Source organism: Lactuca serriola, chromosome 7, assembly GCF_051521515.1.
Source record: "Lactuca serriola cultivar US96UC23 chromosome 7, Lser_US96UC23_V15, whole genome shotgun sequence".
NCBI lineage: Eukaryota > Viridiplantae > Streptophyta > Magnoliopsida > Asterales > Asteraceae > Lactuca > Lactuca serriola.
In genome coordinates this window covers 187,870,247-188,014,425 of record NC_136414.1, presented here as the reverse complement: position 1 = coordinate 188,014,425, position 144,179 = coordinate 187,870,247, and the positions used below count along the sequence as shown (strand labels likewise).

Here is a 144,179-nt window from a genome sequence, read left to right as displayed (position 1 = left end):
TGCCCTCTCAGATTTTGTGACTGGGATGCCGAGGATCACAAAACAAGGTGTGAATAACCATACCAATTCACTTGGTACCCTTAATATTATCACCCAATCAATGTGCCGGTTAACCACACACGCTCCATTGATCTATGACAAACATTAAGTCACCCTTCGTGATCCTTACTAGTCCAAGTTAGTGTGCCGGTTAACCACACACACTCCACCAACGACTTGGTAAGGTACAAAGTGTGAATTCTATGGGCTAGCACCAAATTCACATTTTTCCTAAAGTAACTAAGATTGGGAATTAAATAAAACATTTAGTTACTTTATAATAATCATTATACTTTTAATGAGAATTTAAAGTCATTGTCCTACCCGTTCGGCTAACGACCCTCCACCAGTCAAGCAAGCGGTGGGTGAGAGTGGACACCCATTAAGTTGCGATTTTATAGGCAACAACCTTATACCCACCTTATAGACCGGCTTCGTGAATGAGGCCTACTAACGGTAAAACGACTTATTCTTATACATATATATAATAATTAACCATTAATCTTATAATAGTATAGGGGTAGAATTTTAACTTTTAAAACTTCTAGGGTATGGAATTAAAGTTTGTGTGAGACTTTACAAATTCCAAAACTTGAGGGCAAGTTTTGAACAATTCATAAACTTTTGGATATTCATAACTTATGAGTTTTAATTAAGTGTTAAAAACTTTTAATGAAGAGTCTCTTGGAAATCCATAACTTGAAGACAAGTTATGAAGTCCATAAAAGCATTTATGGGAAAAACTCTTCAAGAAAATGTAACCTACAACTTCTTAAAAACATTTAAAAGAAAAACTCTTGGAATTCCATAACTTGAGGACAAATTAAGAATTCCATTAAAACACATAAAGGTCAAGAATTAACTAACAAACAATTTGCAAATAATTCCTATGATCTAACAAAACTCATATGAACATGAACATCCACATCAACAATTTCAAGAATCATATGAACACATAAACTTGAAATTTTGATTATAACTTTGAAATTAGTCCACCATCATCATTACCACATCAAAAACAGGTTTTATAAGATCAAAACAGTTTAAGGTAATGATTCTAGACCAATTCCAGCACCAAAACTCAAAGATATGTTGTCTGGAGGTCCAACTCGTCGAGTGCATGAACCAACTCGCCGAGTTGGATGAGTTTTGCCTTGGACTCGGCGAGTCCATCATGCAGACAGCAAAAATTTCGACTTTTTTCACTATTTTGCATCAAGTATCAAACAAGCAAGCCTAGGCTCTGATACCACTGTTGGGTTTTGAGCAATCTAACACTTCCTAAGTGTGCATGCAACCCTAATAAACCTTGGATCTATGTTTGTCTAAATACATGCAAAATAATAACCCATGACCTTTCCTTTTCCAAGGATCCATGGGTTAAAAGCTCCATGGATCATCCATGGACTTCCATACAAGCCTAACCCATTAACAAATGAGTGTTAGCCCACACCATATAAAACCAATAGCCCACAATCTAATTAGCCTTCCTTTTAATCTCTAAATTAATTCATAATTAATTTAAGACTAAGACTAATTAAATAACATGACTTCATATTAATATATTATAACTTATAATATATTAATAAACATATGTGTATAACTCTCATAAAATTATCCATAAATAGTTTGGATGAAATGCAACCCAAATGGAACATGCCGGGTCGGGTCAAGTATATACCAAATAAGTTATGGACTTAGACACCTTATCCAACAAGTACAGGTCCTTGTTATGAGAATAGAGTTGCTTGAGTAGTTTTTCTGTGTCTGAATGCTGCTTGCTTTGTGCTTTGTGGGGCTCTGAGTGATGGGAGTTAGCCATTAGGTGAATACATCACGTCACATGTGAACAGGGTTGAATAATCTCAGAGTGCTAGATTTGGCCCTAGTGCGCAGCTCTGGTATGAGTCTGATCGTAGTAGAGACGGGCCTTTACTCGAAGGATTATCTGAGCCTCGCCACATGTGATGGTATTCAGGTAATGGCTAATTGGCATTATAAGGAGGCCTTCAGTAGTTGAGGACTGGATTGGGTAGAGTTAGAGATTTCCCTAGGGCAAGCCTAGGATGGGGAGTAGCAGAGATTAGTAGCAGTAGAAATGACTTGGTGGAGTCAAGGCAACACTTGAGGAAAGTACGGATAGATGTGGAAGGTAGTATGGGCCCGTACTACTTAAAGCAGAGGATTCGTACTCAAATCAAGGAAAGCCGAGATGAAACCAGGAAACTGGTGATAGTAGTGATACCTCGAGATATAATTATGTCCGTAAAGTTTATTATGATGTGTTTTCAGAATGGTGGTATTGCGCCCTCGACCAGCAGTCGGCAGTTCAGGTGCCGAAGGGGGATCAGGATCAGACCCAAAGGCCAAGTAGATGGATGAGTAGACTAGGGAGTTTCTCTCTTCAGAGATTACTCGCACCATACTTTAGCAGACTCTTGTGATCTTCGGTTCGATCAAGGAGGGCATCTTAGAGTTGATGGACGAGAGGTTGATCACTTTCCGTGCTGAGGTAGCAGCCATGATGGGGTCGCACACGCTTTCTTTTAGGGAGTTCCGGGCATGTGGAGCTCCAGATTACCACGGGGCGCGGGACCCCATTGCGAGTACCAGATGGTTGGCGGATGTGGCCAACACATTCCGCACGAGCAGGTGTCCCGAGGGGGACAAGGTCAGATTGGCGTCCTGTCTTCTGAAGGATAGGGCATGAGATTGGTGGGAGGAGGTTGGTCATGCCATCGAGGATGACGCAACTTTGGATGCCATGACCTGGACAAACTTTTCTACCAGGTTCAGAGTTGAGTTCGCACTGGTTATTGAGGTGCAGCAGTTAGCACGTGAGTTCCAGGATTTGACTCAGAATACAGAGACAGTGGCGGAAATTACCGCCAAGTTCAGAGAGAGGGCACTTCTCATTCCTCAGTATGCAACTGATGAGGAAATGAAGAAAGCCCGTTATCATGAGATGCTGCGGAGTGATATCTGCCAGTTCGTGAGTCGGTCCAGCTGTAACACGCTGGATGACATGATTGCTAGAGCCCGAGAGAGAGTGAGTGAGAGAGAGAGAGAGAGATTGATCTCGAGATGGAGAGAAAGAGGATGCCGGAGGCGGCTCCAGGTTCAGGGAGTTCGGGCAAAAAGCCCAAGGGTTCAGATCATAGAGCTAGGAGTCAGCAGAGCCACGGTCGGTGTGGCAAGTGTGGGAGATTGCACGATGGGGCGTGCAAGGCAGGGAGTGGCGGCTGCTACAAGTGTGGTCGGACTGGGCATATGAGCAGAGATTGTACAGCCACTACTACCACCGTTGCGGCATCAGATCTGATTTGCTTCCAGTGCAATCAGAGGGGACATAAAAAGTCCCAGTGTCCGAGTTTAGCTGCTACAGGGAAGGTGTCAGCGCCTTCTCCTTCTACTTTGAGGATTTCAGATGGCCGTCAGGGCCGAGTCGAGACGCCGGTGGCGAAGAGTAGGGCTTTTCAGCTGACAGCAGAGGAGGCGCGAGCGACTCCTGATGTGGTGGCGGGTATGTATTTTTCCCTTATCTCAGCATTTATTATTGATTGTTTCTTATTGTTATATGTTTTGTATAGGGTCGTTCTCAGTGAACGACATTTGAGCTACAACATTGTTTGATTCGGGGGTTACCCGATCATTCGTCTCTCTTGCACTTAGCAAGAGGTTTAGCAGAGCTCCAGGGGAGCTAGATTATCCACTTGAGGTTGAGATAGTAGCTGATAGGACCGTTAGGGTTGCAAGGGTACACAGAGGGTGTTCCCTACAGTTATTCGATGAGCAGTTTCCGGTGGACTTGGTCCCTATTCCCCTACGAGGGAATAAGGTCATAGTAGGCATGGATTGGCTGAGCCCCAATGCGGCAGTGATAGATTGTGAGCTGCAGTTGGTGAGGGTTCGCACTCCCAGTGGGGGAGAGTTAGTGATTCAGGGTGAGAAGCCACAACGTGGACCAGTTCTATGTTCAGCAGCGAGAGCGAGGCGCTACTTCCATCAGGGTTGTGCCGGTTATATTGCCTATGTGTTAGATGCCCAGGAGAAGGGCAAGATGACAGTTGATGATGTTCCGGTGGTGCGAGACTACCTGGATGTTTTCCCAGAGGATTTTCCAGGAATACCTCTTAAGAGGCAGGTCGAGTTCGGGATTCGCCTAATCCCTGGTGCGGCTCCAATAGCCAAGGCACCGTATCGGTTGGCTCCCCCAGAGATACAGGAGTTGTCTACGCAGCTGCAAGAGCTGCTAGACAAGGGATTTATCAGGCCGAGCAGTTCGCCCTGGGGTACACCGATTTTGTTTGTGAAGAAAAAGGACGGGTCGCACCGTATGTGTATAGATTACCGGGAGCTGAATATGGTAACGGTGAAGAACTGTTACCCACTTCCGAGGATGGATGATTTCTTTGATCAACATCACGGAGCGTCTTGGTTCTCCAAGATCGATTTACGCTCCGGATATCACCAGATGTGGGTCAGAGGCGAGGATGTGCAGAAGACTGCCTTCAGGACCAGGTATGGTCATTATGAGTTTATGGTGATGCCATTTGGGCTCACCAATGCTCCAGCCGCGTTCATGGACCTCATAAACCGCATGTGCAGGCCGATGCTGGATCGGTCTGTGATAGTATTCATAGACAATATCTTGGTGTATTCCAAGACTCAGGAGCAGCATGAGGAGCACCTGAGAGAGGTGCTAGAGGTTTTGAGGAGGGAGAGACTTTTCGCGAAGTTATCTAAGTGCGAGTTCTGGTTGCGTGAGGTGCAGTTCCTTGGTCACCTCGTCAACCAGAAGGGTATTTTGGTAGATCCGGCCAAGATTGAGGCCGTGATGCAGTGGGAGGTCCCAAAGTCTCCATCCGAGATTCGGAGTTTCCTAGGTTTGGTAGGGTATTACAGGAGATTCATCCAGGATTTCTCCAAGATAGCAGTACCACTCACCCGACTGACCAGGAAGTCGGTAGCGTTTCATTGGGAGCTTGAGCAACAGATAGCGTTTGAGACCCTCAGGCAGAGATTGTGCGAGGCACCGATTCTTACCCTGCCAGAGGGAGTAGAGGATTTCGTAGTCTACTATGATGCCTCGATCATAGGTATGGGAGCAGTGTTGATGCAGCGAGGCCGTGTGATAGCTTACACCTCGAGACAGTTGAAGCCTCACAAGGCTAATTATCCTACGCATGATTTAGAGTTGGGGCAGTGGTGTTTGCCCTCAAGATTTGGATACATTACCTTTATGGGGTCCGTTGTACCATTTACACGGATCACAAGAGCTTGAGGTACCTCATGGACCAACCGAATCTAAACATGAGGCAGAGGCGATGGTTAGATGTGTTGAAGGATTATGACTGTGAGATCCTTTATCACCCAGGGAAGGCCAATGTAGTAGCCGACCCCCTGAGCCGTAAGGCAGTAACGACCCCGATCAGAGGCATTTGTTTAAGGATGACGGTGATTACTCCATTATTGGAGCAAATCAAGGAGGCACAGGTAGAGGGCCTCAAGGAGGAGAGACAGAAGTGTGAGAGGATCGTGGGCCGAGTAGCTTCTTTTGACTATGATAGTAGAGGAATTTTGACCCTTCATGGGAGAGTTTAGGTGCCGTACTGGGGCGGAGTATGGCAAGTGTTGATGGATGAGGCTCATAAGTCTCGATTTTCCAATCATCCAGGGGCGACGAAGATGTATAGAGATCTTCGACCCTATTATTGGTGGCCCTGCATGAAGCGGGATGTCGCCTGGTATGTGGAGAGGTGCCTGGCCTGCAGGAAGGTTAAGGCAGAACAACAAAGACCTCACGACAAGATGCAGCTGTTAGACATTCCAGTGTGGCAATGGGAAGACATCACCATGGATTTCATCACGAAGCTTCCTAGGACCACGCGTGGAGTGGATTCTATATGGGTTGTAGTGGATCGGTTGACGAAGAGTGCTCATTTTATACCAATCCAGGAGAGTATATCAGCAGAGAAGTTAGCCGATATTTATTTCAGAGAGGTGGTGGCACGGCATGGAGTGCCTGCTTCAGTGGAGTCAGACCGAGATGTCCGTTTTACTTCCAGATTCTGGAAGCGGTTTCACGAAGAGATGGGTACTCGTCTCCATTTTAGCACCACTTTCCATCCTCAAACGGACGGGCAGAGCGAGAGAACGATTCAGACTCTCGAGGACATGCTGCGGGCTTGTGTTCTAGTCTTCAGTGGCAGTTGGGATACGTATCTTCCATTAGCGGAATTTTCGTATAACAACAGTTACCACGTGAGTATTGATCGGCCTCCTTTCGAGATGCTTTATGGGAGGAAGTGTAGGACCCCAATTTGTTGGGGCGAGGTTGGTCAGCGATTCATTGGAAGCACCGAAGTGGTGCTCAAGACGACAGAGTTGATCTAGCATGTTCATGGCAGACTGCAGACTGCGCAGAGTCGGCAGAAGAGTTACACCGATAGGAGGCGTTCAGATTTGGAGTTCCAGGTGGGCGATATGGTCCTCCTGAAGGTATCACCTTGGAAGGGTGTTATCAGGTTTCGGAAGAGGGGCAAGCTGGGCCCTAGGTTCATTGGTCCTTTTAGGGTTTTGGCTCGGGTGGGTCGGGTTGCTTATCAATTGGATCTTTTGTCAGAGCTTAGCCAGATGCACAACACTTTCCATGTTTCTCAGTTGAGGAAGTGTTTGGTGGACGAGTCGGCAATTGTACCCATTGAGGATATTTAGTTTGATAGCAGCTTGAATTATGTCAAGAGACCAGTTGCGATCTTATATCGTAAGGTGAAGACCTTGAGGAACAAGGTGATTCAGTTAGTGAAGGTGCAGTGGTAGCACCGAAAGGGTTCAGAGTGGACATGGGAGTCTGAGGACAAGATGCGGGGGCATTACCCAGAGTTGTTTCCAAATTCAATGACAGCAGACTTCGAGGACGAAGTCTGAGACAAGTGGGGGAGAGTTGTAACACCCCACTTCTGGTATGATATTTATATATTTATTTCTTTCAAGTTTTAGGAGGAACTTGACGAGTCAGTAGCCAGACTCGTCGAGTAGATTCGGGATTTCGAGCACGTTTAAGTTGGCGACTCGACGAGTCCATATTCTAGACTCGGCGAGTCCGCAAGTCTGGATGAAACCCTAATTTCAAGGGATTGCACCCTATTTAAACAACTTTTGGGGCCTAAAGTCAGCCCCCATCACCCCTCAGAGCATCATTCTCGAGAGAAGAAGGAAGGTAGATCAAGAGGAGAAGAAGGAGATCCTAGATCCTTGTGGCATTTCAGAGTATAGTAAGCTATAACTTGGCCCTTTTATGTTTCTATGCTTAAATCCCCTTTTTAAAGCCATCAAAGCTATTCCTGAACCATTTCTTGGCTTGGTAGTAGCATAGAGGACTCATTGAGATGAATAGCCTTCGGATCTAGCTAGGTTTGAGTTCCAGAAGCTTAGATCTAGTACCATTATGGAGCCATTTTGCATGAAATCTCTAGATCTACTCTTATAGTGTGCTTTGAACCCTAAAAGCTTCATTTGATGTTATTTACACGTAAAGTTGGAAACTTTACGTGTTAATCAAGCCCCAAGATCCCAGATCTATGAATGGAATGGACTGGTTTCAAGCAGAATCGAGTATATAGTGTTTGCATGTATACGACTCGGTGAGTCGTTCTTCAGACTCGGCTAGAGTCGCGAGTCCCCTTTTTTCTCCTTTTCGAGTTATGCCGAGTGGAACCAGTGAGTGAGAGATGGACTCGGTGAGTTAGAGGGTTAGACTCATTCATGGAAGAACTTGGCGAGTCCATGCCCTGACTCGGCGAGTCCAAGGCAATCTTCATGCTTCAAGAATAGACTCGACAAGTTGTTCATACAACTCGTCGAGTCACAGCTAGAGTGTTCATCTGATGAAGGAGAACTCGATGAGTTGTTCATACAACTCGGTGAGCTGGATGCAGATTGTATGAGTATTAATATCAAAGATGAACTCATCGAGTTTGTGCCAAAACTCGACGATTAGTAGCGAGTAGAAGCAAGAAAGTGAGAGTAAGGACTCGACGAGTTGGTGACCCAACTCGACGAGTCAGGTCAACTGAATGTCGACTTTGACCAGGGGTAAGAGAGTCATTTTACCCTCAGTATTATTATCAGTATTTGATTGATGGTACTAATGGAAATTGTAGCCGAAGTGAAACCGGGGCCTCAGCAGACAGATTCTGGAGCAGTTCTTTCAGCAGCAAGGCTACGAGGTGATTTTCCTTCTAGTAGGAACGGGTCTACGGCCACAATGCCAGCCCGATTAGCTAGCAGTAGTTTCCGGACTTTGGTCCGATGTAGCAGATAGTGTGTTTGATGCCTTCGTGGCTCAGACGGGATTTATGTGTTATGTCTTCCGGGCTACGGCTTGATGCAGTATGTAGTATATGTGTTTATGTTAGATGATGTGTGTTATGCTAGTTGATATGTGTTCCGGACTTCAGTCCGATGCAGTCAGTTCCGGATTTTGGTTCGATGTAGCTAGTTCCGGACACCGGTCCGATGCAGGGGACAAGGTCCCAGTTAGTTCCGGACTTCGGTCTGATGCAGTTTCCAGGCTTCAGTCCGATGCAGAGGGCAAGGCCCTGAGTAGTTCTGAACTTCGGTCTGATGCAGTTTCCGGACTTCGGTCCGATGCAGTGGGCAAGGCCCAGTATGTGTTATATGCTAGTGTATGGTATGTGGTACTTTGGGGGAGCACACTAAGCTTTGTGCTTACAGTTTCAGTTTTGGTTTCAGGTACTTTCGCAAGTAAAGGGAAAAGCTCGGGATGATGGCATTGCACACACCACGACTTCAGTCTTATTCCTGGGAGTTTGTTTTGATTCATAGTTTGATTTGGCACAAATGTTCATGACATTTTATTATGGGTTGAGATATTTGACACATCGTTTATGATGTGACAATCAGTATATGATTTTTATTATTATTTAAACAAAAATTTTTGGGTCGTATTTTTGGATGTTACAAGGAGACTAGAAATCAAACTCTCTTCATGGCATGTAGGGTGGTAACCGATTTAGGTTTATGATAACATATATATATATATATATATATATATATATATATATATATATATATATATATATATATGTATATATGTGTGTGTGTGCTTGGAAAACAAAGAGTCATGTCAAACCCTAATCCTCATAAGCTTATGATCGATGCATATGATTTTGGCCAACACTTCATGGATTAATCCATAAACTTAACCCATCACAAACCAATCATGGATAATTAGCCCAATACATATGTATCCATTTAATTAGTCTGTTTTGATCACTAAATTAATTGTAAATTAATTCTTGATCAATACTAATTAAATAAGTTGATTTCTAAATTAATATATTATACTTAATAAATCATAATAACCTCTTACTCAAATATCCATCTATCAAATTGTTCTGGTGAAGGCAACCCAAAATGGACAATGCTACTATTGGGTCAAGTATATACAAATTATAGTTATGGGCTGATACATGTAATCCAACAATATACCCATTTCTTAAACTGGTCTGCATCAGGCAATCCTTTACAATGGAAAATCGATCCTTGTTGCGAGCTAACCATGCTACAAAATTCCAATACACATACTGGGTAATCCAATTGGTTTCTCATGACCATATCTGAAACTACAATGATGATCTAGTTACCAACTTGTTCACTTTCCATTAGCTCCTATGTTGCGAGGACCACCCCTCCATCTCTGACGACACATACCTCTTCGGCAACCTGATTTGGACTTGTGATCTGATCGATTCCTGTATTCCTTCTTACGCTTGGATGGAAATCCAACAAACCTTTGAGAGATACATTGCTAAGACTTGTAACCCCGGGCACTTTAATGATAAGTTGCTTCCTATCCCTTTACGCATCAAAAAACCTATGCTAATAATCTTTCATTCTTGTACCATAAACTCTTCTAACCCTTGGCATTGAAGCTAAAAGTCAATCTTTCCTTCGAATTCCTAATTTGAATACTCATGTCTCTCCCACTTTGGGTTCGAACTACCATCCACACCACACAAAGCCCTGAATCGGCTCATCCAACACTCACAATCATTCATTCAAACATTAAACCTAATATATAATCACATAGTCCTTTGAATAATTAGCTTCTCCCTAGAACCCTATCAGATGAGAACATGGAGTAGGGCTAAGCCAACAATTATAAGAGTATGTAACTCAATTATGTATGGTCTTCTAAAAGCTCAAAGAAATCTAGAATGTTTCTGATGATTCAATGTTCCCAAAGCAACATGTTGTTGGAGATAGTTGTCTAATGTCATAACTAATTGGTGTAACTTTGGAAATGAAAGGAAGCGCTTTTTGGGTTGCACTCAAAAGTAAGAATAGCTAGAAATAATTTTAGGAGATTGAGTAAAAAGTTTATTAATTTATTACATATTAATAAATTAATTAGAAACTTCTTAAAATTAGTTTGAATTAATTTAGATTTAATTTGGGATTAATTGGAATTAACCAAAAGGTGTAGGACTAGAATGTTAATAGTTCGATAGTTGAAAAAAGGAACATTTTGGAGCTCCCATAGGGTGGATGGTTTCTAGAGTTTCCACAAGGCTTTTAGAATGTTTCCAAGTAATAGATAAAGAAATGATTTGCATATGGTTTAAATTTTACTACTTAATTGATTCAAATCAGGGTTATTGGGAAAATACCACATCTATATAAAGCACCCCTAAGGCCTTAAAAAATTTGGCCATTATTCTTTACAAGGTTGAGAAACTGATTTCTCACCTCTCTTATATCTATATCTTTTAGTTTTCAGGGTTCTTTAATTTTAGGTGTGAACCATTAGAGGTACTCTAGTCGTTCCAAGAAGCAACATGAAGATCAAGCTATAAGAGATGAATTGTTTTTGTCTAAGGTTGGTATTTAATCCCCTCTCCTTTTAGCTTATTAGGTTATTTTTAAAATTACGTTGCTATAATAGTAAAAGTTAGATCCTACGGTGCATGTACACTTAGGATGACTTTTGATTGTTTCTGCTGCCTTAATCTGGTGTATAGTTGCATAGAAATCCCAACACATGTACCACTTTCCAATAAAAAAAACAAACTAGTCACAAAACTTGCCCATGAGTCAACAACTAAGATATGATCAGATTCGGTTAAAAATACCATTCATCCAAAGCATTAAAAGAATTACAATATGCCATCATAACATAACAAAAATCACACCAACAAAAATGACAGTGCTAGATTCCATAGCATCTCCCCAACTTATCCGAGACAACCAACCTTAACACGACCCTGCTGACTGCAAATAAAATTATACTCCCTTCTCCTCCTCACTTACATTCTATACTATTAGTGTCCTCCTAACTACATTTAGAATACCTTAAGGTGTAAGCATGAAAAACTCCTCCGTGCATCTTCCCTATCTTCTATTTATCGACTAAAAAGAGTCTGATATTATCTCCCTGGAAAATATAACCCATTATAGCAAATGAAAACACCCGTCACCGACTGACCCTCCTAAAAAAGGTTGCAATACTAATGTTAATCACCACAATCTAGTACTACCTCGAACAAGGCCCCCGTGACCATAGAATCAATCATCTCGTGCAGGTCTGCACCATTTAGACCCATACCACCGTGGGCACTTAGGATCGAACAATTACCATAACCGTTCTCTAACCTTAATCATATAATCGACAGGGACAAAAACAGGCTACAAACAAACCATAGTGCCATATCACACTATCTATCATCTTCAAACTCCTTAGTAACTTCTTCCACCCTTCCTGATCCCCATATAGACCTTGTGCTTCCGGTAGTACGGGCCCACACTACCTTCCACACCAATCCGTACTCGCCCAAGGATTATCTCAAAGTTCCCAAGTCGATACTTACTACCATTACAAAATGTTCTAACTGATGGGTTTTGAGCATAACATCATTCCTATGGTGTTCATGCAACCCTAATTGCTTTGATCTATGTTTTTCTACTATGAACAAAACAAGATTGAATACCAAAGCAATAACCCTAGATCTAATTAAACATATAATTTGGGTTTAGATCATACCTTGATTGTTATATAGCAATAAAAATCAAAATCCTTCTTGATCTTTACTCTTGAAAGCTTAGTGCCTCAAGTGATGCACCTCTAATGGAGTCACAAACACCATAAGCAACAAGATGTCCTAGGAGAGGGGAGGAAATCGGCCACAGCAACGCCAAGAAGCATAGGGACGAAAAACTTATGTTAGGGGGTCTATTTATACTTGTGGTTGCTAGGGTTTTTAGGTGGAAACCCTAATAAGACTATGTAAGCCTTAAGCAGCCCATGGACTCCTTCTAGAATACCCTTGGACGAATTCCTTATGGGCTTCCCATAGAATTCGCCCAACCTTTATTCCAAGGTGATCCATCATCCCAATTGCAATTATCTTATAATTGATGGGTTTTTGGTCATAAGACATCCTATGTGCTCATACAAACCCTAATGCTTGGATCTAGGTTTCTCTATTGTACATGCTTTGAATCCAAGACTATAAACCCTAATTCTAGCATATGGAAATCAATATTAACACATAATTAGGTTTATGATATTACCTTGATTGTTATGTAGCAATAACAATCCCAATTCCTCCTTGAATTGACTTTGGAAGGCTTAGAGTCACAAGTGTCACTCCTCTAATGGTTCACAAACACCAAGAGCAAATGGAGAAGGTATAAAGAGAGAGGAGAGAGGTAGGAATTCTTCCTTAGGACTTCTTGGGAAGGCTTAGACGAATTCATGAGCCTTAGGGGGTTTATATAGGTGTAAAGATTAGGGTTTTAGTCCTTATCCTTATCTAGTTGCTTGCCCACCAAGCAACCATAAGATAAGTCTTAGAAACCCTTATACTAGTCGAATTCTAAGGCATTATCTCCTTAAATTCGTTCACCCTATATTTAAGATAATCCTTACCTTATTTTGTAACTATCACATAATTACAATTCAGCCCCTCTAGTTTAATTAATTACACTTGATCACAAAATTAATTCTTAATTAATTATTGACCAATATTAATTAAACAAATATGATTTCTCCTTTAATATATTATTCTTATAACATATTAATAAATCATAATAACCTCTCTCTCTCTCTATTTATTTCTCCAATCAAGTTGCTTTGGTGAAGGCAACCCAAAAGGACCATGCACCATCGGGTCAAGTACATACCAAAATAGTTATGGACTTAGACACTAATCCAACAGTCTCCCACTTGGATAAGTCTAACAACTATTATGCGTATGACTTCGGATCCCGATCTGCAATCGTAGCTTTCCAAAGCCGCTGTCAACTCTGATCATATCAAATACGCGTGTCCTTAGATAAGGGATCATATATTCCTCCATTCTAGATATCATATGAGACATGATTTCAAATCATTCTCTTTGTACTACTTCTTGATTTCTGATTTATGACGACAGACTAATTGAACAAATCAAATTAGCCCTAGCCCGGCCGAGCATTTACGTTTGTCATCACTAAACCATCGAGGGGCCCAAAGATATCGTTGTTATCCTGCTTTGGATAAAAGGAATGGATAAACTTTGATACAATGCTCGCTTGCACTCACGCACCAAATCACACACAACAATATGTTTTATAACACCAAGTTACTAGTGCGTTTACATATTATCAATGTGCAACCGATTCGCAAGATACAACTCACACATCTCGGTTTCAAGAATATAAGATGTTGTCGTCTCACCAATCACTCGTGATACAATCCATGGAGTGATCCAAGTGAGCGTGGGTTTAATCCAATGCTCAAATCATATTCGTAAGCACTCATGAACGTTGCAGCAAACATTTGCTTATGTCTAATACTTTTCTAGACATTCCACACACCAATTCACGACAGTCTTCATTCATATCTACTTCCAACATATGAACAACTATGGCCCGTTTGAATAATTCAATTATTCTTAATAAACTCAATTATTCTGGAAGTCAAAACATGCAAATGTGAAAACACAAGAATAATACTAATCCCATATGGCCTCAACCCTTTGAGCATAAATAAAACACCTTTTATTTATCACCATATTGATTACTCATTATTTGTCGTTTCGGGTAATCAACTTCTTACTTGAATTATTACACTTGTCCCATGCTCCTAGCATGCACACAATGTTTACCTATGGTTCTTACTTTGTGAAATAGATCACATTGAACACATTTCCAATCATTCTCATTACACAACTCCAAATCCTTTTTCCTTAAGTTAAAGAGTATCAAATTCTTGCTACTTATAGAATATGCTAGATTCTAACATTCTATGCAACTATCCTTTCGTAATGTCACTGCACCAAAGTCACAAAGACTATTGTCAATGATATTACAAAGTCCTCTATCGGAGATTGTTACAAGACAATTCCTTAGATATGATGTCTCAAAGTACATTCTTTTGAACATCCTTTTGCATAAAGGTTTCTAATCTAGGCATAGATTTTCAATATTCTATTCCCAATATGGATACATTTCCATATTTTTCCATATGACAACTTATTCTTAATAGAATCTTATCTATTCCTAATAATGTCGATATGGTCCATCCAATATGAATACATTTCCATATTTTCCAATACTATACTTCCAACTACTCACAAGCGACCAATCCTCGTCGAACTTTGGATTGTCCTTTGATAGGTGTTTAATTATTTTAGTCAAAACGGATTCTAGTCCTTTTTCCCTCTAAATGCGCTATACATTTGGAAAATTTTAGAATGGTCAATCATTAAAGCATTTGCAATCGATCCTATACCCGAAGCATATGGGACACGACGCATAATGTTTTATTTTCTATATTCTCAAAATTCGAATTGTGAAGGGGAATGCCGTAATCATAATCGAAATTTTAAGAACACACTATGTACCCTTGACTAAATTTATTAACATTTCACAACCTAAGCCTTTATATTTGAAATGAAGCATAATATTCTCTCCCTTAATTATAGCAAAACAACCTTTCAACTTTGCAAAGCATAACTCTTGTTTTCTATAATTAATATTGCCAACTTGAAATACGTGCCTTAATAATCATACAATCATAACTTTTATGCTCCCACTATCATGATGATTATTACAAAACATAACACTTATGCTCCCACTAGCTTCGACATGTATTCATAAACATCTTAACTTTCAAAAAAACAATGCTTATTGAATTTCTTAAGTCCATGTTTCTAATACTTAATGCTTTGATAATCTTTTATCAAGGCTTCTTGAACTTATACACCTTTGCCTTAGATAGTTCATATGTGTGTGTAAACAATTGCCAAACCTCACAATTCAAATTATGGAAAGGGATACCATAACCATAATCGAATTCGAGAATGCAATTTTACAATCACTATCTTCTTAAAATCTTTCTTAGTGAAAGCATTTCCTCACAATCATTTCCATGAAGGAGGAAATCTTATGACACTTAGATTTAAACGGTGTATGTGTTCCTATCCATGTGAATTTGTCATAACTAAAGTTTACGACAAATTCAAACTCATATGGACCGAACTTTCTTAATCTTGATTTCTTGCCTTATGGTAGCATAACTGCCCACCATGTCTTCCAAGTAGTTAAGCATCTCACCCTTTCCTATCAATGTACCTTTCATTGATTAAGGTGCTTTGCCTTTTATGCGTTCAAAATGAGAACTCATAGAACTCTCATGCATAATTAACTCGATTGGATTGGCACAAAAACAAAATAATGTCATCACGATAGGTTGTAAACCTCAACTCGTGTGCTAGTGATGATCGATAAGGTTTATTTGATTTGTTCTTGAAACCTTTCAAGACAATTAAGACTCCCACTGACTCCTTGACATATAAGATTCTCTTGTCAAAACATTTCTTGACAAACAAATATTCAAGAGTTAGTGTAGTTTTTATCAAAATACTTCATAAATTGGTCTTAGTTGGTCTTTGTCTTATCCAAGACATCACAACTTTCCACATTTGATGAATGTTATAAACCTTTAATACTTTTCACTCAATGTCACAATCTTAACTTTAAGACTTGTTATTGGAACGAAGTATGATTGACTTCTTGATTTAACCATTTCTTTAATCCTTGATTCCTCTTCTTAAACATACAATTGTACTAAGTCTTCACTTAGAGGATCAATTGAGATATGGTTCTTAATCATTAAGACATATCATAAAGCATAAAAGCTACTCTCCCTTCTTCTTATAATGGAGAAACTTTGATCTTTCTGCCTACTTGATTCTCCTTATTCGTTCTGCTATTGATCTAAACCCTTTAATCAATTCAGAATTACACTTAATCTTGTAAGTATAATCATATTTACTAAGCTTTTAGTAAATCATGACGAATATCTTTGTTACTCTTATGGTGAACTTGATCAGCACACAACTTTGTGTACTCGATCTCCTAGTCCTTCACTTGACACTTTGTCAATGAATTAGTCTAATTTCCAAATATGAAATTTCTGATTCATCGTGCAACCAAGTTGCATGATTCCAAGTTTCTGTCCAATTGAACCTTGGGCGATGAGAAACTCTCCCTATTTGGTAAATTCTCGACTTTCCATAAATAACATAATAAGAACCAAATCCATTATTGCTAATAATAGAAACATTTTAACATCAATTTTTCATACACGCCATTGTAAGGATAAATAAATAAAATTTAAAATCAAAATTTATTTTATTGCGGAAAAATTTGTCCTTACAATGCAACTCATACTTATGCTAATACATCTTTCTTAGCAATCTAATTCTAACTCTAAGTAGTAGCTCAAGAATCCAATCTTCGAGAAATGCGATCAAAATCCATTTCTTCATGGTTAGATTCTGCTCACTTCTTCCTTTAAGCTTCCTTTCTATTCTTCAATCTTACAAAACATTAATTGTAATCTTATCACATTATGTATTAAGAATCTAGAATAGAAGCTTAATAGAGTTAGTCAATGGATTTTACCAAAATTAGAGCCATACGTTTTCGACTCTCCCATCTCTTAGATCTCTTAGGTAAATATGACAGCTTCGTCTCCAATGCCCCTTCTCTTGGCAATAAAACAAGTCGACTCTTTTGGAACAGCACATGGAACTACTTCAGACATTGCCTTCCTCTTATGATCAAACTTTTCGATCATAGCATGTCTTTCGTTGCTATTGTCTATATCCATAGAGGCCTTGAAGGCAGATTCACCATTCAAATTTGCTTTTCTATTGCGCCAAACCATTGCTGATTCGGCAGCAATAAGCATATAGGTGAGATCTATAAGGGTCACGTCGCGGTTCATCATATAGTACTCTCTTACGAACTCACTATATGAGTTAGGAAGTGACTGAAGAACCCAATCAACAGCTATTTCCTCATAGATAACGGATCCCAACATTCTTAACCTATCAATGTGTGACTTCATCCCTATGACGTGTGCACACACCGACTTTCCTTCTTTATGTTTACTTGCCAAAAGGGCTTGAGTGATCTTGAACTTTTCAAGCCTTTGAACTTGTGGGTTATGGAGAATAATTGGAGGAGGTGGAGGAAGTGAAGCATGATTTCTTGTTCCTTGATCGAATCGTGGAATATCATCTTCATGTGGAATGCTTGTTCCATGGGATTTGAGAAGACCATAGTTGTCAAACTTTGACATCTACAATACGGAAGAAAACGAATTCAATTTAGTTGATTGATTGAGTCCTTAGTAAATCACCCAAATGAGATACTAAGGCTAGGACCCAACACAATGTTCCACAACTCGGGAGAGGGATGCCGTAACCCTAATTGCAGAACATTTGAAGGTAAGTGAATGATGATTCACTAATTTCCACCACGAAAAACGAAGAAGAAATTTAAGTTTTAAATCTATGAAAACTCCTAGACCCTTTGAGATTCATTGAACTTTCAATGGCATGTTTAAATCTCGATATGCCCCTCTTGTTTGTGACTGGGATGCCGAGGATCACAAAGCGGGTGTGAATAACCATGCAAACTTACATGGTGCCCTCACATGTTACAGTCACCTATTCGATGTGCCGGTAAACCACACACGCTCCACCGAACAATGACAAACATTTAGTCACCCTTTGCTACCTTTGCTTAGAACCATTTAGTGTGCTGGTAAACCACACACGCTCCACTAACGTCTTCGCAAGGGCACAAAGTGTAATTTCATGGAATTGCATCAATTCACTTTTGCCTAAGTAACTAAGATTGGGAATTTTATGAAAACATTTAGTTACTTTTATACTTTATTATACTTATAATGGAAGGTTTCGTCCTATCCTACCCGTTCGGCTAACGACCCTCCACTAGTCAAGAGTGCGGTGGGTAAGAGTGGATACCCATTCAATCGCCATTTTATAGGCAATTTCCTTAAACACCCCTTATAGACTAGCTTTGTGAATGAGGCCTACTAACGGTAAGACTGACTTTTACTCATACATATATATAATGTTAGACTTTTAATGTTATATATAGTATAGGGTGTATTTTACACTTTCAAAATACTAGGTGGTCTAATTTTAACAATTATACCTTTAATTCAATTAAATTGTAAACCTAAACTTTTATCGATTTATTAAACTTCTTTTAATTATACACCTTAATTAATTAATAAAACCATAAGGGTGTGATTTGAACTTTGTCAAAACAATACTAGAGTTTTAGAATTTAACATTCCTAATTAAACTTTTAATCAACTTTTAAATTCCAAAACTTGAGGGCAAGTTTTGAAACATTTCAACACATTAGGGTTTAGAATTTAAATATACATCAAAATTAAACTATTAATCAAAATATAAATTTCAAAACTTGAGGGCAAGTTTTGAAACCTTTTTCAAAACATTAGGGTTTCAACTATTTAAATTTCAAAACAACAAAACTTTTGGGTTCAAATTTAAACTATAAAACCTAAGGGGAAAATATGAAACTTTTCATAACAACAAGGATCAAATAACAAATAATCTAAATTAACAATTAATCACATAATTATCCATATTTGATTTATTTAATGATTTCTTGCAAAACAATTTATCAATTTGATCAAAAGAATTTAAACAATTATCACATAAGGAAACAATTATCTTATTAATTGATAAATATATTCAATTAGATAAAAAATATAGTCAAATATATCATATAATCGGATTAATATTGATCTAACATGATAAGGTAACCATCCATAAGCAAAAACAACAAGAAATCCCGAATATCCCTCTGTCTGACGCACCGACTCGCCGAGTCACCCTATGGAACTCGCCAAGTAGGGGCAACTCGCCGAGTCCATCAAGCATAACACCAAAAATCGAATTTTTTAAAACATATCAAGCATCAATACAATAGAAGCCAATCATGGCTCTGATACCACTGATGGGTTTTTGGTCATAAGACATCCTATGTGCTCATACAAACCCTAATGCTTGGATCTAGGTTTCTCTATTGTACATGCTTTGAATCCAAGACTATAAACCCTAATTCTAGCATATGGAAATCAATATTAACATATAATTAGGTTTATGATATTACCTTGATTGTTATGTAGCAATAACAATCCCAATTCCTCCTTGAATTGACTTTGGAAGGCTTAGAGTCACAAGTGTCACTCCTCTAATGGTTCACAAACACCAAGAGCAAATGGAGAAGGTATAAAGAGAGAGGAGAGAGGTAGGAATTGTTCCTTATGACTTCTTGGGAAGGCTTAGACGAATTCATGAGCCTTAGGGGGTTTATATAGGTGTAAAGATTAGGGTTTTAGTCCTTATCCTTATCTAGTTGCTTGCCCACCAAGCAACCATAAGATAAGTCTTAGAAACCCTTATACTAGTCGAATTCTAAGGCATTATCTCCTTAAATTCGTTCACCCTATATTTAAGATAATCCTTACCTTATTTTGTAACTATCACATAATTACAATTCAGCCCCTCTAGTTTAATTAATTACACTTGATCACAAAATTAATTCTTAATTAATTATTGACCAATATTAATTAAACAAATATGATTTCTCCTTTAATATATTATTCTTATAACATATTAATAAATCATAATAACCTCTCTCTCTCTATTTATTTCTCCAATCAAGTTGCTTTGGTGAAGGCAACCCAAAAGGACCATGCACCATCGGGTCAAGTACATACCAAAATAGTTATGGACTTAGACACTAATCCAACAATAATTACAGTATCTATCCCCTTAATTTAATTAATCTCTTTTGACCACAAAATTAATTCTAAATTAATTTTTGACCAATATTAATTAAACAATATGATTTCACTTTTAATATATTATTCTTATAATATATTAATAAATCAAAATTAATCCTCTTTCTCCTTAATTCATCCTATTAGTTGCTATGGTGAAGGCAACCCAAAAGGACCATGCTCATAATTGGGTCAAGTACATACCAAAATAGTTATGGGCTTAGACACCTAATCCAACAGTCTCCCACTTGGATAAGTCTAATAAGTATTCTACATATGACTTCAGAACCTGATCAGCAATCGTAGCTTTCAAAAGCCGCTATCAACTTTGATCTTATCAGTAACGCGTCCTTTAGATAAGAGAACATATATTCCTCCATTCTAGATATCATATGAACTGAGATATGGATTTTAATCATACTCTCTGTTCATGTGTTGTTTCCTGATTTTGAATTTATGACGACTGACAACAGACTATAATTGAACACATCAACTTAGTCCGGGCTTGGCCAAGCGCTTAGGGTGTCATCACTAAATCATCCAGGGGCCCATAGATATCGCTTTTATCCACTTTGGGGAAAAGGAACGGATAAATATCAACTCAAATGCTCGCTTCTACCTACTCATCAAAGCACACACAACGATATGTTTTATAACACCAAGTTACTGGTGCGTTTACATACGTCAATGTGTAACCGACTCGCAAAATACAACTCACACGTCTATTTTTCAAGAATACAAGATATTATCGTCTCACTGATCACTCGTGATAAAATCCATGAAGTGATTCAAGTGAACGTGGGTTTAATCCAATACTCTAATCTTATTACAAAAGCACTTATGAACACTGCAATAGACTTTTGCTATGTCTAAAACTCTTTAGACAATCTACAGTCAGATTCATGACAATCTTCATTCATACCTACTTCCAAAGTATGGCCGATTGGGGAACGTTTGAATAATCTTATTACTCGGGAAGTAAAAACATGCAAAGTGAAACACAAGAATAAACGAATCCAATATGGCCTCAAACTTGTGAGTATAAATAAAACACCTTTTATTTAGTCACCATATTGATTGTACGTTATTCATTGTATAATGTTTCGGATAATCAACTTTATTCTCGAATCAATAACAATAGTTGTCCCATGCTCCTAGCATGCACACTATGTTTACCTATGGTCCTTACTTTGTGAAATAGTACAATTGAATAACATTTCCAATTACACTCATTTCACAATTACCCATCCTTACCACAAGTGTAAGAATACCAAATTCTTGCCACTTATAGAATATGATAGATTCTAGCATTTTATGCAACGATCGTTTTGTAATGTCATAGCGCCAGAGTCACCAAGACTTTTCCAATGAAATTACAAAGTGTTCTATTGGACATTGTTACAAGAAATTCCACACATACGAAGTTTCACATTCAAAGTACATTCCTTTGAACATCCTTCTTGCATAAAATTTTCTAATCTACATAGAGATTCTTAACGTCCAACTCCCGATATGGAAACATTTCCATATTTTCCATATGTCAACTTATTCTTAACAGAATCATATCCATTTATAATAACATTGATATGGTCCATCCATTATCATACTTCCAACTGCTCACAAGTGACCAATCCTTGGCGAACCTTAGATTGTCCTTAACAGTTGTTTAATTATTTTAGTCATATCCGGTTCTAGTCCTTTTTCCCTTTTAATGCCCTAGGCATTTGAAAATTTTAGAACGGTTGAATATTACAACATACGCAATCGATCCTACACCCGAAGTGTATGGGACACGATTCATAATACAAAACGTGATACTTTACCAGTTTCTTGCTATAATATCGTCACATATAGAATTCTCTTATGTTGAATCTTTTCAACATAACATTCATATATGTCCTTTTGACTAAATTTGATTAAAATTTCTCGATCTAAGCTTTTAGATTTGAAATGAAGTATAATATTCTCTCCCTTAATTATAGCAAAACAATTATTCGCCCTTCGCAACTTTGCAAAGTGAAACTTTTGTTTTCTTTAATTAATATAACTAACTTGAAATACCTAAAATAATTATCATGCTCCCACTAACATGATGATTATATCCATACCAGCATAACATTTATGCTCCCACTAGCTTTGACATGTATTCAGAAAGCAACTGGACTTCTAGAAATCAATACTTATTGAATTTCTTACCAAAGTTCATATTTCTGATACGAGATTGTGAGCATGGTCCTTTTGGTTTGCCTTCACCATAGCAACATATAGGATGAACTAAGGAGAAAGAGGATTAATTATGATTTATTAATATATTATATGAATAATATATTAAAAAGAGAAATCATGTTGTTTAATTAATATTGATCAAGAATTAATTTTGTGTTCAAAAGAGATTAACTAAACTTAGGGGACTGGAATTGCAATTATAAAATAATTGGATTTTCGGTTGTAGATCATTTAGGAATAAGGAGGACGAGTTCAAGGTGGAAGCCCACTTAGAAATTGTCCAGGCCTTGATTCTGGAAGGATCTAAAGGGTTGCTTGGTGGTTAAGCAATCCAATTAGGGTTTTGACTAAAATCCTAGCATCTCACCTATAAAAGGAACCCTAAGGCTCCCTAAATTCGGCCCTAAGCTTCCCAAGAGTGACTTGGATGAATTTTGTGCCTCCTCCTCCCTCTCCTAAGTTATCTTGTTGCTTGTGGTGTATGTGACTCCATTAGAGGTGCAACACATGGGGCACTAAGCTTTCAAGAGTCAAGATCAAGAAGGATTAGGATTGTTTTTGCAATATAACAATCAAGGTATGATCTAAACCTAATTATATGTTTAATTTGATTATAGTATGCTAGATCAAGGGTTATTGCTTTGGTATTCAATGTTGTTGTATTCATAGTAGAAAAACCTATATCAAAGCAATTACAGTTGCATGTTTAGACTTCCTGAGTAATAAGATTATTCAAACTTTCCACAATCGATCATACTTTGGAAGTAGGTATGAATGAAGATTGTCATGAATCTGACTATAGATTGTCTAAAGCATTTTAGAAATAACAAAAGTCTGCTGCAGTGTTCATGAGTACTTTTGTAATAAGATTAGAGTATTGGATTAAACCTACGCTCACTTGAATCACTTCATGGATTTTATCACGAGTGATTAGTGAGACGATAATATATTATACTCTTGAAACATAGACGTGTGAGCTGTATTTTGCGAGTCGGTTACACATTGACATATGTAAACGCACCAGTAACTTGGTGTTATAAAACATATTGTTGTGTGTGATGAGTAGGTACAAGCGATCATTTGAGTCAATGTTTATCCGTTCCTTTTACCCAAAGTGGATAAAAGCGATATATGTGGGCCCCTCAATGATTTAGTGATGACACCCTAAGTGTCTGGCCAAGACTGGACTAAGTTGATGTGTTCAATTGTAGTCTATTGTCAGTCGCCATAAAAAATTGGGAAACAACACATCAACAAAGAGTATGATTAAAATCCATGTATCAGTTCATACGATATCAGTTCAAAGCTACGATTTCTGATCAGGTTCTGAAGTCATACGCAGAAAGTTATTAGACTTATCCAAGTGGAAGACTGTTGGATTAGGTATCTAAGCCCATAACTATTTTCGTATGTACATGACCCGATTATGAGCATGGTATTTTTGGGTTGCCTTCACCATAGCAACTAATAGGATGAATTAAGGAGAAAGAGGATTTATTAATATATTATAAGAATAATATATTAAAAGGGAAATCATATTGTTTAATTAATATTGGTCAAGAATTAATTTTCTGGTCAAAGGAGATTAATTAAATTAAAGGGACTGATACTATAATTATAAGATAATTGCAATTGTTCTGATGGATCACCTTGGAATAAAGGTTGGTCGAATCCTATGGGAAGCCCATAAGGAGTTCATCCAAGGGTATTCTAGAAGGAGTCCATAGGCTATTTAAGGCTTAAGTAGTGTTATTAGGGTTTCCACCTAAAAATCCTAGCAGCCACAAGTATAAATAGACCCCCTAACATAAGGATTTCGTCCCTATGATTCTTGGTGTTGCCCTAGCCGATTTCCTCCCCTCTCCTAAGCCATCTTGTTTCTTGTGGTGTTTGTGACTCCATTAGAGGTGCATCACTTGAGGCACTAAGATTTCAAGAGTCAAGATTAAGAAGAATTGTGATTGTTATTGCTATATAACAATCACGGTATGATCTAAACCCTAATTATATGTTTAATTTGATTATAGTATGCTACATCTCGGGTTATTGTTTTGGTATTCAATGTTATTGTGTTCATAGTAGAAAAACTTAGATCAAAGCAATTAGGGTTGCATGAACACCATAGGAATGATGTTATGCTTAAAACACATCACTAACTATATATACACATAGTCACATGAGCATACACAACTAATATTCCTAGACTCTCATTCTGGGATTCTTCTCACACATATACTTACACTAGCATATCCTAACTTTTCCGATGTCACTAGGAATCCCACCTCACCCTGCTATCCTATTGGGAAAGAAACTTCAATAAATAACAACTAACTATCATATGAAAACTAACTACACGAAACTAGAATCAATCAGTCCTTCGACTGAGAGATCCTACACTATAATGATTCGAGTTAAACAAGAGTTGCACAATAGGGCTAAAACAACCATTATGAGACTATCTTGTTCTAGAGGAATGCAATGCTAACATACTCATATAACAGTTAACTAATATCAATATAACAAGCAATTTCGATAGTACAAGGCATCTTAAATATCAGGAACTTCTAGCATGCGATTCTTAAACGATCCTTAACCTACTTACTAGCATGCATTTCTAGCATTTATCATATCAACTGATATATAGTGTTGTGGGTGAAATTTTGACCTTTACTTTATTATTCCCAACATCTTGAACATGTACTAACATCATTAATTGCCCAAGATCCTAAATTGCATAAGATCTTGAACAAGTGACTATCTTGGTATTATGATCGTATTACTTGTGCATGATTAAAGTCTTATATCACAAGGCATGGACTAAGTCAACTAAGAATATGGTGTAACATTTTGAAAATTATAAGGTACATATTGTATGCATAAGCTTAATCTATTTAAATATGAGGATTTTGAAGCTTTAAACTATTGGATGCTAATCCTTGTGTTAGAGGCAAGGTTCGAATGCGGGCGTTCATATCTTGAATGTTGAGCGTTCAATACATGGGTGTAACGCGGAGGCCAAGTCGAACGCGGGGCGTTCCAGGGAGGAACACGGCGCATTCGTCGTCTGCATCCAAAAACTCTAACTTTTAGGGATTCTGCACTATTTAAACAACTTAAGACCCAAGGCTCTTCATTCTCTCAGCCTCCATTGTACCTTAAGCCTTATTTCGAAACCTTAACCCTTATTGGTGAGTGTGTGAGCTTGGAAGGTCATATTTGAGTGTATTTTGGTGTTCTTGAAGGAGGGTGATCATATTGGAACCTCATTGACCAAGGAAGAGATTTTGGATCCAGATTCTCCAGCTCATTTGCATGCCTCATAAGGTATAAAGTTTCTATCTTGCTATGTTATAGCTTCATATCTAGATTAGAGCTTGATTTGTGCTCCTTATGATCATGTGGATGCTCTTTGAGAGTTTGAGCCACTCCCACAACCTAGGATTGTAGATCCATACCTTTTTGAGTTATTAGGATCATAAAAATGGTAACTTGATGGTTGCGGACCAACCATGCAAAGGTTTTTCGGTTTTGGGTGTTGATATAAGGATTGGAAGCTTTATTAGATGTTTGGGTCCTTTTTAGGCCATGCAAAGGTGCCAAGTTGATAGCTTTATGGCTTAAGTCATTGACATGAAGCTATTTTGAGTATTTGGATGTTGGACTTAAGGTATTAGGACGTTTGGTATAATTTTGGTCAAAGGTTAGGAACGCCGCACGTTCATCTCGGGAACACGGCGCATTCCGACATCAAGCCGCGATCTACGGTCTGGCCACAAACGCCTACCGCTCAACCAGAGAACACGGCGCGTTCGGATCATCAGTGGGTTTTTGGCTTTTGGTCTTGGGCTCTTTTGGATTGGGCTTCGGTTAGGCTGGGTTAGTTCTTTGGGCTAAGAATTATCTGTTTAGGCTCTGGTTGGACCTCAGGACTTTGAGTGGGCCTTAGGTATGGTTTGGACCTCAAGTTATGTGTTGGACATTAGTGGGCCTTTGGCCAAAGTTTGGGTTGAACCCATTAAGGAAAAGGTGAAATGGTCTTTCACCCTTGGAGTCGGGACTTATGATTTGAGACCATGGTTAATGATTTATGGCATAATTGTTAATTGGGAATTATTTGTTAGTGTTGGATCTCCGATTCGGCAGTCGAGTATTACCTTAATAGCAATGGATTGAGGTGAGTCTCCTCACTGTTCTATGGGTCGAAGGAACCAATGCCTACCCATTTGGTTTATGTATTGTAGGAAGACCCGGGGGTAACCCTTGGCATTTGGTATGCAAGACCAGAGTATGAGCTCTGGCAATTATTAGTTAGGTAGATGTAGATTTTATGCTACTTGTCTTTATGATGCTTGCATGGAAGACGAGGAGGTAGCTCCTAGCAGTTGTCTATAAGACCCAGAGTGGTGGCCACCGCCCTGGCAAGGAAGACCACCAGGTGCCTCGTGGCACTTTTATTGTTTGTGATATATGAATAATATGTACGACTCGATGATATGAATGTTATTTATGGACTGATTGCTATGTGCGGTATGTGGTATTTGAGGAAATCACTAATCTTTGTGATTACAATTTGTAGTTATGGTTTTAGGTGCTTCCGGTTCCAAAACAAGGGGCCTGACTTGATCGCAGCACATACTCCTGTGTTTTCTGCAACATGTGATTTGGGATTTAACTCTAATAATTGTTTTACCTAGAAATGTTTTTAAATGTTTGGATCAAGTTACATCTATGTTCTGATTATAATAAAAATGAAAATTTTACCCTAGGATTTTCGGGATGTTACATGTGGTCAACCGAAAAATATCTTGAGTCCCCTCGAAATACTTGGTCAAGAGAAGATAAAGGGAGATCTATAATTTTTAGGATAATTCGTTATCTATCAAATGTTTAACTAAAGGAGCTAGGTTCACTTTACAAGATAGTTCACACTCACTTACGATTAGGTATTGACCTCTCTTCTCTTATTATGATCTAAACTACACAATCAGATTGCTTTTATAATCATATTTACTTTTAATAACAATTCTAAGGTAGAATGATGATTGTCCCCTCCCGAGGTTTTATTTTGGAGATCTTGAGTGATCAAGGGATTTCCTTGGACATTTTTGTGTTCTTATTCTTACATTTTTGTGTTCTTGTTCTGACATTTATGTTTTACATGATCTATCTCAGTTTGCATCACTTTTACACAATTTATTAAGCATATTTATATCTATTTACATTGTTAGCATACAACATTTATCTTGGGATACTTTACAGTATTTTGACCTTTTTGAACGTCTTATTGTTCTTTTCAACGTTTTCAACATAATTACCACTTTAACATTATTTGGTCCCAAGTTAAAAATATAAAAATACTCATATATTCGGTTAAATCAACATTCTTTAACTTATTTTGTTTATACTAAATCTTACTATTATTGTCTTCTTACAAAGAGCTTGGGAACATCCAAGATCTTCGACATCTTCTAAAATCTTAAGCACCTGATAAATCTTCTTCTTAAAATCTCTACCTAAAACATCACACCACACTTACTATTTTGGTTGCATGGTTATTAGTGTAAGTTTTGACCAAAACAATTAGGCACCATCTGTGGGACAAGTGGTGTTATTATTTATATTTTTTTAGTTTGTTCAAAAAGTATTATGTGATTGTTCATCACTTGCATTTTTTACACAAAAGTGTTCAATTTGTCAAGATCCACACCTAGCACTAATCCCTATATCTGTATTAGGTTGAATCTCCCTCCTCCATCTATTGTTAACGCTCCAAATAAAAACCCTAATGTTTCATGAAAGAAAAGTCTAAGAATATGGGGCAACATCATGGGCTCCAGATCTTGAAACAATGTATAGATTCAAAGATCTTGCCAAGATCCAGATGGCTTCTCATCAACAAAGAGTTGCACGATTACATACTAATAACATATGACTATGAAGATTCCGGATTTAGAAGCTGGGAAAAGGGCATATTAGCTATCTATTTGGGATGTTCAAGTACTACCAGAATCTTGTAGTTCCATACATCTTAAAGCTTATTTTCATAGACACAAGATCTTGATACAAGATACACAATTACGTTTCCTTTCCAATTTCAAATTATCTTTATATATCTTCATTCCTGATACAAACTTAAGTATCATATGGGTGTTAGCTAAGCTAAAACCCTCCCTATACCGAAGATTTTCTATTTTGCATAACTAATAACTTGAAGAGCTTAACCAAAAGTTACGGCTGATCACCCCTCTAAGTATAAGGTACTTAGTCCATTCAAAGACTTAAAGTTTAACATCTTTCATAAGATATTGAGTATAAACACCTCGCTTGAACATAAGATATCTAACTATAGTTAAGAATAAGGGGATTAATTCACACTTTAGTTGCTGGGAACCTTCTTATTGTTGACTATATTTTAGTGTTGGGCTTTGATACAAAATATAAGTTTGTTTTTCCTAAAAATACGGAAACGGGTGTCTTTAAAAATAACAAGTTTATTTTTAGTTAACAGAACAAAACCATCATGGGTCCATTTATAAAGGTTAGAATGAAATAAAAACAACCATAGGATGTTTTAGAGATAACCTTTGCAGCCTTTGAACCCACTTGATTTTGGGGTGTTGATGAAGATCTAAAGATCAAAGAACATGATCTTCTCTACAAGTATCCACCATCAAAATTAAGGCACTTGAAATGCTATTTACTTCTTGTATAAAGTACTTCTCAAGCCTTTAAGTGCTTAACTCAAATAAGCACCAACAGAGAAGCACTTTGAACGACCAAAGACTTGAATGATCTTCAAAAGAAAAGAAAGAGGAGTAGCACTTTGCTACTTATGGTTTTGGTGAGAAGAAAAGAAGAAGAAGAGAGTGTTTTTCTTAGCCAGAATGCAAGCCTCATGCATCTCTTATATATACCATGGAAGGTAAGGGCTTTACATTAAAATAATATAAGGAAACTCTTCTATTTTCAAGAAGCATGGGGCAAGGCATGGAGGTTGACAACCAACCTCCTTAATATTGTATATTTTTCGACCATACCTATCAAAAGAGGATGCATTCTTTATTTTTTATAAACTCTAAGTTTATAAAATATAAACTTTGTCTTTAGGTAAAAGACAAAAGAATCCAACTAGTCCAAATGTTGTGCATGATTTATTAATTCGTACCTTATTAAAGAATTACTAGTTATACTCTCTTATAATTATTATTTTCACAAAACAATAATTATTCCCTAATTAAATAAAAGAATTGATATTATTTATTAATAATCATATTAATAATAAATATAAAAAATGTGTCAACTGGATAAAGGTGTGACCCTATAGGATCATATATTATTAGCAATCTCTCACTTGTACAAGATTCATTATAGACTTACATAGACAGTAGCTGACGTCTAGCAACGGGCTACTACCCCTAACAACCTATGATAGGTGTCATCTCATCAACAACCAATTTCAGGAGCTCTAAGCTACACTGTTACTAAAGGTATGGTATTCCTTTGTCTCAGACATCATTTCGAACATGAGATATGGATCACTATCAATCTGATTTAGTTTTCAACTTTGATTAAGGCCATATATGTCTAACTGTCAACAAATAAGAGGGATAAATCCCATCTTGACTACATATGCCCATCAATGTAGTTCATGTCATACCCAACAAGGGCCCTTATGACTGTCTTTTATGGAACAATGTTAAACCATGTCAAAGCACAACAATTCCTAAACTTCAAGTCCCAAATATGCATCTCATTTCTAAGAATACAAAGATACAACCTTGATCAAAACATTACTCTTGACTACGATCCATAAACCAATTTTGATGTGGGTCAGGTTCAATACTTATTCTCCTAATCAAGTACATATGAAGTTAGTAGCAGCTCTTGCTATTTTCATCTCCATGAAAATCAACCAATCCACTCATATTAGTCTTACCTCATAGATGCTCCCAAAACTATGAACGACAATGGACATTTAAAATAACCTTGTTATTCAAAGATTTAAACATGTTAATATACGAGACAACAATTATTCAAGGAAAGACTCATATCTATTATATCAATTCATTACAATATATGTTGTCTTTATTGTTCCAATATCTAAATACTAAATTTCAATCAATACATCTACTTATATCAACAAGGACCTATGGTACCAACCTTACTTTCATGCTTTAGTTAATGATGGAGCTTTGTTAAGTAGATTTGTCAAACTTGATTTCTATAAACTTTGAAAATACCAACATTTTCAGTTTTATATGTAACTCATATATAAAGAAAACTGTTGAGAATGAATTGGATGCTCACTGTTGAGAATGAATTGGATGCTCAAATATGACTTAGATAGCAATACTTGTGTAATGGGATTACTCATAGTCATAATAAACCATACATTAAGCTTCTTTGTAACTGGTTCTCCAAATCGCAATGTATTCTAACTATGATATATAACTATAATTAAAATCTACATGGAAACACTATCCATGTAACTTTATCTTCATTCATAATGAGGACACGCCCAATTGTAATTGAGAGTCATCTCAATCTATTTGAAAATTCAGCACATGTGTAACAAATTTAAACATAGCTTTCTTTCAAATACTCAACAAATTTGTAACATTTCTTTAGTTCTCATAAGTACTTTAGAATCCTCCTAAAAGTCACACAATGACTTGTTCTCGGATTATACTAGTATCATTCGATATGCTCTAAGCATACAATTTATTTGTCCTTTATGCTTAATCATGACATATATGATTTCTCCAATTGCAGTAGCATATGGAATACAATCATGTTATCTAGTTCAAAACATTTGCACTTGGATTTTACTCAAAATCACTCTGTAAAATCCTTGACAATTAATGCAATTTTACGTAATCCTTTAAGTCACCATGATCTATCTATATAGATATTTATTCCAAGAGTTAGTAAGTCAAATTCATACAAGGCTAGGAATGTTACTACGCTCCTACTAACTTTGTAGAAAAACACTAGAATCATCTTGATTTGTAATTAAATCACAATGTTTAATTATCTTATAAGAAAGAAGATTCTTACTTTGAGATGTCAACTTAAATCTGAGAAGATTTTCATTCATGTATGTTTTCTTCCTTGAAAACTCACTTACACTTTATAGTCAAATTATATATAGGAAGATTAATCAAGCCCATACTTGACAATCATACATGAATGCATCTCTATGTGTTTCATTAGTTTCCAGCCCACTATTGAGCATATTCAACAATAGTTGAAAACTTGCTAGTTCCAAACTATGACACATTTAGTTTATGGTTCTTTATCTCTTAATGTTCCAAATTCCTCACACTTAGAAAAAGAACTTTCTAATCACTTGTCTTATGGAATGAAAATTACTAGGATTAGTAGAAACTTCATCCTAAACAATCATTTAGGATAATCTACGTAAATTCAGTTAGTAGATGCTAGAGTGGTTAAGCTTATTGTCTAACATAAGCTCTATAACTTTATACCTTTTAGATAAGGATAAACCATTTCATCCTTAGTCTAATATAAGTATCTGATCCACTTGTTTGGATGGAAAATATATATATTCAATATATATTTGTTGTAGTGAGCATAATTCCAAATTTTTATAAAGTAATTAGTTCTCTTAAAACATCATATAATAGACTGAAAGGTCTATCCTTATCCTCTTCAAAAACTTTTACTATCGACATTCAACCAGTGGCCAGGTGACCCTATCCCACTAGAGAATATGAAGGCTCCCTCGAATATCAAAAGATAGATCCAAGTGACCAGGTGTTCTTGTGCCACAAGAACCATACTATTGACGAGTGAGTGTTTTTGACATAATGAGTTGTGAATCGATTCCACAATTCCTAAGATTTTCCAAGAAGACTTGGTTTACAAAACTCATTTTCTTTATCACAACGAAAGGTTAACGATGATTTCATTAAGTTGTATTTCAATCTTCATTACGAAGCGAGCAAATCAAAAGTTTCAACAATAACAAATAAAAGTCGCCAGTAAACTTGATCAAGTGTCTATCACCAAATCTATTCATGGATTGAAAAGATTACATACATCACTTATGTATAATTCTTTGTCAAGTCTTTTGTTCTTTAACTACTAATAGGTAAAGACATTTGTGAATCATCTTCCCATATAAGTATGATTTACATATATCAAATGAATCAAGATTATTTGCCTTCAAAAATTCCATCCTTTTGAAGTTGGTATATATATTTCTTATTTATATAGTCATGATGATTATGACATATATAATCTTGAATCAAATATCATTTGATTAGTTAGGTGTTATGATTAGAACCATCAATTTAATGAAATATTATATATTTACTTCATAATTAAGATTGTGAGAAAATATTATTTAACAAATAGTACATCGTTTCGGATCACGAATGTGAACATCCATTAAACGATAAGTAAATCTACATTTATTCAAAAATTCACAACTGCTACACGTCCCTATAAAATAGGCACAAAACAGCTATTATTTAAAGAAGGACTATAATAGCACTTATTATATCTTCAACACGAAATGAAATTCATTTGTAATCAGTTGATTATTTCTTCTAATCATCAACACATAATATCAATTATTAGTGTCACCTGAACTATAACATACTCAAGTGAAAGATGGAAAAATAAATAGTTCTATCATATAGATGTCTAAAATCTTGTCCAGGTCAGACTTCTTCAGCTCGACGAGATTAGAGAATCAATTTCTCTTTTAGTGTCTAGTTTCTTCCACAATAGAAACAACACTAATCATTTGGTCCTTTCTTGATTTATGGGTTTATGTTGTATTCCCCTTAACTGAAATATAAGTCTATTTGAGTACATAATCTCTTAGACTTCCTTTTATTCAATGCTTGAACCATCTTGAAGCACTTTCTAGTGTTCTGATTGAATGTCTGCTTTACTTGATGAGATATCTGATATGTTTCATAATTATCCAAGACTTTCTGCAAGTCAAGGTTAATTACTTCCAGTATGATGTGAGACACATCAACATCATCACAATAATACTTACATCAAAGTATCATGTTAAACACCTTTTAAACCATTTCAAATATTTTAAATTTGGGTATTTATAAGTTTTACAATAAAACTATTTTCAACAAAAAATCGATTTTTAACAGGTAAACCGGTTAACCGATAAAAACATTTTTATAAATATCCATTTGTAAGCATCTTATGTTATCTTTTAAATATTTTTTACTCAAACTCCAAGTGATATTATCTTATTTTTAAATGTTGTTTGACATCTAAAAGTCATTTTCATACACAAAACATCAAAAACAATAACATAAAATAAACATCACATGCATGCATTTTAATGTGTGTAACCCAATCCATATCCAGTAATAATTTTTGTGAGCCATCATAATAATTATTAAGTCTTTCCTAAAGGACTAAAGGGACACTTCAAAATGGTCTTCAAGCTCCCAGTTGCCAAGACAACTCTTGCTTGTAAAAGGACTTCAAATCTTCATGTTGTGAAAGTTGCAACACTTAAACCATTTAGACTATAATTAAGCCTAAAACCAAAACTAAAAGCTTATGGTTGGGATTATGGTCTTAAATGGTTAAGTCATCTTCAAGGAGGTCATTTCTTCATCTTGTTACATTTGAAAGGAATACAACTAGTCTAACTAATTTATTACAACAAATCGGCAAGCGAAAAATTGCCTATTTATCTATTACATATTATGAATAAATAAATATCAACCAAACACAACACCAAGGTCCAAATGGATTGTTTATGCACAACAACATATCAAATATTATAACAAACAACTCTTTGTTTTTTCTAAGACAACTTTTATATAACCAAATGCATGAAAAATGATTATATATAACAATAAACAATTTTAACCAAGAAGTGGTCAAAGAAGATAAATATGGATTTTTATTAACCAAAAGAAATTAATTCTTGTTTTCAAAAACCAAATATTATCAAACATAAAAAATCATTCTAACATATAAAAGATGGCTATCATACCATTGTTGGGTTTTGATACAAAATATAAGTTTGTTTTTCCTAAAAACCGGCAACAGAAGTCTTTAAAAATAAAAAGTTTATTTTTAGTTCATAAGAAAATCAAACCATCATGGATCCATTTATAGAGGTTAGAATGAAATAAAAACAACCATATGATGTTTTAGAGATAACCTTTGAAGCCTTTGAGCCCACTTGATTTTGGGTGTTGATGAAGATGTAAAGATCAATGAACATGATCTTTTCTACAAGTATCCACCACCAAAATTAAGGCACTTGGAATGCTTATTCCTTCTTGTTTAAAGTATTTCTTAAGCCTTTAAGTGCTTAACTCAAATAAACACTAAAGGAGAAGCACTTTGAACGACCAAAGACTTGAATGATCTTCAAAAGAAAAGAAAGAGGAGTAGCACTTTGCTACTTACGGTTTTGGTGAGAAGAAAAGAAGAAGAAGAGAGTGTTTTTCTTAGCCAGAATGCAAGCCTCATGCATCTCTTATATATACCATGGAAGGTAAGGGCTTTACATTAAAATAATATAAGGAAACTCTTCTATTTTCAAGAAGCATGGGGCAAGGCATGGAGGTTGACAAGCAACCTCCTTAATATTATATATATTTCGGCCATACCTCTCAAAAGAAGAAGGATTCATTTTTTATAAACTCTAAGTTTATAAAATATAAACTTGTTTTTAGGTAAAAGACAAAAGAATCCAACTAGTCCAAAATGTTGTGCATGACTTATTAATTCATACCATATGAAATAATAACTAGTTATACTCTCTTATAATTATTATTTTCACAAAACAATATTTATTCCCTAGTTAAATACAAGAATTGATATTATTTATTAATAATCATATTAATAATAAATATACAAAATGTGCCATCTTGATAAAGGTGTGACCCTATAGGATCATATACTATTAGCAATATCACTCCATAATGACTCTTGGGCATATAGATTCAACATTTAGATTGTATATATTTATATCAATGGAGTGGCAAAGATATGTCACACAACTAGGAAAGAATAAGCATGAATTAACATTAACATATTAACTAAGGCACTGGGAAAATCCTAAGATCTTTGAGAAAATACCAAGCAATTAACACTTACACGTTAGTCTACGAATTCCTATGTACCAAGATCTCTAATGAAATCAATTTTTGATTTATTCTTAAATATATTCAACTATTTGACTCTTGGACGTTCACTTTCGTTTTCTATGAATATTTTTCACACTTATCATTGTGATTTTCCTATGTTTTAACGTTTGCATCCTTCAAAATTCTTCTTCAATATAGTATGTGCTCTTTAGCGTTTTTGTAACCAAAATTTTCTTAAAAGGTTTTTAATGTGTTCTAAAAATTAACATTCTTCTACATTTTTGTTGAGTTTATTTACTTTTCAAATATCTTTGCCAATTTTATTTCAAAAGTTAAAATATTTTGCGAAATTATTTCGTAATTTGAATTTTTCCCTAAGTTTAAAAGTTTCTTAAAAATTCAAGATTTTTACCTTATTTCAAAGTTTATTTTATACTTTCAAAGATTTTGATGCTGCCTTATGAAATCCTAGGTTTTTCAAAAAAAATACTTATACTTTTTCGAAATCATACATGGCAAGAAAATATTTCTTGAAACATCGCCACCTCAACAATAAGACAGACCCTGAGAAAACTCTATGTTTCAAAAACCTCAAGATGTAATTTTATGGGGGAAATTGTTGCGGCTGAAATTTTGACATTTACTTTATTATGCCCAACATCTTGAATCTATACTAACAACTTGAACCACCGAATATCTTAGTATTGCAATTGTATTTCTTGTGCATGATTAATGTTTTATCTCATAAAGCATGGACTAAGTCAACTAAGCATGTGGTGAACAAGAAAATGCGATGAGTCTCCCTAAAATAATTGGTCAAGAGAAGATATAGGAAGATCCCTAACTTTTAAGATAATTAGTTAGTAATCAAAGGTATAAATAAAGCAGCTAGGTTCACTTCACAACACATTCTACACTCACTTATGATTAGCTCTCGACCTCTGTTCTCTTCTTCTGATCTTCTACACCACACAATCCGATTACACCTATAATCATATTTATTTTTAATTATATTTCTAAGGTAGAGTGATGAATGTCATCTTTCGAGGTTCTATACCGGAGATCTTGAGTAATCAAGGGCTTTCCTCTAACATTCTTTTGTTCTTGTTCTTATATATATATATATATATATATATATATATATATATATATATATATATATATATATATGTTTACATTGATCTATCTCAATTTGCATTGCTTTTACACGATTTATTAAGCATATTTATATATGTTTACATCTTTGGCATACAACATTTGTCTTGGGATACTTTACAATATCTTGACCTTTTTGAACATCTTATTGTTCTTTTCAGCGTTTTCCACATATTTACCACTTTAAAACAGTTTTTTTCCCAATTTACAAATAGACATATACTCATATCTTTAGCTAAATAAACATTCTTTATCTTATTTTCTTTATAACAAATCTTAATATTACTGCCTAAGATCTTCGTCATCTTCTAAAATAATAAGCACCAGATAAATCTTTTTCTTAATATATTTACCTAAAACATCACACCACACTTACTAATTTGGTTACAAGGTTATTAGTGTAATCTTTGATGGAAACATATAAGAAGTATGGAGTTTTGGGAACCATTTTCTTGTTTAAGCTCCACCTGACTGTACGCATCACATTACCTTTCTCCTTTTTTATAAAAATCAATTAAAAAAGCTTTGTGAAAATTCTCAGATCCTTTGTTTGAGTTTGGAATCGCATAAATGTCAATCCAAATCACTCAAACCAGGGTTTCGATACCATCTTGTAACACCTCAATTTTCAAACCATAATTTTCAGTTTTAAAATAAATATAAACATCCATGTTTATAGAATATTAATCAATGTAAGACCATTTGTTCAAATAACAAAAATCCATAATCATAGTTATCAAGAAAAGCATTGTGGAATCTTGAATCATAAAATTTCCAATGTGTGTGTATAATCCAAAACTATATGCACAAATCTTAGTGAGTTCCCCAAAATACAACATACATCACATAAAAATGGGCCAACCATAGGGGTATATTTCAACCCATGTGAACGCGATGGTCCCCCATAGACTTTTGTATAATGGATATGGTCAACCCATAGTATTTCATACAATTGCCATGGTTCACCCATAGTCTTTCATGAAAAAGTCAAAAAGACAATCTAGCATACCATGATACCTAGGATCCTATATAATATAATGAGAAGACTCAGCTAAATCCTTGAGATGAATCCTACTACTCGAAGTCCCAAAGAATCGGCTACACGAACTGCCTAAACCAGTCACATACTGAATCTCATTCTATAGCCCAAAACCTCCAAGTTTATCCCCTAAAGTCAAACCAGTCAAAAAGTCAACGGTCAACAACCTGCAGGTCGTGACCCTTGACGAGCCGCACTGTGATCTACACAATGACACACCGCAAAATTTGGCTTAACAACCTTCCTTATTATGGACATAATTCTTTAAGTCCAGAAGCTCAAAATTCCAGATCTTATTCTCACAAGGGTCTTAATGGAAATAGTTTCCCAGTGTATCCATAAGCAAGGCTAAATCACTCAATAAACAAAACCCTAAGTACAAAAGTGTACAAAAACACTTATATTCATGTATGGAGCAAAGAGGGCTCTTGCATGCACTCTTTATTCCATCATGTGATCTGAGCTACAACCAAAGATGAATCAAAAGCACAAGAGTTATCCAAAATATATTGAACAAGCCACAAAGGAACCAAAAGTCATCAAAATTGACCAAAAGTCCAACAACTCAAAGGTATATCGAAGAAAAGAGATAAAGCTTGGATATATGAACTTACAAAGGTCCATAGGAAATAGAAAGGGATGAATACTTCAAGTACTAAGTTCCAAAGACCAATATTTCATGTTTTCTTTGCCCAAGAACACAAAATTACAAAAAAAGTGGAATAGGTCCAGATCCTGAGGTCTAAATCCTAATCCCACACTACAGGATTCTCATCGTGACACCTTATGTGTCGATCCCTGAAAAATTCATGTCATGATACCTTATGTGTTGCTTTCTGAAAAGCCTGATCGAGCAAGGTCCAATTCAGCTTAAGCCCAAACTGCTTCCAACCCAAAACTTTCCCCTTCAAGTCTTAAGCATTAGACTCTTAGCTCAAAAACCTCATTCCTTTAAGGTCCAAACTTTATCACTTAAATTTCGAGACCTTAACATGCTAAATTTATAATTTGACTTTCCAATTAATGAAACATCACGAAATCGGATGTTGCATCCGTTTGGCTATTGGGTATGGTTGTGCTAACAAAAGAAGAAGTTTTCTCACCATAAGGGTATGACCAAGGTTAGATGTTCCAATCAATATCTTAAAACAAAAGATAACTTTGAGTTAGCTCCAAATACTAACCCAAAAGAGGCCATTTGTTTTTACTGCTAAGAAAAATGCCACTGGACATGTGGTTGGCCGATGTACCTAGAAGATGTGAAGAAAAATAAGGCCAACTGTGTTGGAACTTCAGGTATTTTTATGATTGAAATCCTATGTTAACATCTAATGCTTGGGTTCTTGATACTGGATGTGGTACTCATATTTGCTTAAATTTGCAGGAACATAAAAGATTGAAGCATAGGGAGCTAAACCTAATCATGGGGAAAAGAGGAACTAAACTTGTTAAAAGGATTGGGGAATACAAGATTGTGGTCAATAATGGTGTTTCATTTAGTTTATTTAATTGTTGCAACTCACCAAATATAACATGAAACATTATTTCCTTTCATGTATTGTACAAGGATGGTTTTCAATTTTCATTAGATAATAATAATGGTAGCATTTTAGTTTAAAAATGGTTAATTTTTTTTTTCAAAGCTAGTCCTTGCATTGGTGTCTATGAAAATGCTCTTTATGTAGGAAACTCTAATAATCTAATGTTAAATGTTGGTTATTCTAATTATAATGTATTGGACAAAAATCGTGCTTGTGGCATTGTTGTAGTAGGCATATAAATAAGAAACGCATTGCAACGCTCCAAAAGGATGGGAACTTTGAATCATTTGACCTAGATTCGAATGATGTATGCAGATCTTTCTTACTTAGGAAATGAAAAAAGCGCCTTTCAAATGAAGCTGTGAACGAGGGAAGGATCTGTAGGACTTAATCCTCACTGATGTATGTGGACCGTTCAGATCCGCCACAAGGCATGGTAAACATTACTCTGTGACTTTTATTGATGATTTTATTGATATGTATAGATCTACTTAATGAAACATAATTCATAAACTTTGGAAATGTTCAAAGAGTTCCAAAAGAGAGTTGAAATTTTTATCGATTATTTAAAGGATTATGGAATTGTCTCAAAATTTTATCCTGTAATGCCTGTGTTTCTGGGCTTGTCATTAATGTTGATATAATACTCTAGGTTAACCTTTGTAACCCGTTTTGAAATAATAGGAGTGTATTATTTGAGTATTATGTGTTTTGTGCTTAATTGCTTAATTATGTGACTTGATTAATTAAGAATAAAAATAAGCGTCAAAATTTAAGTGTAAAATAAACTTGATATCTTTACATAAAGTTGTAACGGCCGAAACGAGGTTTCTGAATGTATATAGAACGCCCAAATCTGACTTCGTATGAGGAAGTTATGATTTTCTGAAGTTTCGACTTAGCGGTATGCAGCCTGAATACTTGATTTGAGATCAAGCGGTTTTTAGCCAAAACAATCTAAACGAGAATCGAAGATCTCGTTAGTGGTAGCGAATCGATAAAAAGTTAGGCGAGAACGGACGCCGGACGAAGAAGTTATGAATTTATAACGAAGTTTTCCTGTCCCGGCCTACTAAAAATAATTAATAAAAATAAAATCAAAATTAGCTGACGGAGTCTAAACGAAAGTCGTAGAGCGTAGTCTCACCTACGCGTGGATATAAAGAACGTCGAAAACGGAGTTCGTATGAAGAAGATATGAGTTTTGAAGTTTACTAAATAATTAAAATATATAAATTTAATCTTTAATTCGGATGTATATCCGAAGGAGTCACCGATCTGATCCGAAGTACGCCCAGCGTACCCCGATGCATGCACCGCCTCAGACTCGAGTGCTCCGATGACGCATGCAGTGACGATCCGAGGAGTACGCCCCGCGTAAGGGCATTACGCCCAGCGTACATGCGACGCTCAGCCTCTATAAAAGGCTTGCGAGGGCAGCCGAGAGTTTTGCTCTTTTTCTCTTCTCTCTCTCTCTCTCTCTCTCTCGTTTTGCATCATTTTGCGTTCCATTTATACCCCGAAGCCCCGGTAATATTCTCGAGCCCTGAAGCAAGTTTCGAAGCCCCAAAGATCCCGAGAAGTGCGATTCCCGAGCAGAAGCTCTGCCCGCGAGGAGCCTGGTTTTTGTGAAGATCTTCCAGATCTACCGAAGAATACTACTTCTAAAAGTCGTAGTGCTGTCTGATCATCTTCTGATCAAGTGAGTGTGTAGTTACTTTCTTCTAACGCATAATTATGAAGTATTCTATACGAAATACGTGTTATGTGTATAATTTTTTTGTTATGTGTGTGAATGTATATTCACTCTCTTTTATCTCATAGATCTGATTTATTTTCTATGAAATACGTGTTATGTGGGTGTGCCTCACCTGTTATGTGGAATATGTATTGAATGAGAATGCTATACAGGTTTTAAACTATATATAAAGGTATATATTTTTATCTACTAATATGTTGGGTAGAACATGGGTAGATAGTTGATGTGTGATAAACAGATGAGAGGCCTCGATGTTGTTGTTGTTGATCTAGTTATTCAGCGGAGTATGGATAACGACCACAGACTCTTCCTAGACAGTCTAATGGAACGCTAGCAGGTTCATAACCTGTAGGTGTTGTGAACGATGTGTTCACCGGTGTACTCTATCCCCCTCATGGTTGCCTTTAGGATATCTATTGTTGAGGAAATCCCTTAGCAGTAATGTCTGTCCCGATGAAAATCCTAGATTAGGTCCCTTGAGATAGATGTTGTTTTAGGGACGTAAAGTGAGGATAACGGGAATGGGTAATCGGGTTATTGTTGGTTGGTGAAATTAAATAAAATTTATTTATTGTGGGTTGAAAACCCTATATGCTCACCAGGCTCCCAAGCCTGACCCACTCAGTTTTATTTGTATTACAGGAAGTGGCGCAAGGGCATAAGATGGATGAATCATCGAGTTGTTTTGTTTACAAGTCTGTATATGTATATATTAGTTGAATGACTTGTAATGTTATCGTTTATGCTTTATGGTCTGTATCAGAACATGACATCCCGAGTTTTGATTATATAATGAAAATGCATCTCTTGATGAAATGCTTTGATAAATATTATTTTATCATATTTTGTTTTGGGAACAAATTCTGCAACTCTTTTAAATCAAAAGGATTTACTCTGAAATTATTTTAAAAAGCATAAATGAAACCGGATTTTTCTGGCCGAGATTTTGGGGATGTCTCTGTTGGTATCAGAGCATTAGTTTAAGCGAACTAGGAATTTGTAGGATTTCTAGACTTAAACTTAGAATGCTAAATGGAGATTGTGAGAAGTGTGTCTGATATATTATAGACATGAGCACTAGTTTATTTTAGGAAAGTTGCCTAAAATGCTTTTATATGCTAAATGTTATATGTTGCCATATATGATATTAATTGTTCGGATCTACGGTCTGTTGCCGACCGGATCTGGAAACCTTATGTGTGTAGGATTCTAAGCGTATGTCTACGTTATTAGAACTAGCATGTAATCGTTTGGAGGAATAAGGGTGAATTGAAATTTTATCGTGAAAGAGGATCTAATTTTGCCTTATTCGGTGTGTAGATCAAAAATGGTGAGAACAAGGAGTGGCGTTGGAAACGCGGATGAAAACAGGAATCAACCGCCAGTAATTGAGCAAATACATGTTGTAGCAGCAACAACAGAACGAATAACGATGGTTGGGGTGCAAGCCATGATTCGGGTTATGTTAGTCGAATAAAGGGATGAAATGCGACAGATGTTGCATGATAATAGGGACGAACCTATCATACCTATTGAGGAACCCGAATTGATTCCCGAGTAATCAGAGGAAGGGAACAATAGTCGCATGGTGAGTCAAGTTGGGACTCCAGGAGAACAAAGGAACGATCCGGAAAGGAGAAATAACAAGGATGGGCGTATGTACAAGAACTTCTTGGGCACCAAGCCGCCAAGTCTTTCTAGAAGCCTGAAGCCTGTTGAGATTATAGATTGGATCTCCAAAATGGAGATGGTATTTGAAAGTTGCGACTGTAGCAACAAACAGAAGACTGTCTTTGCAGTTAGACAACTGAAGACTGGAGTCTTGAGTTGGTGGAAGTTGTTGGCAGATACTATGCCACAAGGAGAAGCCCTGAAAATGTCATGGGAGGAGTTCTTGGAACAGTTAAGGGTACAGTATTGTTCAGAGATAGATCTGATTGATCTGAACAATGAGTTCCAAAACTTGAAGAAGGGGAGGATGAGCATAGATGACTATGCTACTGCATTCACTGAGCAAATGAAGTTATTTCCGTACCTAGTGCCAACAGAACTCTCCAAGATTGAGAGGTTTGCTAATGGACTGCCTTCCGACTTTGGTCCGACAGTCAAGATGGCCACTACTCTGAAAACAGTTGTTCGTGCAGCTAAGAATGTGGAGGCCCAGCACAAGGAAAAGGGTCTGGAAAGAATAGATGTTGGTGAAAAGAGGAAGTTCAATGGAACTTCAGGGTCCAACAAGAAAAAGAAGTTCTCGAAGTCTAGTTCGAGAGGAGGAGGAAGGGAAGCGAAATGGTGCGACAAATGTAAGAAAAAGCATCATGGAAAATGTGAGGTAGTGGCCACGTGCTACAAGTGTGGAAATCTGGGGCACTATGCCAATGAATGTACCCTCACTAAGAAAGTTTGTTATGGTTGTGGTGAGGAGGGACACATGTCGAGGGACTGCCCGAAGAAGAAGGAGGCAGATAGACCCAACATTCCGCCAAAGCCGAAGGCGAGAGCATTCCAGATGATTCTGGAGCCAACTACTCCTTTATATCGCATGAATTTGGTAGATCTTCCTGGATTACCGCCTGATAGACAAGTGGAGTTTAGAATAGACTTGTTGCCAGGGACGACGCCAATAGCAAAAGCACCTTATCGATTAGCACCGACGGAGATGAAGGAGTTGATGATGCAACTTCAGGAGTTATTGGACAAAGGTTTCATTAGACCTAGTTCATCGTCCCGGGGAGCTCCGGTGTTATTTGTAAAGAAGAAAGATGGAAGTATGAGGATGTGCATTGATTACAGAGAGCTGAATAAAGCAACGATAAAGAATAGATACCCATTGTCGAGGATTGATGACCTATTCGATCAACTACAAGGTTCAAGTTATTTTTCAAAGATCGACCTGAGGTAAGGATATCATCAGCTGAAAGTAAGAGAGCAGGATATAGAGAAGACTGCATTCAGAACACGATATGGAAACTACGAGTTTTTGGTTATGTCGTTTGGACTAACTAATGCTCCAGCAACATTCACGGATTTGATGAATAGGGTTTGTAATCCGTTCCTTGATAAATCCGTGATAGTGTTCATTGATGACATTATGATTTATTCAAAGAGCCAAGAAGAGCATGGCAGAGACTTGCGAGAAGTGCTGGAAGTCTTGAAGAAGGAGAATTTGTATGCAAAGTTCTCCAAATGTGATTTTTGGATTCGAGAAGTCCGATTCTTGGGTCACGTGGTCAACCAAGAAGGGATAATGGTTGATCCAGCAAAGATTGAAGCTGTAATGAAGTGGGAACAACTAAAAAGTCCCACAGAAATCCGAAGCTTTTTAGGATTAGCCGGATATTGTCGAAGGTTTATCCAAGGCTTTTCTTCGATCGCTAGTCCATTAACAGCTTTGACCCACAAAGGAGCTGCTTATGCTTGGAGTGATAAGCATAAAGAAGCGTTCGAGAAGCTAAAGAAAAAGCTATGTGAGGCACCGATACTTTCTCTACCCGATGGATTTGAAGACTTCGCTTTATATAGCGATGCGTCTGGGGTTGGATTGGGTTGTGTTTTGAACCAAAGGGATAAGGTGATCGCATATGCATCTCGACAATTGAAAGAGCATGAAAAGAACTACTCGACTCATGATCCTGAGTTGGCAGCGGTAGTTTTCGCTCTGAAAATATGGAGGCATTACCTCTATGGCACGAAATGCAAACTTTTCACTGATCATAAGAGTCTCCAATATCTTTTTAATGAGAAAGAATTGAATATGAGGCAACAACACTGGCTAGAGTTACTTAAGGACTACGACTGTGAGATACTTTACCACCCCGGTAAAGCTAATGTTGTTGCTGATGCTCTCAGTCGGAAAGTCAATCTTGAAAGGAAAAGGCCAAGAGCGTTGAGAATTAAAGTTGTCTCGACAATTGTGGAAAGTATAAAGAAAGCTCAAGAGGAAGCTTCTTAGAAGAATGACCGAAAGGAGGAACGTTTGGGCAAAACGTTGGTGTTTGGAATAAACAGTCATGGACTGAAGGTGTTCCAAGATCGAATTTGGATACCTAAGACAGGAGGAATCAGAGATCTTTTGATGGAAGAAGCTCACTAGACCATGTACTCGATTCATCCCGGTAGCACTAAAATGTATAGGGACCTGAAACCCTACTACTGGTGGCCGACGATGAAGCTTGATGTTGCAAAGTATGTGGCCGAGTGTGTGACTTGTGCGAGAGTCAAGACACAACATCAGAAACCGTACGGGAGTTTAAAACCATTGCATGTGCCTATGGGTAAGTGGGAAGGCATTGCTATGGATTTTGTCACTAAACTGCCCAGAACAAAAAGTGGTCACAACATGATTTGGGTGGTCGTTGATCGATTCACTAAGAGTGCGCATTTCAAAGCAGCCAAGGAGAAATGGTCTATGGAAAAGCTTGCGAATTCTTACGTGAAGGAAATTGTGAGGCTTCACGGTGTCCCGTTAACGATTGTGTCAGATCGTGACAGTCGTTTCACCTCGCGATTTTGGAAAAGTCTACAAGAGGAATTGGGTACCAAGTTGTGTTTAAGTACAGCTTACCATCCGCAAACTGATGGTCAGAGCGAACGCACGATACAAACACTTGAAGATATGCTGAGAGCATGTACCCTGGAATTCCTAGGTAATTGGGATGAACATTTACCTTTGGTAGAATTTTTCTATAATAATAGTTTCCACTCGAGCATAAAGATGGCACCTTATCAAGCTTTGTACGGACAGAAGTGTCATACGCCATCTTGTTGGCTTGAGGTTGGGGAAAAGCAGTTTATGGGACCGGAGATAGTCCATCAAACTGTTGAAAAGTTGAAAATAATTAGGGAAAGAATGTTAGCAGCTCAGGATCGTCAAAAGTGCTATGCTGACAACAAGTGAAGACCGATGACTTTTGAAGTTGGAGATTAGGTTTTGCTTAAAGTCTCGCCGTGGAAGGGACTTATAAGATTTGGTAAAAGGGGAAAATTAAGTCCAAGGTTTATTGGACCGTTTAAAGTTCTTCAGAGGATTGGGAACCAAGCTTACAAGCTCGAACTACCAGAAGAACTGAATGGAATTCATAACACTTTTCATGTGTGTTATTTGAGGAAGTTCACGGGAGAAGTTTTTGACATGATTCCACTTTCGGAGTTGAGAATCGATGAGAACAAAAGGTTGATTGAAGAACCAGAGGCAATCGCTGACCGAAAGACTAAGAAGTTGCGACGCAAGATGTTCGAGTTAGTGCTTGTCCGATGGAAACACACGAATGGGCCGAATCTCACCTGAAAGACGGAGAGTGACATGATGGTCGCTATCCGCATTTGTTTGTTGATGTGTAATTCCGGGGACGGAATCATTCTAATGTGGAGAGAATTGTAACGACTGTGTTTCTGGGATTGTCATTAATGTTGATATAATAGTCTAGGTTAACCTTTGTAACCCGTTTTGAAATAATAGGAGTGTATTTTTTGAGTATTATGTGTTTTCTGCTTAATTGCTTAATTATGTGATTTGATTAATTAAGAATAAAAATAAGCGTCATAATTTAAGTGTAAAATAAACTCGATATCATTAGATAAAGTTGTAATGGCCGAAACGAGGTATCTGAATGTATATAGAACGCCCAAATCTGACTTTGTATGAGGAAGTTATGATTTTATGAAGTTTCGACGTAGCGGTATGCAGCCCGAATACTCGATTTGAGATCGAGCGGTTTTTAGCCGAAACAATCTAAACGAGAATCGAAGATCTCGTTAGTGGTAGCAAAGCGATAAAAGTTAGGCGAGAACAGATGCCGGAGGAAGAAGTTATGAATTTATAATGAAGTTTTCCTGTCCCGGCCTACTAAAAATAAATAATAAAAATAAAATCAAAATTAGCCGACATAGTCTAAACGAAAGTCGTAGAGCGTAGTCTCACCTACACGTGGATATAAAGAACGTCGAAAACGGAGTTCGTATGAAGAAGATATGAATTTTTGAAGTTTATTAAATAATTAAAATATATAAATTTAATCTTTAATTCGGATGTATATCCGAAGGAGTCACCGATCAGATCCGAAGTACGCCCAGCGTACCCTGATGCATGCACCGCCTCGGACTTGAGTGCTCCGATGACGCATGCAGTGACGATCCAAGGAGTACGCCCCGTGTAAGGGCATTATGCCTAGCGTACATGCGACGCTCAGCCTCTATAAAAGGCTTACGAGGGCAGCCGAGAGTTTTGCTCTTTCTCTCTCTCTCTCTCTCGTTTTGCATCATTTTGCGTGCCATTTATACCCCGAAGCCCCGGTAATATTCTCGATCCCAGAAGCAAGTTTCGAAGCCCCAAAGATCCTGAGAAGTGCGATTCCCGAGCAGAAGCTCTGCCCGTGAGGAGCCCCGTTTTTGTGAAGATCTTCCAGATCTACCGAAGAATACTACTTCTAAAAGTGGTAGTGTTGTCCGATCATCTTCTGATCAAGTGAGTGTGTAGTTACTTTCTTCTAACGCATAATTATGAAGTATTCTATACGAAATACGTGTTATGTGTATATTTTTTTTGTTATGTGTGTGAATGTATATTCACTCTCTTCTATCTCATAGATCTGATTTATTTTCTATGAAATACGTGTTATGTGGGTGTGCCTCACCTGTTATGTGGAATATGTATTGAATGAGAATGTTATACAGGTTTTAAACTATATATAAAGGTATATATTTTTATCTACTGATATTTTGGGTAGAACATGGGTAGATAGTTGATGTGTGATAAACAGATGAGAGGCCTCGATGTTGTTGTTGTTGATTTAGTTATTCAGCGGAGTATGGATAACGACCACGGACTCTTCCTAGACAGTCCAGTGGAATGCTAGCAGGTTCATAACCTGTAGGTGTTGTGAACGATGTGTTCAACGGTGTACTCTATCCCCCTCATGGTTGCCTTTAGGATATCTATTGTTGAGGAAACCCCTTAGCAGTAATGTCCGTCTCGATGAAAATCCTAGATTAGGTCCCTTGAGATAGATGTTGTTTTAGGGACGTAAAGTGAGGATAACAGGAATGGGTAATCGGGTTATTGTTGGTTGGTGAAATTAAATATAATTTATTTATTGTGGGTTGAAAAGCCTATATGCTCACCAGGCTCCCAAGCCTGACCCACTCAGTTTTATTTGTATTACAGGAAGTGGCGCAAGGGCATAAGATAGATGAATCATCGAGTTCTTTTGTTTACAAGTCTGTATACGTATATATTTGTTGAATGACTTGTAATGTTATCGTTTATGCTTTATGGTCTGTATTGGAACATGACATCCCGAGTTTTGATTATATAATGAAAGTGCATCTCTTGATGAAATGCTTTGATTAATATTATTTTATCATATTTTGTTTTGGGAACAAATTCCGCAACTCTTTTAAATCAACAGGATTTACTCCGAAATTATTTTAAAAAGCATAAATGAAACCGGTCTTTTCTGGCCGAGATTTTGGGGATGTTTCATATCCTCCAAAAACTTCACAACTTATCAGTGTTATCGAGAGAATAAATTGAATGTTACTAGATATGGTTCGATCCATGATGACTCGAGCTACATTTTTGATTAGTTTCTGGGGGTATGACCTAATGACGACCACTAATATATTAAACCTCCTAGGAACTAAGAAGGTCGCTAAGACACCTTCCGAAATATGGAATAGGAAACCTCCCAGTCTTGCACATTTGGAAGTCTGGGGTTGTAAAGTTTTTGTTAGTCATGAGGCCATCAATAAACTAGAACCTAGATTAATAATGTGTTTCTTCACAGGCTATCCATAAAAGTATTTTGGATACTTATTCAATAATCCTTCTAGAACAATGTTTTCATTTTTCGAAGGGGCTTCTTCCTCGAGAGGGATAAAATATACAAAGAGACTAGTGAGAGTGCAATTAATCTTAAAGATATTCAAGAGTAAAATGAGGAAGGTTTTACGGTTGAAACTAGAACTCAAGCTAAGGTTGATCAACTTGTTGAGAAACTAACATAATTCCAACGTCTTTGCTTCATAGATTTAATAGAGTTTGTATTCCTCTAGAGTTCTATGGTTTCATATTGAAATAGAAGGAGACGTACTAATCAGTGATCATACATTGGCTAGTAAGGATGGCCCATCCTGATTGCTTAACTAGGCATTTATACACAACTTTTAGGCGAAGAAAGCATTCATAACAAACCCTAAGTTTACATGCACCCTAAGATTTGGGTTTTATTATTATGACAATGTACTATAAAAACTAACATTATAAACTAAACAAAGGGATAGATTTACTAACCTTTTGTCAAAATCAAAATTACCACTTGAACTCTTGAAGATTCTGATATCCTTGTTTCTCATGGAAAGTCTAGCTCCTAAAGTAGAATGACTCTAATGGATCACATCTAATAGACTAAAACCCCTACAACTTTAAGATAGATAAATATATAGACACAGAGAGAGAGAGAGAGAGAGAGAGGAGAAGTTGGAAATTTGGATTTCTCAACCTTATGGAGAGTATGGAAGACTTCTCTATGTCTTAGAGGGATCTTTATATAGTTGTCGTATTTTTTAGATAACCATGATTTGAATCAATTAAATAATCACACTTAATTATGATTTAAATATTTTCCTTAATTGTTACTTGGATAGCTTCTCGAAGGTTTCTGGAACCTTTATAAACTGTCCACTCCTATGGACTATCTAGAATGATCCTTTTGCTCAACTATTGAACAATTATATTTCAGCCCCTATAATTTTAAATTAAATCCACATTAATTCCATACTAACTCTAATTAATTTTAACTAGTTTCTAGTTAATTTATTAACATGTAATAAATTAATAAACTATTTATCTCAATCTCTCTAATTAGTTTCTAGCTATTTGAACTCCTAAGTGAAACCCAAAAATGACCTTGTTATTATTCTTAAAGTTACACCAATTACTTATGACATTGGAGTCCCATTTCTAAAAATATTCAAGTTGGATAAGTTATCAACTACTATTCGTCAAATAATATTCGAATAACCAACAAAGCACGCCTTCTACAACAACTTTCGAACTATGATCTTATCAAAAACCATTCCTTAGATAAGTGATCAATTATTCCTTTGTTTCTACAAGATATCATTGAGAATTGAGTCATAGATAATTAAATAAATTAATAGTTTAAATTTTAGTTTCTAGGTTTTTGATTCCGTTTTATGACAAACAAATTAGACTACTAACTGAACACATCAATTCAGTCATGGCCAGGCCTAGCACTTTAATGTTACCATCAAACCATCGAGGGGCCCATAATATCGATTTTCCTACTAAGGCGAATAGGAACAAATAAAAATTGACCACATAGCCTTTTTCTACTCATCAAATCATGCGTTGACTCACCCGTTATGACCACCAGTTATAGATAACATTTGAGTAAGACTAATACACAACCAACTTGCATCCAAAGAGATCAAATGTTTCTTTATTTTAAGAATAAAATATATTATCATATTAGAATTACTCATGATTAAAGCAATGAAGTAATCTCTCTAAGCATGGTTTTCTCTAATACTTCAATTTCTATTAAGCACTCATAAACATTTGTCGTAATCTCCATTCTATGTCTAACTATTAAAGATATTCTACTAACACTTCATGACAATCTCTATTCAATACTAGCTCCTAAGAGTGCGATCAATTGTGGAGTATCAATAAATTAATACTTGGGAAATAGGGATCTAAACATGGAAAAATGAAACACAATAATAAAGGAATTATAGATGGTATCACGCATGAATGTAAAGAAATGTCTATTATTTAATCACCATAATAATTAGAAATTTTATTTCATTCTTCTAAATGTTTCTTATTAATCAACTAACTACTAAACTTTACATCTTATCTCATGTCTATGCTCCTATCATGCATATTATGTCATTCTTTGGTCTTCCATTTTGTGAATGGATCAGTTGGATTCTCCTCTAAAGATACTCGTTTCATAACTAGAAGTCTATCCTTAACTCTATCTCGAATGTAGTGATATTTCTCTTTATATGCCTCGACCTTCCGATATCCCTACGCTCTTTAGTCAGAGCGACTACACCTTTGTTATCAAATAATATCTCCAACAGATCTTTGTTGCTCGGAACAACTCTAATATCGCCTATGAAGTTTCTAGTCCAGGTAGCTTCCTTGGGTGTTTCACTTGCATCAATATATTGTCACCGCAACACCATTCAAACTGAAAACCCATATAGATTATGACTTTGAATCATCTTTATCTTTTTGGAAAGTTACATCACCATATCCCTTCACAATTAGTTCTTGTTCACCTCCATATACAAGAAACATGTCTTTAGTATTCTCAAGTACTTCAAAATGTTCTTGACAACTATCCAATGACTACGTCCTGGAATTTTCCGATATCGACTTAGCATGCTAAAAGAATATGACACATCAGGATGAGTACATGTCATGGTATAGATGATCGATCCTATAGCCAAGGCATATAGGATTCGAATCATTATGTCCCATTCATTACTAGAATTAGGACATTGAGTCATACTTAAGTTAATTCCATTATGCATTGAACACTTCCTTTCATGAAAATTTTCATATTAAATCTTTTCAATATCTTATCCAAATATGTACTCTAATTAAGTCATATTTAACGTTTCGATCTATCTCTATAGATTTTTATACGTAGTATATATGTCGCTTCACCTAAGTCTTTCATAGCGAAACATTTCCCAAGCCAGGTTTTTTACATTGTGGAATATGGAACATCGTTTCCTATGAGTAGTATGCCATCTGCATACGACACTAGGGATATAACGACAATCTCACTAACTTTAACATACACACAAGACTCATCTAGACTTCTCAAAAAGGAAAACTCTTTCACTTTCTCATGGAAGCATAGATTCCAGCTTCAAGACTCTTATTTGAGTCAATAAATGGATATCATTAGCTTACACGCTCTATTAAGATATTAGTCATGTTTAAACCCTTTAGGTTGTGTAAAGTATATATCCTCTGTAAGTAAGTCGTTAATTAAAGCCATTTTAACATCCATTTTCCATACCCCATAGTAGTAAATTTCAAATATAGCAAAGATTATCCTAATGTACTTAATCTTAGCTACTAGTGAGAACGTTTAATTCCTTGAGTCTGAGTAAAACCTTTTGCCACCAACCTAGCCTTGTATGTTTGTACATTCCTATTCATGTCATTGTTTTTCTTTAAGATCCACTTACAACCTATTATCTTAATACCATGTGTAGGATCAACCAAATTCCAAACTTAGTTATCCATTATGGATTGAATTTTACTGTCCATTACCTCTTTCCACTGGGCTGCTTTAGGGCCTGTCATCACTTCCTTCTAGTTAGTTGGGTTATCCTATCACTATTCAACGTGTTTCATTCCATAGTTATACGGAAACCATAAAACTCAGGAGGATTGCTAACTCTATCGGATCTGCAAATATGTAATGATATTTCATTAGGATCAACAGGTTTCTCAATCTTTGCTTCAGTACTAGTGTTAATTAAAGGTTCATTCTCTTATGGCTCTTGAATCTCTTAAAGTTAAATATGAATCCTAATGACATCTTGAAATATAAGTTCTCACTCGAGGGACACTCCTCTTCGAGTTATAAAAATAACACGTTTTCACTGGGTCTGTAAAACAAATATCCAAAAGCTTGTTGTGGATAACCAACAAAGCAACACTTCTCAGATCTGGCTTGAGGTTTGTCTTAGGTTTTGTGTGAATCAAAACCTCACAACCCCCAAACCTTGGTGTGGTTAATTAGAGGAACTTTTGTTAGACATATCTCATGAGATGTCTTTGAAACCTTCTTAGTTGGGGCAAGGTTTAAGATATGGGATGTTGTTTCAAGTATATAACCCCAACACATGATTGTTATTAAAGCCTGGCTCATCATAGATAGAATAATGTCCAACAGAGTTCTTTATTTTCTTTCAGAAAAGCCATTAAGTTATGGTGTTCTTGAAGGATCCAATTATGAAACTATTCCACAATCTCTAAGAAGATCTTTGAACTCAATACGAAAGTATCCTCTTCCCCCGTAAGATCAAACAACCTTTATCTTCTTTCCCAGTTGAATCTCTAGTTCATTTTGAAACTCTTTAACCTTTTCAAATGTTTATGACTTATACTAAATCAGATAAACATAACCACATTTACAGAAATCATCAGTAAATGTAATGCAGTAAGGTTTATCGTCCCTTGTGACAGATCTGAAGCATCCATATATATATATATATATATATATATATATATATATATATATATATATGAGATTCAATGATCCTTCACCTCTTTCACAATTCCATGTGGATGGAGACTTTGTCATCTTTCATAATAAACAAGACTCATACACATCATCCGATTTTAGGTCGATTGACTCCAAGATTCCTTCCGACTGGAGCTTGGAGTGTTTCATACTTACACGACCAAGGCGACAATTCCATAAGCACCCTTTTCATAATAAAATGAAAATTGAAGACCCTGTTTATATAATGCATAGAAATAAATAATCTTTCTAGACATCTTTGAATAGTAATAAAATTTAACTAAATTAATCAAAACTCCACAACTAAAATTCAGCTCGAGCACTACAACCATCAAGACATGTGATGTTCTTTTATTCCCCATGATCATATTCAAATATCCATGCATAAAATTCCTTCATTCCTTTAGTCCATGCAATACTGTCACACTTCGGCCGTCGGCGGAAACACCGAGTGGTGTAAAGTCAATCTTCGTATCACAGTTATATAATATACATTGAACAGTACTAAAGAAAATACAAACCTTTATTGATGATTGAAAGTTACATTATTGTTTTCCTAGTACTTATTACATAATATCCGACTATGACATACTTCTTAATGAATAGAAAGGGTAATAGTAAAACTTCTCCTGTTCGAATACATACCAGCTTTTCAAGTTCCTAAAAACACATGCATTTTAAAATACGTCAACATAAAGTTGGTAAGTCCACAGGTTTTGACTCGGATATAAAATAATACTTTTCCAAGTTTCAAAAGTATAAACATAGTTTCAATTCTATACGAGTATGTAGTATAGGTATAGTTGTCTACTTAATGTCTAAGTAGTATACCTACAAGTTTCTTGTACTTAGAATATAAGTGTTTGGGAAACTTATACATAACATTCATACTTATATATCGACAAAGTATAACGCTTCTAAACTTGTGCTACCATGAGTCCATAACCGCGGCTGTATGACTAGTTTCAAACCGCTGCTTGAAATAAGTTCCACACGCTTCATCGACGTCGGAAAAATAAACAAATAAAAGGACAGTTTGTCACTCGGTTATTTTTTATTGTAGCTAGCAATCACGAGTGGGGTTGTCAACATGTATCTTATTAATGTACAACTTCCTCGCTCGCATGAAATTAACGGTTACATGTCGGAGGATTACTACTAAGATTTCCAATCTTAGTTGATGAATACAATAGCTCATGTAGAATTTGTCGGCATCATATAGTTCTAACAACAAAAGCATCTTTGTTTCTAAAACCCGAAGTTACTAGACTATGCTTTTAACCATTACTCCTAAGTTCATAACTCAAAATCTACATTATTATAATAACATGCTAACAAGTTGATAATAGTTGTATATTTTCAAAATATCATATTTAAAACAGCTATATCCCGGTTAATATAACTATCTATTTTGATACGAATATACTATCATATAGACATAATGTTAACTTATATACAATATTTAGCATGCGTTTTCCCCCGAAAATATTAAAAATTGGGGCCATGAAACTCACCCTAGTAGCGTGATTTTATGTAATCTAACTAGAAACGGTCAACGGTTCAAGATAGTCGGGCTCGGGATGCAAAATGGCCTCCAAAAACGAGATAGATAGAAGAGATTAGGTGTGAGAAGTGTTAAGGACGAATTTTCTATTTATAGGCTGATTTTTGGCCATTCATGCCGTGAGCTATACATGCTCACGTCGTGAGTCACGCCGTCTCACTTCGTTGACCCGCCATTTGGTCCCTAGCTTCGGATGGTGTCCCTTTGACTCCTCACGACATGAATAAATCCTTGCTCATGTCATGCGATTTTGGTTTATCCCTTTGTAGACTTTCCATATGTCTACCAGCTCCGAAATTTGGCCTTATGACTCCTCACGTTATGAACATCTATGCTCAAGTCATGAGTTCAGTCTGATTAGGGTTTCTGACAGCTGTATCTTCGGAAGGTCGTAACTTTTGCATACAAAATCCGTTTTGTCGTTATTTATATCCACACGTAGGCATTTAAAAGTACTACAACTCTCTTTTAGACTCCAATAGCTAATTCTAAGTCTATTTAAAATTCATCTTATTATAGAGATTTATAGTGTTTAGTTATCATAACTTCTTCACGCGAAGTCCGATTTAGATATTCTCTATACTTTTGGAATCGTATGGACATATACTTTGAGTTGTATCATAAAGAAATTTCATATTTGTATTACAATTTTTCATGAACTACATAGTATGTTTATCACATACTAGTTTACAAAATCACATTACATGATTGGTATAATCACATGTGATTGTTTATTTACCTATTTTGACTGGTGTTACAAATACAGTTCACATATTAGTACCACATCCCATATAAAAACGCATGAATTAGAGGTAGTTGTATTATTATGAAGTTCGATTATGTAAGTACCTAAACTAGACCCGGTTTCTTGAACCTTACCATCCTTGAGATCTTTCAAGTACTTTGGGCAGCTTCGTTTCCAGTACCCCTTAACGCCACAGTAAAAGCACAATGCTAATTTAGGATTACTCATAGGATGAATAGTAGTGTCACTCTTTCCATTATCGGAATGTGAAGCCACTATTTTTCTTTCCACTCTAGATAAGAACGCTTCCTCTTGTGTCCACGACCATTATGAATGCTGAGTACTTGAGCTTGAGGTATACAATGAGTTTTTTTACACCGGGTTCAACTTTTTAGAGGAGGCCATAGTGTTCCATTAATGTATTTTCCACACTATTCAACTAAGAAGTCATGATAAAATTATCATATTAACATGGGAAAGAACCAAGTACTAGGTCCACAATTAGATTCTAGTCAAATACAACGTCGAGGTTCTCAAGTCGGTTTATGTACCTCTTTATATGATGAACATGACCACACACCAAACCTCCTTCTATGAGTTTACATGATTTTAGGGCTTGATAATCTCAAAATGCTCTTGCCTTTCCCTTTGCCAAAACATTTCAGCCAGTTGCAAGTTCATCTCAAACGCGCATGTGTTCTCGAAAGCCTTGTGATGATCTAACGATGGAAACAACCATCATGAAAGAAACATTATTTGAGTCATACATGTGTTTGGAATTAGCAGCTTTCTCTTCATCTGTTGATTAATTATCAATATATAGGATAGGTTCGTCGAGCACATATTCAAAATAGTCATACCTCATGTGATTCTTAAGTTTCTCATCCAATCGAGCTAATTAGCCCCGCCAATGATCTTCTCTCTATAAAGAATATACATGAGGGGAAAGTTGGTTTTTGTGGGTGGAGGATCTGGGAGAGGAACCCCATTTGTACCGAACATCTAAAAGGACAAACAAAGTTTAGTCAGTTGATTTTTAATCCTTTAAATAATTACCTAATTTGGTTTATGTCTAGCGTCCATATTTTAATTCAATTTAAAGTATGTTTCCTTGTGAGTAGGATGTTGTTATGATGTAGTGATTTGTTAGAGTGGTAGATTAGTTATGATTACATGTTTTTTTTGGTTAATTTTTGTTTGTTTGCATAGGTAGACATATTGTAGTTGGGTTGAGGCGGTCCTATTATGTGTTGTAGGCCAAGATACTCGAGAGGGGGGTCCATTTGTTACTGTAGGCCAAGGAGAGCGATCCAACCCCATGTTGTAGGCTTAGGAGAGCAATCCAAGTAAGCCTTATGGGGTTGTCCAGTCAAACTAAACGTTGATATGTACATGCATTGTATGTGTATTGTTGTGTGGGTTATTTTTGGGAATTCATTAAGCTTTGGCATACAATTGTGGATTTAAATGTTTATGGTACTTCAAAGGATTTAGGGAAAATGAAGGCTTGATTATAAACCTCATACAGTGGTACAGATGAGCACGCATTGTATGTGTAGAATTATATTCAGGATCCTTAATATTCTCGAATTTGTAGGATCCTTAAACATATCTCCGAATCCTGATTATTATCATTAATATTTCCTAACACTTTTAAAGGTTATATTATTCTTTCTTTATTCACATGTACAGAATTAGTCAACACAAGACTCATTCTCAATGAAGAATCACTTCAACTAATCTTAAGATCCCAGGAATACCAAGTCAAACAACGTGTACATACTTGTTCAATGAGGATCCTTGAAATATTGGACTTCTTGTTATTTAGCTTAAACTATAAATAACCAGTGTTGCAAAAATCGGCATTGGGGGCTTATTAATCGACGATTAATCACTTGGCAGCCTTGATCTGATAACAATTAGGGTGCTTGGAGAAAATTGGTCAAAATCGGGCTTGGTGGCCCTTGGTGGTCCTCGACGGTCATAGGAGGGAAATACTTAAAAAATTTAATTTTTTTAATTTTCAAATATTACACCAAAGTTTTAAAGTTTTCAAAATTTAAAATATTATACTAAATTTTTCAAAAATTTGAAATTTTAAAATTTAAAGATTTGAAATACTTATGTTTTTAGGATATATGAATTTTTTAAATAATTTAATTAAAAATTTAGGGTCCCCAATTAATCGCCGCCTAGTCCGATTAATCGCTTAACGTCAGTCAACCGTCGAGCGATTTTCACAACCATGTAAATAACACTTGTAAACCGCACACTACACACATAATTAGCTCTACTATTTCACTTGTACTCGTATTATCTTCATTATCATTGTAAACCTACTTCGAAATTAATAAATACTACAAGACATGTGATCATTATCAACTCCCAAGGTTTTATGTTGGAGATCCTAGCAAGGATCAAGGGCTTTCCTTGTAGTCTACTTGTCTCATTTTAGTTACAATTCTATATTTGCATTGCCTCAAACACCACAGCCTCTCATACATCTTGGTTAAATATTATTTGACAAAAAAAATTTCAAAACTGTAACACCGAAAATTTTAGAATTTATTTTTCACAATTTATAAAAACATTTCTCTTTTAATTTCATAAAACATCAAGTTTCAAATTCCAATATGTATCATACAAATCCCAAGATCACATAATTATATCGAATTCCTCTACATGTGTACAGATCAAGCCGGCGCCTTCCCACGGTCATCGCTAGTACCTGAAACAACAACACCAACACTGTAAGCACAACGCTTAGTGAGTTCCCCAAAATACCACACATAAAACACATATTAGCCACTCGAGGCCATAACTCTATGGGTCCGTGCACCCAAACTCTGTGAACCCTCAGGTTCTAACTCTGTGAACCTTCCGGTTCCAACTCTATAAACATGCACAGCATAAATCACATAGAAATAATGCAGTACAACACATAACATACACGTAACATACATGCACTAACACATAACTCCGATTACCGACTCAAGGTAAGGTATAGTGAGAAGACTCACCTCGCGTGTCTCGGTATCTCACGATCCCTGGAAATCCCTCGTGCTCGATCCTCCGAGCTCTAATCCTCCTATAACATCACAAGACTCTAGTTAACACTTTTTATCTCTAAGGTTGACTACCCCTAAGAAGTCAACACAGGTCAACGGTCAACGGTCAACGGTCAACTTTGACCGGACTCGGCGAGTGCACACGGCAACTCGGCGAGTCTAGACGTTCTCACCAACTCTCTAGGATTCCCTTTCTACACGTCGAGTACTCCCCCTGACTCGACGAGTTCCACCTGGAAGAATCGCGGGACCACCCCGACTCAACTCGCCGAGTCTCAAGAACGACTCGGCGAGTCCCAGCTCGACTCAGACCACATGACAATCCTTTCTAACTCGCCCTGACTCACTGGGTCAACTCCTGACTCGACTGGACCACTCACTGGCCGGTCCAAGGCAATCTTCAAGCTACTCGCCGAGTCTGCTCATCGGACTCGGCGAGTCCATTCCATGCAATCACCCAAACTCGCTTCTAAGGTCAGATCTACTCCAACAATTCATAGATCTGGCCCTCCTAGACTGATTCATCACGTAAAGTCCTAGTCTTGATGCATTAACAACCTCTATATGACCAATTATGAAGAATCTTCAACAAATCTCACTACACAAGGTCATGGCCTCCATTGTTCTCTATAAAGCTTGAAGAATGAGGCTCTCTGGACCTCTATGGATCCAGATCCGAAGTCTCATCACTAGCATGGGACTATTTGGTCATCAAATCAACTCAACAAGGCCACAAGAAACCCTAAAATCGATTATACTTCACAAAACAGGAGATGAGTCGAAATCATACCTTTAGATTGAAGGGTCAAGCTTCAAATCCACCAATTAGTCGTCTCCTTTGCCTCCTCTTGGCTAGAGCCTCCTTCTTCTTTGCTAAACAACTCATAAATGTCAAGAAATGCCTCCTTTCACTCTCAAATCGCTAAAGCACTTTTAGGGTTTCTCTCTATGGACTGATGGATGCAAATGACGGCCATAAGGCCATTTAAATAGGTCCCAAACCCGAGAAATTAGGGTTTCATTAAACAGCGTGGACTCGCCGAGTCCATATCCTGGACTCGCCGAGTCCGAACGAATCCCGCGTCCAGAATCGCGACCCTACTCGGCGAGTCTGAGCTCCAACTCGCCGAGCCCCTTCTCAAAACTCAAAATATTAAAACAATAAAATACCTGGAGATCCGGGATGTTACAAAAACAATTTGGCACCTTCCGTGGGGATGTGGTGTTCACAATCTTTCGAGAATCATGTCTACCCAACCAATCTTATCCTCTTCCTCTATTTCCTCTAAAAACCTTCGGCCACCTCCAGGCGGAACTCCTAAAAAGACTAAAAAAGCACCAAAGAAAACACATCTCTGGTCACTACCCAAGGATTTCTGGATCCTCTCGTAGTGATTTCTAATGACGAGCTCTTCGCTATGATGAAGAGACTAGAACATCATGTTACTTAGCGGCAAAAGGACAACAAGATGGTGCTCAAGGAAATATTTAGGATAAGGACGAAGATCCACAAACCCCAAGAAGTAGCACTCATGATCTTGCATCCCAAGATCCTGAACATTGACGATACATGATCCTCAGAAAACCGCAGGGAGATAGGATCCTCAACACCAACCCTGACTCCTACTTAGGGTGCATCTCCAAATGAGCGAGCTCATGTGATTCAAGATACCTACGAAACCTTCATCACTTCCAATAAAAAGGATCATCGTAACTTCATGAATAATAATATTTTTACTACTAACTATATGGATATTGATGCAGGAATGAGACCGATCAAGGCCAAAGAACTTCAACAGTTAAGACAAATGATCTCAAGTGTGCCTGGAGTAGTCCAACCTATACCAGAAGTCTCCCCAACAAGCCACACGACTACGAATGCTGAAGAACTTGTGGCACAATATAGGGAAAGAATAATGATCATCCCCATTCCCACACATTTGAAAGAAGCTTTCCTATTCAAGGGTTTTGGTTTGACCCTCACAAGATTAGCCTTGAAGTGGCTGCTAAATTTCCATCCTTACTCTATTACTTCGTTTTCACATTTAGTTAATGTTTTTAACAATCAATTTTCTTGTATCATAAAATTCAAAAAGATCACTAATGATCTCTTTTGGGCGATTCAAGATCCTAAGGAATCCCTCGGGGATTCCGTGAACAAGCTCGGCAGGGAATCTCTGAGTATCCCCAACATTGATATGGCAACTGCCATAATAAGCCTTCAATATGTGCTTAAAGAAGGATTCTCCTTTCTACGAAGACCTTGTAATAACTAAATGCAAGAAAATGGATGAAGTAAGGATCAGAGCACTAAGATTCATAAGGCTCGAAGAAGACAATGAGATCCAAAAGGGAGCAACCCCCGAAACTCATATGATGATCCTAATAGAAGGTCGACTCCTCGATCCAAAGATCCTATAATTCGAAACCATATTCTAAACCTGATCATCATAGGGTTAATGCCCTTGAAGATGAAGGACAGGAAGAAGAATTTCCTAAGATTACTCACTATTGCTTTTCTGTGGATATTTTAGGTTTAATATTTGCCATGCAGGATCTTGGAGACAAAGCAAGATGGCCATGAAAGGGAGAAAATTCTACCACCAGGAAAGACAAGTCCAAATGGTGTGCATATCATGAGGACTTCGGTCACACAACGGAAGATTGCATAGCCCTCAGGAAAGAGATCAATTACCTACTCAGCAAGGGATACCTTAAAGAGATCCTTGGAAGAAGAAAAGATAAATCCAAAGAAAAGGATCAAGATCCTTATAAGATGCTAGAGAAACCAGGACCCCCTCCTGTCGATGCCAAGGTAATCAATGTGATCTCTAGAGGATATGACATTTTTGGTACCTCTTATTCAACAGCAAAAAAAGCATGCCAAAGTGTTGATAACAGAGAAAGAAGAAAGGCCTCAGAAGAACACATCAATCACAAATGAGAAGGAGATCACTTTTGATGAAACATATAAAGCGAATGTCTAGGATCCCCACCACGATGGACTGGTGATCACTCTTTACATCGTCAACCATTTACTCAGAAGGATCCTTTTGACGGAGGATCCTCTGTCAACATTATACTCCCGGATGCTTTAAAATAATGAACATCCCAGATTCTCAAATAGTAAAAAGATCCTTAGTGTTGATTAGACTCAGTGGAGAAACAAAACATATGGTCGGCGATATAAAGCTACTTATCTACATAGAGGAGGTAAACTCTATGAAACGCTTTTTTGTGTAATTGATACATTATCCTACTATAATGCTATACTAGGTAGACTACGTATCCAAGATATGAAAGTTGTCCCCTCACATACCATCAGTACGTGAAGATGCCTACTCCATGGGGGAAAGTAAAAATTACAGGTCATCAACAAGAATCCGAAGAGTGTTACAAGATCTTGATGAAATCCTCAATAGTACCATGACAAGCATAACAATTAAATCAGGAGGCACAAGGTGTGCTTGAAACTAGAGAGCAGGGTGTAAAGGAAGTTCCCCTGAACCTCGAGGATCTTGAATCCAAAGTCCTCATAGGATCCTCAATATCGGAACAAATCGAGAAAGAACTAACAAATTTCCTAAAAGATAGAAGCTTAACATTCTCCAGGAAGCACGAGCAAATGACAGGTATAGAAAAAAAATATTGTAACTCATAAACTTAGCATTGATCCTTCTTTCAGACCAATACACCAAAAAAGAAGAAGGTTTGCACCCAAGAGCAATCAGATCATCCAAAAAAAGTAAAAAACTTCTTAAAACAGAGATGATCAAGGTGGCTAGGTTCCCAAGATGGCTGGCCAACGTGGTTGTAGTACAAAAGAAAATGGAAAATGGCAAGTATGTGTGGATTATATGGATCTTAGCAAGGCTTTCCCTAAGGATCCTTCCCCCTAACACACAGAGAATCCATGATAGATGCGACAGATGGCTAAGAATTATTAACATTCATGGATGCATCAGCAGGGTTCCAACAAATTCAAATGGAACCATCTGACCAGGAGGATACCGCATTCATAACCCTAAAAATCATATATTGTTATACTGCTATGCCCTTTGGTCTTAAAAACACAGGTGCAACATACCGAAGGCTAGTTAACCAAATGTTCAAGGATAAACTAGGGGACACCATAGAAGTCTACATTGATGACATGGTAGTCAAGTCAAAGAAATCTGAAGATCACCTCAAGGATCTTGAAGACGCCTTTAACATACTAGACGAATACAACATAAAGCCGAATCCTCCAAATGCCATTATGGAATGAGATCAGGCAATTTCCTTGGATACATGGTGACTAAAAAAGGAATATAAGCAAGTCCATAGAACAGAAAGTTTATCATCGATTTAAGATCCCCATCCTCAAAAAAGGATATTCAAATACTAACAAGAAGAGTAGTCGCACTAAACAGGTTCATCTCAAGATCATCAAAGAGGTGTAAATCTTTCTATGAAATCTTGAAGAATAAGAAATGATTTGAGTGGACTAAAGAGTACGAAGGTGCTTTTCATGAACTTAAAAATTATTTAAGTTATGTACCCTTGCTGGTGAAACCACTAGATGGGGAACCACTCTTCCTATACCTTTCAGTATCCTCTAACGATGTAAGTGCTATTTCAGCCAAGGATATCAGTAGGGACCAACATCCCATCTACTATGTAATTAAAAGTCTCTTGGATCCCAAGACCAGGTATTCCCATCTTGAAAAACTAATACTTGCATTAGTAATTGCTTCCACAAAATTAAGTCACTATTTTGAAACATATACTATACATGTAAGAACTAATTACCCCATTAAGAATGTTATGCGAAACCAGAGATTTCAGGTAGGATGGCGAAGTGTTCCGTGAAGCTAAGCACATATGACATCAAATATGAACTGAGATCAGTAATAAAGTCACAAGGACTAGCAGACTTTGTGGCTGATTTCAATGATGATCTACAACCTCAAGTAGAATTGGAAAACAAGGAATTCTAAAAAGAAGAAAGCATGGGAAGATGGATACTCTTCACCGATGGACCTTCCTTCTTTAGAGGAACATGCCTAGGTATCATACTAAAGTTTCCATAAAGGGACATCATACCCCAGGCATTCAGTTGTGAATTTGATGCAACCAACAACTAGGTTGAATACAAAGCATTGATCATAGGATTACAACTGCCAAGGATTTTCAGATCAAGAATCTTTAGGTATTCATTGATTCCTTATTATTAACTAACCATTTGAATGGATCCTATGCAGTAAAAGGTGAAAGACTATCACTATACCTCTAGATCATCAAAAATTTGGCCTCTGAATTTGAAGCTTTTAGCCTAAGGCAAGTTACCAGAGAAGAAAATGTTGAGGCCGACGCAATAGCCAACCTATGATCTTCCCTTAGGATCCCATCAAAAGTCAGGATCCCTATAACTAATATATTGATAGCAACTACAGGATCAAGAGAACAATGATAAAATCCATGTCCAAGATCTTGACACTATCAATGAACTCAGGGATATTGCTAGGATCCGCATTGTTTCTCATCAACAAAGGATCACTAAAACATATAATAAGAACATTAAAGTAAAAAGATTCCAAATAGGTGACTTGGTCCTTAGGAAGACATTCCAAAATACCAAGGATCCAAATGCATGCAAATTGGCACCGAAATGGGATGGATTGTATTTCATTGATTCAAAAGCATGAAAAAGGGCATATTGGCTAGCTACCCTTGAAGGGAACGTCTTACCAAGATCCTAGAATGTCATTCATCTGAAAGCATATTTCATGTAAGTTGCATAAATCACTTTTGAAGAACTCAAGGTACATTCCCTCTACTCTTTATTCTTATCTAATTCATTCATTCACTCTTCTAAAAACCATTACCAACTTAAGCATCGGAGGTGAGTTAGCTAAGCTAACGCCCACCCTAAGCTTAAATTTGTTACGCACAGGAACTCAATGATCCTGACACATAAGGATCCTGACATTCGAGGATCCAAACACTCAAGGGTCCCAATGGCTACATCATTATATTATCTTAAGGATTACATCATGCAAGTGTCATGGTAGCTACGAATAGAGACTTATCATCTCTCCTACGATCAAGGGTACTTAATCACCTCTAAGGTTTAAAGAGTTAATTACCTGCTTCACACGATTTATGGTTTCTACACCTCACTTTGAACACGAAATCTTACTATGGGATGTGAATAAGGGAATCATTTCACGCTTCAATGACTTGGTAACCCTCTTATTTCTAAACATATGTTAAGATCTTGATGTTAAAACCTAAGGTTTATAACACTAACATGTTATATTAAGTTGGGATATTCCCTAGTAATTCGCTAAGGTTTATAACCCCTAACGTGTTATCTTAATTTGGGATTTTCCCTAGTAAATTGTTAAGGTTTACAACACTAACATGTTATCTTAAGTTGGGATTTTTCCTACTGATTTGCTGAAATCTATAAACATTTTCATAAGTTGGTACCTTCCACAGGAAATGTTCAAGGCTTCTAGTATTATCCTGTTACAAATAGGGATCCTTACAATTTGTATTCTAAGTTGGGATTATTCCCAGTTAACTCCTAAGGTGGGATCCTCCATGGTTTACTAAATAAAAAACCAAACAAGGATCTTCTATGATGAATTCCTTTCACGTGCGAACTTCAAGATCATATGATTATAACTCGACACTTCTCTTGTGTCAAAATATTATAAAATATAAAGATCACCAGGTTCTATCTATCTTTTAGAATTATTTTTCTTACATAATGAATGAAGGTTTATTATCCTAAAGATCTTAACTATTTTAAGATCCCAAATTCATTACGAACTATTTTCAGGTTATTCAGATCTTAAAGAGTTCTTGTAAGGTTTGAAATTTTTAGGATCTTGATGATGAAAGGATCCTCAGAAATCCTATTGCTATAACCAAACAAATCAATCACGCAAGTAGGGAAATATAAAACAACCACGGATTAAAAAAGGATTTTGTCACACCCCAAAACCTGAACGGCGGAAACGTTCGGGGGCGGATGACTTCATGTGGTAACGTAACAAATGAATACATAGTAAAGAAAGCAATACAAACATCATATATATAATTTAAAGTTTACATTTGTCAAAAGTTACATGTTCAAAACCAATTACAATATGATGTCAAAATATGAGATTAAACTGACGCCGCAACATCTCTTCTTCAAAAGCATATTAGTACCTGAAATTACTGGATCCCTGGGACATACAAGTAATTTTGAAAGAGTAGATCAGCATTTAAGCTGGTGAGTTTCATAAGTATTAAATGACAATGTTTGTATGAAATGAAATGTTTTGTCCTTGTTTGTTTGTTTCTAGAAAATCCTATATTTTCTACTAGTATAAAAGTAGCCTTCTCTCAAGACCAATGTTTGTTTCTAAAAATGTATGTAAGTGTAAAATAACCAACGTGTTTGAAAACCTCGAAAATAAATGTATTTTTAATACCCCATGTGAGTTTTATAACCATACTATTGACTCGGAATGCCTATACACAACGTTCTTCAGGCGTTGGAATGTTATGACGTTTGTCACCCCAAATGATGGACTGTAGCTAACAGTCAAGGCACGGGTTGTCAAGCCCGTATAGATCTATACACAAACACCATGCTCCCCCTCCAAGGGATTCTGGTATATAATACAGGACTTGAAATGTGTACTCGAACGTACGTGAAGTTAATGTCTCACAAACCGTGGTATAAAAACAGATTTACGTGTTAAAATGTTCGTTTGTTCTTGTATATGAAAGTGACTTCTTGAAAATCGTGTTTCTAGTATGTAAAAGTTAGCAATATCCTCATAAAACTATACCTATTATAGTTTTCTAAAAGTGTGTCTCGTTTGTTTAGAAATACCTAGAAAAGGAATCACTTGTTATGAAAGTATAGATTTTTGTAGAGCCTAAGATAGACAAGTATACATATAATCTAAAAAAATGTTTAGTTAATACACGCATTACAACAATTTATATTTCAAAAGATAGAATGCTATTGTAACATATTTTATATACGAGAGTTCCCTATAAAGTTTATAAATCACATATGATTTGGTTATATAAAAGCATATAAAAATTCTTTATATAACACACGATGATACTCGTGTGTTTTACTTGTATTCCCCCCCCCCCCCTTGAAAGCATATAAAAGCATTTATAGAACATTTAAAAGGTTAATTAAGGGGTATGAACTCACTTGAAAGTTTGAATAAAGCGAGATGGAAACCGGGCAGAGTTTCGTCTCGGGAAACGGATTTTTCTCGGGATTCTCGGGAATCTCGGGAGTAGAAACGATCTTCGGGACTTGAGCAAAATGACCAGGGCTTCGGGTTAGAACGGGCATGGAAAACCCGGCAAGAACGCAAAGGAAATGAGAGAAATGGAGCCCTTTCTTCGGAACCCTCGCATCCCTTTTCTACTGACTCCCTTCGGATAATACCAAGAGTTTATAATTAAATTTATATTTAATTTAATTAATAAACTTCTAAAATTCATATCTTCTTCATACGAATTCCGTTTTCGATGGTCTTTATATCCACATGTAGGTGAGACTACGCTCTACAACTTTCGTTTAGACTCTGTCGGCAAATTTTGAAATTATTTTTATTATTTATTTTTAAAAGGGTCGTGTTTAAGGAATTTCTTTAAAAATTCATAACTTCTTTATCTGACGTCGGTTTTTGCCAGACTTTTTACCGCTGAATTACCATTGTTGAGACCTTCGATTCTTGTTTAGGTCATTCCGGCCAAAAGTCGCTCGATCTCCGATTCGAGTTTTTACCTGACTGCTGCTATGCCGAACTTGGAAAAATCATAACTTCAATAAACGAAGTCGGATTTGGGTGTTCTTTTTACGTACGATCACGGTTTAATGACATTAACCATAGCAGGAATTTAAATAGATACTTTTTGGACATTTTATTATCAAAGTTAATTTCATTAACTCAAAGGTGGTTACAATACTTGACTTTTTAGGTCATTACAAAGAGTTGAAATATCGGGTTGTCACAGATTTGTACACCAACTCCCCAAGAAATAAAAATCATTTTCTTATACAAAACCATGCAAAATATTTTTATCTAATAGGCCTAAATCATAGCTTGGTCATCATCATCTGGGGTCTTCTCCTGCTCATTCACCCTCGGCTGCTCCCCTTAAGGATCCTGACTGGTATTAACAGGCTCCCAAGTTAATTTCTCTAAGGTTGCACACTACCCAGCCAGATTCTAGGATCTTGCATTGGCCATATCTTCAACTAATTTGATTTTGGCTTCCCAAACAGCCACGGAAGCGTTGGTCTGTACCTCAACGATCACCTTGTCCATCTACACAGTGTGCTTATCCTCAATCTTGGCATTCTCTTTTCTCAAGAGCTCCACCTGTTTCAAGAGATCCTCGTTGGTTGCATTCCACATTTTCTCTTGCTCTTTGAGAGTTTGCTCATGTAACATCCTAAATTTCGAGTCCAAAAATTTCAATTTTAATATAACGATTTAGAAAACATTTATAAGAAAACATCATTAAGTCATATCATTTTGTAAAACCATAATCTCATGTTTGAAAATCATATCATAAAAATAGTAACAATGTCGGAGTACAATCCCAAGAAATCTCATAATGTGGAAATCCAATGTGTGTGTACGATGTGCAGCTACCGCGCCGGCTCCTTCCCCTTCGCTGAAGGGGTACCTGAAACAAAACTGAAAACTGTAAGCATGAAGCTTAGTGAGTTCCCCTAACATTCCACATACCATACAATCATATAGCATACATATTGTTGGGCAATTTTGGGGTGCCCGACCTACCCGGTAAGGCCATTCTGGGGTGCCTACCTACCCGGTACGACCATTCTGGGGTGCCGACCTACCCGTGTCGAGCCATTATCGGGTGCTGACCTACCCGTGTCGAGCCATTCAGGGGTGCTGACCTACCCTTCGGTCCTAACAACCAAACCTCAGGGACTATTCCACCCCTTACTGCTACTATCATATGTATCATGACATAAACATACTATCAGACATGTCTTGGATGTCCGACCTACCCTTCGGTCCTAACAACCGAACTTGGGCACTAGTCCCCTCCTACTTCCGCTGTCACACATAACATAACATATTAGGTAATAGCAAACCTATATGAATATCACATAGACAATCATCTAACATACAACTCTTACTAGTGGGCTGGCATTGTGGTCGTAGACCCACCGCTATAGGAAGATAACTCACCTCGTATGAATGAATGTTGTCAATCCAAGTGCAAAGTCCCTGTCTGCTGCTCTGGAAATTCTCCGACTATAATTCCCATAAAGACACTTAGTCAGAAGCTGAGAACTACTCTTAAGGTAAAATGACTATTTTACCCCTGACCAAAGTCAATATCTTGGTCAAAGTCAACTTCCAGTTGACCTGACTCACCGAGTTGGGCCACCAACTCGCCGAGTCCCTATTCTTTCATCTGACCCTCTTCCCGACTCTATTCGTCGAGTTTAGCAAGGACTTGACGAGTTCTCCTTCTACAATATCAATGGATGTACCTTCATCCGACTCGCCGAGTTGTATGAACAACTCGTCGAGTTCACCATCATCCTATGAACATGTCTAGTCTACGACTCGCCAAGTTGTATGAACAACTCGTCGAGTTCATCTTCAAGGTTTGGTAGGTTGCCTTGGACTCGTCGAGTCTGTTCATACACTCGCCATGTCCTATGATTCCCATGACCATGGCTAAGTCTAATACGTTGGGTCACTCCCCTGGACCCCTCTAAAACCCTTCTAACACTCAACTGGGTTCCTTTGAACCTCAACAGACTGGGGACTCAAGCCACGGACTCGCCGAGTTCCAAGAACAACTCATCGAGTCTATGTTATCCAAGTCTTATATCTCGATTTCTGATGTACAACACTCATCCAAAAGGTAGATCTGGGCTTCTAAGATCGATGTAGTATGTAAAGTTATGAACTTCACATGCATGCATGGGAGTATAAGCTTAAAGGACCCAAAAATGAGGTTTAAAGGTGCATAGGACTCTCTATGAATACATGGTTGGCCAATTTATGCCATGTAGTCCCCTAAGGTCCCTGGATCTGGAGTCTTAACCCCCAACCATGCTTGCACTCATGATTGGTCACCAAAAATGGTTCCTAAAAGACCTAATTCACTTCAAAGAGGGATCTAGAACATGAATGAACAAGGGATAAACTTTATACCTCCAGGGAACTATAGATGTTGCAAAAACTCGAAATCCTTTGGTTTCCTCTAGGCTCCTCAAGCTTTTCCTTCCTTCTTGTGATCACAAACCACCAAAATCACCAAAAAGGGCCTTAGATCTCACAAAATGATTAGGGTTTCAGTATGAGGTGTTCTAGGAGCATAAGGGATGATGGAGGCTGCAATAAGACATTTAAATAGGGTGCAATCCCTCAGATTTAGGGTTTCACTCAAACAACACCTACTCACCGAGTCAGTCTACCGACTCATCGAGTAGGTCACTTAAAATGTTCGCGGATCCCGACTCTACTCGATGAGTTGGGCCTCCAACTCGTCAAATCCCAAAGAAAAAAACAAGAATACTTTGAATTAAATGCGTACCAAGAATCTGGTGCTACAAATCTCCCCCAATTATTTTAGACTTTGTCCTCGAAGTCTGCTGCTCGATCCTAAGAAAGCTATGGGTAAGCTTCATCATTGTGTTCTCTGGCTCCCACTTCCATTCCGAGCTCTTTCGGTGTTTCCATTGCACCTTCACCAGCTCGACCCTCTTATTCCTCAAATCCTTCGACCTCCAGTCGAGGATCGCCACATGCTGCTCAATGTACTTCAAGCTGTCATCAACCTGAATATCCTCCAGAGGTACCACTGCCGAGTCATCTACCAAGCACTTCCGCAACTGGGAGATATGGAACGTGCTGTGAATCTGACTAAGTTTAGCCGGTAGATCCAGCCTATACGCCACCTTGCCCACACGGGCTAAAACCATGAAGGGTCCAATAGATCTGGGGCCCAACTTGCCCCGCTTCCTAAACCGGATGAAGCCTTTCCAAGGCGACACCTTCAAGAGAACCATATCCCCGACCTGGAACTCCAGGTCCGAGCGGCGCTTGTCGGCCTAACTTTTCTACCGACTCTGAGTAGTCTGAAGCCTGCTCCTGACCTACTGAATCCTCTCTGTCGTCTTGAGCACCACTTCGGTTCTCCCCATGACCCTCTAGCCCACCTCACCCTAACATATCGAGGTCCTGCACATCCTCCCATATAACATTTTGAAGGGAGGACAATCGATACTAGCGTGATAACCGTTGTTGTAGGAGAACTCGGCTAATTGGAGGTACGTATCCCAACTACCTCCGAAATCCAACACACATGCCCGTAGCATATCCTCTAGTGTTTGGATGTTCTGCTTGCTTTGACCATCCGTTTGCGGGTGGAAAGCAGTGCTAAAGTGTAGAGGAGTACCCAACTCGTCGTGGAATTTCTTCCAAAATCTGGAAGTAAATTACACATCTTTGTCGGAAATCACGGAGACTGGCACTCCATGTCGAGCCACCACCTCTTGAATGTAGATGTCGATCAGCTTCTCGGCCGATATACTCTCCTGGATTGATATGAAATAGAACTCTTGGTCAATTGATCCACGATGACCTATATGGAATTCGTTCCCCTCGCGGTCCTGGGAAGTTTGGTGATGAAATCCATGGTAATATCTTCCCATTTCCACTTGGGAATTTCTAATGGATGCATCTTGCCAGGTGGCCTCTAGTGCTCGGCCTCGACCTTCTTGCAGGTCAAGCACCACTCCACATACCATGCTACATCCCGCTTCATGCAGGGCCACCAATAGTCAAGACGAAGATCTCTATACATCTTCGTCGCCCCGGGATGGATAAAAAACCTGGAGTTGTGCGCCTCTTCCATCAATATCTGGCACATGCCACCATGATAGGGGACCCACACCCTACAGTGAAGAGTCAATAACCCTCCGCTATCATAGTTGAAAGAGGAAACATGACCCACAATACACTCGGTCTTCTGATGTTCCTCCTTCATAGCCTCCTGCTGGGCCTCTCGGATCTGCTCCAACAGTGGAGTCACTACTGTCATCCGCATGCAGATGTCTCGAATCGGTGCTTCCTTACGGCTAAGCGCATCGGTTACCACACTGGCCTTCCCCGGGTGGTAAAGGATCTCGCAATCGTAATCCTTCACCATATCCAACCACCGATGTTGCCTCGTGTTCAGATTCGGCTGATCCATGAGGTACCTCAAACTCTTATAGTCCGTGTAAATGGTACATCGGACCCTATAGAGGTAGTGTCGCCAAATTTTGAGGGCGAAGACGACCACCCCCAACTCCAAATCATGAGTCGGGTAGTTTACGTCCTGGGGCCTCAACTACATGGAGACGTAGGCGATGGCATGCCCTCTCTGCATCAATACTGCGCCCAAACCTGAAATAGACGTGTCGCAGTACACAGAAAAATCCTGTACACCCTCTAGAAGGGCTAAGATCGGCGCCTTGCACAATCTCTGCCTCAGAGTCTCGAACATTGCCTGCTGCTCAGGCCCCCGACGAAAGACTATGGCCTTCTTCATTAGCCGAGTCAAGGGTATGACTATCTTGAAGAAAGCCTGGATGAACCTCCGATAGTAGCCGGCTAATCCCAGGAAACTCCGAATCTCAGATGGAGAATTCAGAACCTCCCATCTCATCACGGCCTCCACCTTGGCCAGGTCGACCAGAATATCGTTCTGGTTGACAAGGTGTACAAGAAACTGCACCTCGTGCAACCAGAACTCACACTTGGAGAACTTGGCATACAAGTTCTCCCTCCTCAGAGTATCCAAAACCTCTCGTAAATGCTCCTCATGTTGCTCCTGCGTCTTGGAGTAAACCAAGATATCATCAACGAAAACTATCACGGTCCGATCCAGCATCGGTCTACATACGCGGTTCATGAGGTCCATGAACGCGGCAGGGACATTGGTGAGCCTGAAGGGCATCACCACGAACTCGTAGTGGCCATAGCGAGTCCGAAAAGTAGTCTTCTGTATATACTTATCTCTGACCCTCATCTGATGGTAGCCTGACCGCAAGTTAATCTTGGAAAACCAAGATGCTCCCTAAAGCTGGTCGAACAAATCATCTATCCTCGGATGTGGGTAACGGTTCTTCACTGTTACCTTGTTCAGCTCTTGGTAATCTATGGACATGCGATGCGACCCATCCTTCTTCTTGACAAACAGGATCAGGGCTCCCTAAGGCGAACTACTCGGCCTAATAAATCCCTTGTCTACCAGTTTTTGCAGCTACGTAGACAACTCCTGCATCTCGGGAGGAGCCAACCAATATGGTGCCTTGGCTATCGGAGCCGCACCAGGGACTAGGTCGATCCTAAACTCCACCTGTCGCTCCGAAGGTATCCAGGGAAGCTCCTCTGGGAACACATCCGTGTAGTATCGCACTACTGGAACATCGCTCACTATCGCCTTACCCGCCTCCCGGGTATCCATAACATAGGCGGCATACCTAGCGCAGCCCCGCTGTAGGTAGTGCCTAGATCTTGCTGATAAACACAATGTAGGTCCACGTTGTGGTTTCTCGCCGTAGATTACCAACTCTCCCCCAATTGTGGTCCTGACTCGCACTAACTGTTGTGCACAGTCTATCACCGCCCCATTGGCGCACAGTCTAGCACTAACTGAAGTGCCCCGTCTTGCCGCACTTGTAACAGCCCGAGGATCCCAACCTGCAAGCTTCCTCATGTGGCCTGCCGCATTTCCTGCAGCGGCCTTGTCCCAACTGGCCCTTTGGCCTAGTGTCCACTCCCTTGGGCTTCTTCCCCGAAGCCCCAGTCATCTGTCCCTCCTCAGTCTTCCTCTTACGGATATGCTCCAAATCAATCTCTCTCCCTTTCCCTGGCAACCATGGAATCCAGGGTAGGACAAGCTGAAAAACTAACATGCTCCCGAATATCGGCTTGCAGCATATCGTGATAGCGGGTCCTCCTCATATCCTCATCTTCCACATACCAGGGAACCAATAAAGCCCTTTCTCGGAACTTGGCGATGATCTCCACCACTGTCTCAGTCGTCTGCCTCATATCAAGAAACTCCCAGGCCAATTGCTGAAGCTCCACTGCGAGTACGAACTCAGCCCTGAACTGGGTCACAAAATCCGGCCATGTCATAGCCTCAACATCCGAGGCTCCCAGAGAGTCGCCAACCGACTCCCACCAATCCTTGGCCCTGTCCCTCAAGCATCCCGCTAAGAAGCTAGTCAACTGTGCAAACTCAATGTCTACAATCCATCGTCTGGCAGAAATGGGGTCCTTCGCCCCATGGAAATTCGGCGCACCACTGCCCCTGAAGTCCTTGAAGGACAGTGTGCATGACCCTGAGTGGTTGGTCGCCATGTCACTCCTGAACTCCCTGAGGTGATCCTCCATCAGCTCTACTATCCCTTCCTTGATCGACCCAAAGATAACTGGGGTCGCATCAAGGATGCCTCTAGTGATCTCTGACACGATAAACTCACATAGCCTCTCGTCTACTGGCTCGGAACTTGAACCCAAACCCGAACCTGATCCCTCTCCTAAACTACCAACTGCTGGTCTAGAACGTAGTACCACCATTCTGTAAACACATAATGACAACTGTCAGAAATACTAATATATCTAGAGGGATCACATCTACCACAAGTTCCCACATCTTGTCCCATCCTTCCTCGATTCAAGTACGGATACTCTGCTTTCAGTAGTACGGGCTTATACTACCTTCCACATCTATCCGTACTTTCCTCAGGAACTGTCTTGACCCTACCAAGTCCCTTCTATTGCTATTGTTCTCTGCTATTCTCATCCTAGACTTACCCTAGGGTAAATCTCCGACTCCAAACCAGTCCTCAGCTGCTGAAGGCCCCTTCATAATGTCAATTAGCTATCACCTGAATACTATCACATGCAATGAGACTCGGATAATCCTTCGAGTAAGGGACTCATCCCTACAACAGTTAAGACTCAAACGAGAGCTACGCAATAGGGTCAAATCCAATACTCTAAGATTATTCAACCCTAATTGCATGTGACTTTGACGTATTTACCTAATGGCTAACTCCCATTACTCAGAGTCCCACAAAGCACAAGGCAAGCAACATTCAGACAAGAAGGGCACAAACTCAAGCAATTATATTCACATAATAAAATTTGTACTAGCATGCGATATAAACTCATATAATCAGACATAACCTAAGCAGGGTAACCTACCTCTGTCTAACCAACACTATCATGCAGCTCCAAAAGTACATCTAACAGGCACATAAGGCATCCTTCCTAGATCCTCAGTCCTAATCTAGCATGTTGTTCTACTAAACTGATAATGAAAACATAAACTTGTATGGGTAATTTGGGGAAAACTTACTTGAGCTCGGACGGTTGTGCACATCACACACCTTGTTATTTCTCCAAACTCTTTAACTTAGATTTTAGAAAACCATTTTCTTTGTAGAAAAATTTTAATCCCTCGGTTTGAGCCCAGACACTCCCGAGGGTGTGTCTGAGTCCCTCAAACCAGGGCTCTGATACCAACTTGTCACATCCCAAATTTCGAGTCCAAAATTTTCAATTTTAATATAACGATTTAGAAAAAAATTATAAGAAAACATCATTAAGTCATATCATTTTGAAAACCATAATCTCATGTCTGAAAATCATATCATAAAAATAGTAACAATGTCAAAGTACAATCCTAATAAATCCCATAATGTGGAAATCCAATGTGTGTGTATGATGTGCAGCTACCGCACCGGCTTCTTCCCCTTCGCTGAAGAGGTACCTGAAACAAAACTGAAAACTGTAAGCACGAAACTTAGTGAGTTCCCCCAACATTCCACATACCATACAATCACATAACATACATATTCTTAGGCAATTCTGGGGTGCCCGACCTACCCGGTACGGCCATTCTGGGGTGCCGACCTACCCGTGTCGAGCCATTCTGGGGTGCTGACCTACCCTTCGGTCCTAACAACCAAACCTCAGGGACTATTCCACCCCTTACTGCTACTATCATATGTATCATGACATAAACATACTATCAGACATATTTGGGGTGTCCGACCTACCCTTCGGTACTAACAACCGAACTTGGCGACTAGTCCCCTCCTACTACCGCTATCACATATAGCATAACATATCATCATACAACATATCATTATCAGAATACAACATATCATGTAGTAGCAAACCTAGATAAATATCACATAGACAATCTGTTGGATTAGATGTCTAAGCCCATAACTAGTATTGGTATGTACTTAACCTGAGAGTAGCATGGTCCATTTGGGTTGCATATCATCAGGAAAATTTGTTAGGATGGACTCTTAAGAGAAGGTTATATATGATTTATTAATATATTATAAGTTATAATATATTAATATGAAATCATATGGTTTTAATTAGTATTGATCAATAATTAATTTAGTGATCAAAAGGAGACTAATTAAATCTATGGGGACTAATTATGTAATTAGTTATATTTATATGTGTTGGGCTTATGATCAATGTTGGACCAAGTTTATGTATGGATACATAAAGAGTTGGGCCACATGAACCATGGATCATAAACCCATGGGTATGGATTTGGGTTATACCCATGACCTTTGAAATCCAACATATAAATACATGCTCCTAACCAAAAAACGCCTACATGTGTATTCTTGGAGATTATGGGTGTTTTTGGGTGCATGGTATTCTCTCTCAAGCTCCTCCTTTGTCCATGATATGTTGTGATTCTACTTGAGGCTTCCACACTATTAGGGCTAAGCTCTTAAGGCTAGATACATCAAGAATTCAAGCTCCATCATAAGGTATGTTATTCTAACTAGACTCTTGTGTGGTATATGACAATTGTATGCTAGTTATAGGATTAATACCATGAAAACACCATTACATGTATACTTAGTGAAAACATAGATCCAAGGTATTTAGGGTTGCATGAACACCTTAGGCGTGTTAGAATGCTTATAACCCAACAGTGGTGTCAGAGCCATGGGTTGTTTTTTGTTATATTGATGCAAATGTTTTATTTTCAAAGTTGAAAAAAAAAAAAAACATGACGTTTGTCAAATTTTAAGATAATTATTTGTTTTTGTGAAAAACTAATTATTTGTAAAATTTGAATCATTTGTTATATGAGTTGAATTAGGTCAAATTTAGTAAAAGATTAAATGATATGAGTATTTTATTAGTTTTAAAAGTTTGATCTAAAGAGTTTTTTGAAACCTCCATAAGTTATGGATATGAAAAGGTTTTAAAAAAAATTGATTCAAAGTTTTTTATGGAGTTACAAAACTTGGTCTTAATGTTTTAAAGAATTCCATGACTTGTTCTTAAGTTATGGAACATGAAAAGTTTCATCATAAAACAAACATTAAACTCCATAAGTTATGGAATCCAAAAGTTTTTTTTTGTGTTACCTTGTTTTATGAGTTAATTTAGATTAATGAAAAAAATTGTGTGTTAGTTGTTTTCAATCCAAATTGATCTAGAAATAGTTCATAAAATGTGTTTTTGTAACTTGTCCTCAAGTTATATGAAAAGTCACATTTATGATTTTTAAAACTCATAAAAGTGTCATAGGTTACAAAATTGAAGAGTCATCTTTGTCATAAATAGTTTTATGAACTCCATAACTTATCCTCAAGTTATGGATATTCAAGAGTCTCTTCATTAAAGTCTTTAAAACTTTAATTAAACTTATAAGTTATGAAAATCCAAGAGTTTTGAAAAGTTTCAAAACTTTTCCTCAAGTTTTGGAATTTGTAAAGTTACCCCCCCCCCCATGTATACTTTAATTCCAAATTGAACCTTAGAATTTTAAATGTTTTAAATTCAACCCTTATACTATTGTTATAATTTTAATTATATAGATATGTATAAGATAAAGTCAATCTTACCACTAGTAGGCCTCATTCACGAAGTCAGTCTATAAGGGATATAAGGTTACTGCCTATAAAATGGCAATTTAATGGGTGTCCACTCTCACTCACCGCGTCCTTGACTGGTGGAGGGTCGTTAGCCGAATGTATAGGACAAGGACTAGAATTCTCCATTTATTAAAAGTATTAATGATAAATACTAAGTACCTAAACTTTTATAAATTCTCAATCTTAGTTACTTAGGAAAATGTGAATTTGGTGCTAACCCATGAAATTACACTTTGCACTTTGCTTAAGTCATTAGTGGAGCGCGTGTGGGTATGTCACACCCCCAAACCAAGGATGGCGGAAACGTCCGGGGGTGGAGGACTTCATGTAGAGTATCACAACAACGAGTATAATAGTGCTCAAAGTAAATACAACCATCATAAATATAATTGAAAAAGTTACACCAAAGTATATGTTTACATGATTCGAATCAATTACATTATGATACAAAATGAACTGTTTGACGATTTATCGTCCCATCCTCAAAACGTGGTTGATCTCCTGATTCACTGAATTCCTGAGAATACAAGTAGTTTTGAAAAAGTGTCAACACAATGGTTGGTGAGTTCATAAGCTTTTGACAGTAAGAGTTTGAAAATCGATCTTTGTAAGAAGATGTATATCACCAAGAAAAATCCAATATTTTCCTTATAAAAGTTATGTAGTCCTAAATACCAGGACCGAAATGAATAAGTATTTTGTCATACTTAAAGCTATAATTGTGGTTTTAAATTGACATAAAACCCCTTTCAGATTTGAGAAAAATCCCGTAATGAATGATGTGTGGTCTTAAATACCAAGACTGTAAATATACCATAATATCTGTAATTATTGATATAAAAAGTGATTTTAAATTAACATAAAACCTATTTTGATTTATGCAATCCCTGTAAACTTATGTTGTTAGATCCCTATGTGAGCCGCTATAATCATACTAATGACCTGTATACACCTGCTACGACGTTTCTCAGGCGTCGCGAATATGAAAATGACACTTGTCACCCACAGACCTGCAGGTCCCGCTGTAGCTAGCAGCGAGGTGTGGGGTGTCAAACCCAATATAGATCTATACACAACTATCACGTTCTCCCTCCAGGAGACTCTGATTATAACTAGCAGGAATTAGATTCCGTACTCGGACGTACAGACGAGAATGTCTCACAATTTAGGTTAACAAGTTTACGTGTGGTGTGCATAAGTGTAAAGTCTTTTCCTGTGGGAATAAAACCTTCCGAAACGTGTTTGTTGTGTTAATGGAAACATAAACCATACCTATTACATTTTATCCTAAAACGTTTGTAATGTATAAAAACTCTTTTATGAAGACGCTTTTGTAATGAATTCACACTTAACATAATAAAAGTTCCCTTTTGTATAAATGTACCCTTCTGAAAATATATTTGTATTATGTATGGTATCATAAACTATACCATTTATAGTTTATCAAAATAAGGGTAGAAATAATAAAGTACATAAACTATACTTAACATAGTTTAATAATGCATTTGTATGTAATGGTGTACTTTAATTATAACACTTGGTTATTTCTATGTATTATCTAGTGAAAATTCATTTCTTAACTGGTGTATATCTAGATATGAATACAAAAATGTCACATACTACAATAACACATAATCACATAATGATATATACCTTGCTCAACATGTTACAAGGTGAAATGAAATTTATTGTGTTTTTCTATTTATAACAATTTCTGTAACTGTTATTGGAAAATTTGTAGAAAAATCATAAAATGTCCAAATCAAGTTCTGTAACTTTTGAGAGTTTGGAAAAATGAGTCTAGTTGATTCATAAATTTTTCCAAAATTTTTAGGGATCTCTAACTTGTGTGACCAAGTCCATAATCACAGACTGGTCCGGATTGGTGTTTGAGATGATAGGCAGTTTTGTAAAAATCACCATAAATTGTAGAAAAATCGTATGGAGATGTGCAAGTAGTCATTTTAAAGCTAAGAACTGGAACTACATACACCTAAAACATTTTAAACAAAAATGTTTAAGTTGTCCAAAACAGTCCATGAATGGGGTCCAACTTTTCTGATGAAGGCTGTTAGAAAAGTTTAGTTTTGTTCTTGTTGTTTTACCTGTATTCTCCCCCTAAAAACTTGAGAAAACATGAAAATGCGGGGGTATGAACTCACCTTGAGTTTCTTCAGTAGGTAAGTGTTGAAGAAGAGAAGTGTTCAACCCAAGAACACTTGAAGAATCACTTGAAGATTCGAAGATCTAACAAGAATGTGATGATGTTTGTGTAAGCAATCTATGATTTTGAGTAGGAGGATGTGTAATAATCATAAGAAAGATGATGATACTTACTAATCGTAGGAGAAAAGTCTTGGAGTATGCCTTGAAGTTCTAGAATTAGAGAGAGAAGGATGAGAGAGTTTGGAGTGTGGTTTTTGGTGAAAAAATGAGTGAATGAATGAAGTGTGAGGAGAGAGGGTGGATGTTCCAGCCCTAAGGACGTGGGAATGGCTTAAAATAATGAGAAAGGACTCATGAAGTGACTAGGGATGGGCTGGTGGTGAATAGTGACATGGAGTGGGTATGGGAGTGGCTGCTTGTGTCATAACATAAAGGAAAGTCAACACTCCACCTTTGTACTTCACCCACTCTTTTGGATAAGGTTTTATCCTTAAAAATGTGATAATTTAATAATTATGGGTCCTTATATGTTAAATTAAAATTTTGGGTGAAAATCTCGTGTTAAAACAATTAAAAACGGGCCTAAAACGCGAAATTAGTCGAAAACCGGGAAGAAAGGCATTCCCAGCGAGACCTCTCGATCCTAGGCCGAGGTTCGGTCCCTAGGCCGAGGTTCAGTCCTTGCTGGTGCCGAGCCGGAAGCGAAGTGCGAACCAGAAGAAGAGGCGAGGGCGAGGGCTCGGTCAAGGGCTTAGAAGCGAAGGCTCGGTAGGTCATCAGAAAAGGAAGTGGTCAGACCCGAAATGAGCCGAACGTTCGGGTTCGGGTGAGGCATGCGAGGTTCGGGCCCGAGAGGACCTTTCGGGTTCGGTTCAGCAGCCTTCGGCTCAGAAGGGTTCGGTTCCTAAGAGGGCTTTCGGGTCCTAAGAGGACTTTCGTGTCCTAAGAGGGGTTTCGGGTCCTAAGAGGGGTTTCGGCTCCTTAAGTCCGTTTTTCGCGTAGACTTCCGTTTTTGGGCTGTTTTCGCCAAATTCGAGGGTCAGGATGCCCCGAGTGATTATAGAAAGTTGAGAGAGATTTTGAGAGAGATTTGAGAGAGATTCCACATAATTAGAGAGATTTGGGAGAGATTTGACATACTTGGAGATATTTCACATACAAAGAGATATTTGGGAGATATTTCACATTCGTACAGAGATTTGGGAGAGATTTGACATTCTTGGAGAGATTTCTCATACAAAGAGAGATTTGGGAGAGATTTCACATACTTAGAGAGATTTGGGAGAGATTTGACATTCTTGGAGAGGTTTCACATACAAAGAGAATTTTGGGAGAGATTTCACATTCTTAGAGAGATTTGGGAGAGATTTCACATTCTTGGAGAGGTTTCTCATACAAAGAGAGATTTGGGAGAGATTTCACTTACTTAGAGAGATTTGGGAGAGATTTGACATTCTTGGAGAGATTTCTCATACAAGGAGATATTTGGGAGAGATTTCACATACGTAGAGAGATTTGGGAGAGATTTGACATTCTTGGAGAGATTTCTCATACAAAGAGATATTTGAGAGAGATTTCACATACTTAGAGAGATTTGGGAGAGATTTCCGATAAGAAGAGATGGAGTGAAAACGATTGAGAGCGGTTTTGTGAGTGACGAATGTGAGTGTCCGGCTTCGCAGTGCAAGGTCCGTAAACCCCGTTAAGCCTTGTTTAAGGATCTTGCATACTCCCGATGAGTATGCAACATTGTTTTATCGGTTTGGCTCGCCACGTACCACCGTTTTAGGTTAAGGGGATCTAGATGTACGCACTTTTCAATTTATGATCTCTCATTAGAATAGAGAGTTGTTTAGAGATTACATAACGTAAACTCTAGTACCTACGGGCAAATTGAGTTGACCGGTTTGACTTGTTGACTTTAGCTAGCTTTGACTTGACCGAAAATTGACGGTTGTCACATCATCCCCCCGTTAGAGGGAATTTCGTCCCGAAATTTTGAATTTAGGCAAGGAGTGGGCATGAACAATCGATCCATGAAGTGGGGATACTTCCTAATCGACTGATTCTCGCGCTCCCACATGACTCCAGGTCCTTGGTTAGTATTCCTACGAACTTTCACTAATGGGGAGCAACGTTGCTGCGTTCGCTCAACCTTTCGGTCCATGGTCACTGTGGTTCTTTCACGAAGGTGAGGCTCTTGTGGAACTCGATCTCGTCGAGGGGGGGTTACAAGAGCCTCGTCGGATAGATACTTCTGCAAGTTCGGGACGTGTCGGGTAGAATGTACTTTACTAAGCTCGCGGGAGTAGATTGAAGTTGCGATTACAAGGCTGATTCTTACTAGAATCTCGAAAGGCATAATTATCTGGGGTTTTGGCTTTCCATGCTTTTCGAAGCGTATTAAGCCTGCCCAGAGTGAGGTTTCCAGAGGAATTTGGTCTCTTATCCTGGAGTTCTAAAGGTTTCTTCCTCTTGCTTCTCTTCCCAGTCAAGGGTTGCCCCCTTCATGGTCAAAGTCATAAGGGGGGGTTCTGCAATTTACGAGAAGTTTCAACAGAGCTAAGAAGATAGGTCAGCGAGACCCGGGATTTTGGGGTATTCCTGCTGACGCCTTTGGTGCTGACTGTTTCTCAACGGTTTTGATCAATTGAAAGGGTCCTTAAGGATTTCCACATTGATAAGGATGTGTCTTAGGAATTTGAGTCATCGATTCCAAAACTTGCATCTAGAGGACTTTGGGTAAAGCTTCTCTGATCGTATTGCTTTCGCGGTTTGTTGTAGCTGCTCTCCTTGGTTTCCTTCTTACTGCGAGGGTAGATAAGCAAGTCACTTACAATGACAATGACTAACGGATCCTAGTAATAATGGCATAACCTATGAATACTGCGAGCAGGTTGGTCCCATCCGAGGGGTATCACTACGGACTTGCAGCGTCCGCATTGAATTTGGAGGGTTGTCCTCGGACATCCTTTTCCAATACTCGTGACTGGTGATATTCAGATCTCAGGTCCAATACCTGAAGGATACCTCATTCCTTGTGGTTGTTCGGCCTATTCGTTTATGCGAGGCAGATAGTAAAGGTTTCTACTGAAGATATTGTCGGGGCCTCTGAAGTTAATGGAACTATGAGCAATTTGCCTTTCTATATGAAGAATAAGACTAGAGCTTTCCAAGGTGAGAAGCTTGGTTCTTCAATTTCAGTGTTGGGTAGTTTGACATGTTCAGACCTGATAGTTTTTGTAGCTCGGTAGGAAACATGTGGGTTTGGTTTATGCGACTAGGCCTTCTCGGATGGTAGGACATTTACTCGTCCCTCTGGTCAATCTTCGCCCGAAGTTCTTGGCAGGACTCGTATCACATCCGTCCCAAGCTCCTGTGCTTGAACCTTGTCTGCTACATGCGACATTTCCAAAGGTCTCCTGTAAATACTTGTGATAAGGTTTCGGGAAGTATAACACTCCTCTGATGCATGTTTTGGGGTTCCACAGCGAGAGATGATCCGGAGGTTCGTGCTGGATGTTTATGAGAGACGAAGGTTTCAATGTTCGGGGGGTTAGGTGAGGGGTCCTTTTGTAGACGTTAAATCGGGAAGATGAGGGCTATATCAATGAAAATTGGATGATGAAAACAATATCTTTTTAGATAACACGAGTTAAGCTGTATTCGCAAGAAGAGATCACTAGAGTGATAGAGTATCTTGTGTTTCTTTTCAGGGTGATTCATTTTGTTTGATGTTATCATTATTGTAGATGATTCATACCATAGTGTCTAGCACTGGTAGTGGGCGTGTTTCGATAGCCAGTAATGATACTTGATACCATGATCCCTGACAGGTCTCCCTACGATCGAGCAGTATATGAATGTCTTTGGTTTGATTTAAACGAGAGAGTATTTTAACTACTTTTAGAAAGACGGTGACTTTAGCAAGCATACCAAATTCATAACAAACATATGGCACTTAAACGTTTTTGTCGTTGGAACATTACAAAGTCCTAATATGGTTCCCTGATACCCTTGTTGGTTCATTTGTCACACTCCTCCGGCTCCCCCTTCATTCTTCTTAGTTGGGCAGTTTCTCTTGAAGTGTCCTGTTTCGCCACATCGGAAGCACCCTGGGAATAATTTGGTATTGGGGGTTGGAGCGATGTATTGCGTCGGGGCCCTACAGAAACGGACGGTATGCCCTTTCTTGTCGCAGTTTTTACAGTGTATCTCCCAGCAAGCCCCATTGTGATGGAAGCCACATTGGTTACACTTTGGAAGTGCTCCATTATATGGTCTGGCCGGCATTTGGGTGGCAGACCCCGTGGCTAGTGCCGAGGCATGTGTCGTGACTGTTGTTGTAATGGTAGGGGTGGCCATAGGTTGTTGTCTTTTAGTGAATCTTTGAGGTTGGTGGCGCTCTTTCATGTTCCAAAACTTTCTCTTCTTGTTCGTAGGTTTGTGACCTGAGGTATTTTCGCTGACGGACACCCGTTGGTGTTCCTGAATATACTGAGTTCACTATAAACCTGGCTCTGATACCAATCTGTCACACCCCCAAACAAAGGATGGAGGAAATGTCCGGGGTGGAGGACTTCATGTAGAGTATCACAACAACGAGTATAATAGTGCTCAAAGTAAATACAACCATCATAAATATAATTGAAAAAGTTACACCAAACTATATGTTCACATGATTCGAATCAATTACATTATGATACAAAATGAACTGTTTGACGATTTATCGTCCCATCCTCAAAACGTGGTTGATCTCCTGATTCACTGAATTCCTGAGAATACAAGTAGTTTTGAAAAAGTGTCAACACAATGGTTGGTGAGTTCATAAGCTTTTGACAGTAAGAGTTTGAAAATCGATCTTTGTAAGAAGATGTATATCACCAAGAAAAATCCAATATTTTCCTTATAAAAGTTATGTAGTCCTAAATACCAGGACCGAAATGAATAAGTATTTTGTCATACTTAAAGCTATAATTGTGGTTTTAAATTGACATAAAACCCCTTTCAGATTTGAGAAAAATCCCGTAATGAATGATGTGTGGTCTTAAATACCAAGACTGTAAATATACCATAATATCTGTAATTATTGATATAAAAAGTGATTTTAAATTAACATAAAACCTATTTTGATTTATGCAATCCCTGTAAACTTATGTTGTTAGATCCTTATGTGAGCCGTTATAATCATACTAATGACCTGTATACACCTGCTACGACGTTTCTCAGGCGTCGCGAATATGAAAATGACACTTGTCACCCACAGACCTGCAGGTCCGGCTGTAGCTAGCAGCGAGGTGTGGGGTGTCAAACCCAATATAGATCTATACACAACTATCACGTTCTCCCTCCAGGAGACTCTGATTATAACTAGCAGGAATTAGATTCCGTACTCGGACGTACAGACGAGAATGTCTCACAATTTAGGTTAACAAGTTTACGTGTGGTGTGCATAAGTGTAAAGTCTTTTCCTGTGGGAATAAAACCTTCCGAAACGTGTTTGTTGTGTTAATGGAAACATAAACCATACCTATTACAGTTTATCCTAAAACGTTTGTAATGTATAAAAACTCTTTTATGAAGACGCTTTTGTAATGAATTCACACTTAACGTAATAAAAGTTCCCTTTTGTATAAATGTACCCTTCTGAAAATATATTTGTATTATGTATGGTATCATAAACTATACCATTTATAGTTTATCAAAATAAGGGTAGAAATAGTAAAGTACATAAACTATACTTAACATAGTTTAATAATGCATTTGTATGTAATGGTGTACTTTAATTATAACACTTGGTTATTTCTATGTATTATCTAGTGAAAATTCATTTCTTAACTGGTGTATATCTAGATATGAATAAAAAAATGTCACATACTACAATAACACATAATCACATAATGATATATACCTTGCTCAACATGTTACAAGGTGAAATGAAATTTATTGTGTTTTTCTATTTATAACAATTTCTGTAACTGTTATTGGAAAATTTGTAGAAAAATCATAAAATGTCCAAATCAAGTTCTGTAACTTCTGAGAGTTTGGAAAATGAGTCTAGTTGATTCATAAATTTTTCCAAAATTTTTAGGGATCTCTAACTTGTGTGACCAAGTCCATAATCACAGACTGGTCCGGATTGGTGTTTGAGATGATAGGCAGTTTTTTAAAAATCACCATAAATTGTAGAAAAATCGTATGGAGATGTGCAAGTAGTCATTTTAAAGCTAAGAACTGGAACTACATACACCTAAAACATTTTAAACAAAAATGTTTAAGTTGTCCAAAACAGTCCGTGAATGGGGTCCAACTTTTCTGATGAAGGCTGTTAGAAAAGTTTAGGTTTGTTCTTGTTGTTTTACTTGTATTCTCCCCCTAAAAACTTGAGAAACCATGAAAATGCGGGGGTATGAACTCACCTTGAGTTTTTTCAGTAGGTAAGTGTTGAAGAAGAGAAGTGTTCAACCCAAGAACACTTGAAGAATCACTTGAAGATTCGAAGATCTAACAAGAATGTGATGATGTTTGTGTAAGCAATCTATGATTTTGAGTAGGAGGATGTGTAATAATCATAAGAAAGATGATGATACTTACTAATCGTAGGAGAAAAGTCTTGGAGTATGCCTTGAAGTTCTAGAATTAGAGAGAGAAGGATGAGAGAGTTTGGAGTGTGGTTTTTGGTGAAAAAATGAGTGAATGAATGAAGTGTGAGGAGAGAGGGTGGATGTTCCAGCCCTAAGGACGTGGGAATGGCTGAAAATAATGAGAAAGGACTCATGAAGTGACTAGGGATGGGCTGGTGGTGAATAGTGACATGGAGTGGGTATGGGAGTGGTTGCTTGTGTCATAACATAAAGGAAAGTCAACACTCCACCTTTGTACTTCACCCACTCTTTTGGATAAGGTTTTATCCTTAAAAATGTGATAATTTAATAATTATTGGTCCTTATATGTTAAATTAAAGTTTTGGGTGAAAATCTCGTGTTAAAACAATTAAAAACGGGCCTAAAACGCGAAATTAGTCGAAAACCGGGAAGAAAGGCATTCCCAGCGAGACCTCTCGGTCCTAGGCCGAGGTTCGGTCCCTAGGCCGAGGTTCGGTCCTTGCTGGTGCCGAGCCGAAAGCGAAGTGCGAACCAGAAGAAGAGGCGAGGGCGAGGGCTCGGTCAAGGGCTTAGAAGCGAAGGCTCGGTAGGTCATCAGAAGAGGAAGTGGTCAGACCCGAAATGAGCCGAACGTTCGGGTTCGGGTGAGGCATGCGAGGTTCGGGCCCGAGAGGACCTTTCGGGTTCGGTTCAGCAGCCTTCGGCTCAGAAGGGTTCGGTTCCTAAGAGGGCTTTCGGGTCCTAAGAGGACTTTCGTGTCCTAAGAGGGGTTTCGGGTCCTAAGAGGGGTTTCGGCTCCTTAAGTCCGTTTTTCGCGTAGACTTCCGTTTTTGGGCTGTTTTCGCCAAATTCGAGGGTCAGGATGCCCCGAGTGATTATAGAAAGTTGATAGAGATTTGAGAGAGATTCCACATAATTAGAGAGATTTGGGAGAGATTTGACATACTTGGAGAGATTTCACATACAAAGAGATATTTGGGAGAGATTTCACATTCGTAGAGAGATTTGGGAGAGATTTGACATTCTTGGAGAGATTTCTCATACAAAGAGAGATTTAGGAGAGATTTCACATACTTAGAGAGATTTGGGAGAGATTTGACATTCTTGGAGAGGTTTCTCATACAAAGAGACATTTGGGAGAGATTTCACATTCTTAGAGAGATTTGGGAGAGAATTGACATTCTTGGAGAGGTTTCTCATACAAAGAGAGATTTGGGAGAGATTTCACTTACTTAGAGAGATTTGGGAGAGATTTGACATTCTTGGAGAGATTTCTCATACAAGGAGATATTTGGGAGAGATTTCACATACGTAGAGAGATTTGGGAGAGATTTGACATTCTTGGAGAGATTTCTCATACAAAGAGATATTTGAGAGAGATTTCACATACTTAGAGAGATTTGGGAAAAATTTCCGATAAGAAGATATGGAGTGAAAATGATTGAGAGCGGTTTTGTGAGTGACGAATGTGAGTGTCCGGCTTCGCAGTGCAAGGTCCGTAAACCCCGTTAAGCTTTGTTTAAGGATCTTGCATACTCCCGATGAGTATGCAACATTGTTTTATCGGTTTGGCTCGCCACGTACGACCGTTTTAGGTTAAGGGGATCTAGATGTACGCACTTTTCGATTTATGATCTCTCATTAGAATAGAGAGTTGTTTAGAAATTACATAACATAAACTCTAGTACCTACGGGCAAATTGAGTTGACCGGTTTGACTTGTTGACTTTAGTTGGCTTTGACTTGACCGAAAATTGACGGTTGTCACAGGGTAACCAGCACACTAACCTAGATTTAACAAGGTAGGCAAAGGGTAACTTAATGTTTATCATAGTATCGGTGGAGCGCGTGTGGTTAACCGACATATCAGTTGAGGGGTAAATATTAAGGGTACCAAGTATATTTGCGTGATTATTCACACCTTGTTTTGTGATCCTCGGCATCCCAGTCACAAAATTTGAGAGGGCACAATCGAGATTGAAACATGCCATTGAAAAGTTCAATGAATCTCAAAAGATCTAGGAGTTTCAAATCCAATTAAGACCTAATAAAATACTTCGTTTTTCATGGTGGAAATGGTGAATGGTCATTCACCTACCTTCAAATATTTTATAGCTTAGATTACGGCATCCCTCTTCCCATTTATAAAATATTGTGTTAGGTCCTAGCCTTAATATTTTATATTGGGTGTTATATTAAGGACTTTAAATCAACTATCTTGAATATCTCCCATTGTAGATGTCTAGTTTAGACAACTATGATCTTCCCAAATCTCTTGGAACTTCACTTCCTCCACCCCCTCCAATTATTCTCCCTAACCCAAATGTTCAAGGTCACTTAAGCCCTATTGGCAAGCAAGATCTATGTGTGATCACATCTTGGAGATGAAGTCACGTATTGACAAGCCGGGAGAGTTGGGTGTCAAAGTCTTGAGAAAGTTGGATATTAATCACTTTTTAAGTCACATAGTGAGTTCCTTTGGGACTACTATGTGACAGACCATGACTTGGCCCTTAATGATCTTATATGTTTGCTTGGGCTGCTGAATCAGCAATGATTTGGAGGACTAGCAAAGAAAATTTGATTAGAAGATCAACTTCCCAAACCTTCAATGGACATTGACAATGGTAACATTAGAAATTCAGAAAAGCTTTCTCTTCCTAATGGAAAGGGATCGGCCATAGTCAACTCGGTTGACCAAATGGTAAAGAGAAAGGCTAAGTCTGAGATTGTCTCGGGTACCATTCCCAAAGGGTCCATATGTTTCTATTTCCCAAGGAAAGGGCATTGGTTGCGAAGCTGCCATATTTACCTGAAGAATCACAAGGTCGGTAAAGTCAAAGAGTTTGACTCTACTTTGGGTAAAGTCCACTAATTAACTTTATTAAGTTCCTATTTGAGATTCTGATGTTTTGTAGAATCTAAGAGAGGAAGCTTAAAGGAAGAATATGCTAATTTTGATCGCGAAGATGGATTTCAATCGCATGGTTTGGTGATCAGAATTTTGAGCTATTGCTTAGGAGTTATGATATATTGCTTAGGAATAGATAACAAGTTTTCATATGCATTTGCAGTGTAAGGATAAGTTTTTCCGCAAAGTTTTAAAATAAAAGAAAATGTTTTAATATTATTTATTTTAAAATATCCTTACAGTGGTATTTATGAAGAATTGTTGTGTATATGGTTATATTGATAGCAATAATGGAAATATGAATTTGATTCGTTCATTTGTGGTAGTGTCTATCACTCAAGTTTCAATTGGACCGAAACTTGGAATCATGCAAGTTGTATAGTATGATGTATGAGAACTTTCATCTTTGGAAAATTAAGACTAATTCCTTGTTCACATGTATATGTGAGTCAAGTGGAGGACAAAGGGATTGGGTACATTTAGGTGTGTGCTGATCAGGTCCACCACAAAGACAATTCGTCATGATTTACTAAAGTTTAGTAAATATGGTTATGCTTACAAGTTTAAGTGTAATTCTGAAATATTGGAAAAGTTTCAATGTAAGGCAAAATGAATAAGAAGAATCAAATTAGGCTGGAAGATAAAAGTTTCTCAAATCTGAAAAAGATGGGGGAGTACTTTAGTATCATGTTTTATGATCATCTTAATGATTGTGAGACCATATGAAAATTCATACTCTAAGGACATATTAGTGCATTCTTATGGCTAACAAGAGGATTCATGAATTATTGAAATACTTAAATCAAGAAGATGAGTCATACTTCATTCCAAAGCAAGTCTTAGATTGTAACTTGAGTAACACATCTTAAGAAGGTTTAAAGCACTAGTCAAATGTAGAATGAGATGTTTCTTATTCTTGTACATTTAAAATTGGTAGGTTGTGATGTTTTGGATAAAACAAAGATCAACTGAGGCCAATTGTGTGAAGTGTTTGTCTTGATAAGAATCCGCACTATCGCTTGAATATTTGTTTGTCAAGGAATGGGTCTTGACAAGAGAGTCTTATATGTCAAGAAGACAGTAGGAACAGTGGGAGTCTAAAAGATCTTGAAAGGATCTAATCAAGAATAAAACCTGTAGTTTATCGCTAGCACACGACTTGAGGTTTATAACCTATCGTGTTGACGTATTCCTATTTTTGTGCCAATTCCAGTTAAAGTTGGTTTTGCATATGAGTTCTGAGAGTTCTCAATTGGTTGCATAACTACTCAGAAGCAATGGTAGGCCCTTGTGCTACCAGGTGGCAAGAAATTAAGATTAAATTCAGTCCATATGAGTTAGACTTTGTTACTAACCTTGTCTTGTGATCATGGTTTTGACAAATTCATATGTATAGGAACGCATACACCATAAAGTCTAAGTGTCATAAGGTTTCTCTCCGATTCATGAAAATGATGGTGAGGAAACTCTTTCACTAAGTAGATTTAAGTAGATAACAATTGTGATATTTGCATTCTCATGTCGTTAGTGGAGCGTGTGTGGTTAACCGACACACTAACTAGTTAGAATGGTAAAAGGTTTAGACACACATGTGAGTTATCTAAGAAAAGGTGTATGATTTTGATAAAGTTTTATCAAAGCATCTCGTATCAGAAATCTGAACTTTGGTAAGAAAGTCAATAAAGTATTGATTTCTAGAAGTCCAGCTGATTTCTGACTATATGTCAAAGCTAGTGGGAGCATAAGTGTTATGCTAATAATCATCATGTTAGTGGGAGCATGATAATTATGATAAGTGTTGCGAGTTAGCAATGTTAATTATAGAAAACAAAAGTTTTAACTGGGAAAAAGTTGTTTTGCTATAATTAAGGGAGAGGAAATTATACTTCATTTCAACTCTAAAAGCTTAGATTGAGGTTTTAATCATCTTTAGTCAAGGATATATATATATGAATTTTATGTCGGAATGGCTCAACATAAGGAAATTCTATATATGGGTCCATTATTTGTGTTCTAAAATTCGATTATGATTACGGCATTCCTTTTCATTATCTGAATTATGAGAACTTGGCAAATAGAAATAGAAATATTATAGCAAAAAGATTGGTCTAGTATCATGTCTTTATGTGAGACATCATGAATCATGTCCCATATGCTTTGGATATAGGATCGATTGCATGTGCTATAATATTCATCCTTTTTAAAATTTTACAATACCTGGGGGCATTAAGAGGGGAAAAGTCTAGAATTGGATATAACTAAAATGATTAAGCAATATTCGAGGACAATCTAAGGTTTACTAAAGATTGGTTGCTCAGGGACAGTTGGAAGTATAGTGTTAGTTTTGGAAGGACCATATTGACATATTCTGGAAAAAGGAAACGCTTGTTCAGAAGTGATAGTCAAAATGGGAATATGGAAATGTTTCCATAGGTGGAAGATATTCAATTTGTGTAAGATTAGAAAACTTAATGCAAGAAGAATGTTCAAAGCAATGTACTTTGAATTTGAGACTTCGTTTCCATGGAATGTTCTCCATTAGGGATACTCTGTAATGTCTGTTGACAAGTATTTGTGACTTTGTGCATAATTATTACAAGAGGATCAGTGCATATAAGTTTAAAATCTAACAGATTTCGGTAACTGGCGGGAATTTGGAATTCTTGCATTTGCGGTAAGGATTTGGGACTGTGAAATGAGAATCATTGGAATTATGTTCAATCAGTCTATTTCACAAAGTAAAGATCATAGACGAACTTAGCGTGCATACTTGGTGTATGGCGTAACTAATGTTTGGACAAACATAGTATGCATACTTGGTGTATGGCATGACTAGTGTTTAGAAAATATAGTGTACATGCTTGGAGCATGGGGCAACTATTGTTTCAAGTCAACTATAAAGTTGATAGTTTGAAACAGTGTGCAATGAATGATGTGTAATCAATATGGTGATAAATAAAGGTGTTCTATTAATATTCATAAGTTCTGAGACCATATTCGATTCGATTATTCTTGTGTTTCACTTTGCATGTTTTGACTTCCAAAATAACTAGGTCGTTCTTCATGAATGACTAAGTTATTCAAACCATCCACAGTCGGTCGTATGTTGGAAGTATATATGAATCAAGATTGTCATGAATCTAGTTTGTAGATGTCCAAGGTAGTGGACATAGCAAGAGTTGCTGCAACATTCATGAGTGCTCATAAGTTCTGAGTACTAGATTAAATCCACGCTCATTTGACTCACTTCATGGATTTTATCACGAGTGATCATGAGACAATAATATCTTACATTCTTCAAACCTAGAGATATGAGTTGTTGCCTATGAGTTGGTTATACATTGATTGTACGAAAACGCATTGGTAACTTGATGTTATAAAATGTGCCTTTGTGTATGATTCAACAAGTAGTAGAACAAGCATATGAGTCGAAGTTTATCCATTCCTTTTACAATTAAAAGGGATAAAAGCGATATATGTGGGCCCCTCGATGATTTAGTGATGACACCCTGAAGTGCTTGGCCAAGCCCAGACTAATTTGATTTGTTCAATTAATCGGTCGTTATAAATTGGAAATTGGGAAACAAAATCGACAGAGAGACCCTATGATATCTAGAACGGAGGAATATATGATCCCTTATCTAATGGACGCATCATTGATTTGTTTAGAGTTCGACAGCGGCTTTAAGAGCTATGATTGCTAGTCGAGTTATGAAGTCGTACTTGGAATAATAGTTTTAGACTTATCTAAGTGGGAGACTATTGGATTAGATGTCTAAGCCCATAGCTATTATTAGTATGTACTTAACCCGAGAGTACCATGGTCCATGTGGGTTGCATATCATCAGGAAAATTTGTTAGGATGGACACTTGAGAGAAGGTTATATATGATTTATTAATATATTATAAGTTATAATATATTAATATGAAATCATATGGTTTTAATTAGTATTGATCAAGAATTAATTTGGAATTAATTTAGTGATCAAAAGGAGACTAATTAAATCTGTGGGGACTAATTATGTTAATTAGTTATATTTATATGTGTTGGGCTTATGATCAATGTTGGACCAAGTTTATGTATGGATACATAAAGAGTTGGGCCACATGAACCATGGATCATAAACCCATGGGTATGGATTTGGGTTATACCCATGACCCTTGAAATCCAACATATAAATACAAGCTCATAACCTAAAAAACGCCTATATGTGTATTCTTGGAAATTAAAGGTGTTTTTGGGTGCATGAAATTCTCTCTCAAGCACCTCCTTTGTCCATGATGTGTTGTGATTCCACTTGAGGCTCCCACACTATTGGGGCTAAGCTCTTAAGGCTAGATACATCAAGAATTCAAGCTCCATCATAAGGTATGTTATTCTAACTAGACTCTTGTGTGGTATATGACAATTGTATGCTAGTTATAGGATTAATACCTTGGAAACACCATTGCATGTATAATTATTCAAAACATAAATCCAAGGTATTTAGGGTTGCATGAACACCTTAGGAGTGTTAGAATGTGATGGGTTTTGAGAAATAAATCATTCCTATGGTGTACATGTAAACCTTAATAGCTTTTGGATCTAGTTTGTCTAATGAACATGCAATTGAATATCCAAAGTTGTAAACCCTAGATCTAGCATACAATTAATCATATTAACATAAAATAGGGTTTAGATCTTACCATTGATTGTTATATAGCAATAACAATCAATCCTTGGCTTCAGAAAGCTTAGTGCCTCAAATGTTGCACCTCTAATGGAGTCACAAACACCAAGAGCAACTTGGATGAAGAAGAGAAGAGAGGAGGCAGCCAAAAACGTCTACAAACCCTAAAGAGAGTCTTAGCCACGTTTTTGGGGCAATAGGGTTCCTTTATATAGGTAGACTATTAGGGTTTTCAACTAGGAAACCCTAATCTGACTGCTTAAGCCCTAAGCAGCCCATGGATTCCTTTAACATATCCCTTGGACGATTTCTAATGGGCTTCCCCATAGAATGCGTCCAACCTATATACTATTAGGTAATCCATAGCCCAACTGCAATTATCTTATAATTACAAATCCATACTATTAGGTAATCCATAGCCCAACTGCAATTATCTTATAATTACAAATCCAGTCCCCTAAGTTTAATTAATCTCTTTTAGCCACAAAATTAATTCTTAATTAGATCTTGACTAATATTAATTAAACATGATTTCTCCTTTAATATATTATTCATATAATATATTAATAAATCATAATTAATCTTCTTTCTCCATAAATCATCTCACATATTGTTATGGTGAAGGCAACCCAAAAGGACCATGCACAATTGGGTCAAGTACATACCAAAATAGTTATGAACTTAGACACTAATCCAATAGTCTCCGACGTTGATAAGTCTAATAACTATTCTGCGTATAACTTCAGATCCTGATTAGCAATCGTAGCTTTCAAAAGCCGCTGTCAACTCTGATCTTATCAGATACGCATGTCCTTTAGATAAAGGATTATATATTCCTCCATTCTAGATATCGTATAGACATGAGGCATGAATTTCAATCATTCTCTCTATACTGTTTCCCAACTTCCAACTTATGACGACTGACAACAGACTACAATTGAACACATCAAATTAGTCCCGGCTTGGCCAAGCGCTTATGTGCCATCACTAAATCATCGAGGGGCCCAAAGATATCGCTTTTATCCCACTTTTGGTAAAAGGAATGGATAAACTTCGACCCATATGCTCGCTTGCATTCACTCATCGAATCACACACAACAATAAGTTTTATAACACCAAGTTACTGGTGCGTTTACTTATTATCAATGTGCAACCGACCAGCAAATAACAACTCACACGTCTTGGTTTCAAGAATATACAATATTATCGACTCACAATCACTCGTGATAAAATTCATGAAGTGATTCTTGTGAGCGTGGGTTTAACCCAATGCTCAAAATCATATTCATAAGCACTCATGAACATTGCAGCAAACCTTTGCTATGTCTAATACACTTTAGACAATCTACAAACCAATTCATGACAGTCTTCATTCATACCTACTTCCAACATATGACCGACTATGGACCATTCGAATAATTTGATTATTCTAAAATAATTAACTATTCAGGAAGTCAAAACATGCAAAGTGAAACACAAGAATAATACTAATCTTATATGGTCCCAAACCTTTGAGTATAAATAAAACATATTTTATTCGTCATCATATCGATTACTCATTATTTGTTGTTTCAATTAATTAACTTATTACTTGAATTATTACTACAATTGTCCCATGCTCTTAGCATGCACACATTGTTTACCTATGGTCCTTACATTGTGAAATAGATCAAATGAACACATTTCCAATCATACTCATTTCACAACTCCCAATCGTCATCATAAGTGTAAGAACACAAGGTTCTTGCCATTATTAGAATATGATAGATTCTAACATTTTATGCAACGATCCTTTTGTAATGTCATAGCACAAAAGTCACAATGACTATTGCCAATGAAATTACAAAGTCCTCTATTGGAGATTGTTACAAGACAATTCCATAGACGTGATGTCTCTCACTCAAAGTACATTCCTTTGAAACATCCTTTTGCATAAAATTTTCTAATCTAGACATAGACTCTCAATATCCAACTCCCAATATGGAAACATTTCCATATTTGCCATATGACAACTCATTATTAATAGAGTCTTATCTATTTATAATAACGTCGATATGGTCCATCCAATACCATACTTCCAACTACTAACAAGCGACCAATCCTCAGCGAACTTTGGATCGTCCTTTGATAGTTGTTTAATTATCTTAGTCAAAACCAATTCTTGTCCTTTTTCCCTCTAAATGCGCTAGACATTTGGAAAATTTTAGAATGGTCAAATATTATAGCACTTGCAATCAATCCTATACCCAAAGCGTATGAGACACAATGCATAATGTCTTACATAAAGATACGATATTTTATCAATCTTCTGCCATAATATTTTATGTGTCACGTTCTTACAATTCGAACTATGAAGAGGGATACCGTAATCATAATCGAAATTTAAGAACACACTATGTATCCTTTGACTAAATTTATTAAAATTTCTCAATCTAAGCTTTAGATTTTGAAACGAAGTACAATATTCTCTCCCTTAATTATAGCAAAACAACTTTTCAACCCTTACGACTTCGCAAAGTATAACTCTTGTTTTCTATAATTAATATTGCTAACTTGCAATACTTGCCTTAATAATCATACAAGCACAACATTTATGCTCCCACTATCATGATGATTATTATCATAGAAGCATAACACTTATGCTCCCACTAGCTTTGACATGGATTCAGAAAACAGCTTAACTTCCAGAAAACAATACCTATTGAATTTCTTAAGTTCATAATTCTAATACCTAATGCTTTGATAATCCTTTATCTAAGCTTCTTAAACTTATACACCTTTGCCTTAGATAGCTCATGTGTGTGTCTAAACATTTCAGACTAATTGCCAAATCTCACAACTCGAATTATGGAAAGGGATACCGTAACCATAATCGAATTTGAGAATACAATTTTCACAATCGCTATCTTCTTAAAATCTCTCTTAGTGAAAGCATTTCCTCATAGTCATTTTCATGAAGGAGGTAATCTTATGACACTTATATTTTATGGTGTATGAGTTCCTATCCATGTGAATTTGTCAAAACCAAAGTTTGCGACAAATCCAAACTCATATGGACCGAACCTTCTCAATCTTGATCTCTTGCCTTATGGTAACACGAGTGCCCACCATATCTTCCAATTAGTTAAGCAGCTCACCCTTTCCTATTAATGTACTTTTCATTGATCAAGGTGCTTGCCTTTTATGCGTTCAAATGAGAACTCATCGAACTCACATGCATAATTAACTCAATTGGAATGACACAGAAACAAAATAACGTCAACACGATAGGTTATAAACCTCAAGTCGTGTGCTAGTGATGATCGATAAGGTTTATTCTTGATTTGTTCTTGAAACCTTTCAAGACCATTAAGACTCCCACTGACTCCTTGACATATAAGATTCTCTTGTTGTCACAACTGGAAATTCTGTGTCATGTAATCTATATATTCAAGCTAATGTGAATCAAAAACTTAAGAACATGTGTAACACCTATGATTCCGACTTCAAGAACTTAAATCCAATGCATCATACAAGTACTACAAATAGTCATCAAACAATTGGAGACCCTATAAGTCCTTGTTTAAGTCCATTTTGGACTAGGACTCCCTTATTGGATCCAGATGGACCAATAAGCTTCCAATTAGACTATCATGGGCTTAGAACCCTAATTGGGCTCTAATTGGACCCACATTAATTTATTTCAAACATTTTGGGCCATGTTGGGCCTAGAATGAAATGAATTAAAAGCCTTGATACATGAATAACCTAAACTAGTCCAACAAAAATGGAAAAATCATACTACATTCTTTTAGGCTTAAAACATACCCAAGATTAACTCTAATATTGGGCTTAGGGGCAAAGGCCCAAATTTTTCCTTTTTCCTTTCACATTCTCGGCCCAAGGCCCAAATCCAAGAAGATAAGAGGAGAAGTTGACTTTGGATGCCACCTCATTATTAACCAAAGGGTATCTATGCATGGAACTCATACTTCCAAGCACATATCACATATATCCATGCATATATCACTTCAAAATCACTTCTCTTCTCTTCTCTCTCTCACTCTCGGCCACATCTCAAACACACACACATTCACAAAAATCTCTCAAACTCTCTCAAGAACACTCAAGAAAACTCCTCCCTCCCCACTCAAAAATCTCGAAATTTAGGAACTTCCAAGAGGATCTTTCGAGCTAATCATCATCTTAGGTAAGTATTTACTTATATCCATGATTTAGATATTTCATTCCATCAAAAACCTCTTCTAAATCTATTCCAACTTGTGATTATGCACCTTAGAAGTCACCAAACTCGAGATCTACCAAGGAAAGGTGCTAAGGCCGAAAATCACTTCATTTTTCTTCCATCTTCTCTTCAAAACCGAAACTTCAAACAAGGTGAGCTTCATACCCCCTATTTTCTGTTTTTATGAGTTTTGTGGGGGGGGGGGGAATACAAGTGAAAGTGTAGATCTATATGTGTTTTGTATGCTTGTATGATTTCCATGCTTATTTGTGTGCTTTTTGCGTGTTATAATGTTGGATCTAGCCATAAAACCCCTCAAAACCGAGATATACTTCATGTTAAATGATTCTAGCATCAAATATATTTCTAAATACAAAGTGTTTCTAGAAAAATGGCTAAATGGCTTAGTAACAATTTCTTTGGGCTAAAAACACAAATTTTTGGACCTAAAATGTGAAAAATACAAAATTAAGGGCCCAAATTGACATATCACGAATTCTGATGGATGAGGTGTGTTAAAACAGTTTCAATAAAACAATTTCTGGAAATATACTCATTTGGAGGATTAAGAACATAAATTTCAAGCTTAATGGGCTAAAAATGACATTTTCGGCCCAATGAGGCCCATTATGCGAGATTTTCTGTTTTGGAGGGCCAAAACTGTATTTTTCTGTAAAGCAGTGGACTATAAGTGTCCCAAGTCCTTTTCAAAGGTTTACAATGCTTTTTAAATTTAAAAAGGACCAAAGTTGCAAAAAATTTACAATTTGGGCCAAAATTGTCAAAGTTGCGAAAAGGAAGGGTTATAACCGAGAAAACTGCATTTTCAGGGACTTAAACTGTTTTCTATGAAAAATATGCTGAAAAATATTAATTTCAATAATTTTTGGTGTTAAAATGTCAAGAAAATTAATTTAAGGACCAAACCGGGAAGTATTCAATAAAAGGGTTGAAAATGTAAATTTTACAAACAATGAGGGGCTGAAAACAGAAAACTTTCAAGGCTAATTCAATATACGCAATTTGATCAAATAATGGCACCGCGACTGTCGACGAAATACAATACACTACAATACCAAAAATCGTTGTGAAACGAATTGGTTCGGTCTCGAACCAATAAAAACCTGTAACTACTAACACGACGACACTACGACACTACGATACTATGACACTACGATACTATGACACTACGATACTACGACACTACGATACTACGACACTACGACACTAAGATTCATACAAGTAACGTTTGGGAATTCAATATACATACGAGTGTGCACAGACGTCTACACACCATCTTTGGGCCCCAAAAGTGTAAAATCTTGTTTGTTGGGCCTAGCTAGCCCAATGACCTGATCTTAAGGCCCGAAGACCTTTATCCTACGAAGTGTTGGGTTTTACCGACCTGGCACAACGTGGAAGGACTTTCAATGGCTTGTATACTACTGGTCCCCAAGGGTCCTTTGGTATTGCTAGTAAAGTCTACATTTCATGCGAGGCGGGTCTGGGACCCCTCGTACATTTTTTATCCCCAACCGGTTAATGGAGTCATCGAGGTCTTCGTGCCCTCTTTCTCTTCGGATGTGGGACTACACATAGTCAGGGCGGTTGGATAACGTGATTAGTACGGACGACGCCTACGGGATCGTTAGTATAGCTATAAACTGGTCGTTTGTGTAATGCGTGTTTGTAGCAATTAATCATGCTCAAAATAATCCAACGTCGCCTGGGACTGACACTACACGCTATGCAATGGTTTCGATGTGACTTCATGGAATTCAAGGAATTAGGAAAACATCGGGTTTTCCTAGGGTTTTTCAATACACACCAATACGAAATGCATACAACTTTAATGAACATTTTTTTTAGTATAGAAACAAACAAGCATACCTATGGATCTTCACAAACATTTTCAAAAGCTTTTCTTTTCAGAAAATATCGGATTTTCTGGTGGTTTTCAAACGATACGAACATTTTTTTTCCTCAAATACCGCTTATGAACTCACCAACATTTCATATGTTGACGTTTTTCAAAATACTTGTATTCTCAGGTAACCAGTGAATCAAAGGAAGAAGTGTAATTAATGACGTTTTGCTGTGTGTTAACTAGTATCAAACGATCTACTTTTGTGAATGTAATGTTTTGAGACAATGTAATGGATGTAAACACTATCAGTTGTAATATTCAAATGTTGGTGATGAATGATGTTATGTTTCACATATGTTCATTGTGATGGTATTCAATTGAGTCACAATAGCCCCCGGACGTTTCTGCCGTCTGGTTCGGGGGTGTGACACTTGTCAATAAACATTTCTCGACAAACAAATATTCAAGAGTTAGTGTAGCTTTTATCAAGACAAAACACTTCACAAAATTGGTCCTTGTTGGTCTTTGTCTTATCCAAGACAGCACAACTTACCAATTTCAAATGTGCAAAAATAAGAAAAACTTTCCAAATTCCACATTTTTTGAATGTTATAAACCTTCTAAAGACTTGTCACTCAATTCACAATCTTGGAGTGTAACTCTAAGACTTGATACTGGAACGAAGTATGATTGACTTATTGATTTAACCATTTCCACAATTCTCGATTCCCCTTCTTAGACATACAAATGTACTAAGACTCACTTAGAGGATTAATTGAGATATGGTTCTTAATCATTAAGACCTATCATAAAACATAATAAAAGGTACTCTCCTTTCTTCTTAGAATAGAGGAACTTTTATCTTTCTGCCTACTTGATTCTTCTTGTTCGTTCTGCTATTGATTGAAACTTTTTCAATCAACTCAGAATTATACTCAATCTTATAAGTATAACCATATTCACTAAACTTTAGTAAATCATGACGAATATCTTTGTCGCTCTTGTGGTACACTTGATAAACATGCGACCTAGTGTACTCGATCTCCTAGTCCTTCAATTGACACTTTGTCAAAGAATTAGTCTAAATTTCTCAAATGTGAAAGTTTTCATTCATCATACAATACTCGTTGCATGATTCCAAGTTTCTATCCACTTGAAACTTGGGCAATGAGAAACTCTCCCTATTTGGTAAATTCTCGACATTTCCACAAATAACATAATTAAGAATCAAATCCATTATTGCTAATAATAGAAACATTCAAACATCAATTTTTCATACACGCCATTCCAAGGATAAATAAATAATATAAAATCAGAATTTATTTTATTGCGGAAAAATTTGTCCTTACAATGCAATTCAATTGAAAAGCTATGTTAATACATATTTCTTAGCAATCTATTCTAACTCCAAGTAGTAGCTCAAGAATCTAATCTTCAAGCAATGCGATCGAAATCTATTTCTTCACGATTAGATTCAGCTCACTTCTTTCCTTAAGCTTCCTTTCTTTTCTTCGATCCTACAAAACATCAAAATGTAATCTTATCACATCATGTATTAAGAATCTAGAATAGGAACTTAAAAGAGTTAGTTAATGGATTTCACCTAAAGTAGAGCCATACAATTTGACTCTCCCATCTCTTAGATCTCTCAGGTAAATAGGGAAGCTTTGTCTCCAATGCCCCTTCTCTTGGCAATAGAAGCAAATGGGCTCCTTTGGCACAACCCATTGGAAAATCATAGACTTAGTTCTTTCTAGACTTCCGATGTTGCCAGTGTCCATTGCAGTTTAGGAGTTTGACTCACCAGACAAATTTGCTTGACCAACACGCCAAATCATTGTTGATTCAGCAGCTATAAGCAAATAGGTGAGATCAATGAGGGTCACGTCGTGATCCATCATATAGTACTCTCTAACGAACTCAATATATGATTCAGGAAGTGACTAAAGAACCGGTCAACAGCCAACTCTCCTAAAATCTCGACACCCAACATCCTTAACCTATCAATGTGTGACTTCATCTCTAAGACGTGTGCACACACAGGTTTCCCATCTTCGTGCTTAATTTCCAATAAGGCTTGAGTGAGCTTGAATTTTTCAATCCTTTGAACTTGTGGGGTAGGGAGAACAATTGGGGGAGGTGAAGCATGATCTCTTGTTCCTCGATCGAATCGTGGAATATCATCTTCATGTGGAAAGCTTGTTCCATGGGATTTGGGAAGACCATAGTTTTCATACTTTGACATCTACAAAACGAGAGAAAATTCAAGTTAAGTTGATTAGAATCCTTGATGTGACACCCAAATGAAACATCGAGGCTAGGATCCAACACAATACTCTACAACCTAGAAGATGGATGCCGTAATCTAGTTGCAGAATATTTGAAGGTAGGTAAATGAGGATTTACCAATTTCCACCATGAAAAACGAAAAAGAAATTTAAGTTTCAAATCTATTGAAAATTCCTAGATCTTTTGATATTCATTTAACTTTTCAATGGCATGTTTAAATCTCGATATGCCCCTCGATTTGTGACTGGGATGCCGAGGATCACAAAATAGGGTGTGAATAACCATGCAAACTTACATGGTGCCCCTAATGTTACAGTCACCTATTCAATGTGCCGGTTAACCACACACGCTTCACCAAACTATGAAAACATTGAGTTGCCCTTTGCTACCTTCGCTTAGAACCATTTAGTGTGCCGGTTAACCACACACGCTCCACTAACGTCTTCGCAAGGGCACAAAGTGTAATTTCATGGAATTGCATCAATTCACTTTTGCCTAAAGTAACTAAGATTGGGAATTTTGTAAAACATTTAGTTACTTTATACTTCATTATACTTTTAATGGAAAGGGTTTTATCCTATCCTACCCGTTCGCTAACGACCCTCCACTAGTCAAGAGTGCGGTGGGTAAGAGTGGATACCCATTCAATCGCCATTTTATAGGCACTTTCCTTAAACACCCCTTATAGACCAGCTTCGTGAATGAGGCCTATTAATGGTAAGACTGACTCTTTACTCATATATATATATATATATATATATATATATATATATATATATATATATATATATATATATTGTATAGGGTGTATTTTACACTTTTAAAATACTAGGTGGTCTAATTTAATAAATTATACTTTTAATTTAACTAAATGTAAACCAAAACTTTATGGATTTATTAAATCTCTTTTAATTATACACCTTAATTAATTAATAAAACCATAAGGGTGTAATTTGAACTTTTCAAAATACTAGGGTTTTAGAATTTAACATTTTCAAAATTAAACTTTTAATCAACTTTTAAATTCCAAAACTTGAGGGCAAGTTTTTGAAACATTTCAAAACATTAGGGTTTAACTTATTTAAATTTCAAAAACAAAACTTTTAAGTTCAAATTTAAACTATAAAACCTAAAGGGAGTAATTTGAAACTTTTCCAAACTTTATAAAAAATATTCTAGATCACTAAATTCAAATAAGGCAATTAACAATTAATTGGTGGTTATCTAATTTGACCTAGTCCAATATCTTGCAGGATAATTCATCAAATAACTCAAATAATTAAACATTATCTTATAAGGTAACAAATATTTGATTAATTGGTAATTATCTTCAATTTTGGTAAGGATATTCACCCAAAATCAATAAAAATCAGATTTAATTTATCAAAAACATTTTTGGTAATAATCCTAAGCCACAATAGCAAGAAAATCACGAACATCAGCTGGCAGACTTGCTGACTTGTCGAGTCAGCACTGGACTCGTCGATTACCCAGTGGACTCAGCGAGTCCATCCCTAAAAACTCAAAATTTTCGATTTTCAGTCAATATTCAATCAAATAAGCATCAAATTCATTAACAAACAGCCCTAGGCTCTGATACCACTGATGGGTTTTGAGCAATACATCATTCTTATGGTGTACATGCAAACCCTAATAGCTTTTGGATCTAGTTTGTCTAATGAACATGCAATTGAATATCCAAAGTTATAAACCCTAGATCTAGCATACAATTAATCATATTAACATAAAATAGGGTTTAGATCTTACCTTTGATTATTATACAGCAATAACAATCAATCCTTGGCTTCAGAAAGCTTAGTGCCTCAAATGTTGCACCTCTAATGGAGTCACAAACACGAAGAGCAACTTGGATGAAGAGGAGAAGAGAGGAGGCAGCCAAAAACGTCAACAAACCCTAAAGAGAGTCTAAGCCACGTTTTTGGGGCAATAGGGTTCCTTTATATAGGTATGCTATTAGGGTTTTCAACTAGGAAACCCTAATCTGACTGCTTAAGCCCTAAGCAGCCCATGGATTCCTTTAACATATCCCTTGGACGATTTCTAATGGGCTTCCCCATAGAATTCATCCAACCTATATATTATTAGGTAATCCATAGCCCAATTGCAATTATCTTATAATTACAAATGCAGTCCCCTAAGTTTAATTAATCTCTTTTAGCCACAAAATTAATTCTTAGTTAATTCTTGACTAATATTAATTAAACATGATTTCTCCTTTAATATATTATTCATATAATATATTAATAAATCATAATCAATCTTCTTTCTCCATAAATCATCTCACATATTGCTATGGTGAAGGCAAACCAAAAGGACCATGCACAATCGGGTCAAGTACATACCAAAATAGTTATGGACTTAGACACTAATCCAACAGAATGCTCATAACCCAACACAATCATCTAGCATACAACTCTTACTAGTGGGTATGCATTGAGGCCGTAGACCCACCGCTACTGGAAGGTAACTCACCTCGTATGAATGAATGCTGTCAATCCGAGTGCGAAGTCCCTGTCTGCTGCTCCGGTGATTCTCCGGCTATAATTCCCATAAAGACACTAAGTCAGAAGTTGATAACTACTCTTAGGGTAAAATGATTATTTTACCCCTAGCCAAAGTCAATATCCTGGTCAAAGTCAACTTCCAGTTGACCTGACTCGTTGAGTTGGGCCGCCAACTCGCCGAGTCCCTATTATTTCATTTGACCCCCTTCCCGACTCTACTCGTCGAGTTTAGCAAGGACTCGACGAGTTCTCCTTCTACAATATCATCGAATGGACCTTCATACAACTCGTCGAGTTGTATGAGCAACTCATCGAGTTCACATTTATCCTATGAACATGTCCAGTCTACGACTCACCGAGTTGTATGAACAACTTATCGAGTTCATCTTCAAGGGTTGGGAGATTGCCTTGGACTCGTCGAGTATGTTCATACACTCGCCGAGTCCTATGATTCCCATGACCATGGCTAAGTCTAATACGTTGGGTCACTCCCCTAGACCCCTCTAAAACCCTTCTAACACTCAACTGGGTTCCTTTAAACCTCAACAGATTGGGGAATCAAGCCCCGGACTCGCCGAGTTCCAAGAACAACTCGCTGCGTCGATGTTGTCCAAGTCTTATATCTCGATTTTTGATGTGCAACACTCATCCAAAAGGTAGATCTGGGATTCTAAGATCAATCTAGCACATAAAGTTATGAACTTTACGTTCATGCATGGGAGTATAAGCTTAAAGGACCCAAAAATGAAGTCTAAAGGTGCATATGACTCTCTATGGCTACAAGGTTGGCCACTTTATGCCATGTAGTCCCCAAAGGACCCTGGATCTATAGTCTTAACCCCCAACCATGCTTGCACTCATGATTGGTCAACAAAAATGGTTCCTAAAAGCCCTAATTCACTTCAAAAGGGATCTAGAACATGAATGAACAAGGTATAAGCTTTATACCTCCAAGGAACTGTAGATGCTACACAAACTCGAAATCTTCTGGTTTCCTCTTGGCTACTCAAGCTTTTCCTTCCTTTTTATGATCGCAAATCACCAAAATCACCAAAAAGGGCCTTAGATCTCACAAAACAATTAGGGTTTCAGTATGAGGTGTTCTGGGAGCATAAGGGATGATGGAGGATGTAATAAGACTTTTTAATAGGGTGTAATCCCTCGAATTTAGGGTTTCACTCAAATAGCACCTAGTCGCTGAGTCAGTCTACCGAATCGTCGAGTAGGTCACTTAAAATGTCCGCGGATCCTGACTCTACTCGACGAGTTGGGCCTCTAACTCGTCGAGTCCCAGAGAAAAACATAAGAATACTTTGAATCAAATGCGTACCAGGAATCGGGTGCTACAACTCAACCCTCTTAGCCTGGATCCTTAAGTTAGCAGATATATGGTCGGAGACTTGAAACAAAAAAGACATCAGAAATGGAAAAAAGTAAAGTACAAAAAGCAAAATTATATTGGCACTTACATCCAGAGAAAAGAAAACCAACTTCCGGAGTGCATCTTCCACTTCGAGATTCTCTAGGCTTAAACCCACAGTCCTAGCGGTTTTTCTCTTTTTACATCCTGGAGTTTTCAACGTTAGATTTATAAAAGTCCTTTTGATAGGAAAAGAGGATGAAACCTTCTCATTCTTTACCACCATTTGACCACTAGACATGGTCATGTCAAGATCGAAAAGTGTGAAGTGAGCACCAGAGCGTGTAACCTTAGAACCTGAGCGTGACAATAAAAACCATAAGAAGTTAGGATTCTTTATGAAAAAGAATGATGAATTAGGGATCTTTACCCTTCAACATAGAGACAGTGGTAGAGGAACTTTCTTGATGACTAAGCCTAAATGATCTTTCTGACTCAAATAGGGTGAAAAAAAACTCTCAATTATATCCTTGGTATCTTCAGCAGGAGGGACGAGTTCTTCAAATTTAAAAGCTGCAAAAAAATCAATAAAAATAAGAAATGTGAATATCAGGATCATTAGTGAAAAGATATGAACCCTGCCCTTTTTAACCGAAGACTGTAGTAAAATATTTCCATCAGGAATGGAGTCACGTTTCACAAAAATAATAATAATAATAATAATAATAATAATAATAATAATAATAATAATAATAATCATAATCATAATCATAATCATAAATTCATAATCATAATAATAATAATAATAATAATAATAATAATAATAAATCATTTCGAAGCTTCATCATTATCCTTGGATTTCAAGAAGAGAGGTGATCCATCAGTTTTGACTTTCAACAGGAAGCAGGAATTGCCAAAGGTCGAAAGGTCACAGAGATAAGCTAACACGTTTAAACCAATGTTGACACCCATAGAGCAGTTCAAGCGATCAATCCATTAAAGGATCCTCCAAACCGCTGGCATGACTTGGATATACAAAATCTTAGTAATTTTGAAGAATTCAGAGATGATTTCAGGAAAGGGATAAGTAAGACCTAGGGTAAAAAAAATATTCGGGAAAACAAATCCAGGAGGACGAAACAAAGTCCAATTGTATCCTCAGATCAAAAGCTCTAAAAATGGTACCGATAGGGAAATTTTCGGCTGATTTCAAAGCTTCAATATCATCGTCATCGAAGGTATAGGTTGCTTCGTAAGATAAGGCTTTTTGGTCTATGAAATCATCGTCAGGAACAACAATAACATTTATGCGGAATCGAGTTCCTTTTTTGACCATATTTAAAAACGAAGAAGGAGAAACAGAGATAAAGGTAGTACCTTTGATGATATTCAGTGAACGTCCGGAAGAAGAGCTAATAGAGTAAGACGAAATTGAAAGACTGAATACCATATTTATACGAGAATGATGGAAAGATAGAATTGTGATTAGACATGTTCCAACGACTAGAAATCTATCCGTTGAAGTTTAAATTACCCTATCCGTGAGAACTTTTTACTTCATTTTTTACTTTAAAATTATACCTCTAAATATTTAAAAACTAGCATTAATATTTCGCAGGTATAATTTATGGGCAATTGTTCGGGGCAGGATCCTAGAATCATATTCAGGATCAATAATATTCCTGAAGTTGTATAATCCTTAAACATATCTCAAGATCCTGATTATTATCATTAATATTTCCTAACACTTTTAACAACTATATTCTTCTTTCTTTTTCTCACATGTGCGTAATTAATCAACACAATACTTATTCTCAACGAAGAATCACTTCGTCTAAGCTTAAGACCCGGGAACACCAAGTCAAACAACGTGCAAATACTTGTTCAAGGAGGATCTCAGAAATATCAGATTTTCTTGTTATTTAGCTTAGACTATATATACACATGTAAACTGCACATTACACACACAATTACCTCTATTATTTTACTTGTACTCGTATTATCTTCATTATCATTGTAAACCTACTTCGAAATTAATATATACAACAAAACAGGTCATCATTATCACCTCTCAATGTTTTATGTCGGAGATCCTCGCAAGGATCAAGGGTTTTCCTTGTAATTCACTTGTCTCATTTTGATTATAATTCAATATTTGCATTGTCTCACACCACAACCTCTTATACATCTTGGTTAAATATTATTTGATTAATTTTTGACCAAAACAGTTGTGAAACGATATTTATTGACTTATGCTTTATGAAAAAATGATTTATTCCTTTTTATAATTGAAATTTTATACTATAATTTTTGGGACGTTAGATCATTCAGTTTTGTTATGATAGTTACCTTTCCTTAATTTCCCCTTTTTTTGGCTTCATTTGGTTTCATTGAGCAAAACTATAATTTTTGGGACGTTAGATCATTCCGTTCTGTTTGTTATGATAGTTACCTTTCCTTAATTTCCCTTTTTTTTTGGCTTCATTTGGTTTCATTGAGCAAAACATAATTTCACTATATGTATTTTTGGAGATATTATATGAGTGGTTTCAATTTTTTCCCTACCAAACTTGCTTTCTATCTTTTGCTTTTACTTTAATCAGTCGTTCATGTTTTCTTTTTTATATGATAGGGTCAACAATTATTTTTATCTATGTTTGTGGGTTCATGTAAAACATCTTATTTGATATAAGTCCAACATTTTCTTCTTTCCAAAACTATATGTAACCTATTATAAAAACAAAGGTGTCATGCTAAATCTTTATATTACAAATTTACAATAACACAATGTTAACATGTGGACAAAATCGCCGCAACGTTACCCATTTTGACATGCGGGATGCCCGATGTGGGGCTGTTTTTTTGCCTATTGTGTGCAAAAAAGTGGCTCTACTTTTTGCATTACTCTTTGGAACAAAACATTTATATGTGTCATGCAATAATATATAAATAATAATACGTAGACACATAAACATTGTAATAGGTTTTGACTATATATTGTTTTGAGTCAATTTGTTAAATAAACATATTTATGTCGACTGAATTGAAAGATTCATATACATTTTTTCCTCATTTTGCAAAAGAAAAGTAATCATTATCCTAGTTGACAAGAAAGTTTTATATTAGGCCAAACAATATATCTTTGACGCCGGTGACGTGATGATGAGGCGGAGGTAGTAGCACATCTGACTATAATCATAAGTGGGGTGCATAAGTAAGGCTCCTTGGGTCAATGAATTAAAATAAAATCACAGATTATCTATATGAATTTTAAGATAATTATATCTCAAGTGAGGTGCATGCACCCCACTAAAACCCTTCGCATTCGTCATTACCTAGAGGGGAAGACGGTCGTGGACACCACGATGTAGAATGGAATTGTGTTGAATGCTAAGCAAGATCCGTGATTTTGACCTTACGTGGTATGCACCACCTCCTTTCCATGAGCGTGTTGTCTTTCCTCCACGATCGTATATGTCTACAGGGTCTACTTTATGTTATCATGTGGTAATGAGTTTTAGTTGAGTTGTAAGAAACCTATGCCTTTTGACGTGAAACATATACCCTAACGCCTTATCTAATACGAACTCTGTCACAACCCCGAACCAGACGGCGGAAACGTCCGGGGGCTGGCGTGACTAACAATTGAAATATCATCACAATGAATATACATGAAACATAACACATTCATCACCAAACATTTCATAGTACAACTGACATTGTTTACATCAAGTACTTAGTTTACATTACATGAATCCAAAATATAAAGAGTTTGGTGATTAACAAAAACAAAGAAACTTTCGACACACCCTGAATGTTTCCTTGGTATAACGAGACTACAAGTTATTTTGAAAACGGTCAACATATATAATGTTGGTGAGTTCATAAGAATGTCTGATGTAAAATAGTTTATGTCGTTTGTAAAACCTAGAAAATCCGATATTTTCTGTAAAAAGATTGTTTATGAAAAATATTGTGAAGATCCCATCAATGTATATGTGTGTGATTCGTGGAATGATTAACTTTCATATTCGTTCCATTAATAGTAGATAAGTGTTTGTAAACGTATTTAATATTATTGTTAACCCCAGGAAAACCCGATGTTTTCCATTTTAATAGTATAATGATTTTGTATTATCGAATAACCGCTTGTACGATCAACATAAATGAATTCGCTTTCCTAATAAATGAAATGAGTAATGGATCTCTAAGTGATTCGTTATAACCGTACATGATGATGACTATTTCGCCTGCTTTGGCATTTGTGAAAATGCCAAATTTTTTATCAAGGTTTTGTGATCCTAGACTGGTCAAGTCTAACTGTAGTGAACAGCTTAAGTGTAGGGGAGTCACCTCCGTATAGATCTATACACAAACTCTCGCTCTCTCTCCAGGAGACTCTGATTATAACTACATGCTACGCTCAAACACTCGTTGGTGCTGAACGTTTGTCACTAAATCAAAACTGATAGTTTATGAATACGAATGAGCTTGTCCATACTTGTTTAATGTTTTTGTGAATATGAAGTGGGCCTAACAAACATGAGTGAGGACCATGACGGACCGTAGGTCATGTATGTTATTCTAGGCCTTCGAGCATACGACAGGCCCGTTAAAGCCCATTAAGCTCGTGATAAATATCTGGGAGCACATTAGTAATATAAATGGGCCACTGAGGCCCAATAGTATTTAAAAGCTAACGAGGGTCTACCAAATATGCAACTGGGCCCACAAGGCCCGTTAAACATATTTAATTGTAATGGGCCCAAGAGATTATGACATTGGGTCACGAAGGCCCAATAAGCATAACCAGTAAACCATGGGCCCAATTACGGTATCACGTATTGTTTGTCTTCTTAATTAGTAATTTAGGGTTTGTTTTACTTTGTTTATTTAGTTATGATGCAAAACCATCAATGTTCGGTTTATAACGACGATATATATATATATATATATATATATATATATATATATATATATATATATATATATATATATATATATATATATATATATTTCCATCGGTTATAGAATTTGTTGTATTCTTCACATATTTGATCAAAGTATTTATTTGAGCATTTCAGCCCATTCTTTACCAAAAAGTTACACTTTTAGCCCCTTTTCAAATAAAATGATTTTTTAGTCCTTTTTAGACAAAAAGATACATTTTTGGTCCTTGAATTTTTTTTTCCTTGGCATTTTCGGCCAAAAGCATTTAATAAAATAGGGTTTCAGCTCAAATTAAAAATTTTGAACATTTTCAATCCCTTGTTTACAAAATTTTACAGTTTTGCCCCATAATTGAAAAATTTTACATTTTTGACCCAAAATCCAAAATCTTTGCATTTTTAGTCCTTTTTAGAGAATAAGGCCATTTTAACCCCTGAACTATGTTTATCTACGTTTCAAACCCCTGTTTTGAGAAACTTACAATTTCAGCCCCGTAAAAATCATATTTTTCGCAAATTTCGGCCTAAAGGCCGAAAAGCCCAAAAGTTTAGCCCATTAGGCTTAAATTTACACTTTTAGTCCTTTAAAAAGCATAGTATTCATAATAACTCCTATTATAACTATTTTGACTTTTTGATCCTTGTAAAAACCTTGAATTTTTCCCAAACTTTTGTTTATTTGACAAAAATAGTCCAATAATGAGTTTTATGTTGTAATATGCTTATTATAACCACTTATATGATATTTTTCTTAACTTGTTAAGTGTAATACATCCTAGATCACTTATGTTTCCTTTTTGAACTATAGATCTCGAAATATCTTTCATTTTTAACATATATTTACCACATAAACACAAGAAATCACACATATCATACAAATACACATAGATCTACACATTTTACTTGTATTCTCCCTCATAAATCATATGAAAACCAAAAATAGAGGGGTATGAACTCACTTTGAGTTTGTGGGTTCGGTTTTTGAAGAAAATATGAAGAGTTTTTTGTTCCTTGCAACACCATTGAGCAAATCTCGAACTTGAGATGATTCTAGGAGTATGATTAAGAGTTTAACGTGGTAAGAAGAGTGATTAAGTTGTAAAAAGCAAGTATGTTGTCAAGATCTTACCACAAGTATGTATCTTGGAGTGATTTTTGGATGAAAACTGATGGGTTTTAGCCATAAGAACATCCAATGTGCTCATGCAAACCCTAATGCTTGGATCTAGGTTTCTCTATTGTATATGCAATTCATCCAAGAATTTAAACCCTAGATCTAGCATACTATTAATCATATTAACATAAGAATGGGGTTTAGATCTTACCTTGATTGTTATGTAGCAATAACAATCTCAAATCCTCCTTGTAATGGCTTTAGAAAGCTTAGAGTCACAAGTGTCACTCCTCTAATGGCTCACAAACACCAAGAGCAAGAGGATGAAGAATAAGGAGAGAGAAGGCTGCCCAAAACGTCCAGAAACCCTAGTGGAACTCTTATTCGCGTTTTTAGGGCTTAAGGGTACTATATATACATGTAGGCTATTAGGGTTTTCAACTAGGAAACCCTAATTTGACTGCTTAAGCCCTAAGCAACCCATGGGCCCTTTTAGAATATCCTTTGGACGATTTCTAATGGGTTTCCCCATAGAATTCGTCCAACCTATTATTCCAAGGTGATCCATAGCCCAAATGAAATTATCTTATAATTACAATTCCAGTCCCTTAAGTTTAATTAATCTCTTTTAGCCACAAAATTAATTATCAATTAATTCTTGATTAATATTAGTTATACAATATGATTTCTCCTTTAATATATTATTCTCATAATATATTAATAAATCATAATTAATCCTTTCTCCTCATAATTCATCCTATTAAGTTGCTTTGGTGAAGGCAACCCAAAAAGACCATGCACCATCGGGTCAAGTATATACCAAAATAGTTATGAACTTAGACACTAATCCAACAATCTCCCACTTTTATAAGTCTAATAACTATTATGCATATGATTTCAGATCCTGATCTGCAATCATAGCTTTCAAAAGCCGTTGTTAACTCTGATCTTATCGTATACGCGTGTCTTTTAGATAACGGATCATATATTCCTCCATTATGGATATTGTATAGACGTAAGACATGGATTTCAATCATTCTCTCTATATTGTTTCCCGATTTCCGATTTATGAAGACTGACAACAAACTACATTTGAACACATCAAATTACTCCCAGCTTGGCCAAGCGCTTAGATGTCATCACTAAATCATTGAGGGGCCCATAGATATCTCTTTCAGCCCACTTTGGATAAAAGGAACATATAAATTTTGATTCAATGCTTGCTTGCACCCACTCACCGAATCACACACAACAATATGTTTTATGACACCAAGTTACTGGTGCGTTTACATATTATCAATGTGTAACCGACTAGCAAGATACAACTCACACATCTCGGTTTCAAGAATATAAGATATTATCGTCTCACCAATCACTCGTGATAAAATCCATGAAGTGATCAAAGTGAGTGTGGGTTTAATCCAATACTCAAATCATATTCATAAGCACTCATGAAGGTTGCAGCAAACATTTGCTTATATCTAATACACTTTAGACAATCCACACACCAATTCATGATAGTCTTCATTCATACCTACTTCCAACATATGAACGACTGTGGTCCGTTCGAATACTTTGATTGTTCTGAACTAATTTAATTATTCAGGAAGTCAAAACATGCAAAGTGAAACACAAGAATAATACTAATCCCATATGGCCCCAAACTCTGGGTATAAATAAAACATTTTATTTAATCACCATATTGATTACTCGTTATTTGTTGTTTCGGGTAATCAACTTCTTACTTGAATTATAACTACACTTGTCCCATGCTCTCAGCATGCACACAATGTTTATCTACGGTCCTTACTTTGTGAAATAGATCACATTTCCAATCATACTCATTTCACAACTCCCAATCCTTATCATAAGTATAAGAATATCAAATTCTTGTTACTTATGCTAGATTCTAACACTTTATGCAATGATTCTTTCATAAAGTCATAGCTCAAAATCATTAAGATTTGGCCAATCTCTATTAGAAACAATTCTATAGATATGATGTCTCTCACTCAAAGTACATTCCTTTGAACATCCTTCTTGCATAAAAGTTTCTAATCTAGACATTGATTCTCAATATCCAACTCCCAATATAGAAACATTTCCATATTTGCCATATGACAACTCATTCTTAATAGAATCTTAGCTATTTATAATAATGTCGATATGGTCCATCCAATACCATACTTCCAACTACTCACAAGCGACCAATCCTTAGCGAGCTTTGGATCGTCCTTTGATAGTTGTTTAATTATTTTAGTCAAAACCGATTCTAGTCCTTTTTCCCTCTAAATGTGCTAGACATTTGGAAAAAAATTTAGAATGGTCAAATATTATAGCATTTCCAATCAATCCTATACCCAAAGCGTATGGAACACAATGCATAATGTCTTAAATAAAGATCTAATACTTTATCAATCTTCTGCCATAATATTTTATGTGCCACGTTCTCAAATTCAAACTATGCCATAATCATAATCGAAATTTGAGAACACACTATGTATCCTTGACTAAATTTATTAACATTACACAACCTAAGTCTTTAGATTTGAAATGAAGCATAATATTCTCTCCCTTAATTATAGCAAAACTGTTGGATTAGGTGTCTAAGCCCATAACTATAATTGGTATGTACTTGAATTGATAGCAGCACAGTCCTTTTGGGTTGCCCTCAAACCTAGCAACCGGACAAGGAAATTATGAAAGGAGAGATATTAATTTATTATAAGATTAATAAATTAATATAAATGAATTTATTAATATGTTAAAAGATTAATATATTAATAAGAAATCATTTTGTTTAATTAATTGTTAGCCAGAAATTAATCAGAATTAATTTTGGGGTTAAAAGAATTAATTATAAAGTGCAGGGACTAGTTTGCAATTATCTAATAGTTGAGTGGAAGGCTCCAGAACCTCCTTGGAAGGAGGTGGACGAAATCTATAGGGGAAACCCTAAGGATTTCGTCCAAGGGGGCTTGGATAAGGCCTTTGGCTTTGCTTAGGCCCTAAGCAAGGAGCATTAGGGTTTTTCCTAAACCCTAGATCCCTCAACTATATAAGGAGCCTCCTGGTTCACATTTTGGTCACTCTTTCTTTGGAAGAAACCCTTAGGGCCAAAAATTGCATACTCCCTCTCTCTCCTTCTACTTTCCTTCTTGCTAGTTTGGGTGTGATTCCATTAGAGGCATTACACTTGTGGTGCTAAGCTTCCAAGAAGATCAAGATCAAGATCAAGGGAATTATCAATTGTTTACTATAACAATTGAAAGGTATGTAATTACTAAACCCTAGTTTGTTAATTTTGATATTAGCCTCTCTCCTCTAGGGTTCTTGTTTTGCAATTCAAAGTTGTATGTTCAATAGATAAAACATAGATCCAAAGTAGGTTGCATGTGAACATAGGAATTGTTTTTCTAGTTTATTTGTTTTACCTAAAACCCATTAGTGGTATCAGAGCCATTGTTGTTTTAAATTGAATTGCTATAATAGTTGAATTGCAAATTAGGGTTTATAGCCATTAAACCCTAAAGGCCAAAATTTTCGATTTTAGGGTTTTGGTGCAAAGGGTTTTCGAAAACCCTAGCCTCCATGAACCCTAGTCGAAATTAGGGTTAGGGTTTCCAAAACCCTAGCCTCCTCCCCTTGTAATTTCGAAATATGCTCCCCCTTTTAAGGTTTCTTTGTTTTGGATAATAGTTGCCTTATTGGATAATTGAGATAAATAAGGAAATTATCCTATCCCCATATTTTCGAAATCTAGAAGGGATATGGATTAAGATTAAATTAAGTGTTTGATTTAATTAGATAATCCTTACTAGATTTAATTAATTAATTAAAAGTTAATTAATAGACAAATATTAAATCTAGTTATTTGGTTGAGAAAATTAAGGAAATTATCCTATCCCCATATTTTTGAAATCTAGAAAGGATATGGATTAGGATTAAGTTAATTGTTTAATTTAATTAGATAACCCTTAAAAGATTTAATAAATTAATTAAAAGTTAATTAATAGATAAATATTAAATCTAATTAATTGGTTTACTTAAATTTAAAATTTAATAGTTTAAATTTCGAAAAATTTATATAAATCCTTGGAGTTTTAAAATGTTTTAAAACACACCTTATATGTATATTATAATTAAAAGTTAAATATTATATATGTATAAGAATATGGTCAGTCAAATCGCTAGTATGCCTCATTCACAAAGCTAATCTATAAGGGGGGTATAAGGAAACTGCCTATAAAATGGTAGTTGAATGGGTGTCCACTCTCACCCACCGCTTCCTTGATTAGTGGAGGGTCGTTAGCAGAACGGATTTGATAGGACAACTACATCTCATTAAAAGTATAATGTTATTAAAGAAAGTACTAGAACATTATTTTACAAAATCCCAACTCTAGTTACTTTAGGAGAAATGTGAAAAGTATGCTAATCCATGAAATTGCACATTATGCTTTATTGGTCGTTAGTGGAGCGTGTGTGGTTAACTGGCACACTAAAAGACACTAATAAAGAGTAGTAATGGGTATCTCATAATTGTGATTTTGATGGAGCATGTGTGGTTTACCGGCACATCAATAGTTAATGATAAAGACAATGAGGTTACCAAGCACATTTGCATGGTTATTCACATCTTGTTTGTGATCCTCGGCATCCCAGTCACAAATAGAAGAGCATAATCTGAGATTAAAACATGCCATTGAATAGTTTCAATGTATCTCAAAGGATCTAGGAGTTTCCAATACATTTAAAACTTAACTTTTTTTGTTTTTCATGGTAGAAATTGGTAAATCGTCATTTACCTACCTTCAAATATTCTGCAAATTGGATTACGGCATCCCTCTTCCAATTTGTGGAATGTTGTGTTGGATCCTAGCCTCGATGTTTCATTTGGGTGTTACATCAAGGATTCTTATTAACTAACTTGAATTTTCTCCCATTTTGTAGATGTCTGAATCTAACCATGGTCTTCCCGAATCTAAAGGAAAAAGTATTCCTGCTCAAAGTCTGTTCCACTATGAAGGTGAAAGATCAATCCCTACCATGTGGACTAACTTGATTCCACTTCCTCCACCTCCTCCCGTTGTTCTCCCAAACCTACAAGTTCGAAGGCTTGAAAAGTTCAAGCTCACTCAAGCCCTTTTGGCAAGTAAACACGAAGATGGGAAACCTGTGTGTGCACACGTCTTAGAGATGAAGTCACACATTGATAGGTTAAGCATGTTTGGTGTCGAGATTTCAAGTGAGTTGGCTGTTGACTGGGTTCTTCAGTCACTTCCTGAATCATATAGTGAGTTCGTTAGAGAGTACTATATGATGGATCACGACGTGACCCTCATTGATCTCACCTATTTGCTTATAGCTGTTGAATCAGCAATGATTTGGCGTGCTGATCAAGCAAATTTTTCTGGTGAATCAAACTCCCAAACTTCAAGGGACATTGAAAATGATGACATTGGAGATCCAGAAAAGGTAAACTCTGAGATTGTTCCTTGTGTCATTCCAAAAGAGTCCATTTGCTTTTATTGCCAAGAGAAGGGGCATTGGAGACGAAGCTGCCCTATCTACCTGAGAGATCTAAGAAATGGGAGAGTCTAGTGTTATAACTCCTCCTTGGGTATAAATTCCACTATCTAACTCCATCAAGTTCCTATTCATTGATTCTTAATACATAATGTGATAAGATTACATTTGAATGTTTTGCAGGATGAGAGAAAAGAGAGGAAGCTTGATGGAAAAGCAAGATGAGTCTGATCACGAAGAAATGGATCACCGTCGCATGGATTCAAAGATCAGATTTTGAGCTTAGAAAGTTATGATAGATTTGTTAGGAATAAATACATAGTTTTTCAGTTGATTTTGCATTGTAAGGACAAGTTTTCCGTTGCTTTTATGAATAAAATAAAATTTTTGGTTTAAATAATTTTATATATCCTTGCAATGAAGTCGTTATGAAAAATTGATGTATTGTTATCAATAATGGATTTGATTCTTAATTATGTCATTTGTGGAAATGTCGAGAATTTGCCAAATGAGGAAAGATTCTCATTGCCCAAGCTTCAATTGGACAGAAACTTGGAGTCATGCAACTTGATTGCGTGATGAATGAGAAACTTCATATTTGGAAATTAGACTAATTCTTTGACAAAGTGTCAAGAGAAGGACTAGGAGATCAAGTACACTAGGTTGTACATTGATCAAGTTCACCACGAGAGTGATAAAGATATTCGTCATGATTTACTAAAGTTTAGTGAATATGGTTATGCTTATAAGATTAAATATAATTCTGAGTTGATTGAAAGAATTTCAATCAATGGCAGAACGAATAAGAAGAATCAAGTAGGCAGAAATATAAAAGTATCTTTATTCTAAGAAGAAGGGAGAGTAACTTTTATTGTGTTTTATGATAAGTCTTAATGATTAGGAACCATATCTCAATTGATCCTCTAAGTAAGTCTTAGTATATTTGCATGTCTAAGAAGAGGAATCGAGAATTGTGGAAATGGTTAAAATCAAGAAGTCAATCATACTTCGTTCCAACATCAAGTCTTAGAGTTATACTCCAAGATTGTGAATTGAGTGACAAGTCTCAAGAAGGTTTATAACACTCATCAAATGTGGAATTTGGAAAAGTTTTCTTATTCTTGCACATTTAAAATTTGTAAGTTGTGATGTCTTGGATAAGACAAAGACCAACTAGGACAAATTTTGTGAAGTATTTTGTCTTGATAAGAACCACACTAACTCTTGAATATTTTTTTTGTCGAGGAAAGTTTCCTGACAAGAGAATCGTATATGTCAAGAGGTCAGTGGGAGTTTTAATGATCTTGAAAAAGGTTTCAAGAACTCATCAAGAATAAACCTTATCGATCATCACTAGCACACGACTTGAGGTTTATAGCCTATCATGGATGACATACTCCTTTTATATGTCATTCCAACTGAATTAATTATGCAAGTGAGTTCTATGAGTTCTCATGTGAATGCATAAAGACATAGCACCTTGATCAATGGAAAGTACATTGATAAGTAAGGATGAGTTGATAAACCACTTGGAAGACATGGTGGGCACTCGTGTTACCATGAGGCAAGAAATCGAGATTGAGAAAGTTCAGTCCATATGAGTTTGGATTTGTCACAAACTTTGGTTTTGACAAATTCACATGGATAGGAACTTATACAGCACAAAATCTAAGTGTCATAAGATTACCTCCTTCATGAAAATGATTGTGAGGAAATGCTTTCACTAAGAGAGATTTTAAGAAGATAGCAATTGTGGAAATTGTATTCTCAAATTCGATTATGGTTACGGCATCCCTTTCCATAGTTCGAATTATGAGATTTGACAATTAGTCTGAACATTTGGGACTTAGTGACATAAGTTCTGAATTTGTCTAGACACACATATGAGCTTTCTAAGGCAAAGGTGTATGATTTTAAGAAGCTTTGATAAAGGCTTATCAAAGCATTAGGTATTAGAAATATGAACTTAAGGAATTCAATAAGCATTGTTCTCTAGAAGTTTAATTTTTTTCTGAATACATGTCAAAGCTAGTGGGAGCATAAGTGTTATGCTGGTAAGAAAATAATCATCATGTTAGTGGGAGCATGATTATTATGGTAAAGTATTGCGAGTTAGCAATATTAATTATAGAAAACAAAGATTCACTTTGCAAAGTTGTAATGTTTGAAAAGTTGTTTTGCTATAATTAAGGGAGAGAATATTATACTTCATTTCAAAATTCTAAAGCTTAGATCGAGAAATGTTAATAAATTTAGTCAAGGATATATAATGCATTCTCAAATTCGATTATGATCACGGCATCCCTCTTCATAGATCGAATTGTGGGAACAGGACACATAAAATATTATGGCAGAAGGATGATAAAGTATCACTTCTTTATGTGAGACATTATGCATCATTTCCAATACGCATCGGGTATAGGATCGATTGCATATGCTGTAATATTTTACCATTCTAAAATTTTCCAAATGCCTAGGGCATTAAGATGGAAAAAGGAACTAGAATCGGTTTTGACTAAAATAATTAAACAACTATCAAAGGAAAATCTGAGGTTCACTGAGGATTTGTCGTTTGTGAGTAGTTAGAAGTATAGTACTGAATGGGCTATATTGACATTATTATGAATAAATAGGATTCTATTAAGAATAAGCTATCATATGGCAAATATGGAAATGTCTTCATATTGGGAGTTGGATGTTGAGAGTCTGTGTCTAGATTAGAAACTTTTATGCAAGAAGGATATTCAAAGGAATGTACTTTGAATGTGAGACTTCACGTCTATGGAATTATCTTGTAACAATTTCCGATAGAGTACTTTGTAATTTCATTGGCCAAAGTCTTGGTGACTTTTGTGCTATGACTTTGCGAAAGGATCGTTGCATAAAATGTTAGAATCTAGCATATTTTAGTAGTTGCAAGAACCTTGTGTTCTAACACTAATAATAGGGATTGGGAATTGTGAAATGAGCATCATTGGAAAGGTTTTTCAATTGATTTATTTCACAAAGTATGGACCATAGGAAACCAAAGTGTGCATGCTTGGAGCATGGGACAATTGTGGTTATAATTCAAGTAATAAGTTGATTTTCTGAAACTATAAGCAATGAATAATGAGTAATCAATATGGTGTTTAAATAAAAGTGTTTTTAGTTACGCTCAAAAGCTTTGGGGCCATATAGGATTAATATTATTATTGCGTTTCACTTTGCATGTTTTGACTTCCCGAATAATAAGATTATTCAAACTCCACAGTCGCTCGTACTTTTGGAAGTAAGTAGTGCATCAAGACTGTCATGAACTGGATTGTAGATTGTCTAAGGATAGACATGGCAATAGATTTGCTGCAACGTTCATGAGTACTCAGAAATTGAGATTTGAGTATTGGATAAACCCACGCTCAGAGTATTACTTCATGGAATTCATCACGAGTAATACTGAGACGATAATATCTATGATCTTGAAATAGAGATATATGAGTTGTAATTTGCAAGTCGGCTATACATTGGTGATATGAAAACGCATCAGTAACTTGGTGTTATAAAATATATTGTCATGTATGGTTTGATGAGTAAAAGATACAAGCATATGAGTCAATGTTTATTCGTTCCTTTTTCCCTAACGGGAAAATCGATATATGTGGGCCCCTCGATGATTTGGTGTTGACTTATGCGCTGGGCCCAGCCAGGACTTAATTGATGTGTTCAATTAGAAGTCCTATATCATCACAAATCAGAAATCGGGAAACATAGATTCTGGACAAAGAGATTGATTGTATTCCATGTCTTATGTCTGGGGATATCTTGCAGAACGAAGGATTATATGATCACTTATCTTAGGACTCGTAACTGACTGGGTCAGAGTTCGGCAGCAGCTTTTTGGAAGCTACAATTTGCTGGTCAAATTTAGAAGGCATACTAGCAATTATAGTTACAGACTTATCCAAGTGGGAGACTGTTGGATTAGTGTCTAAGCCCATAACTATAATTGGTATGTACTTGAATTGATAGCAGCACAGTCCTTTTGGGTTGCCCTCAAACCTAGCAACCGGACAAGGAAATTATGAAAGGAGAGATATTAATTTATTATAAGATTAATAAATTAATATAAATGAATTTATTAATATGTTAAAAGATTAATATATTAATAAGAAATCATTTTGTTTAATTAATTATTAGCTAGAAATTAATCAGAATTAATTTTGGGGTTAAAAGAATTAATTATAAAGTGCAGGGACTAGTTTGCAATTATCTAATAGTTGAGTGGAAGGCTCCAGAACCTCCTTGGAAGGAGGTGGACGAAATCTATAGGGGAAACCCTAAGGATTTCGTCCAAGGGGGCTTGGATAAGGCCTTTGGCTTTGCTTAGGCCCTAAGCAAGGAGCATTAGGGTTTTTCCTAAACCCTAGATCCCTCAACTATATAAGGAGCCTCCTGGTTCACATTTTGGTCACTCTTTCTTTGGAAGAAACCCTTAGGGCCGAAAATTACATACTCCCTCTCTCTCCTTCTACTTTCCTTCTTGCTAGTTTGGGTGTGATTCCATTAGAGGCATTACACTTGTGGTGCTAAGCTTCCAAGAAGATCAAGATCAAGATCAAGGGAATTATCAATTGTTTACTATAACAATTGAAAGGTATGTAATTACTAAACCCTAGTTTGTTAATTTTGATATTAGCCTCTCTCCTCTAGGGTTCTTGTTTTGCAATTCAAAGTTGTATGTTCAATAGATAAAACATAGATCCAAAGTAGGTTGCATGTGAACTTAGGAATTGTTTTTCTAGTTTATTTGTTTTACCTAAAACCCATCAAAAACAACTATTCAACCCTTACAACTTTGTAAAGTATAACTCTTGTTTTCTATAATTAATATTGCTAACTTGCAATACTTTCCTTAATAATCATACAAGAACAACATTTATGCTCCCACTATCATGATGATTTTTATCATATAAGTATAACACTTATGCTCCCACTAGCTTTGACATGTATTCCAAAAACAGCTTAACTTCCAGAAAAACAAGACCTATTGAATTTCTTAAGTTCATATTTCTAATACTTAATGCTTTGATAATCTTTTATCTAAGCTTCTTAATCTCATACACCTTTGCCTAAGATAGCTCATATGTGTGTCTTAAACAATTCAGACTAATTGTCAAATCTCCCAATTCTAATTATGGAAAGGGATACCGTAACCATAATCAAATTCAAGAATACAATTTTCACAATCACTATCTTCTTAAAATCTCTCTTGGTGAAAACATTTCCTCACAGTCATCTTCATGAAGGAGGGAATCTTATGACACTTAGATTTTAATGGTGTATGTGTTCCTATCCATGCGAATTTGTCCAAAACAAGGTTTGCGACAAATCCAAACTCTTGTGGACCAAAATTTCTTAATCTTGATTTCTTGCCTTATGATAACACGAGTGTCCACCATGTCTTCCAAGTAGTTAAGCATCTCACCCTTGCTTATCAATGTACTTTTCATTGATCAATGTCCTTGCCATTTATGCATTCAAATGAGAACTCATAGAATTCACATGCATAATTAACTCAATTGGAATGGCACAGAAACAAGATAGTGTCAACACGATAGGTTGTAAACCTCAAGTCGTGTGCTAGTGATGACCGATAAGGTTTGTTCTTGATTACTTCTTCAACTTTTCAAGACCATTAAGACTCCCACTGACTCCTTGACATATAAGATTCTCTTGTCAATAAACATTTTTTGACAAACAAATATTCAAGAGTTAGTGTAGCTTTTATCAAGACTAAACACTTCACAAAATTGGTCCTAGTTGGTCTTTGTCTTATCCAAGACATCACAACTTTCCGATTTAAAATGTGCAGTAATAAGAAAACCTTTTCAAATTCCACATTTGATGAATTTTATAAACCTTCTTAAGACTTGTCACTCAATGTCACAATCTTAACTCTAAGACTTGTATTTGGAACGAAGTATGATTGACTTCTTGATTTAACCATTTCTTCAATTCTTGATTCCTCTTCTCAGACATACAATTGTACTAAGACTCACTTAGAGGATCAATTAAGATATGGTTCTTAATCATTAAGACTTATCATAAAACATAATAAAAGGTACTCTCCCTTCTTCTTAGAATAGAGAAAATTTTATCTTTTTGCCTACTTGATTCTTCTTATTCGTTCTGCTATTAATTAAAACTTTTTTTTAATCAACTCAGAATTACACTTAATCTTATCAGTATAATCATATTTACTAAGCCTTTAGTAAATCATGCGAATATCTTTGTCACTCTTGTGGTGGATTTGATCAACACACAACTTTGTGTACTCGATCTCCTAGTTCTTCACTTGACACTTTGTCAAAGAATTTGTCTAAATTTCCCAAATGTGAAAGTTTTCATTCATCATACAATCCTTGTTGCATGATTCCAAGTTTCTATCCACTTGAAACTTGGGCGATGAGAAACTCTCCCTATTTGGTGAATTCTTAACATTTCCACAAATAACATAATTAAGAATCAAATCCATTATTGCTAATAATTGAAACTTTCAAACATCAATTTTTCATACACGCCATTGCAAGGATAAATAAATAATATAAAATCAAAATTTATTTTATTGCGGAAAAATTTGTCCTTACAATGCAATTCAATCGAAAAACTATGTTAATACATATTTCTTAGCAATCTATTCTAACTCCAAGTAGTAGCTCAAGAATCCAATCTTCAAGTAATGCGATCGAAATCCATTTCTTCACGATTAGATTCTGCTCACTTCTTCCCTTAAGCTTCCTCTCTTTTCTTCGATCCTACAAAATATCGAAATGTAATCTTATCACATCATGTATTAAGAATCTAGAATAGGAACTTAAAAGAGTTAGTTAATGGATTTTACCTAAAGTAGAGTCATACGTTTTGACTCTCCCATCTCTTAGATCTCTTAGGTAAATAGGGCAGCTTCATCTCCAATGCCCCTTCTCTTGGCAATAAAAGCAAATTGACTCTTTTGGAATAGCACACGGAACTACTTCTGACTTTGCATTTCTCTTATGATCAAACTTTTCGATCATGGCATGCCTTTCGTTGCCATTGCCTATATCCATATAGGTCTGGAAGGCAGATCCACCAATCAACTTTGCTTTTCTAGTGCGCCAAATCATTGCTGATTCAGCAGCAATAAGCATATAAGTGAGATCGATGAGGGTTACGTCATGGTTCATCATATAGTACTCTCTTACGAACTCACTATATGAGTCAGGAAGTGACTGAAGAACCCAGTCAACAGCCAGATCTTCACAGACAACGGATCCCAACATTCTTAACCTATCAATGTGTGACTTCATCTCTAGTACGTGTGCACACATTGACTTTCCTGCTTGCCAAAAGGGCTTGAGTGAGTTTGAACTTTTCAATCTTTTGAACTTGTGGGTTAGGGAGAACAATAGGAGGAGATGGAGGAAGTGAAGCACGATTTCGTGTTCCTCGATCGAATCGTGGAATATCATCTTCATGTGAAAAGCTTGTTCCACGGGATTTGGAAAGACCATAGTTGTCATACTTTGACATCTACAAAATGGGAGAAAAATTAAATTCAAGTTAGTTGATTGATTGAGTCCTTAATAAATCACCCAAATGAGATACTAAGGCTAGGACCCAACACAATATTCCACAACTTGGGAGAGGGATGCCGTAACCCAAATTGCAGAACATTTGAAGGTAAGTGAATGACGATTCACTAATTTTCCACAATGAAAAACGAAAAACAGATTAAGTTTTAAATGCTTTGAAAACTCCTAGATCCTTTGAGATTCATTGAACTTTTCAATGGCATGTTTAAATCTCGATATGTCCCTCGATTTGTGACTGGGATGCCGAGGATCACAAAACAGGGTGTGAATAACCATGTAAACTAACATGGTTCCCCTACATGTTACAATCACCTATTCGATGTGCCGGTTAACCACACACGCTCCACCGAACTATGACAAACATTGAGTCACCCTTTGCTACCTTTGCTTAGAACCATTTAGTGTGCCGGTTAACCACACACACTCCACCAACTTCTTCGCAAGGGCACAAAGTGTAATTTCATGGAATTGCATCAATTCAGTTTTGCCTATAGTAACTAAGATTGGGAATTTTGTAAAAGCATTTAGTTACTTTTGTACTCCATTATACTTTTAATGGAAAGGGGTTTGTCCTATCCTACCCATTCGACTAACTACCCTCCACTAGTCAAGAGTGCGGTGGGTAAGAGTGGATACCCATTTAATCGCCATTTTATAGGCAATTTCCTTAAACACCCCTTATAGACCAGCTTCGTGAATGAGGCCTACTAACGGTAAGATTGGCTGTTTACTCATACATATATATAATACCATACTTTTAATGTTATATATAGTATAGGGTGTATTTTACACTTTTAAAATACTAGGTGTTCTAATTTAATAAATTATACTTTTAATTTAATTAAATGTAAACTAAAACTTTATGCATTTATTAAATCTCTCTTAATTATACACTTTAATTAATTAATAAAACCATAAGGGTGTGATTTGAACATTTCAAAACAATACTAGGGTTTTAGAATTTAACATTTCTAAATTAAACTTTTAATCAACTTTTAAATTCCAAAACTTAAGGGCAAGTTTTGAAACATTTCAAAACATCAAGGATCAAATAGCAAATAATTTAAATTAAACAATTAATTTAATGATTATCTAAATTTGACCTAATTTCAATTTCTTGCAAGATAAGTTACCCAATTAATACAAATAATCAATCTTTAATCATATAAGGAAGTTATTATCTAATCAATTGGTAATTATCTTTTGTTTAATCAAGGATATTCTCAAATATAAGATAAAATTCGAATATTAAAGACCCAAAACAATTAAGGCAAGTATCCTCAAGCAAAACAGCAAGAAATCTCGAAATCTGCTCTTACTGACGCTCGAACTCGCCGAGTTCCTCTATGGACTCACCGAGTTGGAGCAACTCGCCAAGTCCACATTGGAACTCGCCGAGTTCATCAGTCAGGGAGCCAAAAAATCGATTTTGAAGCTTGAACAAATAACCAAAGCATCAATAAAATAGAAACCAATCAAGGCTTTGATACCACTGATGGGTTTTAGCCATAAGAACATCCTACGTGCTCATGCAAACCCTAATGTTGGGATCTAGGTTTCTCTATTGTACATGCAATTCATTCAAGACTTTAAACCCTAGATCTAGCATACTATTAATCATATTAACATAAGAATGGGGTTTAGATCTTACCTTGATTGTTATGTAGCAATAACAATCTCAAATCCTCCTTGTAATGGCTTTAGAAAGCTTAGAGTCACAAGTGTCACTCCTCTAATGGCTCACAAACATCAAGAGCAAGACGATGAAGAATAAGGAGAGAGAAGGCTGCCCAAAATGTACAGAAACCTTAGTGGAACTCTTATTCGTGTTTTTGGGGCTTAAGGGTACTATATATACATGTAGGCTATTAGGGTTTTCAACTAGGAAACCCTAATCTGACTGCTTAAGCCCTAAGCAGCCCATGGACCCTTTTAGAATATCCCTTGGACAATTTCTAATGCGTTTCCCCATAGAATTCGTCCAACCTATTATTCCAAGGTGATCCATAGCCCAAATGCAATTATCTTATAATTACAGTTCCAGTCCCTTAAGTTTAATTAATCTCTTTTAGCCAAAAAATTAATTATCAATTAATTCTTGACTAATATTAATTAAACAATATGATTTCTCCTTAATATATTATTCTCATAATATATAATAAATCATAATTAATCCTTTCTCCTCATAATTCATCCTATCAAGTTGCTTTGGTGAAGGCAACCCAAAAGGACCATGCACCATCGGGTCAAGTACATACCAAAATAGTTATGAACTTTGACACTAATCCAACAAAAACCTTCTTGAATTCCCTTAATCTCGAAAATTTTGAAGGACGAATGAAGATGTTCTTGAGAGGATTGGAAGTGAATTAAGTGTGTGTGTGTGTGTGTATGGTACCCTCGGCCAAGAATAGAAGAAAGAGAAGAGAGAGAGAGGTGAAGGGATGGATGCATGGAGATATGTGAAATGCATGGAAGTCCAATATGCAATAAGGAGGTGGCTAACCCTCCTTAATTCCCCTAAATCCCCCCTTTTATGTTCTTTTTTTTTTGTTTTCTACTTGGGCCAAAAGAGAAAAAGAAGAGAATGGCTTGGCCCATTTTGGGGTTGAGTCCATAATATGGACCCAATTTGAGGGATTTCGGCCCATTGGGCCTTTAGAGTAGTTCACGACCCAGACTTAGCATAAAAGAATTGATTTATAATCCATTAGGGATAATTGTTTTAGTTAGGGCCCAAAGAGGCCCAAAAGATTAGGTTTCATGAATGTGGGTCCAATTATGGCCCATTTGAAGGTTCTAAACCCACAAAAGTCAAATTGGAGGCTTATTGTTCCATTAGGCCTAATAAGAAAACTCTACTCCATATTGGGCTTAAACTGATATTTTTAGGGTTTTCAACTTTACTTGGTGAATCTAGGTTTGAATTTTGTTTCCATAGGAATAACTTCAAGCATAACATGAACTAGGGTTATGAGTTTACGGTAGATCATGTTTACAAGTGTACAAAATTTCCTAGCTAGAATGCTAGTTGTGACATCATCCCCCCGTTAGAGGGAATTTCGTCTTGAAATTTTTCTTGAAGCTAGAGTTTAGGAATGAGAGAATAAGTGAGGGTACTTATGTTTCATCAGGTCTTCACGTTCCCAAGTGAATTCCGGCCCATACTTTGCATTCCATCGAACCTTTACTATCGGAATGCGACTTTGCTTAGTATGCTTCACCTCCCTATCCATGATCTCGACGGGTTCTTCCACGAACAGGAGATTCTCGTTTATTTCGATTTCTTCCAATGGGATGACGAGAGTCTCGTCGGATAAGCACTATTTCAAGTTTGAAACATGGAACACAGGGTGTACACTACTAAGCTCGGTAGGTAGCTGCAGTCTATAAGCCACTGGACCGATTCGGGCAAGAATCTTGAATGGTCCAATGTATTATGGGTTTAGTTTTCCTCTTTTCCCGAAATGAATCATCCCCTTCCAGGGAGAGACTTTCAGCAGCACTCGGTCTCCAACTTGAAATTCCAATGGCTTTCGCCGTTTATCAACGTAGCTCTTCTGTCGGTCCCGCGATGCTTGAAATCGAGCCTTGATTTGAATTATCTTTTCAGTCGTTTCGTGGATGATTTCTGGTCCGGTGAGAGTATTGTTCGGTGCTTATCCCTTTGCTAGCTGGGAGTCGCATACCACAACCCAGTATAGAGCCGATCGCCATTTATGTCTGTATAATGCTTCGAAAGGGGCGACCTTGATGCTCGTGTGATAACTGTTATTATCAGAAAATTCAATCAGAGGCAAGTGGTGTTGGATAAGGTGTCTAAGTCCATAACTTATTTGGTATATACTTGACCCGACCCGGCATGGTCCATTTGGGTTGCACTTCACCCAAACGATTTATGGATAATATTATGAGAATTGTATACTTATGTTTTATTAATATATTATAATTTATAATATATTAATATAAAGTCATGTTATTTAATTAAGTATTAATCTTAAATTAATTATGAATTGATTTAGTGATTAAAAGGAAGACTAATTAAATCATGGGCTATTATATTTATTTGGTATCGGCTAACACTCATTTGGGAATGGGCTTAGCTTATATGGAAGTCCATGGATGATCCATGGTGCTTTTAACCCATGGATCCATGGAAGAGGAAAAGACATGGCTTATTAGGGTTTACCCTAATCATCTACACTATATAAACAAGCCTATGTTGAATGAATTGACACCCTAGTGTGTGTGTGAGAAGTGGTGGCCGATTTCTAGTGCAAAATATACACTTTCATAAGGTTTTCCAAGTTTGTGGTGATTTATGATTTCCATTTGAGCCATTCACATTATTGGTTGTTGGCTCTCAAACTCCAAGGAATCAACACTCATCTAAAGGTATGTAATTCATCTAGTTCTTTTATGTTTAAAAGTTCTCCATGCCATGCTAGATAAGTTATAAATCTTGGAAAACAAATTTTGCATGTTTTTTAGACAAACATAGATCCAAGGTTTATTAGGGTTACATGTACACTTAGGAAGTGTTAGAATGCTGAAAACCCAACAGCGGTATCAGAGCCTAGGCTTGTTTGTTTATACTTGATGCAAAATTGTGCTTAAAATCGAAACTGCTTGCTGTCTGAATAGGGGACTCGCCGAGTCCATGGTGGGACTCGATGAGTCCAAGCATTTTTTTCATCCAACTCTCCGAATCAGTTCATGCACTCGACGAGTTGGTCATGCAGAGTGCAGTTTTTCGATTGTTGCTGCTGGAAATGGACTAGAAACATTACCCTAAACTGTTTTGGTGTTTTAAAACTTGTTTTAGTTGGTGTAATGGTTGTTCTAATCCATTTACAATAGCTTATATCAAAATTTCATGATGTTTATGTGTTCATATAATTCCTGAAACTTTGATGATCATGTTCATGTTCTTATGAATTTAAAAGATGATAGGAATTATTTGTTGAATTGTTTAGGATTAATTCTTGATCATTTATGTGTTTTAATGGACTCCATAATTTTTCCTCAAGTTATGGGTATCCAAAGGTCACTTCTTTTAAACACACATTTAAAACACATAAGTTACATAAAAATGAAGAGTCTTCATTTTTATGAACCTTTAATTCATAAGTTATGAAATGAAAAGTTTTGAATAGTTACAAAACTTGCCCTCAAGTTTTTGAATTTTTAAAGTTTCACACACTTTAATAAACTTTAATTCCAACCCTTAGAGTTTTAATAGTTAAAATTCAACACTTATACTATTTATAACATTAATGGTTAATTATTATATATGTATAAGAATAAGTCGTTTTACCATTAGTAGGCCTCATTCACGAAGCCGGTCTATAAGGGGGGTATAAGGTTATTGCCTCAAATGGCAGCTTAATAGGTGTCCACTCTCACTCGCCGCTTCCTTGATCGGTGGAGGGTCATTAGCCGAATGGGTAGGACAATGACTTTAAATTCTCATTAAAAGTATAATGATTATTATAAAGTAACTAAATATTTTAATTCCCAATCTTAGTTACTTTAGGAAAAATGTGAACATGGTGCTAGCCCATGGAATTCACACTTTGTACCTTACCAAGTCGTTGGTGGAGCGTGTGTGGTTAACCGGCACACTAACTTGGACTAGTAAGGATCACGAAGGGTGACTTAATGTTTTTCATAGATCAATGGAGCGTGTGTGGTTAACCGGCACATTGATTAGGTGATAATATTAAGGGTGCCAAGTGAATTAGTATGGTTATTCACACCTTGTTTTGTGATCCTCGGCATCCTAGTCACAAAACTTGAAGGGCACAATCGAGATTGAAACATGCCATTGAAAAGTTCAATGAATCTCAAAAGAATCTAGGAATTTCAAATCTAATTAAAACCTAATAATTCATTTCGTTTTTCGTGGTGGAAATTGGTGAATTGTCATTCACCTACCTTTCAAATATGTTATTACTTAGATTACGGCATCCCTCTTCGAAGTATAATATATTGTGATTGGATCCTAGCCTTAATATTACATTTGGGTGTCTTATTAAGGACTCTATATATCTAATCTAAACTTGCTTTCTTCTTTTCAGATGTCTTCCAACAACAATGCTTCGGGCTCTAACCCAACTGGCTCTTTCTCTCTCATGAATCTTTGTGGGAGAGTCATCTTTGATGGTTCCAACTTCATGGACTAGATTAGGAACATCAAGATGGTTACTCATTGTGAGGACAAGGAATACATCCCCGATAAGGAGTTAAAGGAGCTTGATGAGTCCACTGCTACTCCTGAGGAGGTCGCTGAATTCAGGATGCATGAGAGAGATGCTACTAAGGTAGCATGCATCATGATGGCCACGATGATAGCCGAGCTCCAAAATTCCTATGAGGACTTCTACCCTTTTCAGATGCACTAAGACCTAATGGAAAGGTACCATCATAGTGCTCGTCAGGAGCGGTATGAAATAGTCTCCTCCATGATAACAACCCGCATGAAGAATGGTGAATCCATCATGGGCCACATGCAAAAGATGCAAAGGTATGTGGACCGTTTGCTCAAGCTAAATGTGAACTTCCCTGAGGAGTTGGCAATTGACATCATTTTGCACTCCTTACCTTCTTGTTATGACCAATTTCGTATCACATATCATATTAACAAGGAGGAATTTACTCTTAGAAAACTTCAAGGACTCTTGAAGACCGCTGAAACCGGTCTTAAGGGTAAGTCGGTTGTTACCTCTACTACTCCTACTCCAATATCTACTCCTATTTTGGCTATCGGGCAAGCCAAATGGGAAAAACAGGAAGACCCCTTCGAAGGGTACCAAGGGAAAGTCTCTTGAAGGCTACTCATCAAGGACCAAAAGCAGTTCTGTCACTCCTTCTGCCATCCCCAAGGATGCTGATTGCTACTATTTCCAGGACAAGGGGCACTGGAAGCAAAACTGCCCTAAGTACTTGCAGGATCTAAAGGATGGGAAAGTAAAACCCACCCACACAGGTATTTACACAATATTGTCTAATAACTCACCATATCCTAACTCTTGGGTGCTTGATACAGGATGTGGTATTCACATATGTTCAAATTTGCAGGGCCTATAAAGAAGTGAGGATGTGGAGCACGGGAAGATAAACTTGATCATGGGGAATACGAAGGCTTCGTGTGATTCCAAGATTGGAGTTTATACTTTGTTGCTGAATAATGGGTTAAAATTAGATTTGAATAAATGTGTGTACTCGTCTGAAATGGCGAGAAATATTATTTCTTTTCATGGTTTGTACAAACAAGGTTTTACTTTTTCATTTGATAATGAATGTGGTGGTATTAATGCTTTCTTTAATAATGTGTTTTATTTTAAAGCATTACCTTGTGATGGTGTGTATGAAACTGTCTCGGTTGTAGACAACTTGAGAAATAATTTATTGTATATTGATTCTTCTACTAGCCTAGATAAAGCATCATTGTGGCATTGTCGTCTTGGACATGTAAACAAGAAACGCATAGGCCAACTCCAAAAGGATGGAGTCTTGGAATCATTCGACCTTAAATGGATGATAGTTGTGAATCTTGTCTACTTGGAAAAATGAAAAAATCACCATTCACTGGTACTTGTGAACAAGGTGAGGGTTTGTTGGACCTAATACATACCGATGTATGTGGACCATTCAAAACCGCCACAAGGGATGCTAATCGGTATTATGTGACCTTTATTGATGATTTTAGTGGATATGGTTATTTCTACTTAATCAAACATAAGTCAGAAACCTTTGAAAGGTTTAAAGAATTTAAACAGGAAGTAGAAAATCAATTGGGCAGGAACATTAAGATGCTTCGATCCGATCGAGGTGGTGAGTATCTTAGTACCGAGTTCATTGACTATCTTAAGGAGTGTGGGATTGTCTCACAATTGACTCCTCCCAGGACACCACAGCTAAGTGGTGTAGCTAAGAGGCGTAATTGAACCTTGTTAGACATGGTTCACACTATGATGAGTTGAGCTTTGCTACCAATCTCTTTTTGGGGGTATACCTTAGATACTGTCGCCCATATCCTTAATCTAGTCCCTACAAAGAAGGTTACCAAAACACCTCATGAGATGTGGACTGGGAAGGTTCCCAATTTGGACCACATCAAGATTTAGGGTTTCGAGGCTTTCGTGAGGCATGAGACTCATGACAAGCTCGAACCCCTAAGTGAAAGGTGTATTTTCATCGGCTACCCACAGAAATCTTTCGGTTACCTCTTCTACAGACCCAGTGAGAATGTGGTCTTTGTAGCAAGAAGAGGGGTCTTTCGTGAGAGAGAGTTTATAAGCCAAGGAGACAGCGGGAGGCAAATTGACCTTGAAGAAATTCAAGAATCAATTGGTGAAGGAACCTCAGACACTAGCAATGAACCTGAGGAGGAAACTCCTGTTGAGCCAGCTAACGAGTCTGTACCTCCGAGGTGTTCCACACGGGTTAGGAACACACCTGAGTTTTATTATGGTTTTCATATTACTACGGAAGGTGATACATTTATCAGCAATAGTACACTGGTAAATTTGGATGAACCTAGCAGTGTTAAGGAAGCCATTGCAGTCCCGGAGTCTGCTAAATGGAAGGAGGCTATGGACTGCGAGATACAGTCCATGTATGACAATCAAGTTTGGAACTTGGTTGACAATGTATCAGGCCGTAAAACAGTCGGGCGCAAATGGATCTTCAAGAAGAAGACCGACATGGAAGGAAAAGTGCACACTTATAAGGCTCGACTGGTTGCGAAGGGTTTTACTAAGACTCAGGGTATTCATTACGATGAAACATTCTCACCGGTAGCAAAGATTAAGTCTATTAGGGTTATGCTAGCCCTTGCTGCATTTCATGATTATGAAATATGGCAAATAGATGTCAAAACCGCTTTTCTTAATGGAAAGTTGGCTGAGGATGTGTACATGAATCAGCCAGAGGGTTTTGTCAGTGCAGAATACCCTAATAGAGTGTGCAAGCTTGAGAAATCCATTTATGGATTAAAACAAGCATCTCGTAGCTGGAGTCTTTGTTTCGATGAAAAGGTCAAAGAGTTTGGCTTCTCGAGAAGTGAAGATGAGTCTTGCATGTATGTCAGAGCTAGTGGGAGTATAGTTAGCTTCTTGGTACTATATGTAGATGACATACTACTTATAGGAAATGACATCCCAACCTTGCAGGATGTTAAGTCCTGGCTTGGGAAGTGCTTTGCTATGAAGGACCTAGGGGAAGCTGCCTATATCCTAGGGATAAGGATATTAAGAGAAAGGAGTAAAAGGCTAATTGGACTTAGTCGGAGTACCTACTTGGATAAGGTGTTGAAAAGGTTCAACATGCAGAATTCCAAGAAAGGAGATTTACCGATCCAAAGCAATGCCAAACTGAGTAAGACTCAGAGTCGGAGTACAGAGGCTGAGATAGCAAAGATGAGTCGATTACCGTATGCTTCCACTATGGGATCAATCATGTATGCTATGACTTGTACCCACCCTGATGTGGCCTTTGCTTTGAGCATGGTCAGCAGATATCAGGGGAACCCTGGCAAGGCTCATTGGACCGCGGTAAAGAACATTCTTAAGTACCTACGGAGGACTAAGGATTGGATCCTTACCCTTGGTGGGAGTGATGACTTGAGAGTATTAGGGTATAGCGATGCTAGTTTTCAGACTGATAGGGATAACTTCCGCTCTCAGTCGGGATGGGTCTTTACCCTAAATAGAGGGGCAATCTCTTGGAAGAGTTCCAAGCAGGAGATGGTGGCTGATTCGACTTGTGAATCAGAGTATATAGCAGCAAGTGAAGCAGCGAAGGAGGCGATATGGCTGAAGAACTTCATCGGAGACCTTGGAGTTGTACCAGCTATTAGGGAGCCTATGGAGATTTTATGTGACAGCAATAGTGCGGTTGCCTTAGCCAAGGAACCGAGAGATCATGGCAGATCCCGACACATTGACAGAAAATATCACTTCATAAGACACAAGATAGAAGAAGGACTCCTCGTGGCAAAGAGGGTATTGTCAGATGAGAACCCTGCAGATCCCCTTACGAAGGGACTGATGAGGGTTAAGCATTTGCAGCATGTGAGGCACATCGGGCTGAGGGACGATATTAGTTTTACAGATTAGATAGCCTTTTCTGAAACTTGTAAAATGTAATCGATGTTTGATGATGAATAAAATTTGTGATTTATTTATGAGTAAAGTGTTGCTATCATTGTCAATTATTTACTATTGTTTCAGTTTTGCATGTTTTGACTTCCAGAATAATTAATTTATTCAAACCTCCACAATCGGTCATACGTCGGAAGTAGGTATGAATCAAGATTGTCATGAATTGTGTTTGCAGATGGCTAAATGTGTTTAGACATAGCAATGGTTGTTACAACATTCATGAGTACTCATAAGTTATGAGTATTGGAATAAACCCACGCTCACTTGTATCACTTCATGGAATTTATCTCGAGTGATCGTGAGATGATAATATCATATAAGTCTTCAAACCTAGAGATATTAGTTGTTACCTATGAGTTGGTTGTGAATTGATTGCACGAAAACGCATCAGTAACTTGATATTATAAAACGTGCCTTTGTGTGCAATTCAACAAGTAGTAGAACAAGCATATGAGTCGAAGTTTATCTGTTCCTTCTAGAAATAGAAGTGATATCTGGGCCCCTCGATGATTTTGTGTTGACCCATGTACCTGGCCCGGTCAGAACTAAATTGATGTGTTCAGTTAAGTTCTTTGTCAAACAAATCGGAAATCGGGAAACAACTTCCAGACAATAAGCAAGACATTGTTCCATGTGTTTGTCCGGATGATATCATGAGAACAGAGGATTATATGATCACTTATCTAAAATGGCTCTTCATAGTTCAACAGAGTTTTCAAGAGCTATGATTGTCGGTTGGTTCCTGAAGTAATATAGGCAAATATAGTTATTAGACTTATCCAAGTGGGGGTCTGTTGGATAAGGTGTCTAAGTCCATAACTTATTTGGTATATACTTGACCCGACCTCACATGGTCCATTTGGGTTGCACTTCACCCAAACGATTTATGGATAATATTATGAGAATTGTATACTTATGTTTTATTAATATATTATAAGTTATAATATATTAATATAAAGTCATGTTATTTAATTAAGTTTTAATCTTAAATTAATTATGAATTGATTTAGTGATTAAAAGAAAGACTAATTAAATCATGGGCTATTATATTTATATGGTATGGGCTAACACTCATTTGGGAATGGGCTTAGCTTATATGGAAGTCCATGGATGATCCATGGAGCTTTTAACCCATGGATCCTTGGAAGAGGAAAAGACATGGGTTATTAGGGTTTACCCTAATCATCTAGACTATATAAACAAGCCTATGTTGCATGAATTGACACCCTAGTGTGTGTGAGAAGTGGTGGCCGATTTCTAGTGCAAAGTATACACTTTCATAAGGTTTTCCAAGTTTGTGGTGATTTGTGATTTCCATTTGAGGCATTCACATTATTGGTGCTTGGCTCTCAAACTCCAAGGAATCAACACTCGTCAAAAGGTATGTAATTCATCTAGTTCTTTTATGTTTAAAAGTTCCCCATGCCATGCTAGATAAGTTATAAACCTTGGAAAACAAATTTTGCATGTATTTTAGAAAAACATAGATCCAAGGTTTATTAAGGTTGCATGTACACTTAGGAAGTGTTAGAATGCTCAAAACCCAACAAGTGGGTGTCCCAAGACTTGCCGAAGTCAATCACACAGGCTGTAAGCATATCCTCAAGGGTTTGAATGGTACATTTGCTCTGCCCGTCCGTTTGAGGATGGTAGGCAGTGCTCATATCTAATCGTATTCCCATTCCCTTTTGAAGCGATTGCCAAAATATTGATGTAAATCTACTGTCTCGGTTTGAGATAATAGATACTGGTACTCCTTGGAGTCTCACGACTTCCTTGATCTAAATTCGTGTCAATCTCTCCATTTTGTAAGATTCTTTTATTGGCAGAAAATGGGCGGATTTTGTTAATCTGTCGACAATTACCCATATAGCGTCCAATCCGTCCACTGTCTTGGGTAATTTGGTCACGAAATCCATGGTAATCCTCTCCCATTTCTACTCAGGTATTACCGGCTATTGTAATAAACCTGAGGGATTCTGATATTCCACTTTCACTTTGGCGCAAGTGTGACACTTGCCCATGTAAGTGGCGATTTCTGTCTTTAAGTTCAACCACCAATAGTGTTGTTTGATGTCTAGGTACATTTTGTCGTCTCCCGGGTGGATGGAGTATCGAGTCTTATGAGCCTCGTTCATCACTACATCTCGGAAACCCCCAAATTTAGGGATCCAGATTCTATTCATGAAATAGTACGCTCCGTCTTCCTTGACTTCAAGGTTCTTTTCCATCCCACACAGCGATTCACTTGTCAAGTTTTCCGGTTTCATCGCTTCTAATTGAAATTCTTTGATTTGTGAGGCTAGGTGGGATTGAATAGTTATGGAAAGTGTCTTTACACGATGACCCGAGTATTCCTTTCGGCTCAGGGCATCGGCTACTACGTTAGCCTTGCCTGGGTGGTACCTGATTTCACACTCATAGTTGTTATGCAGTTCGACCCATCTTCACTGTCTCATGTTTAGTTCCTTCTGATTCAAAATGTGCTGGAGGCTTTTGTGGTCAGTGAAAATGGTGCACTTAGTACCATAAAGGTAGTGCCTCCAAATTTTCAGAGCAAAGACCACAGCTCCCAGTTCAAGATCATGTGTGGTATAATTCACTTCATGTGTCTTGAGTTGTCTCGATGTGTATGCTATTACTCTACCACACCGCATAAGGAGACAACCTAAACCCTGATTCGAGGCATCGCAGTATAGCACGAAGTCTTCGGTCCCCTCCGGTAAGGATAGTACTGTTGCACTACAGAGGGCTTTCTTCAGGGTCTGGAAGGCAGCCTCTTGTTTCTCTATCACCTCAAAAGGTACTCCTTTTTGTGTAAGTGTGGTAAGAGGCTTGGTTGTTTGGGAGAAATTTTGGATAAATCTTTTGTAATAGCCTGCGAGTCCCAGAAATTGGCGAGTTTCCGTGGGTGTTGATGGGACTGCACATCCTTTAATGGCCTTAATATTAGAAGGATCCACATGTATCCCTTCTTTACTGACAACATGACCCAAGAAGTTGACGCTTCGAAGCCAAAATTCACACTTGGAGAGCTTTGCGTATAACCTTTCCGCTCGCAAGGTTTCCAAGATTTGTCAGAGATGTCTGCTATGCTCCTCTTTGCTTCGAGAACAGACTAGGATATCGTCAATGAAAACAATGACAAAGTCGTCGAGGAATGGTCGGCAAACTCAGTTCATCAGATCCATGAAAGCGGCGGGGGCATTCGTCAGACCGAAAGGCATTACAACGAATTCATAATGTCCATAACGTGTTCGGAAAGCGGTCTTCGGAATATCCTCGTCTTGGACCTTGAGTTGATGATAGTCGGAACGTAGGTCTATCTTACAGAAATAGCTTGCTCCTTGCAGTTGGTCGAATAAATCGTCGATTCGGGGAAGTGGGTAGCGATTTTTTATAGTGAGCTTATTCAGTTCTCTGTAGTCGATGCACATTCGGAAGGACTCATCGTTCTTTTTAATGAAAAGGATCGGAGCTCCCCATGGCGAGAAGTTGGGTCGGATGAATCCTTTGTTTAAGAGTTCACTGAGTTGACTTGACAGTTCTTGCATCTCCACAGGAGCCAGCCTATAGGTTGATTTTGCGATTGGAGTGGCTCCTGGTACAAGGTCGATCTGAAATTTGACCTGTCTGTCAGGGGGTATTTCCGGGAGATCCTCGGGAAACACATCTGAAAATTCGCACGCCACTAGGATCTCTTGAAGGTTTATTTCTTCGTTGGACTTGTCCAGGACATGAGCAAGGAACACGCAGTTTTTCTTATGCAAGCACTTCTGTGTTTTAGTGCACGAGATAAGACGAAGGTTGACGTCGGGTTTATCTCCATAGAGGATCAAGGTTTCGTGGTTAAGAAGATGAAGGTGAACGGCCTTCTCGTGGCACATAATATCAGCATGATGAGGGATTAACCAATCCATGCTTATGATCACATCAAAACTCCTAATATTCACAGACATCAAGTTTATTTTGAAGGTGTGGTGGTTTAGTGTTAGTGTGCACCCTACATAGATATCCTTATTCGACTCTGTTTTCCCATTAGCCATTTCCAATGTGAAGGATTCATTGAACTTCTGGGGCCGTTGATTTAATAAATGCTTAAACTTGTTACTAACAAAACTTCGCTCTGCTCTACTATCAAATATGATGTATGCATAGGTGTTGTTAAGAAGAAACGTACCAGTAACAACAGTAAGGTCTTGGACGGCTTCTCCTTGTCTCATGGTCAGCATTCTTCCTGCTGCTCCTGTCGCCTGGTTGTTTGCATTGGGACAGTCTCGCCTGAAATGTTCGGTCTTCCCACAACCATAACAAGTATAACCGGCTCCATCCTTTGTGTTGTTGTTGTTGTGGTTGTTGGGCATCTGGTTTTGGGGAAGCTGAGCGCTACAATACTTTGTTGTATGGCCCTTACGGTTGCATCTTGTTCACATCATTTCCCTGCATTCTCCATGGTGGTGGTAGTTACACTTGTTACACTTGGGAAGATTCCCAGTGTACTGTTTCGGAGCATTTGGCGTGGATGAGGCTGGAGCATGTGGTGCAGCGGTAGCTTGAGTTGCAGCATGGACAGCCACTGTTTATTGCTTCTTAGACGATTCAAAGTTTTGTTTTCCTCTTCTCTTGTTGTTCTTCCCTTTCTTATTCTCTTTTTCCTTCTTAACCTCCGCTTCCACAATCTTAACACTCTTCATGAGTGGGTCTCCGAGGCATCTTTCTGTCATAGAGCAGAAGGATGTTGAGTGCATAGTATGTTTTGAGTTTAAGATATAACTACCTAGATGAATTCATTCATGTAAGTGGTTGGCTTAAAGATTTGCAACAGAGGATAACAATTAAACTCACATAGCATATCACAACATCATAATTAAAACACATAACGTCTTTTCATTAGTAATATCCTGCATGGTACATGAAAATTCGCCCGAGAGGGCGTACAAAGTTTGACAGCATGACGACTCCATGAGTAGTGTAGTCACTTAAACATAGAGTCGCTGGTACATAACATAGAGCACATAAACGAAAACATAGAGTACGAAACATAGAGTACATAAACGAAAAATAGTACTACTGGGAAGTCTACTGATCCGGGGTGCTCGTAGATGCGTCGAGTGGTGGGGCAGATGACGTGGATGCGCTCTGCAGGCGAGCCACCTACCGCTCTGTGGCTCATAGTCGATCCTACCAAATTGCTTGATGTACGTGGAAGTCATTGATCACCTCCTGAGTTTCTCTTTCTGCTCTTTCCACTGCAACTCGCATCTGGTTTAGCTGTTCGGCTGTATCCTGAGCTAGGTCGTCGGTGTTCCTCAACCGCCTCACCATGACAGGGAGTGCTCGATCAGCTGGCCCTCCGTCCCTCAGATCATAGAATCCTCTTGCCATTGCAAATGGAGGTCGTTGCCCTTGCTATCTGCTCCATCTCCAGATGTCGATATCGCATGCTGGCGTGGGGCCACTAGGGCCCATTCGATAAGCGGATACTCTAATTGGGTAAGGTGGGTTGATGGCTACAGACTCCATGCTCGAGTCGCTATCATTGTCATCACTAGGTTCTCCCTCTCCAAGGTCTGCCACAGGATGTGCAAGTCCGTCTTCGTTCACAGTTTTAGGTTCCTCTTTGGGTTCCTCTTCGGGTTCCTCATTGAGCCATCCAGCATTCCCTTGCTCGGGAAAGTAGGGGTCTCTGGGATGGTGAAATCCTGCCATTGCGCCTATAGGGAAGCATATAAGCATAGAGAAATAGTTTGCACATAGTTTTATGTTAATATCTTAGTTAAGGCAAGTCTTTGTTTTCCTCAATCATCAGAATCACACTCGGACACACGACAGTCGTACCTTGGGTGAATGTAGTTGATCAGGCTACATTTACTCTCAATACGGCTACACACTGTCCAAACATAATTGAAATGTCCGAATCCCAAAGACTTTTAAGTATTATTATGTTCTTAATTTAGTGTAAGCACACAAGCATGAAGTTGTATTTTGTTCAGAGTTATTTTAGCCCCATTATGTTTAAAGTTTCACATCATGTATGGTGAGATATGCTAGTTCACTATAAACAATGCTCTAATACCAACCTGTCACACCCCCGAACCAGACGGCGGAAATGTTCGGGAGCTGGCGTGACTAACAATTGAAATATCATCACAATGAATATACATGAAACATAACACATTCATCACCAAACATTTCATAGTACAACTGGCATTGTTTACAACAAGTACTTAGTTTACATTACATGAATCCAAAATATAAAAGAGTTTGGTGATTAACAAAAACAATGAAACTTTCGACACACCCTGAATGCTTCCTTGGTCTAACGATTACCTGAGAATACAAGTTATTTTGAAAACGGTCAACATATCTAATGTTGGTGAGTTCATAAGCATGTTTGATGTAAAATAGTTTATGTCGCATGTAAAAACCAGAAAATCCGATATTTTCTGTAAAAAGACTGTCTATGAAAAATATTGGGAAGATCCCATAAATGTATATGTGTGTGATTCGTGAAATGATTAACTTTCATATTTGTTCCTTTAATAGTAGATAAGTGTTTGTAAACGTATTGAATATTATTGTTAACCCCAAGAAAACCCAATGTTTTCCATTTTAATAATATAATGATTTTGCATTATCGAATAACCGCTTGTACGATCAACATAAATGAATTCGCTTTCCCAAGAAATGAAATGACTAACAGATCTCTACGTGAGTCGTTATAACCATACATGATGATGACTATTTCGCCTGCTTTGGCTTTTGTGAAAATGCCGAATTTTTTATCAAGGTTTTGTCACCCTAGACTGCCCGAGTCTAACTGTAGCGAACAACTTATGTGTAGGGGAGTCACCCCCGTATAGATCTATACACAAACTCTCGCTCTCCCTCCAGGAGACTCTGATTATAACTACAGGCTACGCTCAAACACTCATTGGTGCTGAACGACGTTTCTCACTAAATCCAAATTGATAGTTTATGAATATGAATAACCTTGTCCATACTTGTTTAATGTTTTTGTGAATATGAAGTGGGCCTAACAAACATGCGTGAGGACCATGACAAACCATAGGTCATGTATGTTATTCTAGGCCTTCGAGCATACGACAGACCCGTTAAAGCCCATTAAGCTCGTGATGAATATTTGAGACCACATTAGCAATACAAATGGGCTACTGAGGCCCAATAGTATTTAAAAGCTAATCATGGTCAACCAAATATGCAACTGGGCCCACAAGGCCCGTTAAACATATTTAATTGTAATGGGCCTAAGAGATTATGACATTAGGTCACGAAGGCCCAATAAGCATAACCAGTAAACTATGGGCCCAATTACTGTATCATGTATTTTTGTCTTCTTAATTAGTAATTTAGGGTTTGTTTTACTTTGTTTATTTAGTTGCGAAGCAAAAACACCCAATGTTCGGTTTATAACGACGATGTGTGTGTGTGTGTGTGTGTGTGTGTGTATATATATATATATATATATATATAGAGAGAGAGAGAGAGAGAGATTTACATAGGTTATAGAATTTGTTGTATTCTTGACATATTTGATCAAAGTATTTATTTGAGCATTTCAGCCCATTCTTTACCAAAAAGTTACACTTTCAGCCCCTTTTCAAATAAAATGACTTTTTAGTCCTTTTTAGACAAAAAGAGACATTTTTGGTCCTTGAATTTATTTTCCTTGGCATTTTCGACCCAAAGCATTTAATAAAATAAGGTTTCAGCTCAAATTAAAAATTTTGAACATTTTCAGTCCCTTGTTTATAAATTTTTACAGTTTTGGCCCATATTTCGAAAATTTTACATTTTTGACCCAAAATCCAAAATCTTTGCATTTTTAGTCCTTTTTAGAGAATAGGGCCATTTTAACCCCTGAACTATGTTTATTTACGTTTCAAACCCCTGTTTTGAGAAACTTACAATTTCAGCCTCTTAAAATTCATATTTTTCGCAAATTTGGGCCTAAAGGCCTAAAAGCCCAAAAGTTTAGCCCATTAGGCTAAAATTTACACATTTAGTCCTTTAAAAGCATAGTATTCATAATAACTCCTATTTTAACTGTTTTGACTTTTTGATCCTTGTAAAAACCGTGAATTTTTCCCAAACTTTTGTTTATTTGACAAAAATAGTCTAAGAATGAGTTTTATGTTGTAATATGCTTATTATAACCACTTATATGATATTTTTCTTAACTTGTTAAGTGTAATACATCCTAGATCACTTATTTTTCCTTTTCGAACTATAGATCTCAAAATATCTTTCATTTTTAACATATATTTACCACATAAACAAAAGAAATCACACATATCATACAAATACACATAGATCTACACATTTTACTTGTATTCTCCCCCATAAATCATATGAAAACCGAAAATAAAGGGGTATGAACTCACCTTGAGTTTGTGGGTTCGGTTTTTGAAGAAAATATGAAG

At 37.1% G+C, this 144,179-nt stretch overlaps 1 protein-coding gene across 1 annotated transcript; it reads right to left on the bottom strand.

The window, feature by feature from the left end:
- Nucleotides 1-68,094: 68,094 nt before the first annotated feature.
- On the bottom strand, nt 68,095-140,099 carry LOC145064664 (uncharacterized). Its single transcript, XM_079012072.1, has 2 exons — nt 139,279-140,099; nt 68,095-68,221 (listed from the first exon to the last, which is right to left on the bottom strand). The coding sequence occupies exons 1-2, from the start codon at nt 140,097-140,099 to the stop codon at nt 68,095-68,097; spliced, it is 948 nt and encodes a 315-aa protein (XP_078868198.1).
- Between the last annotated feature and the right edge of the window lie 4,080 nt (nt 140,100-144,179).

Excerpts from the sequence above, each read along its gene's own strand:
- LOC145064664 (XM_079012072.1), bottom strand. The coding sequence starts at position 140,099 with ATGCCCAACAACCACAACAACAACAACACAAAGGATGGAGCCGGTTAT. Across the intron at positions 68,222-139,278 it reads CCTGTGGAGATGCAAGAACT|GATGTTACATGAGCAAACTC; the intron begins GTCAAGTCAACT and ends CTCGAAATTTAG.